The sequence below is a fragment of the Panicum hallii genome, chromosome 3 (genome assembly GCF_002211085.1).
Source record: "Panicum hallii strain FIL2 chromosome 3, PHallii_v3.1, whole genome shotgun sequence".
In the NCBI taxonomy this organism is placed as follows: Eukaryota; Viridiplantae; Streptophyta; class Magnoliopsida; order Poales; family Poaceae; genus Panicum; species Panicum hallii.
Genome location: NC_038044.1, coordinates 15993371 through 16129420, shown reverse-complemented (window position 1 = coordinate 16129420; position 136050 = coordinate 15993371). Strand labels below are relative to the sequence as shown.

At 46.8% G+C, this 136050-nt stretch overlaps 16 protein-coding genes across 29 annotated transcripts; 4 read left to right on the top strand and 12 right to left on the bottom strand.

The window, feature by feature from the left end:
- Positions 1–1948: 1948 nt before the first annotated feature.
- LOC112887088 (probable membrane-associated kinase regulator 4) lies at positions 1949–3580 on the bottom strand. Its single transcript, XM_025953172.1, has one exon. The coding sequence runs from the start codon at positions 3449–3451 to the stop codon at positions 2315–2317; it is 1137 nt and encodes a 378-aa protein (XP_025808957.1). The 5' UTR covers positions 3452–3580; the 3' UTR covers positions 1949–2314.
- A 4292-nt stretch (positions 3581–7872) lies between these two features.
- Positions 7873–14868, bottom strand: LOC112884414 (phosphatidate phosphatase PAH1). 5 transcript variants are annotated; one of them, XM_025949792.1, is made up of 12 exons: positions 14697–14868; positions 14003–14145; positions 11503–13524; positions 10839–11422; positions 10689–10762; positions 9985–10069; positions 9784–9870; positions 9526–9598; positions 9274–9317; positions 8998–9126; positions 8820–8918; positions 7873–8344 (listed from the first exon to the last, which is right to left on the bottom strand). In XM_025949792.1, exons 3-12 carry the CDS (start codon positions 13433–13435, stop codon positions 8288–8290), a joined length of 3165 nt encoding a protein of 1054 aa, XP_025805577.1. In that variant the 5' UTR covers positions 13436–13524; positions 14003–14145; positions 14697–14868; the 3' UTR covers positions 7873–8287. The 5 variants fall into 5 exon arrangements, with proteins under 5 accessions (XP_025805577.1, XP_025805579.1, XP_025805576.1 ...); XM_025949794.1 differs by having other exon boundaries at positions 14056–14145; XM_025949791.1 differs by having other exon boundaries at positions 14003–14111.
- A 3331-nt stretch (positions 14869–18199) lies between these two features.
- LOC112888159 (protein GPR107-like) lies at positions 18200–19932 on the top strand. Its single transcript, XM_025954520.1, has one exon. The coding sequence runs from the start codon at positions 18286–18288 to the stop codon at positions 19663–19665; it is 1380 nt and encodes a 459-aa protein (XP_025810305.1). The 5' UTR covers positions 18200–18285; the 3' UTR covers positions 19666–19932.
- A 2771-nt stretch (positions 19933–22703) lies between these two features.
- LOC112884198 (SAC3 family protein A) lies at positions 22704–32491 on the bottom strand. Of its 4 annotated transcripts, none has more exons than XM_025949560.1 (13): positions 31773–32491; positions 30390–31217; positions 28366–28815; positions 28045–28143; positions 27048–27151; positions 26042–26210; positions 25379–25843; positions 25116–25256; positions 24799–24858; positions 24112–24242; positions 23897–24030; positions 23579–23808; positions 22704–23309 (listed from the first exon to the last, which is right to left on the bottom strand). In XM_025949560.1, exons 1-13 carry the CDS (start codon positions 31824–31826, stop codon positions 23211–23213), a joined length of 2964 nt encoding a protein of 987 aa, XP_025805345.1. In that variant the 5' UTR covers positions 31827–32491; the 3' UTR covers positions 22704–23210. The 4 variants fall into 4 exon arrangements, with proteins under 4 accessions (XP_025805345.1, XP_025805348.1, XP_025805346.1 ...); XM_025949563.1 differs by lacking the exon at positions 31773–32491 and having other exon boundaries at positions 30390–30755; positions 30848–31149; XM_025949561.1 differs by having other exon boundaries at positions 22722–23309; positions 26042–26207.
- Positions 32492–32641: 150 nt separating this feature from the next.
- LOC112884199 (protein BUD31 homolog 2) lies at positions 32642–36272 on the bottom strand. Its single transcript, XM_025949564.1, has 4 exons — positions 36113–36272; positions 34134–34236; positions 33865–34052; positions 32642–33146 (listed from the first exon to the last, which is right to left on the bottom strand). The coding sequence occupies exons 2-4, from the start codon at positions 34225–34227 to the stop codon at positions 32991–32993; spliced, it is 438 nt and encodes a 145-aa protein (XP_025805349.1). The 5' UTR covers positions 34228–34236; positions 36113–36272; the 3' UTR covers positions 32642–32990.
- Positions 36273–38064: 1792 nt separating this feature from the next.
- On the bottom strand, positions 38065–40650 carry LOC112886479 (probable serine/threonine-protein kinase PBL25). Of its 2 annotated transcripts, none has more exons than XM_025952386.1 (5): positions 39979–40650; positions 39698–39873; positions 39390–39579; positions 38887–39281; positions 38065–38615 (listed from the first exon to the last, which is right to left on the bottom strand). In XM_025952386.1, exons 1-5 carry the CDS (start codon positions 40157–40159, stop codon positions 38277–38279), a joined length of 1281 nt encoding a protein of 426 aa, XP_025808171.1. In that variant the 5' UTR covers positions 40160–40650; the 3' UTR covers positions 38065–38276. The 2 variants fall into 2 exon arrangements, with proteins under 2 accessions (XP_025808171.1, XP_025808172.1); XM_025952387.1 differs by having other exon boundaries at positions 38887–39278.
- A 2565-nt stretch (positions 40651–43215) lies between these two features.
- On the bottom strand, positions 43216–45940 carry LOC112885284 (protein IQ-DOMAIN 1-like). The gene is made up of 6 exons (XM_025950938.1): positions 45402–45940; positions 44965–45334; positions 44677–44889; positions 44454–44576; positions 43808–44350; positions 43216–43717 (listed from the first exon to the last, which is right to left on the bottom strand). Exons 1-6 carry the CDS (start codon positions 45518–45520, stop codon positions 43256–43258), a joined length of 1830 nt encoding a protein of 609 aa, XP_025806723.1. The 5' UTR covers positions 45521–45940; the 3' UTR covers positions 43216–43255.
- Positions 45941–56102: 10162 nt separating this feature from the next.
- Positions 56103–58276, top strand: LOC112884855. Of its 2 annotated transcripts, none has more exons than XM_025950462.1 (3): positions 56103–56208; positions 56368–56917; positions 57037–58276. In XM_025950462.1, exons 2-3 carry the CDS (start codon positions 56809–56811, stop codon positions 57873–57875), a joined length of 948 nt encoding a protein of 315 aa, XP_025806247.1. In that variant the 5' UTR covers positions 56103–56208; positions 56368–56808; the 3' UTR covers positions 57876–58276. The 2 variants fall into 2 exon arrangements, with proteins under 2 accessions (XP_025806247.1, XP_025806248.1); XM_025950463.1 differs by having other exon boundaries at positions 56115–56203.
- A 1673-nt stretch (positions 58277–59949) lies between these two features.
- On the top strand, positions 59950–65207 carry LOC112884854. Of its 2 annotated transcripts, none has more exons than XM_025950461.1 (5): positions 59950–60143; positions 60260–60716; positions 60823–62982; positions 63089–64705; positions 64967–65207. In XM_025950461.1, the coding sequence occupies exons 2-5, from the start codon at positions 60299–60301 to the stop codon at positions 64990–64992; spliced, it is 4221 nt and encodes a 1406-aa protein (XP_025806246.1). In that variant the 5' UTR covers positions 59950–60143; positions 60260–60298; the 3' UTR covers positions 64993–65207. The 2 variants fall into 2 exon arrangements, 1 of the variants encoding a protein (XP_025806246.1); XR_003227191.1 differs by having other exon boundaries at positions 59951–60143; positions 63089–64844.
- A 458-nt stretch (positions 65208–65665) lies between these two features.
- Positions 65666–69093, bottom strand: LOC112884856 (nuclear transcription factor Y subunit B). Of its 2 annotated transcripts, none has more exons than XM_025950464.1 (8): positions 68898–69093; positions 68522–68818; positions 68254–68383; positions 67507–67512; positions 66701–66793; positions 66575–66625; positions 66102–66170; positions 65666–66010 (listed from the first exon to the last, which is right to left on the bottom strand). In XM_025950464.1, exons 2-7 carry the CDS (start codon positions 68755–68757, stop codon positions 66144–66146), a joined length of 543 nt encoding a protein of 180 aa, XP_025806249.1. In that variant the 5' UTR covers positions 68758–68818; positions 68898–69093; the 3' UTR covers positions 65666–66010; positions 66102–66143. The 2 variants fall into 2 exon arrangements, with proteins under 2 accessions (XP_025806249.1, XP_025806250.1); XM_025950465.1 differs by having other exon boundaries at positions 68522–68771.
- A 2256-nt stretch (positions 69094–71349) lies between these two features.
- LOC112884783 (E3 ubiquitin-protein ligase UPL4) lies at positions 71350–80223 on the bottom strand. Its single transcript, XM_025950341.1, has 17 exons — positions 79420–80223; positions 79226–79336; positions 79030–79146; positions 78786–78944; positions 78551–78709; positions 77199–77354; positions 76997–77118; positions 75766–76861; positions 75211–75277; positions 73928–75123; positions 73611–73841; positions 73431–73535; positions 72626–72706; positions 72476–72544; positions 72259–72387; positions 72091–72174; positions 71350–71815 (listed from the first exon to the last, which is right to left on the bottom strand). Exons 1-17 carry the CDS (start codon positions 80074–80076, stop codon positions 71750–71752), a joined length of 4605 nt encoding a protein of 1534 aa, XP_025806126.1. The 5' UTR covers positions 80077–80223; the 3' UTR covers positions 71350–71749.
- Positions 80224–83435: 3212 nt separating this feature from the next.
- Positions 83436–92646, top strand: LOC112886459 (probable DNA helicase MCM8). Of its 2 annotated transcripts, none has more exons than XM_025952361.1 (18): positions 83436–83753; positions 85950–86087; positions 86184–86277; positions 86370–86592; positions 86672–86835; positions 87919–88077; positions 88467–88562; positions 88650–88802; positions 88987–89057; positions 89163–89281; positions 89874–90003; positions 90174–90225; positions 90316–90469; positions 90565–90739; positions 91195–91365; positions 91570–91680; positions 91968–92014; positions 92189–92646. In XM_025952361.1, coding segments are annotated over exons 1-18 (2256 nt in total). In that variant the 5' UTR covers positions 83436–83555; the 3' UTR covers positions 92190–92646. The 2 variants fall into 2 exon arrangements, with proteins under 2 accessions (XP_025808146.1, XP_025808145.1); XM_025952360.1 differs by having other exon boundaries at positions 87832–88077.
- A 1239-nt stretch (positions 92647–93885) lies between these two features.
- LOC112886195 (40S ribosomal protein S23) lies at positions 93886–95573 on the bottom strand. The gene is made up of 4 exons (XM_025952008.1): positions 95446–95573; positions 94546–94701; positions 94334–94460; positions 93886–94234 (listed from the first exon to the last, which is right to left on the bottom strand). The coding sequence occupies exons 1-4, from the start codon at positions 95448–95450 to the stop codon at positions 94094–94096; spliced, it is 429 nt and encodes a 142-aa protein (XP_025807793.1). The 5' UTR covers positions 95451–95573; the 3' UTR covers positions 93886–94093.
- Positions 95574–96334: 761 nt separating this feature from the next.
- LOC112885923 (probable apyrase 7) lies at positions 96335–100734 on the bottom strand. Of its 2 annotated transcripts, XM_025951628.1 has the most exons (4): positions 100430–100734; positions 99734–99849; positions 97786–99651; positions 96335–97169 (listed from the first exon to the last, which is right to left on the bottom strand). In XM_025951628.1, the coding sequence occupies exons 3-4, from the start codon at positions 99611–99613 to the stop codon at positions 96883–96885; spliced, it is 2115 nt and encodes a 704-aa protein (XP_025807413.1). In that variant the 5' UTR covers positions 99614–99651; positions 99734–99849; positions 100430–100734; the 3' UTR covers positions 96335–96882. The 2 variants fall into 2 exon arrangements, with proteins under 2 accessions (XP_025807413.1, XP_025807412.1); XM_025951627.1 differs by having other exon boundaries at positions 97786–99849.
- A 2179-nt stretch (positions 100735–102913) lies between these two features.
- On the bottom strand, positions 102914–103763 carry LOC112886802. Its single transcript, XM_025952798.1, has one exon. It carries the CDS (start codon positions 103691–103693, stop codon positions 103445–103447), a length of 249 nt encoding a protein of 82 aa, XP_025808583.1. The 5' UTR covers positions 103694–103763; the 3' UTR covers positions 102914–103444.
- A 20322-nt stretch (positions 103764–124085) lies between these two features.
- Positions 124086–132965, bottom strand: LOC112886102 (TBC1 domain family member 10B-like). Its single transcript, XM_025951880.1, has 18 exons — positions 132718–132965; positions 132015–132084; positions 131470–131934; positions 131230–131379; positions 131017–131130; positions 130671–130729; positions 130521–130587; positions 130374–130425; positions 130171–130263; positions 129528–129611; positions 128999–129417; positions 128779–128840; positions 128196–128265; positions 127535–127615; positions 127358–127459; positions 125711–125844; positions 125210–125327; positions 124086–124769 (listed from the first exon to the last, which is right to left on the bottom strand). Exons 1-18 carry the CDS (start codon positions 132759–132761, stop codon positions 124506–124508), a joined length of 2448 nt encoding a protein of 815 aa, XP_025807665.1. The 5' UTR covers positions 132762–132965; the 3' UTR covers positions 124086–124505.
- Between the last annotated feature and the right edge of the window lie 3085 nt (positions 132966–136050).

Below are 136050 nucleotides of genomic sequence, written 5' to 3'. Positions count from 1 at the left end.
CCGGAGATGCCGGGGCGGCACAAAAGATACCCCCGCTCCACCAATTCGATGGCTAAACCCGCCTGCCTTTGCTTTAATCTCGCTCCACGTCTGATCGGCAATGGCGCGCGCGCGCGTGCCCGCCCTCCGGCTCGAAAGGTTACTCGCCGTCGCAATTTCTTTACGAGATTTCAGCGCGAAAGCGGCGGGGCGGAACGCTTATTTTTCGCTCGAGTGGGATCCTTCCGATCCGATTCGGGACAGGGTTGGACGCTGACAGGCAGTGTTGTTTATGAGCAAACCATGGGCCTGATGTGCGGATGGTTTCTTTATTTATATATATATATATATATATATATATATCTATCTATCTATCTATCTATCTTGGTGCAGTCTCAGCGTCATTTGATGCTTAAGTGAGATGGGAGGGGAAACTGGGTGCAGTCTTGCAGACTTGGTTTCGTTGTCAGGCAATTGTGAGTTTTTCCTTTCAAAAAAAAAAGGGCAATTGTGAGTTTGTGATGCTGGATGGGCTGATCTTGTCTGCTGGCTGTTGCATTGCAGCTTTCATGGACGCCAAATTGGAGTAGAATAAGGAATCTGCTCCTTGTTTTCAGCTTTGGACTTTGTGCCCTTAAACTAGCAGTAGAAGTACTAGATTTCTTTCTTTTATCCCAGATCCACCCGTCACTCAGTTAGGTACACCTGAATTGCCAATTCTGCTACTGAACCATATGACTAGGGGTCAGTATAAGTTGTCTAGTTGACCCGTTCAGCTTCCGTAAATTTCATTCATAAATATCATCCATATTTTTCCCACTGTTTTTTATGGCACGTTTGCCTTTTGTGTTGAGCAATCGTTTTCTGTGCTCATTTATTTTTAAGTTGCGCGTGATCAGATTCACCCCCAGTTATCTCAAGAAAAGGAGGAAAAGAAATATAAAAAAATGAAGAATGAAATAAAAGTTACCCTCTCAAATCTTCAAAAGGAAAAAAATAAAAAAGGTGGACAATGAAATGCAAGTGACACCCTCAAATCTACTGCTGCATGTAAAGAGGTGCTCATCTAATTTGTGGAGCCATATCAGCCGGATATTCAGATATGCTAGTTTATGCGTCATGTTGCCATGTGGCTGCCGATGCGTACCAGGGGATCCATGGTGACCTAGACAGCCATTGATGGGAGCAAAAAGTTGCTGCCTCCATTGTTTCCCCCACATTGCCTTGTTTCACTCTTTCTAACTTTTTGTTTGGAAAAAGAAAATCCCTCAACAGAACCAATTCTTGCTTGCTTTCAGATCATCCGTAGCTTGAAAGGTAGACACTGTGCTGGTAGTGTGAAGCAATGCATACCAATGTGTGGTATATTGGAAATTGAACCCTTTTTAGCTTGCAAGTTTTGGGTGTCGGCCACTGAAACTCGATGTTCCTAAAACCAAAAAGAAAGAGAGGGTCCCAGTTCTCGGTGTATTTTAGTTTGCTATGATACACATGGTAGTATAAGAAACATAAGATTGTAGATTGGATGAAGATCAGATCAGCATGCACATCCAAACAAATGTTAGAAAACAGATTATCTACAAGTCAAGTTGTGGTGATTCAGTTTATCAGCCTATGCAGTAATGCAGGGCACTCTGAAAATGTGAGATGCCTTATTTCTTTGAAAGACAGATGTGGGATGATATCATACAGTTTTGTAAAGCTGCTAGATGTTTATCTTCATGTCTTGTCAAACAGCTTTGGTTGTCTTGCTTTAGTTCATCTTCTTGCTCTCGCCGGTTGGCGTTACTTTGAGTTCCTAGAGTTCAGAAGCAAGCAAAGCAAGCTGACCGGACTGAATAGCGTCATTTCCACATCTGTGCTCTGCCTGAGTGCCTTCTCAGTTAAGAAGAATATGCCAACAAGCAGATTTGCTCCCTTCACCAAATCATGACTCTTGACTTCATGTAGGTTTTATTCTCTCATTTTATACTCTGCATCCAATAGCACTTTTCTTTTTCGAGAATACTGGTCTATCAGTACTTATCAGAGACAATTCTTCAGTGATGTAATCGAAGTAACTAGGACTCTGCTATTGACTTTTACTAGAAATATGCCGAAAAGTATACGGCTCTTCGGTAATGAACTGTATACGCAATTAAAGAAATTACTATACCTACGGACATGGTTAAGACAATGATAATGTACTGAAAACAGCCAATGCTCAAAGTTCAGATGTCATTCATTTGAACAATATCATCATGACACGGTGGTCAACAACAGCAGAAGTTTCAGTTTTCACAAAATTTTCAGGACGCGTTGCATCATTGTACAATCATCAGGATTCATGGCGCTATCATCCTCTGCAAATCTCGACCAGCTCGTCGAGGCCGTCGGACTCTGCGGCGATCTTGGACGCCGCCGACGAGAGGAACCGGAACCCGGCGTCGCTGGCGCTCTTCCTGACCGAGGCCAGCTGCTGGGACTTCTTGCAGTAGGCGATGAGCCCCTGGATCGGGTTCTCCACCTCCGAGCTCGCGCTGCTGCTCCTCCTCAGCGCCGGTCCCGCGCCGTCGTCGGACTCGCTGGAGGTCCGGACCGACGAGGAGGCCGACGAGCTCGACGACGATGAGCAGGATGACGAAGACGACGACGGCAGCGCGGGGGCGGGGGCGGGGGACATCTTGTTCGACGACGAGTACCGGACGATGACGCTGGAGAAGGACCTCCTGTGGCCGTGCTCGCGTTCCTTGTGCCGCTCTGCCGTGGGTGTAGCACGGCCGCTGCCACCGCCAGCGCCGGCGACGGCGCTGTGCAAGGCGATGCACCTGTTGCTCCTGACCTGGCCGAACGGGTTCTTCCTCCACGGCCTGAGGTGGCCATGGCCGTGGACGAGCTCCTGGACTCCCCTTGCCGCTCCAGGAACGTTCTTGTCATCCTGGTTCCCCGGCTTGGCTGCGAATATCGTCTTCAGGTAGGCCTTGGACGCCTTGAGCTTGAGGCCGAGGTTGAGCTGCCGCATGAACTTGAGCTTCCTGGACCACGGCTTCCTCTCCCCGGCCGCCGCCGCGGCGTCCGCCAGGCCGGCCGCGTACTCCTGGAAGTACTCCTCGACGTTGAGCTCCCCGCTGACGTAGCACGAGTTTGCCGGCGACGCGTTGCATGACTCGTACGGCGTCGCGGGTGCGGTGCTGAATCCGCCGAGGACCTCCCTGCCGCCCCTGAAGCGGCCACCGTCGCGGCCGTCTAGGAGCTCCTCCACCATCTGCAAGCGCGGCGGGAGGTGCAGCGGCAGCAGCTTCCCCTTGTAGAAGAGCTCGTCCGCCGGCGACGCCAGCGGCTCCCCCCACCGGTCCAGCGGCGCCGACATGAACTCGAACTCCCGCGCCGCGGGCGCCCCCGCGGCCGAGCTCAGGTCCATGTCGATGTAATCCTCCTCCCCTTCCTCCTCTCGCAGCGCCTCCCCGTCCCCCTCCTCTCGCCTCCCCGCCATCGCTCGTGTTTCTTGGCTTGCCACCGGAACCGGGAGCCTGTGCGATGATTCTTGAGAGCCAAAATGGCTGACGAATCGATGGAGGGGGGTTTATAAACCGGGCTCGCTACGCCGGCTCGTGCTTTCCAGGGGCCCGCCCTACCATCTCCCGCATGATCTGCTTCTTGTTCGCGTCCCGGCCACCTCCCACTTACTGCACGTAGCCACCGCGCGGCAGCCACTGTGCCCCCCGGCCGTCGCTGTCCCTCCATATCATTGCTCCATCCCTGGCTTTGGCGCCTTCTTTTCTGAAGGAAACCCGGCTTTGGTGCCCGGCTGCCCTGCGCGGCTACTGATTGGGGTGGTGCCCTTTTGCTTTTTTGAACGGCCTTCCCCCCCTCTCGTTCTCTGACGAAGTGCAGGGTGTGCATGCGTCTCGTCTTTCCATGGCTGCCTCGCTCGTGCCACTTCCTATCGGACAGGCGCCACCATGCGCTGCTGGTGCTGGGTAGAAAAATGTCACAATTGGATCACTCGGGGTACTGTGCAATCTTTGGCAATGATCGCTCGGAGTCCCGGCCCAGAGAGTGGCCGAGTTACGAGCAGGTACGGACGATACGCAGGATCTGTACTGGGATCCCCTTCCCTTGGGGTTGCTGGACATGCATGTTCTCGACTAAAATGTAAAATGTTTTCTTTGAACAAAAGCTCTCGGTTAAAATGTGCCCAAATCTTTGGATGCTACGCTAAACTGCTGATGTTACGGCCAGTTTTTTTCGAATTCGAAATGTGCAGCGGCTCCGTTGATCCGCTCGTGGCCCGAAACGAGACGAGGGCAGAGCACGGAGCGAGCGAGGGGCAGACGACGAGCAGTGGCGCGCTACAGTCTACAGGGACCTCGTAGGCGTGCGCGTTTGCCACTGTCGTGTCTGTGCGGCGTCAGTCCATCGAAGTGTGTGAGGGCGCCATCACTCGCTCATCAATGAGCAGTGCAGCGCGGCCGCTCAGGATTCACTATTCAGGCCGGCCTCTGCTTGTAGGAGTAGTAGGGTTCAGTGTTGGAATTTTTGGTGGTCAAAACGGCTGAAAAATAAGAGGATAAAAAATAGAAAAAAATAGATAAGCTCGTACTGCATTTTGATCGGAGGTGCAACCAGCTGATGGCTCCGGATCGTTCAGCGCCATAATCATAATAAATAGTGTGATACGGTACTTTTGAACTCTAATCTAACTTAGCCAAATCCTGCCACACTACCATAGCGTCCAATCCCTGACGGTGCTGGAGCGATCTGAAGGCTCTCGATTGCCCTCCGCCGCCGTCCTTTATAGTGCTGGTGGAGATCCGAAGAACAACGGTACCCGCTGTGACCTTCCTCAACTACGCCGAGAATAACTACGGGAACAACTACGAAAATATTGTCATCGTTCCCAGCACCAGCCATAGCCGGATCTGCATCAATGGTCACACCCGGTGTAGATCTAAACTCTACTTGTGTTCTTTATGCTGAGCTCATATTCTTTAGGTGCTAAATGTTGAATAAGCTAAGTTCTAAGTCATGTTTTATTCCAAAATTCAGATTTCTCAGGTCAGCAGTATTGCGATCAGAGGCTGGCAGCACGGATTAAGAAATCCAACTCCAAGGGATAAATGAATGCCCATGTGACTGACCTTCGGATCAAAACCGAGCACCGATGCCATGCCTGGGAGTCCGGACTGATCCCGGAAGAACTTGAAGCGTGTCAGGGTGACATTGCTGCAGCTACTTCTCTCTTGTCTCTTCAGCTTCGTTAGGCATGTGTCACGTTGGATAGGATCAGCAAATCGACGGGACATGAATTTCTGCAGACAACGTACAGTCCCAATCCTAGCGGCTAGCAACCTCTAATCCTACTTGGTGCTCCTGCATGTCAATTGTCAACCTACGACGTATAGATGCATTTAAAACACCTCTCGAGTTGTCATTTCGACACAGGCTGCATCTGCAAACTACAAGGCCCTTGACTTTGCGCAGCTGCTCCATCGGAGAGCCGCAAACTACAAGGCCCTTGACTTTCCAGTCGCAATCAGGCCGTCGTGCCGCTGATCCATGGGATTATTCTTCTGCCGAGGCTGTCTGATTGCTGCTGAGTCGGAGGCTCAGAGCAGTTGAAAAACTTGGGAGGTGCAGGGTTAGGTCGAGGTCAGCTCTGCCCCCAGCTCCGGATTTGCGGTGGATTGCAGGGCGGAATGGCGTGCCCACTTGCGAAGCGCCGCAGAGCGCGGTCGGCGGTGGGTGGGACGTGGAAGATTCTTGCTGCAGCAGCGCAAATATATTAGTGGTATATAGAAGCCAGAAGGTTATGGTGGTTAAGCAAAGGATCTTGTGGGCAAAGCGAGCGAGCTACTTAGCTAGGAGTGAGTGTGTTGGTAGCTCCTACGAGAGCACGTTTAGGCTCGCTCTTGTATGCTTGCTGCGTGTAATCTTTTTGTTTGTTTTTTGGATTTCAGATAAAGAGAGAGGGACGCGAGGGTAAAGGTAACGCGGAAAGAACGGTACGCCCCTGTTGTGAAATCCAAGACATGACTCTGTGCTAGAGGGAGTGGAGGAGAAGGCGCTGTAGACGTTTCGCTACCATCTTTATTACGTTGATTGTTGCATATCGAAAAAGAAATTGTGCTACTTCCTTTCCACAAACTACACATAATTCGAGAATATGCTGCAGGGATTACTGGCGACGCGCACCAAAAACGCCAGCGGAAAGTCAAATGATTACAGATCCCACTAAACCAAGACTCTAAAACACTGGAGTGCTACTAAAGGTCTCTTTGATTTGCACTTACTTATATTTAGAAATTTAAGCTTAGTTCCAATAAATTCTTAAAGTACCAAATATAATGACTTATTAGAATTAAAGGGTCATAAGTCCATAAGTTCCAAAATTATATCTTATGGAAGGCTTTTACATTCTCGCACGCAACACGCTAGAGAACCCTTATCCGGAAAAAAAAAAGCATGAGAACAAGGAGAGCCGACAGCGTACGTCTGAATCGGTCGGTGTCTCAGGCAATCCTCAGCCTGAGCTAGAGCTACCCAGAAACGAGCAACCTCCGGAACAGAGCAGCCAGCGTGCGTCGTGATGCCGGGGTACCTGCCTGCCTTCGTCAGGTCCGACGGCTGGTTGTTGCCTCCTAGGCGCACCGCAAGGCGCTGCGACGTGCGAACTAACGACGGGTGGCGTGGCGGCGGGTTGTGTGGCGCTGCGCGGCTGCCGGTGCAACGTGCACGGCCGCAAGCCCGCGAGCAGCCAAGGGGTCTCGTCCATGCGCCCTGGCTCGGCAGACAGCCGGGCGTCTCCTTTGGGCGCGCACAGAGCGCCGGCTCCCAAAAGGAGTACAAGGGGCGGGCGGTCTCAGCGCTCGAGGCTGTTGCTTTGCCTCCTCTGCTCCGCGCGCGGGTGGAAGCGGGCAGAAGGCCGCAGGGGTCTCCGTCTCCCCAACGCAAGTCCCGAGCACGAGCAGCCCTGCGGCTGGGGTCCTTGCCATGCCGGTGCCACCACGGACGCCGAATGGGCAGGAAAGTTTCGCGTGGATCGCTGCGGCGTCCGACTGGACTGATCGTTCAGCCGTTCGGTCACGATTGCTCTGTTTTTTAACTACTATACTGCCGGTGCTTTTGTTGCTGATGGTCGTGGCCGGTGAAATTAAGCAACGTGATTAGCATGCGCTGGTGTTTGTTTTCCCTTTCGTTCAGAAGAAGTCAAGAAGGGCGTGTTCTCTCGCTTATCAGGAGAGGGGACACGAGTACGGTCGTGAAAAGGGTTGGGATGGTCCCATGCCATCGCTCCAAGGTGTTCCATGCATGGTTAACGACGCACGTAACAAAATGGAAAACAGACGATTCACAAGTGGCTTTTCATGTTGCTTATAATTTGAGTAAAAATTTAAATCGCATAGAAAAAACGCATCACTATTTTCTTCTCCCCTATCAGGCTCCTGTGTTTTATTTGTGGCTTCTTCAGAAGCCTTGATGATGATAAAGTTATTCACCAGAGCTCCATCTCGTGTGTGTTTTTACACGTGCTGCTTGTGCCGACGATATTTTTTTAAAGAAAGCTTAATCCAGCCAGCACTAGTTTGATAGATAGATATAGATAAAACAGCCCTTTTCAGTGCCTTGAGAGTTGAAATAATGCAGTGTGCCCTCTCCCCTTCGACTACCATTACCGCCTCAGACCACCCAACTTACCTCTATCTGGGGGCCTGTAAGAGCTGCAATGTCAAAATTTCTTCACCATTTCAGCATTTGGCAAACAGCCACTGTGTCAACTCAGCGCGAGATTGAACCATGTCATCTTACAATCTGAAACGACATGACCCATTTACATCAGTACCTCCACAGCTCCACTCCCCCCAGGCAGGCAGAAGTCCTCAGCAAATGCAACTTCTACAGCACCAGAAAAGGTTGAAGATGAAGCAGAAAATGCAATGTCGATTATTTTCCATGCACTGATGTACAATATACAGCGAGTTTTGGCATCCAAGGATTTCCAGCTATCAGAACAAAATAGCTCGGAGAACTGACCAGCTCTGGGAGTTCTCTAATGAATTAGGAGGCCAGGACCCAAACCTATGAGCACAACAAGTTCGACGAAGACAATCAGATCACTACCTAAAAGATGTATGATCGTGGAAAAGCTCCGTCGAAAGAAAGTGGCAACATCTGCATTGGCTATCAAAACCGCACATCTGGGGCTCTTGAGATGCTTTACAGATTGGATCTAACTGGTCGTGGTGACTGAGAATTAGTGTACACAAAGCTCAGCTACTATGCTTTGGAGGATCTACTGGTATCTACGCCTGTATCTGTCGAAACTACACTACAAGTCAACATCTGGCAGCGGCACCTTCCAGTAATTCCAGTTATTGTAGTCTTCCTGCATAACATGATCGCCAATAATCAGCACAAGAAAATTATATGAACATGCATTTGTCACATGAATCTTTTGAGTAATCTACATAGATATGCCACAAGGATTGATGGGCATATATTTCTAAGTGTCCATTTATCTATGTGTAGAAATGTAATTGTTTAAATTTGTGTCCTTTAGTAAGTGAAACAGAATGCAGCGTTCATGTACATGGAATCAACTATTATCTAATGTACAGCAAAAAAAACTTCGGTAAAAGTATTCTGGGCACCAAGTTCAAATATGTAGCTAGTGAACTTTTCAACTTTTCATGTTGCATTTGGATGAGAAAAAAATGTACTAAATGTACTCTTCTAGACCCAATCTATGTGATTTTTTTATTAGGTGTTAAAATGTTTAGATATGTCCTAAGTAGAACATAATTCCAGTCCATGCCTGGGGTGAAAGTAAAATACCACTAGCAGCTATGAAGACAACTGACCTGTTCAACCAGAGTTGTTGGTGGAAACATGTCATTGACAAGGGTGTGTAAGGAGGTATAAGACTTCACATCAACAGAACTGTTGACAGCCACTTCTCCCTGCAAGCCCATGGATATGGCTCAGAGGCAATTATGCAAACATAGTATGAATGATTATGGTGTTGTGTTATAAAGATACCTTCGGATTGATGATAAAAATCTTGCCTTTAGGTATTCCCATCTTCTTGTAACTGAGCTCGTCGGTGTCTCTGTTGCCAAACCCAGCATAAAATGGATTGTAATCGGAAGGAAAAAGAGCCTTAATGTCCTGCCAAAGAACAAAAAATCCATGAAAAAAAGCATCGGTCATAATACTGTTGCAGAGTTTTAGATCTTAGAACCCGAGGGAAAAAACTTGCATGAAATCTGGCAAGAGCATCAAACTAAAAATTGGAATTGCCTAAAAGAAATATACCTCCAGACATGCAATCTTGAATTCATGTGGGGCTCTCCGTATAACTGAGAAAAGCAAAGGCATATTAGAATCATGCTAAAAACAATAACATTAGCATTAGACATGTCGCTATTGACCGCCTATTTTCTATGGAGACAGAGGCCGCATTACTGACCATGCTAGGATAAGTCCTGTCAATCGATATGGAAAATCAATTGGCCTAAATCATAGTAAGCAAATTATGTCACGATCCAACTGTTAACAAACTGTTACCTTCTCGGTACAGTGAAGGAAACAAACCATCAGGTGAAATTACAACAGGCCCATTGGGCAGCGCTTTCCCATCCTGCAAAATTGGAAATAATTGTCACTTATCCACCGGAAATAACTGCAGACATATGTACAGTACTAAACAGAAATAAAGTAAGCAAGATCCTTGTATTCGTACCACGTATATGCCTAGATCAGTCAAAGTTAGAAAACCATGTACTAGAAACAACACCAAAAGACAAATAACAATTGCCATCATACCTGTTTCAGATTGAAGAGGAAGTTCTTCGTGAGATATGCCTGAACAATTGCTCTGGCACTAAGGAATAGCAGTTGATAACCATTTTCCTGGTTGAGACATAAAAGGTTCTCTTAGACACCAGCACAAAACTAGGTATAATCCCACCTAGGGCAATGAAAACTAATAGAAAAATAAAAATATATTTTAAGAAAGCATCATACCTTTATTGCAGAAAAAAGTCGCGCGACACCGGAGTGACTCCAATCTCTTCCAACCAAAGGCATGACCTGACCCAACACATCAGACCTGAAAAATGTAAAATTAAGTACCTCCAATGATTTTGGCCATTTACAGCAAAAAAACATGTGCATCGACAACCCACTGCAAAGGAAAATGACATGCAAAACACAAATTTTCTACAACACGATGTTGGATTCAGTCAGTTGAGCTTTAGTCCCAAGGCAACCTTGATTTGCTTGGTGACAGTTTCAGATATAAAGTGATTGTTGGAAATTCATCAACCAATAACTCACAGGCCATAGGACAGTCCAGCTTAATGAGAGAATAAATAGACTAAATCGCTAGTAATTGAACAGGGCATGGAACCCTACATTACATCCACCAAATGAAGGTAAATTTAACCATTGGGCATGGTGACTAAAAACAGAAACAGCATGATATTGTCACTCAAAACATCAAAGTGAAGCAATCTGCATTTATTTGGGAAGCCAGCTATAGGCCCACCAGCCAGCGCCAGGTTTGGATATGCAAGTTTCGTGCTGTCCATGACCCTCCCCGGCAAGTCAATAATCTTTTTCCTCTTAAAGTGAGGAAGAAGTGTCAAGGTCATTATGACTTATGTCTGTAAGCAACTAAAGCAAAATGTTGAGGGGAGCATGCAGGAGTGGAAAAACTATGAAAATACCTTGTTATGGTGCCATCCACATCAGATATCACAATTTTAGCATTCCATTTCCACAAGTAAATATGTGCATCGACCTAGTAAAAAATCCAAATTTATTATACAATCCTAAAATAAAAGTATAAGGTAGTTAAGAAATAGAGGCACAAAAACCTGCTGTTTCCCAAGAACTCTGGTGCAGAAGCTAAAGGTCACCAAGTTTTGGCCCTCCTTCAGATTTAAAGATGCTACCTGTTCACTAGTGGGAATCAGTGTCCGGACAAATTGCTTTCTTGGTGACTGGCTTTTGTTATTCTCCAGAGCTTGTTCATCCATTGGACTCAAAACAGTCTCTGAGTCAAGGAAAATGTCCTCAGAAGAATCACTGTTACTACGCTGAAGGGACCTTGTTATCCGAAAGGGATTGAGCCAAAGCCTCCATCTACGGCTTGAGGGAGACATTCTAAGAGAGTCTTCTCTTGAATTGGGTGTTTCCTGACGTTCAACCCAAATTGCATCACTAGGTTCTATGGTGAAGTTTGAACCAAATACAGCCTTCCCAAGAATGACATGAGAAACTTTACTCCATGGGAAGTACTTATTGTCAACTTTGACGACAAGGTTTGCATTTTTTATAATTGTTGATCCAGATGACTTGAAATCCTCCTCGCGGACAAGATGCTGTTGAAAGACTTCCTCAGCAGATTCTCGACCCATTCCTGGTCGTAACATGTTCCCACAAAGAGAAATCTCAACCCCTGCAAGTGCACATCAAAACAGAACAATGACACATTATCTTTAGGAAATAAGAACAATATGCAACCTGACATGTGCTTACCCAAGCCCTTTTGTGATTGAGAATGTTCTTCTTTACTCTGTTCCTCCTCTTCTGAGTGCTCTGGAATGCTCCCCAGTTTGTCTTTATCACTGGTAGCCATGGATAATTGTAAACCATCGGATCCAGCAGCCTCAGTTTCAGAGGCAAGTTCCTTATCATGAGAACCTCCTTCAGAGGACAAGTCAGATCCCTTGCCATAATGAGAAGAGCTCCTTTTGTTTCGAGTCCTATCAACTCCTAAGGTAAATATTGAAACATTCACTCCCTCCTGTAATCGACCATCTTGATCAGAGTAAGCAGTTTTAGTTTCACCTTCCTCTAGATCTGTCTCAGCAACAGAACAATTACCCAAACTAAGCTCAGAGTCCCTCTGATAATCAGATCCAGGAGAAAATAATTCGTTTCCTGAATCCCCATCATCTACTTGTGATGTTAGATCCAAGCAGCTCTGAAAAGTGTCATTTTTAGCAAAATTAGCACCAGTATCCTCCAAATCAGTGTCTTCGTTGTTGAGGTCACAAACTTCATCCTTGTTAGCTGGGGGATCCTTGGCTCTTTCAAGCACTGGGGCATCACTAGATTCATCTTCATTGGTCAAGGGTTGATGATCCTCATCATTGTTCTCTGGTGTATCATGAGCTTTATGTGCATTGGTCGAGGGTTGATAACCCAAATCATTGTCCCCTGAGACAGCAGGAGACTCATCTTCACTGGTCAAGGGTTGATAACCCACATTAATGTCCCCTGAAACACCACAAGACTCACCTTCACTGGTTACGGGTTGATAAACCTCATCATTGTTCCCTGACCTTGACACATCCTGAACCTCATCTTCGTTTGACACATCATTGTCCCCGGAGACACCAGGAGACTCGTCTTCACTGGTCAAGAGTTGATAGCCCGCATTAATGTCCCCTGAAACACCACAAGACTCACCTTCACAGGTTACAGGTTGATAAACCTCACCATTGTTCCCTGACCTTGACACATCCTGAACCTCATCTTTGTTTGTAGACACAACTTGAGATTCACCTTCATGTCTAGACACAGCATGAACTTCATATTCACTAACTGACACATTGAGCACTTCATCTTCATTGACAGACACATGGAGCTTTTCATCTTCATCAACTGAGATGTGATGTGACTCATCCTTCTCAATTGGTACCTCTCCATTCTCGGTTAAAACCTTTGACTGATGTTCAGAATCAAATTTTACCTTTTCCTGTGATATGTATAAATCATCTAAAATGCCAGCATCCCACACCTCACCACTGCGGCTAAAGTCTCCACTAGAGCTCTGCCCAGGTCCCAAATGGAACTGTGGATCACTTAACTGCACATCCTCCATACCCTCATCTGTTGAAGAAATAGGCGCCGTGAGCACATGTCCATCCACACTAACCAGAACCACCTCTGAATTTTCCCCATCAGCTTGGTTTGGTAAATCTTCTGCTTCCTCCAACCTGTCATAACCATCAAATGACTCAAACTCATCCCTGGTTTGCTTCTCTTGATGCTCCACATTCAACTCTTGGCTACCAAGCCTGTCACTAGGACCAATGTAAAGGTCCCCATCACTCTTACTACGCGCTGGAGGTTCGGGCTCATTGCTAGCTTCTTCTTCTGAACCTGTACCAGAGTCTTCGCTGCCAGGCACAAGCTCACGCATGAAATAGGCTTGGCCGGAGTTGTCAAGATGCATGTGAAAGCTGGCTTCAACGCCATTGACAGTGATGGTAACGACCTTCTCAGCACCCTTGAGCACCCCCTGGAACTTCCCAAAACGGACATACCATGGTGTGCTGCGGTATGAACCATCAGGCTGCTCAACTGCAATGATGTCAACTGCGCCACCAAATGGGTGGAAGGGCGTCGCAACGGAGTACACTCCCTGCGAGATCACAGATCCAACCCTTCCCACCACGTTCATATCCGCAGGAGCTCTCCTCGGTCACCAAGCATCAAACACTCAACAATCCAGACCGTGGTTGCTTGATTCGTCCAATTTCTTCATCAATTCTGCAATATATGATGCGGACGAAGATTTCTCAGTGAAATTTTCAGAAGCTCTACAGACAGAAGGGTTTTTTAAACCCTAGTTGCTCGATGCGTGAAATTGTCTTATCCAAGACTAGGGACAAAAACAAAGTGTAAAAGGTTCCTCACATCAACAAATACCAAAAGACAAATTCATAAGCGATACAATGTTTGAACTCCAAATTTACTAGATAAAAGCAAGTCAAATATGAAATTTTGGTTGGCATGGACCAAACACTATCAAAATAAACTCCCTTAAGGCATCAACCGTAATGTTTGGATGCATTTCCACAATTGGTTTCCAAAGACCAGAGCTAGCAGTACTAAGTACTAAGAAGTTGATTTGAGACCGAGCTATTTATCACAACAACTTAAATATCATTTGTAATCCTTTTATATATATATGTACAATTCCCTTCACGAGATCAGCATGCTAGCTGCAAGTGAATTTATAAATTACCTAGCTCAGTTGCTTGCTTCGCAGAAAAATGAGAGGAGATGGGAGGCGCTGACCGTGTAAGGTGCCCGGAGGATTCACTCGGGCAGGGGTGCGGCCGTTGGATAAGGTTCTGCAATGTTGTTACTGTTGAGATGATATTTGAACTGCAGGTTTAATAGTGTGATAAAATAGTTCAACTTTCAATCCAAATATACAATTGAATAGAAAGTTGAAAGGGTGGGAAATTTGGGAGAAGAGGAAGTCCAAAAAATTTTGGAGAAGGGGAGAGGGAGCTGCGGGCTGTGCCAGGGCGCTTGCGTGGTTGCGCAGTTGCTCTGGCGCGCCGGCGCTGCCCGCGGACACGTCCCCGCAACGCAGAGAGGGGGCGAGCTGCCGAGGGCGAGGACGAGACAAGCTGCCGAGAGCAGTGAGGAGCCGAGCCCCCGAGCTGTCGAGCGCCGAGGGACAACTGGACGAGGGCTCCGGCCGGCGGGCGGGCGGGCGGGCGGGCGGGGAGGCAGCCGGCAGATGCAGCGCGCCGGCGCGGCGGTTCGCTCCCGGGGCGTGGCGGCGGCGGGGGCGGGATTGGAGGAGCAAAGCAGCGCGGCAGCGGGAGATGGAGCACTGGAGCGGTCGCCGGCGCCGGCGTGGAAATGGGGATCGGTACCAAAAATCGAATCGGATCGGATCCTATCGGAGAGGGAAGGGCGCGCACCTCGAAGCGTGGCGATTCGACTCAGCTTGCTTAGGCCCCTCCCCGCTTCTCTCCTTCGGCGAGGCCGTTCGAGAAGCTTCTGGAACCTTCAAGGCGCCGCCCCCGCCGCGACGCCGGCTCCGTCGATGGCGAGGTCGGAATTGGATTTTTGGGGGACAAGGCCGGCCGTTGCGGTGGGGGTGACGGCATTTATAGGCGAGCCCTTCCATTCGCACGCGCAGGCGAGACTTGGCGAGCAGCGGCGCACACTCCACCCCGCGCCTCGCGAACCGCCTGGACGGATGGCACGCTTACATGTGGGGCGCACTGAGTCCCGGGCCCACGTGCCATCGACCAGTTTCAATGCGGGTTGTTGAGGAACCCGGGGTGGGGGCGAGAGAAATAAAATGCCGCTACGTGCCGCTGCGCGTCGTGGGTTTTCTTTTTCGCGGGGGGAAATCAAAAGCAGCGCTGAAAAGACCTGGAAATTCCGATCGCCTGACGCTGCCGCGGTGGGCCGGGCCGGGGCTTCCTGCGACGTGGAGCCCACGCGTCGCGGACTCATTAACGATGGTAGTTTTAAGGGGCATGCTTAATTATGGCTAGTGAAGCCTGCGTGCCCGCTGTCTTTGTCGCTGTCGGGCCGCATCTACTCACTCGAATTCATTTCACGGCCGAAATGACAGTTTCGCCCTTCGCCGCTAGCATCTTTGAACTACTGGAGTACTGGCCGGGGAGCTTTCAGTCTTCATACTCGTTCAGAGGACAAACCAAGATTCTCCAATTGTTCATGCCTTTTCACCTCGTCTGCTTAGTGTTGGGTGGCTTCCGCACCAAATGAAGTAATCCTACGTTGCTTTGCCGGAGTGCTCATCTAAAAGCATATTGGTCTAGGCTAGTTTAAAAGGAGGTTTCATAAAGAGTTTTATGTATTAAATTCTATATCACATTATCAATTTTACTAATATGGCGAGAATAGAGAATAAAGTTTTCTCAGATATGAGAAGAGTTTTATCCCCTAACACTCAGCATGCACAGTTATCTAATTTTCAGTCTTAGTAATAGTGAAGCTGTGCACTAAGACTGGCCTTAGAATCAATCCGTATGAGTTAGTAAAAGTTTCGTTCCAGGTTCCAACAATGCAGCTAAGCCTTGCTGAGCATTTTTAAGAGAATTTTTATATCTTTTCTAGTTTACAAGAATAGAAATTTAGGTAAAAAATACCCTCCAACGTTCTCTTCAATTGAATATTTAAATACAAACATCCTTTATTTTAGATTTCTCGGCAAAGATGGAGAGTGAGAATGACTCTCTGTACTACGTGTAAGATGTAGAAAAACTGTTAGAAAATAAAAAAATAAAAAATAAATTTTACTTAAATAACTCTCTAAAATTCTAGAAAAGCTGTTGGAGATTGTCCATACGCGCACACGCAGTCAAACACTGGAAATCCGAAACGCGGGGGCAGTCTCGGTACCTAGCCGTGCGAACGCGCTGGTCGTCTGGTCCCCAACGCCAAGTGCTGGTCCAGGTCGTCTCGCTCCGTGCGTGCGGCACGTGCGGTGACGAGGACGAGGCTGATCTCCGAGATGGCGTGCAGATCTCGCCCGCATGCACGGCTCAGCTCACCCATTCTGTCAAAAAAAAAAATAAAGCGCATGTCCGGTATAGCCCGTGCGAATATGCCCGACCTCACCTCTCCATCCGGAAAACCAACGGTTTGCTTTCCGGCTCGGAACTCCTCCGTACGCGCAGTCGCGCACCCGTCATCTCCCTCCCGTTCCCGGCGTGGAACCGTACGCCCCCTCGAGCGAGGTTGCTTCGCGCCGTTCGACGAAACGGAACCGCGGGTGGTGTCGTGCGCTCACGCGACCTGGTAGCTGGCTAGCGGTGTGTTTCCAGAAGCAATCGGGCGGGCCCGGTGGTGGTCGTCGCCGCCGCACCGTGTGGCCAGGGATGCCGCGGCTGCCTGCCTAGCCGGCAGCTAGCCACCGGTCCTTTTGGGTCTGGGAGGGTTGCGTCGTGGAGCACGCGAGCGGGGCGGCGGAAACCAGCGAGGAGAGCCGGAACGATCGGGACGGTCGGTAGCGGGGCAGGATAGATCTCGATGATGGGGACCGGACTGGTCGTGAGCTCGAGATGCGACGCGCGCGGCCGCCCGAGGGCGCGAGACCGACGGCGAGCGCAGCTACATAGATGGCGCGGCGCGACACGGCGCGCATGCGAGTGGATGCGGCTCCGCTCGGCTCGGCAGAGTGCAGCTAGGCTGCAGACATTGCAGCACCCTGTGTGGAAGATTTTTTTTTAAAGAATAAGGATACGCAAAGCTACGGGAGAACATTGGGCGGTACCAGTCAGAAGAGGGTACCTGACTATACGGAGTGCCTCAAGTCAAATACCTACACTGAACAAAAGCAAAGGCCACGACTTGGCCACAACCCTCGCGCACCCTAGATCATCAAAACTCCTGCCCAACTTTCAGAAATGTAAACGATCTGGATTTCTAGTAGAAAGTTTAGCAGATGCCCCTGGCAATCCGAGAAAGGGGACAAGAGAGTCCATACTATGAACATCTATACTCGCGTCGTGTTGGTTGGCTGGTACTATTTTTTCTTCCCTAACTCGGTCCCATAGACAGACAGCCAGAATCAACAACTCGTCACCAGCCCGGTGCAGCAAACAGCAAAAGTTAACAGATGCACTCGTCCAAGCTGAGAGCGTCACCGGAAGCTCTCGATCACGATTCGGCACCCGTCTTCGGAGTCATGGCACAGTAGCACGCTGCTCATACGGTTGAAACAAACCAGAGCAAGAAAGGGGGCGACCCTTCTTCGAATCAGGAGCACAAGGACCGTGAACGAGTGGTCGGTCAGCGGCAGGGAGCGACCGTTCGACAGCGGCGATCGGCGGCGGCCGTTCGCCTGAGCGATGAGCGCACTCCTACAGAGAATGGGCCGTCTAGGCGGTGGTTCGCTGTTATCTGGGCCTACGGCAGCAGCCCATGAATAACACAGCCCATCCCAGCAGCTCTCTGGGCCTGTGAGTCTCATTTCTCATTCCTCAAGCCAGACACATTGTGCACGCGCGCGCACCAAAAAACAAGCAAGAAGCAACAGCGCAGCTACTCAGTTAGGTCCCTGCCAACCAAGTTCCGCACATTTCTAGTTTTGGACAAGATTTCTTTTCCAACCGTCCCGCTCTACGACCAGAAAACGTGCGAATTATTTTAGCTCCTTACTGAAGTAAAATCTGGGTTTTTTTTTCACAGGGGATAGGACTGAACGAGAAGAACCTGTAGGGTTTTAACTGTAATTTTTATTTTTCAGATTTATTCATTCCAAAACGGAAAAAAAACGCTAAACAAAGTCCGTCTCTGTCCCCAGACCCAGCTAGACGAGCTCAGCTCAGCTCAGCTCACCTGCTCAAGGCTGAAGTCAAACGCCCACCAGACGCTCACCGATCTCAAAGCGCATCCGACCCCTCCGCCTACTTCGCTACTAAAAGAGGGCCCGTCCGACGCTTCACCCGTCACCGACACACTCCCACTCGTTTCGCCCCCATCCTCCGCCGCCGTCCCCCCACAGATCTCGCCGCGGCCGCCGCTCCCGCCATGGCCGCGCGCCGCCTACTCCTCCTCCTCCTCGCCGCCGCGGGAGCCCTCGCGTTCCCCGCGGCGGCCGAGATCAAGACGGAGTCCTTCCGGGAGGACCCGCGCGCCTCCATCATGTTCGAGAAATTCGGCTTCTCCAAGTCGGGCGCCGTCCGGATCATCGTCACGGGCGCCGCCGTCTCCTCCCCCGTCGCGCGGGCGGACCCCAAGCAGCTGGGGTTCTTCCTCCTCTCCGACGAGTCCCTCCTCCACGCCATCGACGAGGCGCAGGAGGGGCCCTCGCGGGAGAAGCGCGCCGCGGCGACCAGCGGCGGCGGCGAGGACCCCGACGGCGGCTCCGCCGGCGCCGGCGCCGGGTGCGTGCTCTCCAGCCCCTACGTCAAGAAGCTCTTCACCTTCCACGACATGAAGGGCGGCCACTACAACAAGTCATTCCCGGTCACCCGCCCCGACGAGTACACCCTCTTCTTCGCCAACTGCGCGCCGGAGGCGCTCGTCTCCATGCGCGTCCGCACCGAGATGTACAACGTCAACGCCGACGGCTCCAAGGATTACCTCCCCGTCGGCCAGGCGCCCGTGCCGGCCATCTACGGCTTCTTCGCCTTCTGCTACGCCGCGTTCCTCGCCGCCTGGGGGTACCTCACCCTCTCCCGCGACCGCGTCAACGCGCACCAGATCCACCACCTCATGTCCGGCCTCCTCGTCGCGCGCCTGCTCTACTGCCTCTCCGCAGCCGAGGACCAGCACTACATCCGCGTCACCGGGACGCCGCACGGCTGGGACGTCGCCTTCTACCTCTTCCAGCTCGTGAAGGGTGTCGTCCTGTTCGCGGTGATCGCGCTGGTCGGCACCGGCTGGTCCTTCTTGAAGCCCGTCCTGCAGGACCGGGAGAAGAAGGTGCTCATGGCCGTGATCCCGCTCCAGGTCACCGCCAATATCGCCGCAGCTGTGATTGGGGAGACCGGGCCCTTCATGCAGGGCTGGGTGACATGGAACCAGATCTTGCTGTTCGTTGACGTCGCCTGCTGCTGCGCGGTGCTCTTCCCGGTCGTGTGGTCGATCCGGTCGCTCAGGGAGACATCCAAGACCGACGGCAAGGCGGCGCGAAACCTCTCCAAGCTCACTCTCTTCCGGCAGTTCTACGTCGTGGTGATTGGGTACCTTTACTTCACAAGGATCGTCGTGTATGCGCTCAAGACCGTTGCCAGCTACAAGTACCGGTGGGTGAGCATCTTGGCAGAGGAGGTGGCCACCCTGGCGTTCTACCTGTTCATGTTCTACACATTCAGGCCGGCCGAGAAGAGCCACTACTTCTCTGTCGACGACGATGAAGAGGAGGCCGCAGAGATGGTGCTCCGGGAAGAGGAATTCGAGCTATGAAGAGATGCATCGGTTCACAAGAATGGGTTGAACTCAGCCGCGGGAGCGGGATCCGTCGCGGCGCCACGTTCGTTTGATCTTCTCTCCCTGTCATCTTGATCATACTTCACAAATGCCAGGACATAGCTCATAGTGGTGTATGTATTTGCGGGGATGTGAGATTATTTTGTTCCTCTTGTAGATTTCAGGTTTTAGTACTTTACTGATGAAACGCAGATTACTTAACTTATACCATGTTCAATGAGTTCTTCTTGCTTGCACTGCAAATCTGCAAATCAACGCGCTACAAGTACTACTGTTTCGGCGTAGTTTGAAATCTGCTACATGTTTGTGGCAAGCCGTCTTCGTCATTACGGCACATTTGACCTCTGCTGCTTCTGGTTTACTACTAGAAACCGATGGGATGTTCTAGTCAGATGTTTTCCAGTAATCCCATGTGTAAGCATCATTCCTTTTCCTGCCTACCGTCCTACATCTTCCGAACATCTGCTACGCTTTGCTGCATCCCTTCCTTGTCTGTAGTTTGCGAGTTTTGGTCAAATACTAGCAACCATCGCCTACGGGAGTATGGTCACACACACGTCAACGTAGTGGCATGATGTAGGCTGGGAAACTAAATTAGACAGATCATCGCTTGTTTCCAGTTGAGCTTGACACCTTGCTTTTGCTAATTTGCTTGGTGGTGCGTCACTGTCCAGTGCCCATCCTTTTTCCCGGCCCTCTGGCATGGCTGGTTGCGGATTGACAACAAATTTTTGGGGTCATTCAGTCCCAAGCTCGTAACTACTACAGGAAACATCCAGAAAGCTCTCGAAAAACGAAGCGTAAAATCAAGGCAGGATATGATCTTGGCGGTGAGCTGGCCTGATAATCGAGCAGTACAGTCCTAATCAAGAGTAACAATGTAAAGGACTGAGGCCTGACTGCTGAGGCACATCACATTCCCCATGTTCAAATTGCTAAGATAATCGTATATTACATAAATAAAGCCTTAGCCTAATAGGTAGGCAGATTGTACGACTAAACTTTATGTTCAGGTGCGCTACCACAGTGCACCCACCCACACCTATCCTGGGAACACAAATTGTGGCTGCCATCGCTGGCTAATTAAGGTTGTAAGAACGTGCATTACTGCCAGTACTGAATGAATTGTATTTTGGGACAGAGAGAATATAGCTGGCTAATGTTCCCACACACACGTAGAACCGGAGACTTAGCGGCCAAAGAGTCCGGGTGCATCATCTGGCGGCTGGTGACATCAGAGGAGTGGGGAAACAGAGATTGGTTCTCGCGCTTTATGAAGTGGTGAATCCGATCGCGTCGCGCTACCTGCTTTTCACGAGGTAATTTGCCGGCGACTAGATGGAGACTGAGAGCTAGCTAGAGTTGAGCTAGTTACGTAGGTTTGGTGCTGGCCGTTTTAGGCGAGTGGTTACCGACACCCAAGGCTGGAGCCGCTCGATTTCGTCGGCGGTAGCCGGCTAGCATAATTGTCGAGAGCTGCGCCTTTGATCCACCAGCTGACACCTCACCTGATTATTCCATGTCTAGTGTTCCGGTACCGTGTTGCCGGCTGGTTGCTGATCCCACCAAGGCCTAGCTAGGCACCACGCTACAGGAAGGAGTAGCACAGCACACCGTGTTGGTTGAAGCTTGCGGAGCACTCAACTCTGTGACGACGACGGTGGCGCCAGCCCACGAGCACCTGGCCCCTGACGTTGGTTCACGCGTGCCTGGCGCGCTGGCTGCTGTATCATCTAGTGCCGGAGAAAAGCTTCCGTCCTTTACTCTTGCAAAGGGAAATACTACGTAACAAACCTGGCGGGCTCGGCGCCCGCGCAGCATGGACGCGTCACCTGCATAACTATCGCTCGTTCGATCCTCATCGGCTGTGTCATGGCGCCTGCTGGACCGAGCGGGTGCCTCGCTGTTGCTGCGCCTGCCTTTCGTCGTACGCGTGCGCGCCTCCTCGTCATGACGCGTGTGCCTTTTCACTGCTGCGGTGCCATTACGGCACGGTGTGGGCAGCGAACGATGCGGGATAAATCTCAGCTATTTGCGCTTTACTGCTTCTCTTTGGCCGTTTCTTTCCTTCCGGGGCAAGTTTTTGCTGCCTCCGCTTGCTCCGCCTCCTCTTTGTTCGCGGCTCGTGTTCCAGGTTGAATTCCTTCTTTCTTTCCGAGATTTCTTGGTTGTTGCCCATGCTCCGGTTTCGATTGCTTGCTCCTCCATGAGATTCCGCTGATTTCTTGGTTTTTCCGGAGGTCCCTGAGAGATTTGGTCTTCTTCGTGCTTGTTTTTGTCCAACCGACTTCACTTCTAGCTTCGCTTCCCCTCTTCAAAGCCCGGCTTGTTATGAGCCTCCTCGTGGATGAAAAAGTCTATAGTACCTGTTTGTAGTTTCCTGCTTCCGTCGGTCATTCCCTTCCTTTTAGTTGTCATATGGCTTTGCTCCTTTACTATTTCTGCGGCCAATGTTTCTGTTGCTACATTCCTTTTTGTCGAGCGTTTTTTAACGCGGCACATGCGCTACATTCCTTCCTGTCGAGCGTTTTTTAACCCAGCACATGCGCTTTCATCTTGTAGCATATGCAAACGAAACACGGTTTAGTTGATCTAACCAAATCCGCAGTTGTAATATACTTACCACTGTTTCTCCGCTTCCACTTTCGTTAAATTCACCATCCAAACTTTGTGCTTGGCCGCGCGCATGGGCGCGCAAAACACTAGTTAAAAAAAGAAGGGGAGCAGAAATAGAACGCAGGCACCACCGCGCTAAAGAAGTCTCCGGCTCAGGCCTCGCCGCACCAAGGCGACCTGCTTGCCACCTCTGAACCCTGAACTGAAGTCCACCCAGCCGTCATCATGCCATCTTTTATATGCTACACTCCTCCCGGTCGGCTGGCGCCCTCCCAACCAGCCGCTAGGACGGCTAGCATTGGCCATGTTTCCTCATTCGGCAGGCAGCCAGCAGAATTTATCATATATCATCTCATTTCAGGCGATATCAATATAGATAAGGTGCAGTGAATGAAATATTTAGTATCAGTACTCGGTTGGCTCGAATGATGTAAGATATATTTCTATAGGAAAACAACGTTATGTGCAAGAAAAAATAGTTTTAAATGGGGGCAGCCACAGCCAGAAAAAGGTGCCCCCACCCCAAAAAAACACGCATGTATTCTGTATATGCTTGGTCATGTTTCTCTGAAGGCCTTCTAATTGGTATTTGTAAACTTGTGATACGCCACACCCGCGCATAAACTTGCAGCGCCATGCTGGTGGCTCGTGTTCGTGTCGAGTAACCCTGCTTCAGAGTTCAGGGTTTGCCCATGGACTCTGGATGGATGAAGGACCGATTATAACAAGTGCCGAAAGCCCAGAACCAGATGAGCACATCCTTGCTCAGACTCTTGACCTCTGTAAGCATGCTTGAGCTGCTCCATTTGATGCTCCCGTTGCATATTTTTCTACGGAAGAAGTGCAGTACCTTCGCAGCTCAGCACCAATAAGTACCCACTGTCAATCTGTCGCTACTACACCTTTTACGATGTCCGTGCCAAAAAGTCATCAACGGCAAGTGATGCATCACCATGTGCAACAGCATTCTCTGGCTCTGGCATGTAAAGTGTGGCAGAAGAAGCCTGTGCAGAAACACACACAAAAACATGTTAGACAGAGAAGATGACTAGAGTCAATGGCTGAGGACAGGTTATAGCATATTTTCAACAAAACGCTTGACTACTACTGTTAGATAATTCTTGTGCACTGACAGAGATTCTTCACAAAACCGTCCAGTTGGGGTTTCAGCTTCACCCTCCCACAGTCCCATCGTCTTTAAGACAGTTCGATGGATGGGATTTAGCTATACTTAATTAGCACAAAAAACTCATTACAGAGAGAGGAATAATACCTTCATATCTATCTGCAATTCTCCACCGTTATCTCCTGAAAGAACCGTTCCATGTGCTTTCAACCATTTCTCGCATTCTTCTATGCCATCATCCCCATCAGCCGTACAACCTTCACTATCTGTTCTCAAGAATCCCAAAATTTGCGCAACATATCCCACAGGTACAGTTGGGCGATATGATCTAGACATGCATTTCATGGCTTCAAAGCGCATCCGTTCCACATGCAGATCTGTTAAAAAGAATGTTACCACATCAGCAACCTCTTCCAAGAATAACAGTACATTTTAAGTGACACAAAAGATATAGATGCACTTTACCCATGAGGCACGAGTTCAAATTGGGTGCCTTCTTGTATAGCTTAAAAAATAGGACATAATTGCCAGATAAAACGGCAGCGTGAACTGCAAGGGCATGCTTAACAGCTGCATCTTGTTTGGCTTCTTTTGATAAGCTGAAACAATGAAAATATCAATTATGACCCATTTTAGAATTAACATTGGGATTCGATATGCTAGTATTTACAACATAATACCTCGCCATTGATGACAGCAAGTCTCGTTTATTATTAGAGTGCAGCATGACACAGAGCAAATTGTAAGCAGAAAATTCAAAATAGCAACCCTTGATTCCTTCTGCGTATAACCTCTTCAGTTGCGACTGGCACTGCAAGAGTTGATGCAGAAATAGTTAGAACTACGGAAGTCATGAAGCACTAGTGTCGATTTCTGGGTTGTATTTTGCATTACGATTTACGATTGCAGATATAAATTTTGTAAGCAACAAGTTTTAAGGCAAGTCAGCTTTCCTGAATCTACAAGTGCCAGTGAAAGTAATCTGCCTGACAAAGGTCAGAGACAAACCAGTGACAAAGCCTTGGGATTGCTAATAAGTGAATCTACCAACGGAAAAGCAAAACCCAACCTGTGTAAAATCTATTCTAAACCTAACGATGAAGTGGGTAACCCAATGGGTAGTTGGGTCACCATTCTAGTTAATTTTCCCTCCATATCCATGAGAAAAATTAATAGCAATTGGGAGGATGTTCATTTTTAGTTCAGTTGCGTGGGTTTTGCGTTGACCAAGAATAGGAAACCTGCATTCCTATATATACATCTTTAAGAGACCATATAAAGTTACAGATTACTAGCAAAATGAACATACATAAAATCATCTGATAATTGATATTAAAGGAGTGGATCAAGTAGAAAAACAGGCATACCTGGTTATATTCGGGTAAATCGCCAGCTTGCATTGCTAAACGTGCATGAGTTTCGTAAACCTGAAATAAGTAATATGAATGTAATAAAATCATTGCTCATTGCTGAACTGATGCCCCAGCGCACAAGATTAACGAGTATTTCTTATGGTCAGCTATATTGTTGGTATAAACAATACGAAGAAGTCACTAACAGTAGTACGTAAAATAGACAATGTTCATTTGATCATTTCTCTACTTAATAATAACCTAGTAGGCACAGAAGGACTGAAGGATGCTATGTAGAGTTGCAAACTATGCTATGTAGAGTTGCAAACTACCTTTACGGTTAGTTCATTCTGGATTCTCTGAACTGTAAGATCTTGGCGAATAGATTTTAATTGATCACACTTGTAAAAATAATTCTTTTGAGATGTTTCAACCATTGCAAGGGCCTTCTCCAGGACTTCTTCTGGCCTTACCTGAAAAGAACGTTCAGAGCAGTAAGGCAAAGAGTAGAAAAGATCAAGCAGCAGCAATGAAATTAAAGGGTCACCATCAGTGACACTTCTCAATCAGGAAGACAATTGGTGAGTGTTATTACTATGGATGGATCAGGTGCCGATGTAAGCCGTAGATATTTTTTCTCAATTTCCTGACATGTTCCCTTGATTGTCAGAGCATCCCAATCCATATCTTCCACAGCCCTAGTGCCTTCTTCATAAGTTCTACCAAGATGAGAAGAAACAGCCCTTCTTCTATGCATATTAGCAATTGCATCTTTATTTGCAGAAGAGTTTCTTGATTTTAATGACGAATCCTGACTGCTTTCAAAACGCTTAGATCTATGCTCCCTACGTTTCTTTTCCTCGGGTGAATTTGCTAGTGCAGTTGCACTGGCATAATATTTGGTTAGATCCTGCTCCTTATCACTGTCACTTGAAGCATTTCCATTCTGTACTTGACTTGGATTACTAGTGAATTTTTGCTTCTTGGCAGGCCTCTGATTGACTTTGTTTAAAGGTGCTTGGTGAGACTGGAGAAACTTCCCGTGATCCCAACTGCTACCCTGATACAACAACAACAAAGCCTTTTAGTCCCAAGCAAGCCAGGGCAGGCCTAGAGTTCAAACCCAAGATGAGCCACCAACAAAAAGGGAAAAGAAAGTGAAAAACAAAAATATTAAGAGATATCAGAAATAACGATTCCGTCTGTTCATTAGCAGTTTAAAGATAAAATTTTACAAGAACAACAGATTAATGCTTACCGTTCTATTTTTAGGTTCGAAGGAATTGTGTATATTACTGTTGACCAATCCTTTTGCTATTTGTTCCACCTTATTGGTAACTTTTTCGTCCACAGCAGGCTCCCACCTACTTTTCACACGTTTCCTTGGGGTAGGTGTTGATGAGAAGAGACTTGAATGGTTTGCACTGCTGCAAAGAAACAAAATGAGAACTTTTGAGGAAAAACTATCCAGTTCTGTACAGCACAGAAAATATAGGGAACAACATGAATCTGGGGCAATTAACAGATGTAAAATGGGAGGCAGTTTAGATGATTAACCACAGAACCAAAATTATGGATCCAAATTCTTAAGTACACAAGCAGAACTTTCAGCGGTTAAGGAACTGATGTGCCTCTAACCCCACCAGAACATGTAACAGTCTTTTTAGTGTCTCTTTTATTCCATCAGATTTACTCTACTGAATTACGCTTAGTAATAAAAAACGGGTTAAACACAGCAGCAGCAACACCAACAAGAACAAGAAAGCCTTTTATTTAGTTCCAAGCAAGTTGGGTAGGCTAGAGATGGAACACAGCAAGCTAGAGCCTCAGGAAAAAAGAGGTGATTACAATAGTATAAATCATGACAATTAATTGAATAGCTCAGATAAAATTATGACAATATAACTAAATCATGTTCATTTTACAGTTATCAGGGCTAGAATTCCTAAGTGCAGAAGTGCATAATTCATATACAGGTCATCTGATGACTGACAGTTATATTAAGAAAAAATACATATTATTCAATTTTCTTAGGTTAATATTTTTTTTAAGGTGTCAGCACCAGATAATAAAATTAATCGAAATGCAATACAGTTGAGAGTGTGATCCGAAAAATCATTTTGGCTGTGCCACAGTAGTAAAGTTCCAAACCAACTTTCAATAAAATTGCATTAACCAATACATTTAAGGTTTCAAGCACCAAATTGCCAGTCCAGAAACTTTATTTGATTTCAAGAAAGGGCATTGATAAGAAGCATGCACACCTTGCCTCAGTTGTGCCCGCAACACTTTCTGGCAAAGGGAGTAGTGGTTCAGTATCCCAATTCTTAGTAAGAAGGGTTCCATCAGCGATAGCTTTTCTTGTGATCTGGAATTAAAGAAAAGGAACAAAAACAACTTAGATTACAGTCAATTTATCAAAACCAAATTGATGTAGCAGAGAAAACTTTAACAAATGAAAAAAATGGAGCTCAAGCATATTGGTGGGCCAAAAACTGAAGAGCACCTGAGTAGAAGTTGGAAATCAGTCATTCACTTCAGAATGGCAGCATCCATAGTCATGGATGTTGGAAACTAAACTTAATTAGTTGGTTTGAGTTTGTACACACAAGTATTATGCACGCAGCTTATGATTAGCTAGCTGTCTAGTTGCCTTCATTCATGTGTGGAGGTTTGGATCATGAGGATGCATGCAGTAGTGGCTAGTTGGCTAGACAACTAGAGCTTGTGGATATGGAGAAAGTGATGGATCATGAATGTGGTGCTAGTGTTAGTTAGGATCATGTTGTGATATGATAGATGCATGAGTTTGCATGTGTAGTGGTCTTTCAGTGGTAAGACATGGTCATGTATGGCACATGCATGACAGGAGACAGCAGGTCATTAGATGCATATAAGCGTATTCAAGTTAACAGTGGTGAGAAATACGCAATAGGATGCAAGCATTCTTGGTGGTGTTGCCAGACTACTTTTGTTTCTTCCTTAGAGCCTTTTTGTAGTCCCACCTCACGAGAGTATGTGCAAGTGCTATCCGAGAGGGGTGTGTGGGAGAAAGCAATGTTGAGTGATTTGACTCTTACAAGGGAAACAGCCCTGTTTCGCTAACCAAATTTTACCAAAAGATAATGGAGAGGACTTCGACTATCATGACCTTATAGGCCACGGCCATCCATATGACTGAAAGCAAGGCGTGTCCTTTTTGGCATGAAAACCCTAGCAACTATTGAAGGCAAGAAAAATAGAACAAAAAATAAGACTTACCTCTTCCATTATACTTCGGCAGGCTGCCCTTTGGGCATCATCTTTGCAACGATTGAGGTTCCTTATAGTATAATTACGGAGTGAAAACGGCATAGATCTCTAAACAAGAGAAAATGAAAATGCACGGTTAATATGTCAGTACTAAAACATCCTATTTACTTTGATATCCGACTTAATAGACATACACCCAGCTGTTGCAGAATTAAGTGATTACTCTCACAAACACTATAAAGTTATCATATCCATAGGAATTTAGTCAATTATTAAGCAATTTCAGATTTTTTTTCCATTTCCTATGCGAAGAAGAGAACAGAACATTACAGCATCAGGACCAACTTGAGTTGCTTTAGCATCGTTTGTTGGCATGGAGACGCTAACATAGGCAGGCTTCTTGGATAAATCAGGTCCTAAATTTTTCTTCTCACTCTTCGGTATCACCATGGAGAAACCAGGAGCAATTCGAGGATTGGTTGGAATCTGTATTTTGCTTTCACTGGAAGTATTTGTTGTCATGGAACCCTGCAAGTTTGGTTGAAAATTTTCAGAAACATGGTTCGACAAAGTATTCGAGCTTCGACCTATAGGGTCTACAGTCCTCTGCGGATCTTCAGGGTTGATTAGCGGTGCATGATTCGAATTCATAGTCTTCTGAGGGTATGCCTGTGCCTGGTAGGCATAATGGTTTTGAGACCATGGAACACCTGGCGCCTGGTTGGCATGATCTTGTGCCTGGTTAGCGTATTGATTTTGAGGTCCTGAAACACCTGGAGCCTGGAGCATGATGAAATGTAGATGATGAGAGCTCTTCACACAATTAGAAGCAAATAAAATGCTACTGACGACATAAGAAATTGTTACATGCTACTGACGACATAAGAAATTGTTACAAACAAGCATAAAGAATGAAAGGGCATTGTAAAGGTTCAATAGAACAGCTCAAGTGTCTTCATATTTCCAAATTAAATATTATCAAGCCATGCTCCAGCAAAAGCAAGCTGCTAACATACAAGAGGATAGAAAGATAGCAGCCTTGGTATCCAGGCCATTGATTAGAGAACAATAGGTTCATGTAACTAAAGAGTCAAAAGAATAGGCCATGGTAAGCTTCTTGGAGGCCAAGCTAAGGATTTTTCTAACAATTAACATAACAAAATATTAGTTTGTCCACTCAGGCACAAACAAAAATCTAATTATGTATGTTTTATCTTAATTTGGCCTTCTCAATGACTTTATTCGAGCCCCGCCGCTGGAGTGGTATGTTGTATGTCTGGGAAGGAACCATCTTAGTTCTTAGGCCAGCTTGACAATGAGCCTTAAGAGACTCAAAACGGGACAACCCATTTCTTATTTATGTCTGAAAAATCCTTCCACTTCAATAAGAATGTTCATCTTTATGCATATGCTATGTAGATAAATTTTTTAAGTATGTTTCGTCATGCAATTCAAGTACTAAAAGCATTCCAATCCAACACAATACAATGATCGGTGCTAGTGCCACGAAACATCCATGCATAACTCATAAAAGCAATCACTACAGATTGTAATATGCAATATTATGATGGGCATGTGTTAGTTTATGAAGCTATATCTCAATTAGAGCAGCTGCACTGAAATGGATGGAAAGAATTACTAAGTTGAACATGTGGTGTGCTAATTAGATAAAATATACATGCAAATAATGCAATGAAATAACAAGCTGTTATATGTCTAAATTGAAATAGCAAGTTTCAGATTCCTCTTCGGGATAAATTTAACCCCTAAGTCTGCTTTCTGCCATACATTTTTATCAACTTTTGTTTTTTTGCCACTCATTTCTCAAAGGCGGTTTTGTTTTTTCCACCTTTTGCCATTGGCTGCATAATGCAGTCAGTCAAAGGTGTTTTCAACACACTCTGATCCATTTCCCGATCCGCAAAATCCGATAAAAGTCACAGAATTCCAGCCAAATGGTGTGTACCGAAATGATATATACTTAGGATGAACCACTTGTCACTTGTGGATAATTTACCACTGTAGTAGTCACTCATCAATATTTAATAATATGCTTTTATTGAGTCAAGCATGATAAAACAGAAGGCAATGGCAAATATAAGCCAGCACCTAATAGAAGGGTAGCAAAACTGGAAGGTGATAAAAATGGACAGCAGAAACGGATTTAGGGGTCAACTTGATGGCAAAAATAAAATAAACCACTTCTAAGATGTGTTGTTCTACTATGCATTATTGAAAAAGAATAAAATTAACAGAGCCAGACAGCATATACTTCTGAAAAATCACTTTTCAGAACACCATGAAGAAAACTATGTACATCAAGTAAGAATTTGTAGTGAAAGAAGGTAAAATACCTGCATAGGAGGTGCAACAGAAGCAACTGAATTAATTTTCCATGATGTCGTGCCTGGCGGAGGTGGCTGGCTAGAAGGATAGGAATAACCAGCGGGGGTGTTAACTGCTACATTATCTGTAGTACTCTTTCCAGTAACTGGATTGCTAGAAGCACTTGGCACAGATTGATTGTAATAGTACGGCCACTGGTTATACTGCTGCTGATATGGTACGGAATTGGCAGGCATTGAAGTGGAACTCTGGAGTGCATTTGTATCAGACGATGAGTAGTTTTGGTACGATTGAGCATAATTATTCCCTGAGCTTCCAGAATCCCATGTGTTGTTCTGATAATAGTAGCTGCCGCTTCCATATCCTGGCACAGTCTGATGACCCCCAGCATTGTAATATGTGTTACTTGTAGGATCAATGTAAGACCCTGAATTTTGAAATGAAGTAAGAGGCTGATAAGCTGCACCTGGATGTTGGTTTGCTCCTTGCTGGACAGAAGAATCATTTGCAGCTTGTGGGTAGCTATAATAATAGTTGGCATATTCTACAGGATTGTAGCTATGTTGAACTGAACTGGAGTAAGGCACATGAGAATGAGATGCATCTGTCATCCCCATACTCGACTGGGCAGCATGAGGCGCACTGCTACCTACATTTTGATTCCCTCCTGCAACTGATACATCCCTTTGTGGATCATAGTAAACTGTATCCTGGCTAGCTTTATCCACTTGGTTATTCCATGAAACCGTTACTGACCCACTGGCCGAGGACCATGGTTGATGACTGGAAGATAGAGGTGGACAAGGAGATGGATTTATCTGTCCCATACTGACAACCTGCCATCACCAAATAAAGTGGTCATTCCTATCGTGCGTGTACTCTCTAAATCTAAATAGAGATTCTAGAGGGGTCAAAGTAGTCGAATTCAGACCCATGAAAAATCACCAGCAGAACAATGGTTTGAGTAGACTTCTATTAGATTCCACTCTAGATATTTTTTTCTAACAAGTAACTGTAGCAAAGCAAGGCGCTCGTGTCTTTTAAATATAACAGAATAACACATCAGAGCAGTAAAAATGGTGCAAATACAACTCTCATAGAAATTAACCTACATCAATTTAATAGCAGTAGAACATCATTGTGTCTACGTTACATTGCCCACCCAGCCACCCCCCACCCCAATCCATGGCACAATAAATTGCATAACCAATCACTCAAATGAAATTCTCTATGACTGAAAAACTAGCACATATCAGATATCACACGCTCCTCAACTCCTGACAACCAATGTCCACGACAAAAGCCAGCTACATCATAATCTTGGAGATTAGCTGGAATAAAAGCAGAATTTAAATTTACGATAACAAACATGACTTGAGTCACATCCGTACCTCAGCGTGCGGGGCGTCGGATCCAGCCGCCGCCCCGGCGACGTGGCTCGCCATCCTCCCGGAGCTCCAACCCTAGCAACCAGTCAACCACCACAGCCGCCGCCACACGCCCACGCGACTTCGATCCGCGGCGAGGAGGCGGACGAGGAGCGGATCAGACGCGGGGAACGAACCAGAAGCAAGAGGGAATTCGTGACTGGACGACGAATTGAAATCGCGTGTATAAGGCCGTGCGGTGAAATTGTTTTCCCTCTGTTTTTGGAACCGAGAAAAGGTTTTTCCTCCCGCGGAAAGCGAGGAAGATGACGCAGGAAACGGAAAAGGGAGCTCCTGCCCTTTTCGGGCGTCTCGGGCTGGGTTGGGTTCGGGTGTCAACGCCCCGCCTCGCGGCGCCCGCGTCGGAGGGTCGCCGCTGCGGGGGAAGAGAGACGGGAGGGAGTCGAAGAGCGGAAGTGGCCTCGGGATGTGTTGGAGCGGTCTGCGGAGGCGGTGGCTTTTCGGAGAAGGGAGCGTTGAGAGCGGCGAGGCCGACGACGATGGCGGCGGCGGGCCTGGGGGGCGTCGTGGAAAACGGGTAGAGGAAGAGGCGAGGGCTGAGATGGGCGGAGGTAGCCGGCGAATCGGGTGACGACGGTGGTCAATAGCGAGATTGGAGAGGACGTCGCCGGCTGTGCGTGGGGCTAGCGGGAGGGACAGAGAGAGAACCTTGTGGGGGGAATCGGGTAAGTACCGTGACGGTCGAAGAATGGCGGTGTCGTGCTGGCGGAAAACAATCCCATGGAATTTTTCAAAAGAAAAATCCCGTGGCATCATTTGTCATTGTAGTCGCAAATAATGGCCGTACAGCAGATGAAGTGGCGAAAACTTTGTCGCTACAGTCACAAATATTTGTAAACGATCCATGAAAGTAGTCGCTTGCTTTTTTACAATACATTGCACAAGTTGAAATCAACAGCTTATACAGTGCTTCTCCTCAACGGGGATCAAATACAACCAGACATCTAGAGTGATTTCCGTTTTGACATCATTTTCAACGAGATGAGGAAAGCAGTCCTTCGCCGCTGGCAGTGGCACATCTCCACACCCGTACCATTGCACAAGTTGTAACCGCCTGGTCATATGCCGTGTTTGTTTTCAACTTTCCATAGGAGCTCAAGTATAAGGAGACATCTAGAGCGATTAGTTTTGAGATTATTTTCCAACCACGAGACCGAGGCTTTAGTCGCCGCTGGCACACCCCCTGCATCCGCAGTGGACGCATTCTATCACTTTCTCCTCCCTGAGATGCTTGGGGACCCTGCAGACGCAGGTGGTTGCAAAGTTGTGGTCTCGTGTTTGTATGCAGCGGAGGCAGCAGAGGCGCTCATAACCTGGCTGCAAAATGACTCATGAGGAAAATTGTTAGTAGTGATCCAGAGAATCGAGTAGAGAATACAAACAGTCACAATTCAACAGCTTGTAATAGAATCCAAGCGTAGATTCATAGTAGATCTATGGTAGCTGTACAAAGATAGTGCAGTTCAGGGTATGGGGTAATAAAAGGATAGTGACTAGTGAGAGAAGGAAATGTATCCGAGCATGGCCCTAATGAGTGAATCGCTGAAGATTGTGCCTTTCAGAAATTCCACACAACAAACGATGCCCACAAAGTACACCTATAATTGCATGGGTTAAGCCACAAAGAACCTTTCAAGCAATTTCTACAGTTGAATTTGACACACAGGACACTGTTCCTCAAAGTACACCCACTCACCCAGTTAACAACAGGGGCTATATTCTTCCCTCATGAAGTGACAGTACATGCAAAAACTTGAAAATGTATGGAGCAAGCATTGAATTGTGTTCCACATGGCTCTTATTTAGGTACGTACAGATAGTCAGCGAGAAAAGGGTGATCCAGAAAAGCATTCTACTTGCCAACGTTTTACTTGCTCACCTTATGAGGTGGCCTAGACAAGTTCTAAGAAAACTACAGATGGTTACGCAATTGAAGTTTAAAGGCTTAAGGTGAATAGTATCATTCTAGCCACAGTTTCATAAAACCATCGAAACAAAGAGCGAGTACTAGAGACTAGAGAGTATGCTCACCAACCTTTTTCCACTTCGCAATCAGATTGCGATCTGCATAGCCTTGGTCCAAGCAAAACTCATATAGCTCTTTTGATATTTCCTTCCTTCGATAGTAAAGATCATATATGTAGCGACTCTTCTGATGAGAAATACGGAAGATGGGCCATAGAGCTTCACACTTCCTCTTCCCATCATGTGGATCATTTTCAGCTGCAAGAGAAAATCACATTACTATCCTATCAGAGAAAAAATGGGCACTAAAAGATCCACTATAATATACTAAGTTCACACCTTCCCTCATTTTGGCCTCCAAATCACGAAGTGTTGGCTCAATAAGCTCCCATCCTTCAGGATATTTCACACGGCTTGTCTTTATCTTAGGCATGTCTCAAATCTGTGAGATAAGACATAAAAATTGGTTAGAGACATACAGAAGATGGATTCATAATACTTATTGCATATATATCAGGATGTTATATGCATATACAGAAGCACATCCAAAGCAGCATATCGTAAGGAATTGCAAAAACTGATAATATGTTTCTGAATATTCACACTGCATGGATTCTACTACGAGTATGTCACAAGATGGTATTCTAGCATATGTATAGGAACGAAGCCTAGTTGGTGGGAGGTGTGGGTGTACAATCCCACCATCCAGGTTCGACTCCTCTTCGACTCAAATTTAGGTCCTACTCTTCTTATTCACAATGCCACGTGGTTCCTAGAGCTCTTTTTTTAGCATATGCATGACATTATGACATGTCATTGCACCCAACTCGATCTGGACGTGGACCACTTGGGTGTTTGAAAACATAGGTAGAATAAAACAGAAACATTTCCAAACATCGTAACCACAACTGTCTGTCTGGACTACATTTGTATATACTCAGATGTGGATGATACCAGTAGATGCTAATTAGTAGACAAAATTAAACCTGATAAAAAGTGCCCAATCAAGGATGCCCGAAAATGATCTGTGCCTGGCCCAGGCTATAGCGGCCCTGGACAGAAACATATCGACATTAAGCAAAGTGCATCTGGCCCAAAATTTCGTTTCAGTTACTTTTCAACGTTGAAATCCTCCACTGTTCCAGCCCTGATAGCTTGTGGAGCACCTTTCGGCCCAAAAGAAACTGAACTTTTCCCAGGCTGGGCTGGGAAACACTCACCGCTCATGAGCAACAGTGCAAGCAAAACACAAAATTCCATGAAGAAGCCATGTAAGTTGGATTTGTAAATATCTTTTATTTTCCTCCCTCTCTCCAAGAACTTCTTGACGCGTAAATCCAAAGTTCCAGCGACAAACAGCTTACTTGAGCTTCTTCTACCAGTCTTTGCATAATTGATCCTCTACCTGCAAACTCACAGGTCTTATCCCTCATTCATCCCCTGATTATGTGATTCTTTGGCAAAAGACAAATACTAGCCTCTTGCTTTTTCAAATTCCAGGGTTATCTTGGTTTGGCCACTGACCCTGCTCTCCTATACTTGTATGCAGGAAGCAACTGCAATTAAGAACATTTTTGCCCTGACTAACTAGGTTTACAGTCACTCATGACTCTATCGAAACTGCTATTGTTGTTGTTCATCTGGACAAGGTTCTTACTTGGTAGCTAGACAACTGGTGCAGTACATGCATGCATCAGAGATCAGACATTATGTATATATGTGCCTTGTTTTCATGCAGTTAATACAACTAGATAGTATTGTGGTATGCCACTGTCCGTTAGAAACTCCATACATCTGTACCCAAGGCTCAAAGCAGCATGGCTAGCACATTAAATCAGGTCCAAGGCAACCAGAAGCATCAAAAACAAACTAAAATTTCAGCTGAGAATGTATGCAACAACATATACAAGTATTGAGGAGTGTTTTTTTACAATACTGCAAGTAAATTAATACACATAAACGCCTCATGTTCACTGACAAAAAGAATGATTCGGGGAATCGAAGCTCAACTACTCATGCTGAGAACAAACTTGTAACAAAATCCAGTTACCACCGCTGGTTTGACAATTAACAAAATTCAATGTTTCATCTTTCTTTAGGCAGTGCCAGTGACGGTGAAACTTTATAAAGGGGGACCTCGCGTATCATCGCGAGCAGGGGCGGACCTAGATGTACACCCGATAATTTTGGCAAACAAAATCGAAGTTAGTAGGTAATATATTGTAACTGGGTCATTCAGATCCGAATACAAATAGCTCTGTTAGGGTTTGGGATGCTCCGTTTCGCACAGCATAAAGGAAGAGAAGGGGCGGGCATACCTGATGGATGCTCGTCGCCAGCAAAGGGCCGATCGAAGACGTGGCGAATGGGCTCGCCCAGTCGTCGCCGCCAGGAACGGTCGAACGGAAGACCAAGGGAGCAGAGAGACGGAGAGAAGGGAAAGGGGGAAGAAACAGAGATGAGCCTCTGGGGTGGGTGGGTGGGTGTGGGGGGGGGGGGGGAGGGGGGGTTGAACCGTGAGGAGCCGTATCCTCTAAAACATTAACCTACTGTGCTAGTGACAAACTGATAGTACTATCTCAAAAAATAAAAAGTCATGACATGTTCTCATTTTTTTTATCTTTCCCAAAACAGAGATGGCTCAAGTGTTCAAGCTAAAGCTAAAGAAAAGTAAAATGGTATAGAACTAATAACTTATGGACTAAAGCAAACTATATTATTTTGTAGATAAATTTCATTATATCCTTATGGAGCAGTAGGTGCATTTTATTTAAATTCAATACTCAGAAGTTCTACGCTTCACTAAATTGTGATTTTTTTTTGGGGGGGGGGGGGGGGACAGGAACAAGGCATGAGGAGAAATCAAACACAACAGAGGTTTTTTTTCATCAGCTTAGTTCTTCTTGGCTTCGTGCAATAGAAAATAAGCATCCCTCGTAAGAAGGGACATGAAGAAAATTGAAATAGGAACGGATCTAAATGTGCTAAGTGGAATGACAATAGCATTTTGTTAGCTGCAAAAGAAAAACTAGATACGCAATGCAAGTGATATCACCGGTCTATATGTGAATTTGAAAACTGTTGTTGTTATTTGAATATTAATTGCAGCATGACTCAAGGAAATATGCACTATCAATAATTGAAATGTTGAAACGATTGCCATTTCAGTAATTGAATGGTTCGCACCACAATAAACATCGAAAATAAATGACTATAAATCACTGCAGGTATAGCTCACCAACATATCCAAATGCATGTAAAAGGCAAAGGTAAGGACCACAACCATCATCGTATGCTTCATGCTACAAGGTGTTGCCAATGCCGAGACGCAAATCATATCTCATACCTGTGGAGGAGGATACGGTATCAGTGATGGATGGATACAGGCACAAGCAACGTTGCCGTAAACAACCGTATAGTCCGTGTACACGCTACTCGACAAGCTAACGTGCAGTTTAGAGCTTAAATGGGGATTATACACGATCCAACCGTTTACACGATAAAAAACAGGGCTACACCACCTACACGGCGTAAAAAAAAAAGGCAACTACACGGTTTTGCACGACGAGTAGACCGTTTAAAATAACATTTAGACTATGCCTTATTTTTTAAATGGTATGATATTTGTTATTTGTAAATTGTGATTTATCACGTAAAATAAGAATGATCAATTGATAAGAGCATATGATTACATATTTGGTCTATTTAACAGTTAAGCTTGGTAATCTGTAATGTTTGGTTGATAAAATATTAGATTTTCTAAATTTCATTTGCATAAATATATGAATGTTATTTTTATCGTACAAACCATGTAGCCTATGTACATACTGTTTACATGACGTGTATATGGCCTGCTCGCTACTTGAGGGGTGACCGGATGACTACCGTTTAGCGTTTAGTGAACACTGGGCACGAGGCATCAGGTTCCGTGGCGAGATGGCCAGAACAGGCTAGAGGGCGAAGCGAGCAAACAGCAGGTTTGAGAGGATTTCTGAGGGTTCAAGTGAATGATGAAATGATCCGTATCTGACGAGCTCCATGGCTTAACGGGAGCGCTGAGAATGCACCGGCTCCAAAATGGAGAGATATGAAATGCCGTGTCTCTTCTATTATTATTGATATACATGGTGGCATGTGTACAACCATAGTATCATGCCTTCTAGCTCGTTGGACTTTTTGGATAGTCATATGCTGATCATTGGTTTTGCATGTGGCGAGGAGACAATAAGCGAAACAGATAAAACTGCAAAATGTGTAGCCATTCATCAGCATGTATGATTCGTAAGCTTCACATTAGAAGTCTCATTCACAACAAAAACATTACTCACTTATGAACACCCCCACAATTTACACTGCCACGACCTCTCGGTAGCCCTCGAGATCAGTCCACGCACTGAGCTCCTTTACACGTTAAAGCGCATCAAAGCCACTCCATCTTTCGTGGCCATCCACATCGAAGCCTTCGAACAAACCTGCCCTTTATTATTGCTCCTCGGCCTCCTCCTCCTCGTCCTCCTCCTCCTCGTCGCCTTCATCGTCCGAAGATTCCGACGACGAGTCGGAATGATCCAATCCTTTCTCTTTCTTCGGCTCGGCGGCGGCAGGTGGAGCAGCAGGGGCCGGTGGGTCTGGCGGCATAGACGTGAGGAAGCCCAGCGTCATGACGACGTCGGCCATCAGTGGTCGCACGGAGTCCTCTTCCTGCAAGCACATCGCCGCCATGGCGACCACCTGGTTCAAAGCTTTGGCTGGGTACTCTGTTTTGATGAGTGGATCAACCAGCTCGTGATATCTCTTCTGATCTTTGAACATCGGCATGGCCTGAAAATGCGTCATGCAGATGGCAGTATAGCTTAGCAAAGCAATGATTAAGGTTATCTGAATGCCATCAAACTAAGTTCAGAAGTCAATGTTAACTCTATGTAAAAAAACATTAGGTGAGTACAATCATACAAAAGAAGGTTGGAAAATATCAGCAAAGGTTGGAAAATATCAGCAAACTGAAAATCAGAGTCTCAGAGTTCCAGTAAACGCTACCGCATCATAGAGAATCTATATCATGCCAACAGATCGAAGCGCGTAGCTCACTTACCCAAGTGACCACGTTCTGCTCGGCCACGGGCTTGCTGGTGTCGACGGCCCTCCTCCCGGAGATGAGCTGCACGAGCACCACCCCGAAGCTGTACACGTCGGACTTCATGGTGGCCTGCCCGCTCCGGTCGTACTCCGGCGCGCAGCAGCCGAAGGAGCCCATCATGGGCGAGGCCACCGGCATGTTGCCGCCCGCCTGGCCGAGCTGCGCGAGCCCGAAGTCTGAGAGCTTGGGCGTGAGGTTCTCGTCGAGGAGGATGTGGGAGGCCTTGAACTCCCCGTACACCACCGGAGGGCTCGCCTTGTCGTGCAGGTACTCCAGGCCCTGCGCCGCGCCGTGCGCCACCTTCATCCTCGTGCACCAGTCCATGGGCTTCTTGCCGTCCGACAAATCTGCTGGCGCGCGCAGCAGCGACGAGCAAGCAGAACAATCTCAGCACCGTGCAGGCGGGTTCGCCGGAGATAGCGATCAACAAGCAGACAAGCAGTCAGTGAGGCGCGTACCGAACAGGTGGTTTTCCAAGGTGCCGGCGGGCACGGACTCGTACACCAGCAGCCGCTGGTCCCCGTCGGCGCAGTAGCCGACGATGTCGACGAGGTTCTCGTGGTGGAGCTGGCTGAGCATGGCGACCCCGGTCAGGAACGCCTTGTTGTCCTGGAAGCCGTGCTTGTCCAGCTGCTTGATGGCCACGGTCTGGTGCGAGGCAGAGGGGGGGGGGGGGGGGGAGCCATGCTTGATCCGTTCAGACAGAGGCCAAACATATTCGAGCAGAGCAGGGTCAGAAAGGCTCGCGCGAGACGCGTTCACGTACCTGCTCGCTCTTCTCTAGCTTGCCCTTGTAGACCCGGAAGAAACCGCCTTCTCCGACGAGGTTGTACGGCGTGAAGTGGTCGGTGGCCGCGGCGAGCTCGCGGAACGCGAACGCCTGCGCCGTGATGGCTTGCCGCAGCGACGCTTCGTCGGCGGAAGACTGGTCCGCGTTGTTCGCTGCGTGGCGAGAAATCAGATGGGTCCGGCGTTAGAGTTGCGACATCTGGGACGGGAGCGAAATCGATGGGAAAAAAAATCGATGCTGCGGGCTCTCTCGCTCACCGCCACCGGGCTTGGGCGACGCCGCGGCTGCTAGAGCGGCCGCGGGCGCCGCGGAGTACGCGTCGGGCGCTTGCACCGCCGGGGGCGGCGTCATGTTGGACGGCGGGGCCGCCGCCTCCGTGGTCTCGGCCTCGCCATCCTCCTTGCCCTTTCCGCCGCCGAAGCACGGAAAGCAGCTCATCTTGCCCTTCCCTCGGCGCCTCCCCGTGGCTGCGACGTCGTGGGCGCCGGTCGGGCGGGCGGGCGGGCGACGACGCGATCAGGCCAGGAACGCAGGGCGCGCACGCGCGCACGCACCGAGCCGCCGGCCGCCGTCACCGCGCGCCGAGCATGCCCCGGCCTCTCAGCAACGGCGCGGCGTCCTCAATTCGTGGAAGGCCATGCCCCGGCCTTCTCCGCGCGCCAAAATGATCGACCGGACCGGCCGGCGCGGAGCGGGAGGGGCTGGAGGCGTGGCAGCGGTAGCGGCTTTGCTCGATCAGGCGGCCGGAGAGCGGGACGAGATCACCAGGTACGTTTAGACGGTCGGTGGCGGTGGCGGTGGCAATGGCAATGGAGGAAGGAAGGCCTTGGAGATCGAGGGATCCAAGGGCCTTCCCAGAGAGAAGGGGGATCGGGGGAGGAGGCCACCGATGGAGGGGAAGCGGGGGGAGGAGGCAGGCTAAGTTTGGCGGGTGGAGTGGACCGAGCAGAAACGAGGGGTCGGGAGCGTGCAGGCCGCGCGCGTATTTGAAGCGGCGCCGGGAGCGGAGGCACGACAGCGCGTCGCTACTGCCGCTTTGCCGTTGCATGCTTGTTTTGGCCATGTCTGGCTCAGGGCCTGTTTAGTTCCACCAAAACGCAAAAACGCAAAATGCAAAAATTTTACTGTAGCAAAGGAATCTTGCTAATTTGAAGTACTAAATGAAGTCTATTTGCAAAACTTTTTGCATGGATGGGTTGTAAATCACGAGACGAATCTAATGATGCTAATTAATCCATAATTAAGCAATAATTAGCGGATGGTTACTGTAGCATCACTGTTGCAAAACATGGATTAAGTAGGCTCATTAGATTCGTCTCGCGATTTACAACCCATCCATGCAAAAAGTTTTGCAAATAGACTTCATTTAGTACTTCAAATTAGCAAGATTCCTTTGCTACAGTAAAATTTTGCATTTTGCGTTTTTACGTTTTGGTGGAACTAAACAGGCCCTCAACAACAATTCGCAGGCCTCGGAACGTGAGTAGATGAGTGCATCGCTGTGCTGTGTTGGATTTCGTCCTAGCATGTTAGCTAAACCTCCTGCACGATGAGCAGAGTTATTGTCACCATAGCAATAGCACCGTGTGTTCTACCGGGCGAAAGTGCCAGAGTTCCTTATCACGTTCAATGGCTGTTGGTCACCCCCTCTGACAGTTTAGACGTTCGTGGTGAGCATTTCTTCTCGTCATACTATGATACAGCTTTTTTTTGGGCAGCTAATCCATCGGGAATCAGAAAAAAAATAGAGAAGAAATTAATCAGAACAAATTATTGTTTATCCATTGAATCATTTGGTTCAGTTTATATCGTAGAAAAAAAATCATTTGTTGAGAGTTCCCCAAACAAGTCATGTTAGTGGTGCAGCATAGCACAGCCACGTCGCTCTTCTTTATTCGCACAGATCACACGGCTCTTCCAGGTCGTCTGCACGATCTATGGCACCATCTGTTCACTGCTACTCGAACCAAACCAAACCACCATAACCTTAAACATTCACTAACTGTCCACGCCGATATGAGTCCGCAGCGGCCGTGCTCGCCACTTTTCAGAGCTAGCACAGAGCAGAGAAGCAGCTCGCCACCAGTGCAACGGGACGCGCACGGGGGCGCACGGGCAATGTCCATCGACGCGATGTGCGAAACGGGAGAAAAAAAGAACTTCAGATCTACTGGGAAACCACCGGCAGGTTGCTCGGTGCAAATCTGTGTGCGCCGCAGGGGAGCGGATCCCGGCGCCGATGGCGCGGCGGCCGGGACCGTAAGTGCCACCCGCGGCGCGAGGTTCGTTCTGCGCCCCCAGAACAAGGCCGCCAAGAGTGGAGTGTTTCTCTTGAAGCCGAAAGAAGAGGCGAGGAAAGGAACAAAAACAAGAAAGAACAATCGAGACTGAAGAATTTCCACATATGCAGCGACAAAAAGAAGTTTCTGACGAAAACAGAGATGAACAGCAGATATATTTTCAAATTATAAAACGAGTTCAGCAGCTGCAGCGCAACGGTGGTCTGAGGAGGGAGGAGACGGAGGTCGACGAAGCATTCATGACGGCGGCGGCGGCGGCGGAGCGATGTAGGGGTTCCGGAGGGAGGCGTCCCGAGTTTATAAAAGCGGAGCCGGGCGGTTGCTTCTAGAAGCCCTAATCTCATGGACCGGCCCAGGTCGCTTATTCTGGGCCTGATTGTTCTTCGACGGGGACCTAATATCTGGTCATCAAATTTATGGTTTGAAGGAGTCTCTACTCTCTATTGAGAGAAGCTTCTCGTCTAATTTACCAGAGACCTTTCGGTCCCCGTTTATTTTCCCAACTAAAATTTAATTCTATCACATTGAATGTTTAATACCAATTAGCATATATTCTTATTTTATTAGCATAGATTTACTATAGCACAATATTATCAAATTATAGATTAATTAGACTTAATAGTTTCATCTCGTAAATTAGTCTTCATTTGTGCAATTAGTTTTATAGTTAGTTCATTTTAATTCTCTAATTGGTATCAAACATCTATACGATCCGAACTAAAGTTTAATCAATGATCCAGATACCCCGTTATTGTTATGGTTGGCGACACTTTTCATAGGCTTGTACCGGCGCATGGCTCAGAAAGGAAACGTTGCGGAGCTCCCAACACTACAGTCCTGTTTGAATCAGCAGGCACGTTGCACCATGGATGGTCTGGGATTCCAATAGTCACTGATCCTCACTACCCTGTAGATCCATGTCAAGCACATAACCAGTCGGTGGTTATAATCTCAAACTGAAAACACTAGGGATTTGCAAAACAGATAACTGTCAAGTGGCAAAAAAGAATCAGTACAATGTACAAGGCCATCAACACTCTCATGGCTCGCGCGGCTGTCCTCACCATCAACCACTAAGGCTACAGTTTCCAAACGCAAAAAAATCGACACAACTTGCCTTGCTGATTCGAAATTAGACGCAAACACACGAAAACAAAACACTCTGGATATGTAACCACCTACAACTACAAGACACACACACCTGGTCTGGTTTGTTCCACCCGTCTCTCCTCTACTACATCGCTTCAGGAAGCGACGACATCCTGGGGCTCGGAGGCTGCGATTGCCGTCTCATCATCCTCTCCGCGCCCACCTTGCTCGGCGACGAGGCGCTCGGCTTGTCCGCGAACTCCAGGGACAGGCGCTTCCTCGCTGAAGACGGCGACGGCATCCGCAGAGGCGCTGGCCCGCTGCCCGGGGCGTCGTCGAACACGTCCGCCGCGGCCGACGACGCCGACGGGCTCGCGCACCGGGCTTTGGCCTTCACGGACTTGGTCTGCTGCATGTAGCTGGGGGTCACCGGGGTCCCCGCGTCGTCTCCGGCGGGCGAGGCGGCGGTGCCGGTGCCGGTGGCGCTTCCCAGGCTCAGCCTTCTCGGGAGCTCCGCCCGCAGGCTCGTCGTGCGCCGCAGCGGGGTGACCTTGGCGCCCGGGCGCGGGCTGATCACCCCGGGCTCCTGGCTGCTCCGCGGGCGGCGCTGGGGCTGCGTGCCGCTGGAACCGTGGAGCGGGCTGCCGCTTCCGCAGCTCCTCGGGCTCGCCGGCACGGCGCGGCGCGGGCTGCTCACCGAGAGCTCCTGGCTGCTCCGCGGCCGGCGCTGGGGCTGCATGCCGCTGGAACCGTGGAGCGGGCTGCCGCTTCCGCCGCCCCTCGGGCTCGACGGCGCGGCGCGGCGCGGGCTGCTCACCGAGAGCTCCTGGCTGCTCCGCGGCCGGCCATCCGGCTGCATGCTCTTGGTGCGCTGCAGGCCGCTGGAAGCGTGGAGCGTGCTGCTCCTGGGGCTCGACGGCACTGCCGTCCTCCCCGGGAGCGACGGCGACCGCGGCGGGGGCGTCGACGGGGACGGGAGCGACGGCCAGTTCGGTGGGCGGAAGGACCTGCTCCCTGGCGTCGTTGTCGTGGGTATCTGAATCGAGACGGCCACTCGAGGCATTCGGCTGGCGCTTTTCGCCGCGGCGCGGCCATCGGCCGGCGCCGCGGTCTGGTTCTCCCACGGCCTCGCAGCCGCCATCCAGCGCTCCGTCCAGCTCCAGCCCCAGTTCGGGTTGCCCGGGTCCATGAACATCGGAGCAGGCGCAGCTCGCGCGGAAGATGGTTTCCTGTTCCTCCACTGCGCGAGGATCAAAGCATAGACAGACAGAGTTCATACTTCAGAGAAAGAATCGGAAACGCAGATGGCGATATGGCTACCGTAATCATTGATCGCCAACTACCTGATAAGAAAATGCATACGACAACGCCCGCTGTCGCCTTGAAGCGGCTTCTTGCTTCATCATCAGCACGGCTTCCATCTGCTCCTTGGACTGAAGGCTATGGTCCCAGCCGTCACCAATCTTCTGTCGACAAATTCAGATTCAAAGAGCAGAAGATTACCAGAAGTATGGTGCGTCCCAAAGTAAGATGGCTCTTTGAGCTTACTGAATGAATTCACTGCACCTTTATTATGTCCAGGCTCTGCTTAACCTTGACCTGGCTCTTGAGGGCCTTCTTGTCCTCCTCCGTCTTGAGCCTCCTCGAGTAAATCTGGGTCTGAATCCTCGTCATCGTTTGCATGCAGTACAATGCTTCCTCGGTTTGGCGCTTGATGGTGAACCCCTCGACCAGCGACATCAACCGAGCCATCCCTCTCTCCTGGTGCGCTCTCCTTGCCTGGATGCAAAATTAAACTCCTCTTGATCCCTGAGCTAATGGTATCTGATCAATGGAAGGCGACGATGCGTTTACCATATAGCCCCTGCAAGCCGCCTGGATCCTGGTGGCGGCGATGTCCTCCTCCGAACGCGCAGCCCACGCCCTCGGCGTGGTGACCGTGGGGCGGGCGACCGCTGCGGCGTCGGCGGCGTCGTCGCCAGCCTTTGAAGCCCCATCCGCCGGACGCACGCCGCCGTCGTCGCACCTTGTCTCCGCGCGCTGCGCCTCTGCGGTGGTCTCCTCGGCCTGTTGCTGACCGGGCCGCGGCGACGGTGCCGGTTGAGGCTGATGGGCCGCCGGATCCGGCGCCGGCGCGGCGGACGCGGAAGCACCTGACGGGTGCGATTTGCCGAACTGCCATATCTTCTTGAAGCTCGGCTTGTCTTTCAGCTTCGCCGCCTTCTACGTATCGATTTTGAGACGGTCGTGTAAGTAACATGAAATCAATATTTTTCTCGTAGGAATTGAGCGAACGATGATTTCTTTCGGGCTGTTGCAATGTTACCTTAGCATCCGCCTCCACGGGATCTGGTTCAGAAGTGCTCAGGATCCTCTGCACGGCGTCAAACCACTTCCCTTTCTTCCCCATTCCTCGTGCTCTTCACACCGCCGCTTCGGCGACGACCGGTTACGGATGATCTGCTTCAAAAGCTGGACCAAAACGGGCGAAAAAGGAGGCCAAAAATTCACCAAGAATAGGGATGGAATGGAAATCCATTGCACTTCTTTTTGCGAAGGTGAACTTTCAAAGATGCAATAACAAACACCATGGCGTCGGCACGACATGGATTTAGCCAAAAATGCACCCCGGAAGCTCTTGCGCCTCAACGAACAGTAGAACAGAGATTCAGAGGCCTCGTCGTCTCTTTTTCTTTTTTCCTTTGAGACACTTTATGTGCTCACCTCCGTACGCCGTCGTGCTGCCGGAACCGCCACGCCGCTGCTCTCGACGACGGCCACTTCCCGCCTGTCTGGGACGTCGCTTCCAACTACCTGATTGGCGCTTGCTGCGGTCCCTACGTTTGCCCCACCACGCCTCGTAACTCGGGCGCGGTTTCTTCAGGCGAGGTTCTGAAACGTACGGTTCCCGCGGTAGTTTCGGAATATTATTTTAGGCCGGCCCGTTTATTATTTTACTGTTATACATGGTGCCACCTAAATAGAAGAGAAAAGAGAATAAGTGCATACATGCAGAAGTAGATAAAAGTGATTAAGTCATCCAAATACATATAAATCCAAAACTAAAAAAAAGCTATAACTATTAAACCTAGCATCTAGGTTAAATTTGGATTGCACCATTATTTTTTTTATAACAAGATCTTCGAAATAAGATCACACTTGCCTATGTTAGCACGATATTTTTTAAAAATATTCTTTTAATACTAAACATTTGTTTTGGCTACCGGAAATAAATATTTTAACAACACCAATAAATAATTATTTTTATGAACAATAAATTAAACATAACAAATAAATAATAATGTACAACCAATAAAAAGTTAAACATAATGAACAAATAATAATACAATGAATAAAACATTAAACATCGTGAATATTTGATTGTATAGACTAAATAATAAAATATAAATATCGCGAGCAAATGAGTCAACATGGTCGAATAATTTAATCTACAAAATGAATAAATAAATTATACACCTGAAATAATTATATTATAAACATAGAACAAAATATTACTATCTATAAAAAATAATGGATATATTGAACAACAAGGAGTAACAGAAGAATATAAAATTATAAAAAAAGATTGATACATAAAGAATAGGAAAAAAGAGTGGAATAAGATATTAAAAAATAAAAGAAAAATATTAGATAAGACATAAGGGGAAACTCAATAAGTACGAATTATTCTTAATTGCGAATAAATAGTTCACATGGAAAAAATACAAATGATACAAACTATAAAAAAGAAACGAAGCTAGTTAAAAAGGGAAAAGGAAAAAGGAAAAATGAAGATAAGAATACAAAAGGAAAATAAGAAGGGAGAAGGGAATTTTTTGAATATGCAGGCTTATGAATAGAAAAATAAAAAATGAATGAAGGGAACAAAAAGAATAAAGAAAAGAAAAGAGAAGAGAAGAAAAGAACTACCGTCAAGTCCCCACTAAGTTGCATGGTACATGCGTGTATGCATCAACTAAGGAATCAATACGTCTACATGGCTTGCTTGCATTGAGGACGCCAGAACTTAGAACAAACCACTACAAATGTGAATTAAAATTTAATTCAAGTCTTCAATGTGAATATATCAGTATACACAAGACGTGAAGCATTCCTCGCTATGACCAAATAGTTCCACATAGTGAATAGTCTATCAAGAATATATTTATTAAGATCTAACTGTAGAGATCTAAAATGAGTGATACAAATTATGAAAAGAAGAGTAGAAACTAGCTAAAGAAAGGAAAAAAAGGTTTTATTGAAGAAATGAATATAAAAGGAAAATAAGTAAAAGGAGATAAAAATAAAAAACTGATGTACATACCGGATTGGGAGAAAAATAAAGAAATGGAAAAGGAAAAAAAAGTTGAAGGAAAATTGTCGGTACATACAGACAGGGATACCTTCTGCTAGGGTGTCCAGACCCTTAGCGCGTCACTGCCGCCTCACAGGTAAGGCGCGATGGTGTCCGGCTCTGGCGTGTGCGCCAAGCGCATCGTGGTGGACGCGCGCCACCACATGCTCGGCCGCCTATCCTCCATCATCGCCAAGGAACTGCTCAACGACCAGAAGGTTGTGGTGGCCCACAGCGAGGAGATTTGCCTCTCCACGGGCCCCGTCTATCAATAAGTCGTCTGACAGGGTCTCCAACCAGATGGGCGCAAGGTTATCTGTGACCTCGCCCTGGTCCTATGGGTGACGGGGCGTACGGCCCGGGCCTGACAGTTGGGATCATGGTCTCCGGACCTCCCCCCGTGCTCATATAGGTCCAGCGCCTTCATGTGCCCACGAGGACAGCATGCTTGGGAATGGCCTCAACAGGCCTGGACCCCAGACCCCTCTGAGTCTGTCTATCCGGACTGGCCTCGGGGGCCCTGACCTCCCTTCCCCCCCGGAAGGGGTCCGGTATCGCCACGTGCCATCCAGGTGGTGACCGCAGGGCCGGCTGTGCCACGTGCCCGTGGCAGAAGGCCCTCCGCGAGATGCTAGCCCAACTACCGCATTAAATACGGGTAGGTGGGCTGCGCGCGCCCAAGCCAGGGCATAGCCTGCCCACTGACACACTGGGCAGGTATGCTGACACCACGGTAAGCCCGCCTGTTTTCAAGGCGGCGCGCCGCATCACTGTGCACTATGCACGGGCAGGAGGCGTGCAGTCAACTCACAGCGCCGCGCGCGTGAGCAAGGGGTGATGATGGTCTGCTGCAGGAGAGCCGAGGCGTGCGCTGCCACAGTGTGCGCGGAGGCGATGGAGCGGCGGGTCAGCGCAACCCCTTCACCTGTCAGAGGGTACTAGTCCAACAGTGACAGCACGTCTTCCACTGTGCGTAGCACTGACAGCTGGTACTATGTTGGTAAGGCGGCAGATGACCATATCCTGACTGTAGATACGCACATCAACTTCTCGATCGAGAGGACTACAGGAAGAAGCTAGAGAAGAAGATCACATATCTCTCATATTGCAGACTCCAGTCACCGGCCCCACCTGTCGGGGTCCCGCTCAGTGTATGCACCTCCCTTAGTCTATAAAAGGGAGGGTGCACTCGTTAGAGTACAAGCTCTCTCATGCTCTTTCCAAGCCCAACAATCTTTCAAGCAATACAACACTCAAGTGGACGTAGGGTATTACGCTCCGGCGGCCCGAACCACCATAAATCTTTGCGTCTTTTCCATGCTCGTCCATCCATTGATCAAGCGTTCCTAGGTCTCCCCCAAACTCTTCCTAAACTAGGATTAGGCGGGTGCATCTTGCCATCCGGCTGGAGATTTTCTCCGACAAAAATGAATAAAAATTAAAGAACAAGAAAAGAGAGAAAAAAGTAAAAACTTACCAACCTTAGCACAAATGCACAAGCAATATAGGTTGGATGCTGCTATCCACACATGCACAAGCAATGTGGGGACTGCGGTAGAAGCAAAATATACCCAGCATATGGAAGTGGAAGAATTTTGGATCAAAATTATTTACTGGGCGAATTAAAACCAACTATTCTCTACAGGTGATGGATCTGGAATTTGTAGCGTAGGTGACGGGTCTAGGGACCTGGGGTCCCAGCGGACCTACCTCTCATTGACCAGTCCAAAGATGCGTTTGGAATAAGCATCCGTATAAGGCAACAACTTTATATAGGCCATCTCAGTCCATAACCCCCATTGACGACTCAGTTAGGATGATTAAGAACCATATCCTCGACTGTGGGAGCGGTCGGAGGCTGGATCCGTACCAAGGCACCGACGGGGTTGCGACTGGGCTCCGCCTTACACGTGCCCGCCTCCCCGACCGGTAGGCTAGTCGGGAGGCCAGGCCTGACTTACCAGCGGGCCCTGGGAGTAGGTATAAAGGATAAGGATAAACCTCAGGGTCAACTTGTCGTACACGGCCGACCACTCCTTCCACGGTGGATACAGTCCCCTCTGCTATGGTAGCAGAATGCCACTATTCTGCCTGCCTGAAGCGTCCCCTCATCAGAGGTGACTAAATGTGATACAAATATCAGTCCCAGAAGGCTGATAACACATTTATTACATCGGATGGTTCATTACCGTACAAACCGTCGAGGTAGCGGGCACTGAAGTGTCACTATCACGAGGGACAACATAAGGACTAAAAGCCAAACTAAAGTGCCAACAACATCTAAGATAACATCAGAGTCTTGTGCCATGGTAAGCTTCATGTGGAGATCCTGAACCACATGCAAGGTTGGGTGCAGGACGGCGACCTACTCGACGTCTTTAGGAACGAAGTTCGGATCCTCCTCTGTAAAAACTAAGCAAGAGTGAGTACATTCGTACTCAACAAGTCCGACCACACCCACGGAGGGGAATAATAAAGGTCATGCACAGGATATATCAAGAATAAGGCTATGGTTTATTTGCGATAAAGTAAGATTTTACACATGCAAGGGTTCATTTGATAAAAAAGTTTTCTCAAAATATTTATGTAGTAATTGAATAATAAGTGGGGTTGATCCTACACAAAGGATCCAAATTTTAATGCTACCGGACTCCACATCCACAGTAGCTCACGGCACAACTGTCAGACACCTTCAAAACAACTCACACCACAAAACCAACCATCCCAAAATGTTTATTGAAGTGACCATGCCGTAACTCGTTCAATACCGTGGACACGGCTATTCGAATAGATTTTACACTCTGTAGAGGTTGTACACTTTACCCACAAGTAGGGTACCGCACTACGAAAACCTTAGTGTCGCTGCGGATCCTAACAAAGCCATTACCCACCTTAGCTGAATCTAACTAGCTAACACGGAAGCAACCATGGAGGTTAATGACCTATCAACAAAGTCATAACTGGGACATAACTCACACAGATCGTATTCCCTCTCCATGATCTCCCGTTGCGCACCAGCTCTCCTTTTGGCTAGCAGAACAACTAGTGGGGTTTAAGCTAAGCCATTGCCCACACAACGGTTGAGTGGTTGTACGATAAGTGGGTTAGGCAAGATAACACCTCAGTTCATCCTTACATTGATAAGACGGACATCTCCCAACCATGTTTAACCATAAAGGTACAAGCTCACCAGTGGTATTTCACACAGGAAACACCATCCATCTCATCAGGTTATATCTTTCTTTTATTTTCCCGGAATCCCATTTTATCTTTTAAAACACTCACACCTTTATTTCCGATAAAGCACGTTGTGTTCATGATTAAAATATAATAAAAGGAATAAAAGGTCCTAAGCATCTCTAGCAGTAGTTAACGTCCAACAGAGCAAATCCTATATAGACATTAACTTAGGTCATCAAGAAATAATCATAGCAATCAAGGGGTGGCTATCCAACCATGTCTTGCAATAAAACAATGCATTTTACAAAACAGGCCAATAGGTTATATTTATAAAACTGGGATAAATATGCATCAAAAGATGGGATTGGACTTGTCGTCCTCAAAGCCTTCCGGAAACTCCTCCTCGAGGTACGGGTCTTCGGGCTCCGGCTCGCGGTACTGCTCCTCCTCGGTCACACCGTCGGCTACGATATACAAACAGTCACACAATAAAAACAAAGTTCGCCGACGAGCTTAAAAAAAAGTGGGAAATAGAGTGTTTCGATTAAAAAAATAGAGAAGATTATTATATTGGTTGGATGTGGATCCTGAGACTTGGAGAAAATATTTGGAGATGATGCATGGTGGAGTTTGGAGTCGATTCGGAACAAAATGTCGCATGAACTGATGAGTTAAAGCTCATTTAGGGAGTAGTTTAAAAGGACGAGGATCTATTTGTAATGAAATAAAGAGATAGAAGGAGCTCTGATTAAATATTTAAGAGAGGGAGGTGGAGGGCTGCGGACTGCATAAGAAGGAAAAGTGGAGGGGGTTATGCACAAGTCTGTCCTTTCTTCTTTCTCGAGACTAAATAGGAGAGGGGGGAGGGGAACGGTAGGATGGGTGGGGGAGCGGCCAGGCCATGGGCGCCGGCCCCCTGGTGCATGGCGACGCCTGGGGAGGAAGGGAAAACGGAGAGGAGGCCGAGGGGGTCTGATTCCGGCCCTCACCTCGTGAGGGGACGGTCTACGAAGGGCTGTCCATAGAGATGGGTGGTGGCCGGCAGTGGTGAGTGGCGGCGGTGAGCTGCAGCGCGAGGTAGAGGAGCGGGGTGCTGGGGCGGCGTGGGCGGAGTGAGGGGCGGCTCGGGGGCTGATTTATAGGCCGAGAGGGAGAGGGGAGATGGCTGGCATGGGAGGGTCACGGGCAGTACAGGAACCTCACTATTAATGGCGGCTGGGATGCTCGGGGACAACGCGCAAGCTGCGAGGGCGAGGGGACGGGACGGAGACGGACCAGCGCAGCAGCGGGTCGCACGCCGGCTTGGCGTGCACGGGCAGCAAACACACAGTGGCACAGCGAGCAGCAGCGGCCGTGGCGTGACGCGAGCGGCGCCATGCGAGCGCGCGTGCACAGCCAGCAACGGGGGCAGCGGTGAGTCGTGCGCTGGCGCTGTAGGATCGAGATGGCGGACTAGAGGGGGGGTGAATAGTCCTTTCTAAAACTAATTGCGCCGGCTAACCGAAACTTATGCGGAATTGAAACTATTCGTTCAGTCAAGATTTCACCCCTCTAACTATGACTCTAAGGCACTTCCAAAAAGATCCTACACAAAACAAATGGAGTGCCAAGCTAGTAAGAGCTCTCCCAACAATTCTAATGCCAAGCCACACAAGTCTAAGCACTAGTACTTCACAAACAAGGGGAGCTCCTACACAATTCTAATGGGCAATAGCACAAATCCAAACCTAAGCTCACTAGATGCTCAAGGACAAGGATACACAATACAAACTCAAGAGCTCAACTTGCTTAGCTACACAATCTAAGCAAGAGCAACTAATTAAACTACACAAGCTAACTAGTTACACTATGATCACTACTTCTAGCTACACAAGCAAGAAAATAATTAGCAAGCTACACAAACTAACTAAACACTAGAGAGCAACTACACAAGCACAAGATATATATGAATATAAAAACAAGGCTTGTGATTTGGAGAATGCAAACCACCGAGAAGAGTAGACAAGATTGACACGGTGATTTTTATCCCGAGGTTCACTTGGTTGCCACCAAGCTAATCCCCGTTAAGACAAGCTCTAAGGTTGCCGCCGATCCTCTTGCTAGTGGTGACTCTCAAGTCACACTCTCCCACATGGAGTGCTCACACCGAGCTCTAGCACATGATCCGGACGAAGCACTTGTTGCTCTTCACGTCTCGCTCAACTAGAGTTTCTCTTCGCGGCTCCCGCGGGGTGAGCACAATACCCCTCACAATCTCTTCTCCGGAGCACCACACAATCTTCTTGCGGGCTTCAACGGAGTCTCTTCCCACCAAGCCGTCTAGGAGGTGGCAACCTCCAAGAGTAACAAGCACACCGGCTTGCAACACGATCACCTAGTGCCACTCGATGCAATCTCTCAAAGCAATCGCACTAGAATCGCTCTCTCACTCAATCGGATGATCACTATCAAGTTAGAGTGAGTAGAGGGCTCTTAAGCACTCTCACACATGGACACCAAGTCCCCAAGGTGCTCAGCACCCTCAAATGGCCGGCCACACCCTCTATTTATAGAGGGAGGCCCCAAACTAGCCGTTACACTCAAATCCCGTGAAAACAGAGATTATGCGGACTGTCCGCCTTACAGAAACCGGACCGTCCGCCATTCAAAACCAACGGCTAGAACTGCAATTATTATGTGTCAGAGTCGATCGTTAGAGCCCCGGGCGGACTGTCCGCGCCCCTGGGGCGGACTGTCCGCGGTTCAAAACTTCGAACCAACCAATTTGCAAACGTCTCTGACTAAATCTGGAAGTGACCGGCGGACTGTCCGCTCCCCATGGGTGGACTGTCCGCAGTTCAAAAAGTGAGCACACATAAAAATCGTAGTGTTTCTGTCGCAGAATTTTCAGTAGGAGGTGGACCGTCCGCCCCAAAGGACCGGACGGTCCGCAATTCATTTTGGACACCCAAGATAGAACTATCAAGATTCTGCGCCCGTTTCAGCTTTTAAGGGCGGACCGTCCGCCCCCATGGACCGGACGGTCCGCAGTTCATTTTGGACCACCAATAGAGCCAAAAACGGCTCTGTTAGAGCTCATCCAGAATAACGGCGGACCGTCCGCCCCCCATGGGCGGACCGTCCACAGGTCTATTTCCAGCAGAAATGTACCTCGGTAAAACAGCCATAACACTTAGCTCCGATGTCCAAATTAGGTGATCTTGGACTCTATGGAAAGCTAATTCAGAGGGCTACACAACCCAACTGAATACTTGGTCCAAAACACAATGGATCAAAGCAGTATTCCACTCCAAGAGACAACCTAATTTCCGGAGAAAACCGAAAAACTTTTCTTGCTTCCCAAAGTTGATCAACATCAACTCCAACTCTTTCTTCTTTGCAAATGTGCCAACACCACCACGTGAACAACACCATGTGCATGTGTGTTAGCATTTCACAATCATTTTCAAAGGATTTTCACTTGATCTCACCACGCCACTCGATCCTAGCAACATCGCAATGTTAGATCGCTCAAGTGGCACTAGATGACCGATATGCAAACAAGTTTGCCCCCTCTTGATAGTACGGCCATCTATCCTAAATCCGGTCATGCACTTCTCTACATAACCTTTGACCGGTGAAATGAAATGCCCTACAAGTCATACCTTTGCCTTGCGCATTTCATTTTATTTTCCCAAATATTGATGCCACACAAGCACCAGATTCCATCAAGCCTTTTGATCATCTTCATGAGTCAACACTTGGCTTGATCTTCCTTGAATGATATGATCCACTCCATATCATCACATGACCTCTTTGGTCCATCGATCTTGACCTTGCTCGCTTTTCACCGTTGCCTCGGTCCATCGGCGCCAAATCTTGCCCAAGCTTCACCGCCTCGCGGTCCCTCGCTTCAAAGCCTTGACTTGCCCTTCTCCATTGCAACCGGTTCATCAAGCCAAGCCTTGTCTTGATCTTCTCCATTTTGGTCACATAACTCCATGTTATGTCTCATATGCAATGAGCTCCTCGATCACACTATATGAGCATAGCATCAACCCTTAGCCATTTCTTCTCCATGGCACATGTTGCTCATACTAGTGTCTTTGTGTGGACTAATCTCCTGTGTATCTCAACATAAACACTTATTAGTCCACCTAAGTTGTCACTCAATTACCAAAACCAAACAAGGGCCTTTCAGGCGCGCGCGTGCGCGCAAGGAGCGGGCTACCGCTCGAGCAGGCCGCACGCATGTGCTCATTTAAATAATAATAAAAAATTATTTTTTTATTTTTTTATTTTAAATTTTCACTCAGTAGCTCAACAATTTAAATAAGTAAAGATATGAAATTTAAATTGTTGCGTTACTCAACAATTTAAATAAGCAAGCGGGAGAATTAGAAGAGAGAAATAAAATGGATTTGAATACAATATGAGAAAAGAAAAGAGGGGACACGCGCGCGGCATCGACGATCGCGGCCAGGCAGGCGCACGCGGCCGACCGCGACACGATGGTGATGCGAGGGGACGGCGGGGCCGGTGGAAAAGGAAAAGGGACGAGCGGCTCCGCGGAAAAAGAGGAAGAGACTGCACGATATCGGGACGGCGGAAAATCGGAAGGTGGGCTTCGGGAGCGGCGGAAAAGGTTTAAAAGATTTTTAAGCGAGTGATTGGTAATGCAATTTAAATAAGATAAAAATGCGGGCGTTACACTGCCCGTCCTCGCGAAAGGACGGAGTGAAACATCATCATGATACGGCCGGTACGCCCTCCGTCACGATGGAGTGGCTGGGGAACGTCCCAAGAATGGGGCGTGATAACCGTACCGTACCTATCAACGCACATACGACCGCTGATCGATGGAGCATGACGTGCAAGGACAAATAAGATCCTTGCCCCACCTTGTAGGATTTGAATGGTGGTCGTCGGAAGACTCCGACCGATAGGATGGAAAGATCCGATTGACAAATCTAACAACCCCGACCGGCGGGGTTCAGGAGTCTCTTTTTTCTATCCTCATAATCTCGTGTAATGGAGCCTTCTTGGACTTTTAAAGGAAGGGTATTTCAAGAAAAAGAGAGAGAACTCATATTATTTCTTTTACTTGAAAATTTGTAACTCCTCGAACTCTTCCGAGCACTTAGGTTCAAGCATTACAATCGACTGACCTCGACTAGACGTACAATATTTTATCTGAACCAGTATAAATTTTAAATTATTATATACTAAATTATATCCGATCATAACCTGCGATACAGGCTTAGACTAGGTTTAGGCACCGTCCATCTCCGGCGCGATGTACAGCCGCCCCGTCGTAATCCGCCGTGATAACCGCGCACAATTCAGGGCCTAACAAGGCCGAAAACGGTGGGCCGATCCCTTCACACCATTCCATGTGGACCAAGCCCAAGATATCCCCTGGGCCAGCCAACCCGTCCTGGCCTCTCTCTCCTTTTCCCGGACTAGCATAGGTGCGCACCACCAGTCACCACCTGCCCGCCCGCGTGCGCAGGCGCCGGGCACCAAATCACCAAACCCTAGGCATCCTTCGTCTCCGCCGCTCCGCCCGTCGCGCGGCAGGTGAGGTAACGCTCTTTCTCCCTTTGCCCCCCCTCTCCGCTCCGCCGTACGAATTCTGGCTTCCTCCCCCAAGCGCCGCACAAGCCTGATGCAGAATTGCTGAGGGAGCAAGCAAGGATTTTTTCGGTGTGTTCCTTTAACATTTTACCTCCCGAATTTCGCAGCTTCCTAGCCGGGGGCTCACCAGGGAGGCGGGCGCTTGGTAGCCAGCTGCGATGCTCACGCGTTCTCCGTACAAAGCTGCGATGAGCTCAGACCCGGGAGGCGGCGGCGGCGGAACGAAGCTGGAGGGGCAGGCTGCACGGACGGGCGGGGCTGCGAAGGCAGACGCGACGGAGAAGTTGACGGGGAATTCCGACCCGAAGGTTGATGCTGATGCGGTGACGGTGGAAGCCGCGGAGGAGGTGACCGGGGTGAAGGTGGAGGGGATGATCGTTGTGGCGGAGGATGCGGTAGGATGCTGGTACCGATGGAGATGGAGGTCTTGCGATGGTGAGTGGTTTTCTGTACAAGATAGAAGCGGCGGGTATGGTTGACGCAGAAATAGATGGAGCTGGCTATGGTGAGAACGTGCAAGTCCCGGGCTCCCGGCTAGTGGAGGTGGGATGGAGGGGAAGTTGGGAGTGGAATCTGGTGGCCTGCAGAGTGAGGAGGGAGCCGCTGCTAAGATTGTGGAACGGTCTGCTTACCATACATCTCAGCATGCTGAAGCTGGTAAGTGCATTGTCCAAGCTCTCGGGTTGATTTGATATATCATATTCTGTGTTTCTACTAGCTTTTATTTTTCCAACTAACATGGTGCTATTGAATAAAATTTACTTGTAATGTTTCAGAACTCAACAAAAGTGATCAGTCTGCCAGATACTGCCTCCCTCATCTTGATAGTGGTGATATTCGAGTTTCTGATCTTGTCCGGGGCAAATTAGAAGGTTATAATTGGTGGCCCGGTCAAATTTTTGATCCTTCTGATGCATCTGAGCTGGCATTGAAGCATCAAATAAGTGGAAACCACTTGGTAGTGTTTTTTGGTGATGACACATTTGCATGGTGTGATGAATCCCAGTTGATGCCTTTCATGACCAACTATGCACAGATGGAAAAACAAAGCAATTCTGATATGTTTGTTAATGCGGTTAACCATGCACTTGAAGAACTCGCGAGGCAGATATTATTAGGGATGAGTTGTCTGAGTTCACCCGAAGAGCTTTCTGTTTCTGAAAGTGGAATGTCTTATTTGGTTGAGAATCATGGACTTAGGGATGGAGTTACTAGCTCAACAACTAATCGGGCTGAGGTCTTGAAACATTTCTGTCCAAAAAATCTTGTTCAGTATGTTAAGTTGTTAGCTTTGTGTCCTGGTCAAGGGGGTGATTTGCTGGAATTAGTGATAGCTTGCTCTCAGCTTACCTCTTTCTATCGGTCTAAGGGCTTCCCTGAACTTGCCACATTTCAAACCACCAGTGGAAGGGCTGAAAATGCCATGGACGCTCTTTCCGCCAAGAATGTAGAGGAAGATGTCAGCAGTATAGTGGATTCTAATTATGATAAGTCCAGAGAAGGCATCAGGAGCCCTCGTAAACAGAAGCCTGAGGATGGTATTGAGTCAATGGAGAAAAATATGACATCCTATCTGTTCAACTCTTGCAGTTATGATTATCCAGGGGAAAGATAAATGACTGGCTCTGCTGATTAACTTAAGCCAAAGAGGGGTCAAAATAGGATAGATGTGCATTCCCCTGTGGTAGAAATGACTGATCACACGCTTGATTCTTGCTGGTCTGAATTGAGTCTGCACAATGACCCAATCTACAGCCTCAAAAGAGCAAATACCAGGACGAAGCACACGCATAAGCGGAGATCATCACCGGAAAGATCCGTGCCTTCATCACAACAAGTTCAGCCTGCAACATTGGCTCCGAAGAAGATACAAGTGATGGAAAGACCAATCATCCATGTCAATGCCAAAATGGCCCATGAGGTGAAGCCCACTGCACTTGTTTTGAGGTTTGGCAGGTCAGCTGCTCTTCCTTTAGAAATGGATCTCATCAAGATGTTCAGGGGCTATGGGCCACTAAAACAAACAGAGACTGAAGTGCACAAGGACACAAACACTGTTATGGTTGTCTCCAAGAAACGTGTCGATGCCGAAAGGGCTTTCAGTGTTGCTGGCAACTATTGCACTTTTGGACCTTGGCTTCAAAGCTACTGTCTTGTGAATATGCCGTTTTCTCTAGGCCCTCTAGAAGCAAGTAATCCTGTGACGTACCTTGAAGCAAATTGACTCAAGTGACTAGCACCGTTAATGTTACGTAACAAGAACATTGACTTTTATCGCCTTTATCTTGTAAAAAACTTCATCTGGATCTGTTTGTCCAGAATGCACAATATCAGTCTATTACCAACTACTATCTTAGGGCAGGACCAGCCACTGTAGTAAGATATCAGAATCACTTAGCTGGAGCAGGTTCTTTCCTGCATTTTAGGGTCAGGTCTGTCACTTTGGTGCAAGAATTTGCATTTAAAGATTCTTCTGTTAATTTTCATTGGTGATCCAACTATTCCTAAGTAGATTCCTGTTTTCCTTTATGTGAGTTAGATTTTGTGTAGAAATTCTGCCTGCAGATTTATAGTGGCTCAGGAAGGATTGAAATGCTTTTGCTTTTCACTTTGTTCCTTTGTCCACCTCCTGGATTCTGTGGGTCTACTGATTTGCATGTGAGATACTGGCATGTTATTCAGTTCATTGCTAGATCTAGTACTTTCAATGGGTATAGATGGTGGATCAGAACTCAGAAGCCCCTCTTTTCTTTTTCCTCACTGTTTCCCCCCATGATTATCAGTTTTTGCTATGAATGATGCGAAGAAGTTGTTATGTAGTATAATATCATCACATGGACGATCTTAAAACGAAAGTTGAAAGTTAAGGGACTATATTGGTCATTTGAAAGTTGAGGGATGGACTTGACCCTTAGAATAAAGTTGAGGAAAAAAATGGCTATTTTACCATTTTTTTTTCATTTTGCGCTAAGGGAAATATTCCATTTTAGTTCACTTGTGTTTCCTAGGGTTATCTGTCACCTTTGTGCTTACATGGTAGGCAATGGGACAATTTCTCTCCACGGGAAGTAGCAAATTTCTAGGAAATGATATGTTTTCCTATGGTCATTAGGAAATAGCCAGTCCAAATTTTACACGTTTTGACTCTGTAATGCGCATCACAAGTGCTTAGAAAGGCATTAGCATCATGGAATTATGTTGTTACAATGCACTTTTTTTAACCATAGATATATTTCTATTTAGGTCCGTTCTACGTCAAACTCTTTTTAAAATTTGACTATTACCGACCAAAGTTTAATATAGATTAATAGCTCAAAATTTGTGTATTATGAAAGTATTTTCCAAAATCAATACGGTAATGTTGATCTTATGTTGCTGGTTTATATAAAATTTTTGATATTGATTGGTATTCAAATTGGTAAAGTTTATCGTACGACAAATATAAAAGAACCTGTATTTAAGGTTGCTGAAAGTATTAATTGTGATTTGGCACGACAAAAAAACAGAAAACATTACGAAAAACCGTTGGTCACGAGGACCTACCCCTCTCGTTCTCCCCCTCGTGCAGAGGGGAGAGGAAAAAGAAAAAAAAAACATCGAACTGGAACGCCGTTTCAGATCAGATCAGATCCTTCAGCGCCCAAACACGTACGCTTTCCGAGCTCGGAGCGGCCGATACACCAGTACACGACACGGAAGCCGAGCACGGGCACACTCCCCCTCCTGACCTCCTCCCAGCTCGCCCCCCGCATCTATCCCTCCCTCCCTCTCTCGCCCTGCCATCTCCGGAGCTGCTCTTACCTCACCTCACCTCACCACGAGCGCGCCCTCGCCCTCGCCCCCGTCCCCATCCCCGTCCCCTGCTCGCCCGGCGCTCGCGCAGGTAAATTCCGTGCTCCCTCGCTCTGATCCGCGCCTAGGGTTTCGGCGCCCCGCCGGATCGAGGGGAATTCCGAGCTCCCGACCTCGCTGACTTCCTCCCCCCGCTGTCCCGTCCAGATTCCGCCGTCCGGGGAGCGGCGTTGAGGCCTTGCTCAGATGAGCTCGGGGGCCGTGGCGGCCTCGGATCCGGGGGGTGGCGAGCCGAAGCTGGTGCCGGGCGCTGACGTGGCGATGACCGAAGCAGATGGCGTGGTGGCTGCTCCCGCCGCCGAGGTGAAGGGGGAGGGGAAGGCTGCGGTGGCGGCGGATGTTGGCCGGGAAGGGGGAGATGCGGAGGCTGCCGCGTTGAGCGACCCGCTTTATGCGACGGAGTCGGCTGGTATGGTTGGTGTAGAAGGGCCTGGAGGCGAGCCAGTGGAGGAGGGGGTGAATGGTGGCGAGGATGGGAGGCTGGAAGCTGGAAGTCTGCAGAATGAGACGGAGGGGAAGCCGGTTCTGGTCGGAGATGTAGCTGCTGATGCTGGTCAAGAGGTGGAAGCAGCTAGTTCTGCTGCTTCCAAACATGAGGAAGCCGGTAAGGGGACTGCTCAGAGCAGTGTGCTCTCTGATCTGATGTCTATTGATGGCACCGTTTTCAACTCGCTTAGCATCTTGAATAATATTCACTGATTCCATTTCAGAATCCAATGAACTTGAAGAAAATCATATAAATGCCGAGCGTGGGACAGAGAATAATGAAATTGATTACGGTGTAGCACATTCTGGTAAGGAAATACAGAACAACAGGCCTGGTGAGGTCGAGGGAAGCTCCAAGATCCATGAAGATGATGGAGCACCTGCAGCTGACCAACCGGATGATGGATCTGTAATGCTGCTGCAAACAGAGGAGCAGTTTCCTGCCAGCGGAAATGGTCCGAGTAGTAACGAAGAGGCTTCTAGTTTAGGAAATGTTATTCAGGGTGCTAGATACAGTCTGCCTCCTCTTGATAAAGGCAGTTTTCAAGTTGCCGATCTCGTCTGGGGTAAAGTAAAAAGTCATCCTTGGTGGCCTGGTGAAATTTTTGATCCATCAGATGCATCTGAATTGGCGCTGAAGCACCAGAAAAAGGGGAGCCGCTTGGTAGCTTATTTTGGTGACAATACTTTTGCATGGTGCGATGAATCCCAGTTGAAGCCTTTCGTATCAAATTATTCACACATGGAGAAACAGAGCAGTTCAGATGCCTTTGTCGGGTCGGTTAATAATGCCCTCGAAGAACTTTCAAGGCGGATACTGTCAGGTATGAGCTGCTCTTGTTTGCCGGAAGAGCTTGCTGATAATGGCATGTCCTACACGGTTGATAATGCTGGCCTCAAGGAAGGAGTTACTTGCTCTGCAGTTAATCGGCCTGAGATCATAAAGGGTTTTAGTCCAGAAAACCTTCTGCATTACATTAAGGAGTTAGCTCTATTTCCTGGCCAAGGAGGTGATCTGTTGGAGTTAGTGATAGCATGTTCTCAACTTACTTCGTTCTATCGATCAAAGGGATGTCCTGAACTTGCATCATTTCAAACTGGTGATGCTTGGGTTGAGGATGGGCTAGGGCTGGATGGCACGGACACTTCAGCCACCCAGAATGTAATGGTCGAGGAAGTTGTGGTTAATGAAGTGCATCCTACTCAAGATAAGCCAAAAAGAGGGAGGGGGAGACCTCGGAAACAAAAACCTGTGGATGACCAGGTGGTCACGGAGAAAAAGAACATGTCTAATCGGGCCAATGATACTAGCTATGATGAGAAACAAATGCTTACGGACTTTGATGATTTTGACAACTTCCAAAACAAGAAGAAAAGAAACTTCGAATCATTTGAAGATTCAGAGAAAGCATCAGCTCCAACTGGTGGTAGTTCTTTCAAGATTGGCGAGTGCATTCGGCGAGCTGCAAGCCAGCTGACAGGATCATCCATTGTGAAGGCTCAGAATGAATCAACAGGCTATAAGAATGCTGCTGAAACAGAGAATGGAGAATTTGATATCTCTAGTGATGACGCAGTTGATGAACTTACTGTGGAGAAGCGAGCAAAAAGGAGACGCTTGCACAGGAACCACACTGCAGACCCCAAGGAATTACTATCACAGCTATGCTTGGTTGCAACAGAGCCAATGAGTGGGTATAGTTTCTCGGCAATGATAATCAGTTACTTCAATGATTACCGAAACTATATTGTTTCTACTACTACTGAAGCAAACATTGTTGAAAAAGGTACATCAAGGAGGGGGAGAAAGAGAAAAGAGGTTTTACCTTCTCCTGAAGTAGAGACAACAGATCATATGCAAGACTCCTATTGGTCTGGATTGAGCTTGCATAATCACCCAATTCATGACCTCAGAAAAGAAGGTCCTTCTACAAGGCCAAGACGTAGGCGGAGATCCTCAAGACATACATATGTACCTTTGTCGGAACTTGGAGATTCAGTTCCTAAAAAACAGATACAAGTGATGGAAAGGTCAATCATCCATGTTGATGAGAAGATGGTTGACGAGTTGAAGCCCACTGCACTTGTTTTGAGCTTTGGCAGGTCAGCTTCTATTCCTTCAGAATTGGATCTAATTAAGATGTTCAGTCGCTATGGGCCTCTGAAAGAAGCGGAGACAGAAGTAGACAAGGACACAAATACTGTTAAAGTTGTCTTTAAGAAACGTGCAGATGCTGAAAGGGCTTTTAGAGTTGCTGGCAAGTATGGCACTTTTGGACCTTCGCTTCGAAGCTACCGTCTTGTGAATATGCCGTTCTCTCTAAAGACATTATCAACAAATAATCCTGTGAAACACCCTGAAGATCATGGCACAGAGATTCCTGGTAAATATTCTTTCCATTTGCACATCTATTTATAGTATTTAATAAAGTTACTCTGCAGCTTCCACAAAATTAAATTATCTGCCTTGTGATCATGCCTTTTCTATAGGTTCAAGTAAGTCTGAAGCTCCTAAGGATGACATGGAAGTTGACCAGGTGCACAAAGCAGAGGAAGCAGAAGTTGCAGGAGAACTTTCCGTTGAACAAGTGGAGAACGTGAAGCAAACATCTCTAGTGGAATCTGCAGATGCTACATTCACCAATCAAGTTGTGGATGAGAAAACTGGAAAGATGGATACTGAGCTAATTAGCCATGTTAATCAAATTGGAACAGCGGCACATGCTGCATCTGTACCTGAAGGTTCATCTGAGCAAGTTGGCAATGCTGAGCAAGCTTACACTCAGAAGGAAGCCTTGACCAGTGGTCTACCTGAGATTCCTCAGTCTGGAGCTGTGACTGGTGCATCAATTGGAGGCGCGGTTGATGAAATACAGCTGAGTGATGCTCCAAATCAAGTATCGACTGGTGATACAACAAATACATTCCAAGTGGAAGCTGCTTCAGAGGCACAAATTTTACATTTTGATGCTACAATAAAAGAGTCAGCTCAAGATGTTTCAGAAGATATGCAAATGGATGTTGTAGCTGAAGCCCCCAAACAGGATCACATTTCTGGAGATAATAGTGTATTTGAAGCAGTCACTGAAGCACCAGGTGCTGCACAAGTTCGTACTGCCAATGAAGTTCCAGAAGAGCGCGTGGTACCTCCTGTATTACAGAGTCAAACCTCCTGTGAAGAACTGGTGGAACAAGATGCAACTGAGCAAAAAGTGGGATCTGAAGGTCCAAAGTTGGAAGCTGAAACATTTGCTGCAGAACCTTTTGGACCAGGTGCAGTCGAGCAAGAAGTTGAGGTGGAATCTGAAACTACCGTTGAAGTATCTGGCGAACAAGTCTACAGTATTGAGCAAACTGTTCAAGTGGAAGCTGTGACTGAAGCATCAGCTGGACAACTTGAGGTGGGAAGACAAACTCCAGAAGATGAATCTATGGCTGATGCAACCACTGAGCACTCTACGATCATGGTTGAGGAAATTGTGGAGGCAAAAGGAGTAGCAGTCGAGGAGAATATAGAAAGTAATAATGTTGCTGCCATAGGTGTAGCTGAGGAGACTGCTGAGGGTGAAGTTAAGGAGGAAGCACCAGTGGCGAAGGGGGAAATAGAAAATAACGCTGCTGCTGACACACTAGCTGGGGAGACCAGAGAAGGTGAAATTACAGTTGAGGCACCAGATGGGAAAGCAGAAAATGAAGCTATTGCTGAAACAATAACTGGGGAGACAGCTGAAGGTCAAACTGCAGCTGAAGTACCACTTGGAGAAGCTAGAACAGCTGAGGAAATGATAGAGGATGTTAAGGAGCTGGATGACAAAGGTACATCAGCTGAGAAACCTGTAGAGGATGCCACGGTTGTAACACCAGATGAGAGGACTACAGTCGGTAAGACACTTGAGGATGCCCAGGTTGAGCAACCAAATGAGAAAACTACTACAGCTGAGACAACTGTGCAGGATGCCATGGTTGAGCCACCAGGTACAAAGGCCTCAGAGGCTGAAAAAACTGCGGAGGGTGCCACGCTTAAAGCACCAGATGAGAAAGGTACAGCAGCAGAGAAGACCATAGAAGATACCACGGTTGAGGCACAAGATGTACAAGCAGGTGCAAGTGAGTAAGCCAGCTAGCATATGTTGCATCCCTGTCAGCTTCTGTTGATATCGACGTAGACTGCTCAACTTATTCTCAGCTAGACGATGTGGTCTGTATAGAAAAAAGAGAACCCGTTTTAGCATCAAAATGCTATTAGGTATTAGTGACTGGGGCATCTACATCTTTGCCCCTTTTCGTATGAACTTCTTCTAGTTGTATTGGACGACGCGAATGTGTCAGTTTGTCATAAACAGAGTTTCTTCCTGTTTGTTTGTTCAGCGCTCGGGCGATCAGCAACTGAGTGAAGACAATCAGATCGGAGAAGCCATGTTCATTCCTACGTTTCACGGTCAGGCTTGGGAGTCTTTGGGCATTCTACTGGAATCCGATGATTCTTGTACCATTTGTCATTTGTAACCTAACTGTGTTCTGGAACCCTTTATCTTACCCGTAGAATCTTTTAGACGAATTCTGTCTGCTCATTGATTGATCATCGATTTCAGTAACCTTTTTTGTGGTATTTCGGGGGGTCTCCATTTGTCTTACCACTTTCCAACAAGGTGCTGACAGACAGACACAGATGCTACTGCACATTTTGTTGCCACAGAACATTCAGCAGTCAGGTTCGTCGGCAGCTGCATGTCTGACAATATAATGAGCCTGTAATTGGTAATGGTCAATGAACAACCCAATCTGTAATAAACTGTAGAATGATTCAGAATTTATCTCACGCGACCAGCCTTGGGCCGAGATCAAGATGGCTCGAGAGGTACGTTTTTTTTTTCATGGGCATGCTAAGCACTTGGGCCCCTCCACGGCCATGGCTGTGGAAAAATGATATAGGACGCAGAAATACGGGCCTCTAAACGAATAGCAAACCCAAAGAGATGATGACTGCATGGCAGGTACAGTCAGTGAGTGAGTGACGCACGAATGAAAAGATTCTTGGCAACTGAAATATTCGTGGCCTACGATAGATTTGGTGTCCACGCCACAATTTCTCCTTTTGCCTAATACAGGATATCCAAAGATGGTTACAGCTAAAGCAGCTCTTCTGATAGTTCAATACACTAGTGAACACATTGCACAATATTTATGCCTCCCAATACAAATACATGTAACGAAATGACAGCCCAAAGACCAATCATTAAATTATTCTTAATATACATACAACGACGGCGCTAGCCCACAAACCGAAACTATTCCCAGGGAAGCGATTTACACCTAGCAAGCTGCCTCATCAGTTCTGCCTGATAAAAACGGACCTGTTGGGGTGGCTGGTTACTACTCTAACTGCTCACCGCAGGGTGTCTTAGTAAATAACTGCAATGAAAACCCCACCTGTGTTAGAAATGTAGCAATACCGAAATCGAAGTAACATATAGCGCAATTGAATGAAAGCACAAGCTTGTACCTCGGGTAAGAGCAGCTGTTGCAGAAAAGGTCCATATCTTCATTAGTTTGAGATGTCTCCGTTATGGTACTGGGCAAGGGAAAGAGCGGCTATCAGCAAACATATGGACGCCAAGCCCAATGTGATTAAAGACCACTGTTTGGTGAACAAAAACTTAATACTGAAAAATTGTCGTGGTGGATGGTCATTACAGATAGGCAGATAGAACACATGAACTAGCAGGTTCATGATAATGTTCCAACTGAGTGAACCTGTGTCATGCATTCTCGACAATCAAACCTATTGCAGAAGTATTTATGGTCAACTCAACAAAAATTTAAGGGGCTAATCTGCCAGCTCAGTAGGGTCCAACATGTTCAAGTATTCAACCCGGTAAATATGCAACTATTGCAGGAATCCAAGCTATATATTGTGCTTATAGAAACAAGTATGCAACAAACTAGCATTTGTCAAGAAAATTTAAGGTTAATCACCTGAGGTTGCATATAACCCATTGCTTGGTTGTACACTCCTTGTTGGCCCATCTAAAAAGAACAAAAATAGTTAGCTTTGCAACATGATCATAAGGACAACAATGAAACAGGTGAAAGAAAACTAACCCCTTGTGTGGCTGAGCTACTTGCTCCCCCATGGCCAAGGGCATCCTTTTTAATAGAGCCATCGCCAGCTTTTGCAGTTAACTTGCTATCACCCTGTTTGGTACCAAGAAAAAAGATCAGAGATCCTTCATCACATCTCAGATTCTATAAGCTTGCTAGTTTAATCATGGATCGTAACAAAAAATACTCCTATACACTAGAATGAATAATCAGCTTCGTGTAACAAGAACTGTAGAGGAGTCCAGTGGCTTGCAAAGCAGTCAATTAAGCCAAGTACTTTTATCAAAATCAGGCAGAGGGGCAATCCTACTTGAAGCAGACATAAAGCAGCTTGTATGGTGTAGAGCTGGAATTTTGATCACATATTTACCCTATTGGTTCTCTAAGAAAAGGAAACATGCATGTCACTGTCACTGTTCCATTAAAATTTTCATGCCCTGCCAGTAAGGAATCAATATAGGGAACCAGATGAACTAGATAAGTTTACAAAAGGTTCAATTCATTAAAACCTCCTTCCTAACCCGTCCCCTCCCTCTCAAAAGATACATCATTTCTTCACAATATTAAGACAATGGTTATGCCCTCCAGATGTGAACAAAACCAATTCGATTCATTTCAAGTCAAGGTGAATATAGGATCAACTAGCTCAAATCACCATTTCCCAAGTTAATTCTAAAACCTATCAAAACACATTTCCAACCATTAAAACCCAATATCTAGAAACATGAAAAGAGATCTAGGTGCAATTCACCATCAGGCAAAAGTTATCTAATGAAAGATAATGAAAAGATTCCAATACCACATACCTCCATCTGCAATCAGCACAGGAATCCACCAGACAGAAGACAAAAAAACAAAGAAACTACGTCAGATACATGATTCAACTGATAAACTAAGATACACAACAATGCAACTATCCATAAAGTCTAAGCAAGATTTTTTATGGCCTACAAATGTAAAGTTACAGTGTCACACAGGTCCTATTGTGTAAAGGTAGAGTTTATCAAGTAATTTACACAACCATATTCTATTTACAAGAGCTTTGCTGCTCTATGAATTCCATTAACATTTACATCTAAACCTCAACTCATAACCACAGCTGCATAGCGTTCTGAGCAGATAAATATCTTCCCCAATATGAGTGCTATTATAGGTTTCCATTACTATTCGATCAACTACTTCCGAAATTTCACACCTTGGAATCGTAAAACGAAACAACTGTGTGTGTGTGTGCGTTTTTTTTTTTTGGGGGGGGGGGGGATCTCTCTGAAAACATATTTAGCAGCAGTATTTACCACAGGAACAGGGAGGCTTCTTTATATCCTCAACTAAAGCCATAAATGGGTACCAGAGGCATCAGGAGACAAAAGGGAAGTGGGTCACTCACTGTCACTTATCAGTGCCCATGCCCAACAAGATTATTTAAGTTCAATCAGATCCAAAAGGTGATAAATTGGTGATTGCACAACCTGACCCGCAAAGTATCAATCATCCTCAATTATCCCAACACGAATCCAAAACCGATTAACCCGAACGCTTTCATCAGTACGCACCTCTCTGTACTTCTGCAGGTACACCTTGAGGGGTTCGATGTAGTCCTCGAACCCCAGCGTGGCCATGGCCCACAGTAGGTCGTCCCCGTTGATGGTCTTCCTCTTCTCCCTCTGGCACTTGTCACTCGCCCTGCAAAGAGCAGCCCAAAAAAACAGACAAGTCAACACAAAACCCCCCACCTCAGCTAAAGCCCGAAATGCCACTCCGAATTCCCAACCGGGACCAAATTCCCAAGCGAGGCAAGCAAACAGAGCCGCTAGCACTCACTCGCTGGTGATGAAGGAGATGAACTCGGAGACACACTCCTGCACGGTCTCCTTGGCGTCCTTGGCGATCTTCCCGTTGGCAGGGATGGCCTTCTTCATGATGCGGCTGATGTTGGCGATGGGCAGGAACCTGTCCTGCTCCCTGACGCCGCCGCCTCCACCCCCGCCGCCGCCCCTGGGGCTCCCGCTCTCGTGGCTCCCGCCGCCGCCCCCGGGGCTCGCTGGCGCGTCCGCCATGCGCTCCTCCTGCACTGCAGCAGGACCACAGCCGCCGCGCGCGGGCCACCCAACAGAAACCCTAGATCCATCAGCTCAATCCAGCGAATCCTATACCCCCCGCGGATGCGGGGTTCGGGGAGGGGAGGAGGAGGGCGTACCTTATATAAGCGCGGGCGCGCGCGACGTGGAGGGAGGGGAGGGCGAGGTGGCGGGCGCGCGCGCGGGGAAGGCGGAGGTGCGGAAGCGACCGAGCGGAGAGAGCTGCGGTGAGGGCGGCGAGTGGGAGATCGGACGCTGGAGAAGAGAAGGCGGCCCGGGCGGGTGCGATGCGGGGGGTGGAGGTATCCGGGCCGTTCGTGGGGGTTTATATAGCCCGCCGGGGGCGCCGCCGCGTGGGGGCTGCGGGTGGGAGAGCCCGGCGCACCGTGGACCCGGCGCAGGGTGGTTGGTGACCTGGTGTTCACTGTTCATCAGTATGGGGAGTCGGGAGGCCTCCCTCTTTCCCCACCTTTTATTTTGCCTTTCTGGCATGTGTTTGAGGTGGTTTGTCCTACTGAGGATTTCGCAATTATTTTTCATTGCTCTCCAGCTGCCGCCGATGCGCTTGTAGGCTACCAGACAACACAAAAGAAAAAAAATATTTCTGGCATGTATGATCGTGCCAAAATATATTCGGATTTTCAAGAAGATGAGTCATTTGTCCTCAATCAGAATAGGTGAAATTGAGGGGCAGATAAGAAAAAAATCCCATGTATGCATTTAAAACATAAAGTAAACTTGAAGCAAACATGTACACAGATGCAAGCAACGTGCATCTACAAGTAGCGTACTATGTTTTGTTTGTTGTTGTACTTGAAAACAAGCATCTGGCAATCGATGCATAGCAACACCGCCACTTGGCCATGTCTATATGCACGGCAAATTATTTGTTGTCACGCTAGAGAACAGAGATCTATCAATCCATATATAGCAACACTGACACTTGACTATGATTCATGAACAAACTGGACACCGAGCTATTCGCTCACTCTTTAGAACAACCATCTGTCAATTGTCACACTGGAGAACAGACGTATGACAATCCATTAGCAAACCCAACACTTGGCTGTAGCGCATGAATAAATTGGACATCAAGCTAATCATCATCACACTAGAGAACAAACATCTGTAAATTGTCATGCTAGAGAACAGACATATATCAATCCATACGTAGCAACGCGGATATTTGGTTATGGTTCATGAATAAATTGGACACCGAGTTGTTCGTTGTCGCACAAGAGAATAAACATCTGTTAACCATAAATTTAGCACACTAGAGAACGGACATGAGTCAATCAATACATTTAGCAACACTATCACTTGACTTATGTCCCATAAACGAATTGAACAGCCGGATTATTGGGTAATCGTACTAGTGCATAATTCCTTTTCACGGTGGATGTAATCACCATCACGTGTGATGCTTCCGCACAATGTGGCTCCTAAATTTTTTAAAATTTTCTTTTATAGTGATTTGAATGAGAAGAAAGTAGTCACATAGCACGAGATGGTATTGTCGTATTGCATTACCTTCATCACAACCAGGTTTACATTTACTATGTCTAAACCCATCGTATGGTTTGAATGTCTGATAAAGTTACCATTCACGATCCATATTTTGCACATGTAAGTTAACATCAAACAGAAATCATACAAACGATGTTCAGATGTTCACTTCTCCTAATTACTATTAAGAGACCGTTTGGAACATCAAGCAAAAATCACACAAACGATGTAGAGATGTTTACTTTTCCTAATTGCTATTAAGAGACTGTTTCATAGAGCTTCACTCAAAATAACTTCACTAGTGAAGAAAAAACCTGACTTCACTTGACTACTAATTTATTTTGACTTGAGCTTACAAAATAGCTTTACACTATAATATCTCGATTTGCAAAAACTAGATGAAGCTAAAACTGGAATAAGCACTCCAACAGAACATAACTCATCGCTACTCACAAGCACTTTGGGTAATAAGAAATCAGACGGTACGACGACTACACCCTATGAACGTCAGAGCTGCTGTGGTCACAACCAGCAGAGCCATTTATTTGGAAGCAAAGGCTTCCTTTTGTTGCTAAGGTCATCAGAGTCTGCATACTTAACTCCCTAAAGTGTCGTTGTGGTCACTACCTCCAGGGCCATTTATTTGCAAGCAAAGGCTTCTGGGCAAAGCAACAGGGTGTATTAAACCATATCATCTTCAGGGGGTACACTCGACCAGCATATATTCGACAGAACAGTATGATTGGCCTCGCCTACAGTACCGGCACGGATGCAAGGACTTGGCTGCATCTGGAAGCGACCCGACTCACCCCGTTGTCTGGTGACTTCGGGTGCCACCTCTCGCATCCACGAGAAACTTTTGAGAACAAAAAGATAGCAACTCATCAGACCAGGATCGCAAACACGGCAGGAACAGAGCCAAGGAATAGATGTCGTATATGATCGATAAGGGACAGGCCACTACAAGGAAATGGACCAAAAAGTTGGATCCTGTTCAGAAAGGCATAGATCCCTTACGCTTGGATCAGATTGTTCATATGAAAACCACAAATATTCACATATGCATTGCATAAAGTCACGCAACGATGCTTTAGAAGCCGCAATGAGACTTCACAAGGCGAACGCCAATGAACAATGGTGTTTCAATACATAGATGGCATTAGCACTTTGTAACATGCACACATATGCACACCACGGGAACATTGGGGTAGCGAACTAAGCTGATGGTCGCCATGTGCGACACACTGCGCGCGCGCGCGCACACACACACACACTACTTGTCTGCTTATCACACCTAGAACCTAGTATGTACAGAGAAGGGTAAGGTTTTTTTTCCTCCTAAAATATGCTCCACCAGATCGTGCTGCCAGCTAAAACAGCAGTGAACCACCCAGATTTACACCGTGCTTTCCTTTCCTACGAGACACTTGCAAAGCGCAAACTCCTAGTGCGTATGGCTGTCCGTTTAAGATAGGTGGAAGGACCCCTGGCCTTCTGTGATCGCATAGATCAGTTTCTCCCTCATCTTTTCCTGCAGGAAAGTGTAAGAAGGTTGGTGTCAAAGATTAAAACAAGAAACTTCCATGTTTCGGAAAAGTAAACATAGGAAAAACCAAATGTTGGAAGTTATGTTGGGTGTTTCTAGTTTATGTTGACTGGGGACCTCAGAACATGGATAACTTCAATTTATTGACTTGCTCTGTTATACTTTAGTTCAATATCCTATTCCATAAATGTCAAATGATAAAGGATATCGAAAATAATTTAGTAAGCTGCATTAAATTAAGCTAAGCAGAAAGTTCAAACCTTAGAAGAGTATGGAGGTAACTTAAGATAGTTGGCACAAGTCATCACACTCGGCAGGTCACTGTCAGCATCATTGCTGTTATGCTGTTTATCAATACATCACAAACTGTTAGCAAAAGATGGGTGAAATGAAGCAATCCAGAAAGAGCTTTATAATGCAATACAGACCTTTCGGACAACTGTGAACTTTGGATTTAGTGCGGCCAAGCCACCTGGCGGGAGCCGAGGTGAACCCGTTATAAATTGCAAGAAAGCTCTGCGTTGATGGGATCCAAACTCTTGTATGATTTCCAACAGCTGCAGTGCATTTTGGATTAAAAAACCCTTCACAATGGTTCACAACATATGTTGCACATTCAAAATATCTTAGCTAGAGAAACCTTACATTAATAACAGGAGGGCTGCTGGAAGTGTAACCATGATCAAATTTGATGTGATCCACAAGTTTCCCAAACTATTCAAAACCAAGACATCAGCAACAGGAATATAATAATAACAGAATATGAACAAATTCCAACAGAAGAGAGATGCATACATCCCAAGTATCTTGTTCACCACAGAGTAATCGATCTAGCTCGTCCTCTGAGAAAACCTGGAGTTTGTTTAGTGGAAATACCTGCAGTAGCCAGTGTCACCATGTCAGACAAAATGAATTTACCCAACACATGAATGGCGAAAAAACAACATAGTAGGAGATACAAATATTTTAATTTAAAAAAGGACCACGGTGTCATGTAGCTCCATGTAAGGTTTCCTAATTACAACCGGAAGCACATGGAACAATGCTAACCCTCAAAGAAACCTGAACCCAGCAAACAAGAATTAAGATCAACGCAGCACTGTTAATCATTTTGGATGCAAATTATTGTATTATCTAGTCTAGTCTAACTAACAGTACATTATACATGTGTTGACAAGCTTGTATGAAGTAAAAAGGTGGGAGGGTGAGTGAAATGACAAAGTATAAAATCGGTACAAGAAATGATTGAAGTTCACTCATGCTAGGTTGATATATATTTTGCTTATGAAACACACAGGGTAATATGGTTGGTAACAAAACGCTATTTTTAAATTATATGGTTTACAGCCTTGCTTTCCAGTAATATCCAAACTTCATCTGTGGTAGTAACAACATAGTAGTATCCAGAAATCCCAAACTAAAGTGTAATCCTAGTAATATCTGAGTTTCCAAAGTTTAAGTGTGTGATATACGGAATTTCCTATGCACACTCTAAAACTAGAACATTTCCAGAAATAGTGTCAAACTGGACACTCAATAGAGTAAGTGAAAAACACTAGCGCAAGCATCAATAGAGAGCCCAGAATTATAGAGCATATACCTCATTAAATCCTGACTTAAAAGCCTCCATCTGTCTTGCAATGCCACTTTTAACTGTTGCCTCGACAACATGATGAACATATTCTTCCAAATTCTCAACATTCAACTGAAAATAACATTATGGGGGATTTAGTCTGTTCAGAAGCAGGCAGAAGAAAGAACATAGTAGTACACAACTTACACTGCCAGAGCTACTTCCGGAGGAGAGCATATAGTCTGGATACCCAGGGAGGGCAAAATCAATAGCAAGATCCTCTATTCTACAACCTCGATAAGTCAGATCAGATATTATCTGGCAGTCCCTCATCAAATTTGACTCTGCATATTTTCTCCGACAAGCAATGGCTTGAAACTCCATAAGGGATATTGCCAGCTCAGAATCAAATGACTGGATGTCATATATATTAAGCTCCTAAGAAAGGAAGAGATTATTTTTTGATAGACACACAGAAAGAATAACAAATGTATACATATTGAAGGATGCAGACTCAACGATACCTGTCCAAGGATAAGCTTGTAGAATGCTTTAGAAAATGGAATGTCGAGAATCCTGCCATCTTTAATTGCTTTTGCAACAACCTGACCAAGTAGGTGAAATTGTTTGCTCACTTCTTGAAAGGAAGCACAGTCTGCTGAAGCAGACCAAGGTCTAGGGAACAGTCCTTTAGGGGCAACCACAAATCTAGAAACATGAGCATCATTAGTAACAGCTTCACAAGGAAGCTCCCCTCTCCACATGCCCAGACCAGACTTCTGAAATTCATGACTAATCAATGTATAGAATTCCATTGTAGGACCTAAACCAGTACCCACTTCCTCTTTATATTCTACTTCAAGTAGCGCATTGCTCTTAGCATATGACTTCATCATTTCAGCAGCTGAAACCAGTATATCATCACGATCAACTTTGAACTTTTTCCGTGAGTGGGGAGACCCCCTTTCTGTCACACTATTAACAATTGCATCCATAATATGCCCATAATGGTTTTTCAAAGAGCCAAATGCTGCCAGTTGGAAATACTTCCATCTCGCCTCAAACGAAAACAAGAAAGGGCATGCAGACATCAATTCGGTGCACCATAAAGGCAGGCAGCAAGACCTTGAAACCAAAGGATCGTGCATTTGTTGCTCCAGTTTATCTGTCAATTTGGCACTAACAAATTCCTGCTGAGGAATCGAGAAAACTACAGCCTTCAGATCATCAAGGTTAGTTATTGTTCCTTGGGCAAAAGAATGGTTTCTCTCATCAGAAGCAAGGTGAAAGGAATACCGGTTTAAACCCTCTAAAATGTGTAACATAAACAATATGTCATACAATGGACACGATCTGTCAAGTTTGCAAGGAAGTTTACCAAGCAACATACTAGAAAAGAACGGGAGCATCTGCCATTTAAACCCAGTTGTACTGTCATTTTTTGATGACATTGCAGTTGAGGAATCTTTAGGAGAATCTGCCTCTGGATTAAGAGCTGTTCTATCAGTTTCTGGGTTAGCAGCTGTTCTGAAAGTTATGTCATGTACACTGCGCCAGAACTGCATGTCCAGAATTATGTCAGATCCTGCATTGATCTGATCCTGCAGGATTGATTGATACAGAGTAACAGATCGGTCAAGCTCTTTCCCTTTTAAGCTAAATACCAATTTCGGTTGTAAGGCGTTATCGCTGACGCTAATTGTGTTTCTTCCTGCTTGACCTGCAGTTGCACATACATTAGAGTTTTCAGGTTTGCCAGAAGAAAAGATGGTCCACAAACCAGACACTTTAAGCTACACATGCTCACCAGAAGATGAAGTTCCTTGCTTTGGGCATGGTTCTACAGCTGGATTTTGATTTTCGCAAATCAGTCCCTGAAAAAAGAGTCAGTTTAGCCTTAAAGACAACAAGGATGGCTATAAAAATATTTCCAAGGACATGCTTTGTCAGAAATATAGCATTGTGAACACTTCTTTTGATATGCATTTCTAAGTATTTAAGTTCCCAATTAGCTGTGAACTCATTCCACAGAACTATCAAAGTAACACAAAACCATTTCCAGCACAAATAACCTTCTATTCTCTTTGTCTAATTTCAAAACTAAACTTATAGAAGAAGAGCTGACTCCAGAGAACTTATCCATTCTATGGAATTACCAGCATACAAAACCATTCTGTTTAATTTAGAACTTATAGAAAAGCAGGTAAATGCGCAGTGGAGTTTAAGAATACATAGCATCCCTTAAGATTGGACTAGAAACCTAAGAAAGCATGTTGAATTCATGAAAACAGCCCTATCATATTCACTAAGAAATACTAATTAGTCACACTTCCTAAAGTATTAACAATGGGCAGAATAACACCTCTGATGGAGGAGATGATTGCGGTGTGGAATCTCGTTCCAGAGAACCATCGTTAACATAGCTTTCCAAAGCAGGGCCACTAGGCGGTGATTCAGCCTTCTGACTGTTCATATCTGTACTAACTTTGGGCCATAAAAATTCTTCAATAGTATGCAAGGAAGATGATATTTCCAAATTCACAACGCTATCATAGCTTGACAAGTTAGTTTCATCTTCGTCTTTCTTGAATCGTACTCGGATACATGGAATAATTGTTGAGTGCCTCGTAGGGATATCAGAAATATTGCTCCTTGGCTTGAAATTGTGGCTCATTATCACTGGAAAGTTGTCAAGAGAAGTAAGAGCATTCTGCAGCTTCCTTACTAACAGTGTCAAGAGCATATCACTCCAACTTTGGCCCATTCTTGAGAATGACATCCGAGCGAAAGACTGAAATCTTTTCACCACAGCCAAAAAATGGTCAGAGCTGCAATTCATATTTTCCACTGCCTGGAAGTACTTGCCATTTGAGAGGTAATTTGATAAAGATTTGACCAATCCACTCTCAAGGAATTCAAAGGTTGTCATTGTTTCTCCCCCATGAAGCTCCATCATCACCTCACTTAAAATGGTAGATAAGTATTCTTCATTTTGAAGATTTTCTCGTTCTGATGACTTGTCTGTGGTCTCATTCAAAACTGCGCAGCAAGTTTTGAGTTTCTGCACAATCTCAGTTAACCCCTTCTCAGAACTCACTACTTCCTTAGTAAAGTAGGTTGTCTTCACATGCCTTGCAAAAGTATAAAGACTCCCGTTTCCAATCATACAAGTCCTTGTTTCAGCGGCTTCATATCTGTGGGCATCAAATGCATAACAGAAACATGTAGATTTATTTCTTATGAAAGGTTGAGGCTCTGATTGTTGTATGTCATCAAGCAAATGAGTGGATCTTGAGGAATCCTCTTGTGTAAGAAGAGCCTCAACTGCATAGACTACACCTTCCTTGATAAAGAATCCCAGGTAAGCATCAGGAAGCTTTTGCATGAGAATCTCAATTATCTTTAGTGATGAGGTCAACACATGATGATCCTTTCTAGACAATAAACCAGCCAAGAAGCTGCCACAGAGAACACAAACAAAAGCATCCATTCAAAATCAGAACTTCAGTTATAATTTAAGCGCAAGATTTGTCTTGCCCATGACTGCATTCAAGAAATGTGATATTGCAATCCTTTCACATGCTATTTCGTACCTTGCTATGTTCGTTTCTTTCAGCAAGTCTTGAAGCATTTCTGGTTTACTGAAGTAACAAATGTTGTTAACTATTGAAGCACAGCCATAGCAAATGTACGAATTAGCACCAGAGTTCACCGCCTGCACAAATGTACTAGCTCACTTCCATATTTCATAAGAAAACATTGTTACGAGCTGTTAGTTTGTTACTATGAAGATACCTTTATCAAGACAGGAAGAATATCCCTAGAGAACTGACACAGAAACCTTGGTTCATCCGTAATTATCTTTTCTTTCGCGAGTATGATCTGGGTGTCTTCAACGTCTCTTGCTGCAGAAGGAATCAACTGGTTTGCTAGTTTCAGAGCTTCATTGACCTGATATAATCATCATTAAATTATCAAATCATGGCATAATGCATCAGAGTCCATGCTTTAAGAATGTTTATCACACAGAAAGGATAATCCAAAGATGCAATAGTAGAGAAAAAACAGTAAACCTGTAGTTACCTATTTACAATGGCATGGTGCCATAAGGTTCTATTCCCTAGTTAGGAAGGGGAAGGCAGAGTTTCAGGGCCAAAATTGCCAGCATTGATGTTCAAAGAAAATAGCAGGTTTCTAGGATCTCTATATTGGCTTTGCTTCTTCTATTTTGTTTTGTTTTGTTTGGAATGTATGATTATGGAAACACTGATGCTGTGCAATTGAATCGATCTTGCATAACTGCGATGTAACTACTGAAAAGAGGAAAACCAGAATACCAAACATCAACATTTACTTTAGAAGACACAATGTTTGAGAAAAAACGTTATAAGACACAAGAGGCTAGAAATTGTGATTTAGTTAATAGTCTGTATATGATTTTTTTCTCAAGGTTCTGATATGTCTCTCCTAGTCATCTGTAAATAAATTAGCTAGGCTAGAAGAATATAGTAACACAAATTGTTAAGGTTCCAAGGTTTTTTTTTTGGGGGGGGGGGATGTACTGATGTAAATGATCTTGGTGCATCCGTGCATGCATGATCTGTACAAGCAATTTGCAGATGCCAAAGGCAATATATATAGGCTGCAATTATAGATAAGTCAATGTGAAATGAAAACAGATGAAAGTTGCAGGTGTGAGATTGTAACAAAATGATTTGCAGGTGGGTAAATTATCTGATTACATATAAGTTATCCTTTTTTCTTCAAATAAATTGTTAAAAGCCTCATCAGAAAAAATAACAGAAGTAAACTTTTAAGGAATTTTACATGTCATTAGCACTATAAGAAAAATGGCATGCCAAATGCACTGTATTGGCACCCACTCTGGCATAGGTACTAGGGTCAATTTCTCACACTTTCTTCATTTCACGGAACTCCAACAGTTCATGTAAGCATACTAATAATCAATGCCACATGCAAAACTATTGAATGCACACATGAGTTGATTCAGAGAAGAGCACGTAATCTTTTCAAGAAACATCATGATATCTATAAAAAATTCATTGTTAGCAGCAAGCAACTAAAAAGATCTGCTACGCACATCAGTACTGCTTGGCTGGAAGTAAAAAAGATGTGAAACAGCCAACCTGATTGTTCTGTTTTTCCAAAGGCAAGTATGGCATGCCATGGGACAGGTCTGAGGCGACCAAAATCCCCTTTATTGTGCTACCAACATTCAGCTCAAAGAGAGACTTTACTGCCACAAGTGACGAACAGGCTAGCTTAGCAAGAAGCCCAATCAGGTTCTGCAATCACAAGACACAACATTCAGCTCCCTCAACACATAATCGGGCATATGCAAAAGTTGTAGAGCAAACTTACGCTGCAAGTCGATGGACTAAGGGCTGTGAGTCCCCCAGTGTGGATCAAAGGCAGGACCTTCTCTATGATGCCCTGGTGGCAGAGCTGGTCGAGAAGATCAACCGAACTGCTAAAAGAGTCTACGATGCTTATCAAGCAAGCTGCAACCTTCTCCACAACCTGGAAATTGGATGACTTAGAAACTAAAACAGAGCACTGTGCACGTACCAAAAACAAGGTCCGTTAGATGGGGGAACAGAAGTACCATCTTGTCCTCAGATTGCAGAAGATTACACAGCGTTGGGACCGAATCCACAACAAAATGGGAGCAATCTGCAGGGACCTTTTTGCAGGCATTTGCGACAGCTGACACTGCAACCCTCTGAACCATGGAAGCAGGCATCAAATTAGCAAATGTACAAAATTCTCACCAGCAAAGAAGCCTTCTTTAATGCTCTAACCTGAATACTTGCAGTGAAGAAGTCAATGTATGCCAGCACAGCGGTGATCATGCCTGCCTGCAAGCACTGAGCCGGTTGCCTCCGTGATATCTTCTCAAATGCTTGCAAGCACTGCACACGCAACTGAACGATCAGATAAAGCGCCTCGGTCAAATGTGATCGCCTGATCAGGTCGCAAGAGCTTTCGGGGTTACCTGCTCAGCGACATCGAGGTACTCGATGGAGAGGAGCCGGGAGCAGAGCACGGGAAGGAGGCCGTGGCGGACGACGGCGTCGGCGGCCCGCGGCATGGCGTCGCAGAGGTACGTGATGGCGCGCACAGAGAGCAGAATCACGTCGGGGGTGGCCCCCGCGCCGTCGCCGCCGCCGGCCCGCCGCACGAGCGCCCGCGCGGCCGCCTCCGTGGGGAAGTACCCCCCCGCGTCCTCGGCGCAGAACGAGAGCGCCTCGCAGAGCTCCGTCAGCGCCGCCACGAGCGCGTCCTGCCCCGCGCCCTCCGCCGCCACCGCCTCCACCATCTGATGGAACTTCAAGGCCCGGGCGCCGCGCGGCCTCGGGCTCCCGTCCCCATCCGACTCGCACGACGACCCGCCGTCCCCGTCCCCATCGCCGTCCCCATCCCCGTCATCCGCTTCGCCATCAGCGTCGCCGGCGTGGCCGGACGACGAGGTGTCCATATCCGAGCCGCCGTGCTCCGCGGGGCGCGCCCCGGCCGGCGGAGGAGGAGCCCCCGCGGCGGCCGCGGCCGCGGAGGTCGAGGGTTCCGCCGTGCACGGGCGCTTATCGGCGGGGGGCTCGGGCTCCCCGGGGCCCTCGGGGTCGGAGTCGTCCCGCTTCCGGCAGCGATCCATCGGCGCTGCGCTCCCGCTCGCCGCCGCGGCCCCGGAGCCCTCGCCGAGGACGGACGCCAGCGCGCTCGCTCGCTCGCTCTCGCCTGACCGCTTTTTGGCACGGCACGGGGCACGATCGACCGGTCGATCAGGGGGGCTGGGCGAATTGGGGCCGCCGCGTGGATATATACGGGAGGCGTGCGGGGGTGGGTTTAGTGTTAGTCCTGGGTTTGTTTTGGTTTTCCCCGCGATCGGGGCGAAATCGCGAGATTTTCATGCGATTGGGCCGGTTTCGGTGGGTTTCAAGGGGTTCCTTGTTCGGGATTCTGGGCGCTCGGCTCCACCGCCATACTGTGTGCGCGAGACTGCGAGGGGTGGATGGAGGCGTGGACTCTCGGAGATGGAGCCGCGGCAGGAGTTCTACCGCTTCTCCCGGACCCGGAGGGGGCTTGGGTTGTTTCGGCTTTTTGGGGCGTGCACCGTGCACGCGGGCACGGGGCGAAATCGTGTTCCTCGTGCAGCGCTGCACTGCTGCTGCCTGGTTCAGAGGTCGTCCCGGGTCTGGATCGCGCGGCTGGCTGCTTGTACCGGATGGGGTACTTCAGAAGGTGATTGGTCTGAATCGTGCTGTTTCCATAGGTTAACTGAGGGTGTGTTTGGTTGGGCGTCGGAGCGCTGCGTTGGCGGTGAAAACGCAGAAGCCCAACCAAAGGGCTCCGCGCGCCGGCCTGCTTCTCCCAACGCAGCAGCGTTCGCGCTGTGTAAAATTGAACGCAGGCCCGAGCTGCTTTTCCAGCGTTGGAGGCGAAGGGAAACACCCGAAAATTACCCACTTGCCATCGGTAAGTGGATACCGCTTCGCAACTTCTTTTCTCCCGTCGCCCTTCTCCCAACCCGACCCCGCTCGCCCCCGACTCTCCTTCCTCCGACTCCGCTCGCCCCTGGCTCGACCTGCCTCGCCGCGGCCTTCGACCCTCGTCACCGGTGGCCGACGGCCTTCCCGCACCAGCCGCCGTGACCCAGTGGCTATGCAGCCCGCGCCGGCCAGAAGGAAGAACGACGACGGCGGCTCCCCACCTCAGATCTCGGGCCGGCTAGGGGTTGCGTCGGAGGCGGCTCCCCACCAGACACACCGGCGGCTCTCCCTCCCTTGGACCTCCCACGCCGGTGGATTTCGCCCCCACGCCGGCCGCCAGGACGCTCCACGCTGCTCCCTCCCCTTCTCCTTGGCCTGCCTGAGACCTCGCCGGCGCTGCTCCCTTCCGATCGCCGTGGCCTGCTCCCTTCCCCTCACCGGAGGTGGCAAGACTGCGCCCAAATCTTCCGTTGAACCAAGCTCGGTGGCGTTGAGCCGTTGAAGGCAGAGTGCTTGTTCGTCGCTAAGAAGAAAGATAGTAGGAGATAAATATATTTTTAGAAGAAAGCTAGTTTGACATGTATAATACAAAAGAAACGAGTCTCTTTCCTCACGTATGTTGAACCATTTATTTATTTCTTGGAAAACATGGCAGTCAATATTTTGTGAGATGTTAACCGCAAAAAAGACATTTTATCGACTTTCAGCCATTTCACAGCAGTTTGAACCAAACGGCGTTCAACTTTTTCACAGCTGCCAGTTCACCGTAGCTTTTTCACAGTAGTTTTTCCACGGCAGCTTTTTCACAGCTCACAGCTGAACCAAACGCACCCTGAAACTCTATGCTTGGGACCAAGATAAGAATTAGCAGATGATGGGTAAACAATCAAATTATTTGGTTGTGAGATGTTGTAGCAGAATTTGATTAAATGATATCATGTAGCAGCATTTATGGATAGGCATAGTTAGTTTTATATGGAATGTCTTTACTTAATTTGCAAGTCATGGGAGACTCTTCTTTGCTAAAGAAGAGTGGAAGTTTATTGTGTCATATTTTTTGTCAACTTAATTTTGTGGTGTAACCTAATACGTAATGGAAAAATAATGTTGACAAATGGAGTCATAAACCTAATATACATTTATAGGCTATGAGGTGTATCATAAAAATCTCAATTTTTTATTATTCTTTTTTTACGAGGCGTACATAATAGTTGTTGATTATATTAAAGAGAAAAAGAATTCCAGACTGGGCACAACAACAAACAAACATGTGGCGGTTGAATTGGGGCATCAATGTGTGCCATAGAACTTTAATGCAGCGATATTAAACATTGACTGGTCGGATTAGAACATCAACACGCGCTGCATAACGCTTAATTTTTAAACGTATAGCTATATAGTTAATGTAAGTATCAATTTATTGGAAAATCACAAGGGATTTCTCCATTATATCCTTCTCATGCGTGCATGGTTCATATTATATGTCTACAAATATTCACAAACCAGGTATTAGTACTCTATGCTTAAGATGGTTTGATAGAACTCCATGAACAATATATTACGGGTTTTCTTAAAAAACCTGTGCCAAAATATCATGATACATGCTTGATATTTAACTTTCTTCATAAACTTAATATTTTATTAATATTTGTCTAAAGTAGAAAGAGGAAAAAAAGATCAAACTCAAGAAAAGTGGATTACCTATATACATTAATGTCTCTCATATTATTTATGATAAAAATTACAATATTTAGGGGTGGATCATTGTGAACATTTTAAATCAATTGAAGATGGTGGTAGATCGAAACGGGGCCTATTGATATGCGGCCTCTCTCCAGGACACGCTGATAATATTGATCAAATGTATACAACTGATATCACTTAACATATAACGCACACGAGATATTGCACAAATCTTTCAAGGCCGTAAGCTATGAGCTTGGAAATTCAATTTCCTTCATGACAAAGGTCAAAAACTTGCTGTCCGAATAGCTATTGGCTCTCCTTCACCTCCAAAAAAGGGGCATGTAGCAGCTCTAGAAATTGTAGCTACTGGGCATTCAAACAAAGCATGCCACCATGAGTTCTCTTCTGCCCTGCATATTGAGCATCTTCTTGTTGTTACCATATTTTTCTCCGCAAAAGCACATCACGTTCAGTGACTTGCTGACTTCTTTTTTAAGAGTGACTGAATGACTTCTGCCATACTCCTAAGCGCCACGCAGAAACACTTATCTTTGGATGGCACCTACCTTGACCTTTTCCACTGAGGGAAAGAACACGGAAGAATTTTGGTACCGGGCTACCTTCAGCAAACGTGGGCCAAACGAGTTGCTACCGGGCTTCTAAATTGCGCGGAGCCATGCGGCCCATGTAGGGTTTCGCGCTGTCGTGAGCTTAGCCGCTAGCCGGATTCAGGCTTGGGCCCATCTGTCTGTCAGAGACATCGAGGCGCCCCGGCAGAAAAGTAGAAAACCCCTTCTCCGTCTGTCTCCGGCGTTCTTCTACCACGGCCACCGCGCAAAACCCCGCCAAATTTTTTTTTGCTCGGGGGCTCAGCCTCGGCCGGCGGCCCGCCCCTCAAGTCTCGCCTCGCCGCCGCGACGACTTGCGGGGGACGCGAGGCTCTGAAGCCTCCGGCGACATGTACGGCGACAATATGAAGGGCCACCAACCCAAAGGGTCCGCTATTGACGCCACCACCGTCGACGGGCTCGCGGCTGTCTGGCGGACGTACTTCCCCGAGGAGGCCGGGTTCTCGGTGTCCGACCGCAAGGTTCGAATCGCCGCCGCCCTGGTTGCATCCTCCTTCTCCACGGTGGTGAAGAAACTTCAGTCACGGGTAAGTACGCGCGGGCGATCTCATGTTCAGTTAGCGCTCCATCTCCTGTTTCGCGTGTGATGCTGGCTGGTGGCAATCTGGCCAGGAATTTTAGAATTTAGGTTCATGTGGACGGTAGTATTTGTTGTGGTATGCGTACTGGCGAAATGCCGAGGATTTGGCGGATTGGGGGTTCTCTCACTGGCGGAAATCTTATCAAAGTGGCAACTACATTCACTTGTTTGTTCAGAGGATTGCAGGATAAATGCTTAGTTTCTGTTAATTTAACTTTTCAGTGACTTAAACAAGGGGGAATAAACAAAAAGGGAGCAGTAGTTATCTGAAGTTCACTCTGTTTCCTTAAGTCTTGTTTTGTTAATACCATAGTCATATGCAATCTCTAATGCCAATGCCCAAGGCATAATTTCCTTTTAAGAACAATGCACAAGGCATAATACAGTATGTATGCATTGGATTGAAATCTATGACTGTGTAGCTGGACTGTAGAAAAAAATGATTTGTAACACTGTAAAAATATACTGGTCATTATTTTTAGATCTAGACCATTTCTGGCCCAGCTTTATAGAAAGCTTAAAGGCACAACGATTCACTGGTTTGCCAGTTTACAGTTAACGAGCTCAGAGAACCAAAACAGAAACGATTACATCAACACCAGAACTAAGCATATCCAAAAGAAAACTAGCTCCATCTTGATCTCCCCTAAGCCCCAACTCTTCTCACTGATTACTCCAACCACACCCAGATTTTTGGCAGCCTGAGCCACCTTATATAGCTAGTTATTATATTACTAATCGAGGACAACAGAAACCACCCCAAAAACTACTGTAGAAAATGTAAGATTTGCTTGAGCCCCTCAGCAATCATCCTGATAACCTCCTCCGCATTTTTGGTCTTTTTCTCCTGCAGCCTCACCTTCCAATGTTTGATTTGGACACCATCTTGTAAATTACGGCCACTGGATGCTTCACCAACTTGTTGTTGGAAGCCATGACATTCCATATCTTCCACAGTGCCAGCCAGCGCGCAAAAATTCTCTGCACAACAAAAGTACAAAACATGACCAGTTTCCTTGAGTTTTCACTTAGAAATCATCACATCCTACTAGATCCTAGATACATAAAAAATATCCGTTGAGGAAACCCAGAAAAAAATAGCTAAGGGGCAAAGAAAACGAATAATATCAGGTGTTCCCCCTCCTTAATTGTACTGCCAGCTGAACGCTGTCGTCGAAGGCCATCTGAAGGAATATCTTCACCTTGAGTGGGATCTTGCTCTTCCAGATATTACCATTTTCTGGTCAAATTACTCTTCAAAGCATCAAAGCTCTATAAAGATCTTGTAGTATATTTCCCCAATTTCTCTAAAAACAGGCCACCTCACTCTTCTGATACGAAAAACTTTCAAGCTTCATGAGTAGCCCCTCCCATTACCTAAATTCCCCAGGTCCAAACGATTGTCTAAAAGTGCGGATTTAAACCTTCATCATCATAAACATATGCTGCCACAGTTATCAGGATGAGAGCAAATTGCATGGATTATGTGAAGGTACATTGTCCTAACCGTAGCAAGCGAGAACGCGGAACAATGCCACATTCCTAGTCCGGGAATGTTGATCCAGGAACAATTATATTCCTCGTCCCTGGAAGAATTACGTTCCTGCAGTGTAAAACCCTTCCATAAGCATTGTGCCACATTCCTCGTGCCCGTCGATCTGGGAACTGGATAACCAAGGTCCTAACCATTTTTCTCCCCAGTACTTAGGCTGACATCGCCCCATCACCTTCACTACTGTACGAGCCAAATACTTCTACACCCCTCCAAATCCTCCCGCTCTCATTCCTCACCTTCTCCATATAAGTAGCACCCTGTTTACCACTCTCTTGCATTACCTCCTGAAAATTTGGCCCTAGATCACTTCTCCTCGCACTCCATAGCATATCAACAGTTTCCTGACTCACACTCAACTTATCACCAGGCATTTAATGTTCTCCATCACTAAATTCCATACACTCCAAATCCTGCAATCCCCCAGCTGCCTGTTACGGGCCAGATTTGTTCTGGTGACTGCCAGATTTTTTGCCCTCGGACTGATCAATCCATCCACATATAGTTTCTTGGATGGTCGTAGTGAAAATATGCAAACTGTAATGCAGGAATTTACCCACTTGGTTCACCTGGTTACTTTTATGCGCACAGGTTGAAGATGATGGCAGAGACATCTTATCACTTCCAATTGATTTCCAGCAGCTTCAGGAGTCATGCGAGTTTATTAAATATGAACTCGAGGAATCTCCAAAACATGTCTTGCTTTGCATGGGAGCTGCAGCTCATCTGGTTGATGTCTATTCATGTTAAAATTTGTTAATATGGTGGACCGGCGGGCCATATGACTCTTTTGTTCAGTTTGTGATTATTCTTGATATTTTGTAGGCTGTGTGCTCAGGAAAGATCAACAAGGTCAATATCAGGCTTTACAACATGGGGGCGACTATTGCTTTAAAGAAACTAAAAGCAGCCTTTATTAGTAAATTTCTTCCTGTCTTTATCCTTGTGTTTCATATGTTAGTGTGCATATAATTGAAGTACTGATTTGCAGATTTTTTTTTCCATTGGTAGAGAAACTTGTCACAGTGCGTGGCACTGTTTTAAAAGTCAGCACTGTGAAACCTCTTGTCCTGGAGCTGGAATTCCGATGCATGAAGTGTGGTAAAAAAATCCCCCGAGCGATCTCTGATGGGAAGTTTTCACCTCCAATGTCCTGTACTATTCAGGGATGCAAGAGCAGAACCTTCACCCCAGATAGAACTAGTGCAAAGTTGATGGATTTCCAGAAAATAAGGCAGGTGATGAGTAAACTCATTTACACTATCCTCTACTTATAGTGCTAAAAGCTTTGCTTTCCTTATTTTCCTATCCAGGATACAGGAGCTTGCTAGTGCTGACGACCATGAAGAAGGCCGAGTGCCGCGAACAATAGAGTGTGAGCTTACAGAAGACCTCGTCGATTGTTGCATCCCTGGGGAGATCATAACGGTAACTGGAATCGTCAAAGTCCTGAACAACTATATGGATGTTGGAGGAGGTACACTCAAAGTGGCTACAACAGTGCTCTTTTATTAATTTTAATTGATGTGCTATTCCATTTGCTGCAAACATCAGTCTATTTGTCAAAAATTGTTTAGCTATTTGGATTATCTATGCCACATGTAGAATATGTTGTGGACCTTTTGTTTTCTTTCCCTATTGATTAATTTGGATTGAATATCTAGCTCTTGTGCGTTATGGACTGTGGGGCGTAAGTTATTCATTAGAAGTATCAACGTGATGAATATTACTCTTAGGGCCTCTTAATGAAAAACGTGCTAAGGCACGGCCACAAAAAAAAACTCTTAGGGAAAACCTGTCTCTTGCTATATTTACCAACATAAGGCACCTCTCTTTCTTTTTTGAGGGAAGTACAGTACGGGGAACACCTACTATTTTAGTTATATCGATATAGATACAAATAGACAGTACAGGGTGAGCTATATACAGGAAATTCTCAGATGAGAGTCAAGGCAGAGACTCTAGCCAAAACATAGCTATCGCTCTATCATTTATTTTTACTCCATATGGTTGCAAAGTGACGTCATTAATGAAGTTTCTTTCCCATTCGTCAAAGCTTGGCCTCTGATTCTGAAAGATTAGTCCATTTCTCTGCTTCCAAATGTGCCATACTGTGATGATGAAGATCTCCATGAAAAAACCTTGAAGAAGTTTCTTCTCGCTGCATCCATCATCTGTTCTTATCAGTGTAATATCTGATGTGTGGGCCATGTGGCAGGACATCTCTATTTTATATATTGCTAAAACATTTTCTTCTTGGGATCCATGCTTTCTGTAAGTTTCTTGAATTTAAGACTGAAGAATTATTGGTAGTATTATGTGTAGTTTGGGTTTCCTTATATTATGCAATCTTGCATGATCCTTCGTTCATACGCTACTAAAGGACTATTGAAACTTGTTTGGTCTAAACAAATTGTTGAAACGTTCCCTTTTGTTGTTAATATTTTATGAATCTGTAAATTAATGTCTTCAGGGAAGTCCAGAAGCAAGAACCAGGGTCTATACTACCTGTACCTGGAAGCTGTTTCAGTGAGAAACCTGAAGTCCTGTGCTGTTTCAGGGGAAGAAATTCGGGCTAGTGGAATTTGTGATCTTCGGACTTGTACTGAAAGGGATTGTGATTTCGCTGTCAGTTATAAAAAAGAACATGGTGCTGATGTATTTCGCCAAATACTTCAATCCTTTTGTCCCTCCATCTATGGGCATGAACTTGTAAAAGGTATTTTGTACCCTATTATCCTGTATTTCATCCTTATACTGTGTTATATCTATTTAATGTTGTTACAGATCTATTTAATTTGCTTTGTTGTCCTAAAATACGAAAGATGTGGTTTTGTGAAATCTCTTGTTCCCTTAAATTTCTGTCTATAAGACAACTAGTTTTCAACTATTTTTCCCAATTTGTTCTGGACCAGTACATTATTTCTGGATGACAAAGCCATTACCAGCTACATTTGCTTTTAGATGTCTTTGGATGATGTTCAAAGGCTCAAAGCACTCCTTTTAGTATATTGATTTTCTCCCAAATGGCAGACCTGCTGATTTCATTTCTATCTTATTTGCGTATGATTACTCGACATAATTAAATGGATGTACCCTGATTTTCAGCTGGTATCACACTTGCTCTTTTTGGCGGTGTGCAGAAGAACTCAATGGATCAAAACAAGGTCCCTGTTAGAGGAGACATTCATGTGGTTGTAGTTGGTAAGTTCTTATTGTTTACCATAAATATCATCAGATTTCCTTAGTGTTGCTCATGATTTGATAATACTTTTGCTTAATGAATTACAGGTGATCCAGGCCTAGGCAAGAGCCAACTCCTCCAAGCTGCAGCAGCTGTTTCCCCGCGAGGAATATATGTATGTGGGAATACAACAACAAAGGCTGGCCTAACTGTTGCTGTGGTTAAAGATTCTATGACAAACGATTATGCATTTGAGGCTGGTAATAATTAAACATTTATTCCTTCATGACAATTTTTAAAGATTCATGTCCAAAATAGTGCCATTTTATGTTTTCTTTGTCATATCAATTGCTGTTCTAAGTGCTCTTTGTTCTGGTGTGCCTTTTCTTTGTGGTGTTAGAACTTGTGATGAGATCAAAATAAAGTTGAGTCCTTGACTTACAGGTGCCATGGTCCTTGCTGATCGTGGAATATGCTGTATTGATGAGTTTGATAAAATGTCAGCAGAACATCAGGTAGTTATGTTATTTTTCGGTTTATGAGCCTTTTCCATGAAGTTCATCAATGAGGAAGCTCCCAAGCCTATATAATCATGTTTCTAATTTTATTTGAGTTCTCAGGCTTTACTTGAAGCCATGGAGCAGCAATGTGTTTCTGTTGCGAAGGCTGGCCTTGTAGCAAGTTTATCAGCTCGTACCTCTGTTTTGGCAGCTGCAAATCCTGTTGGTGGTCATTATGAGTGCGTTAATATTTTTCATCCTACTTACTGAAAAACTTGTTATTCCTGATCAGTCGTCTCCATTCATCGTTCTTGATAAGTCATCCCCATCCATCCAGTTTTTAGCAAAAAAAATGATAGCATCTAGAGTTAAGGCTGAGAATGACAATTATTCTTGACCACTCATCTCAATTCACCTCTTTTTTTTTATAAAAAAAACAGAATACTGATAGCATCTACTGTTAAAGATGGAGCCATGTGGAGTTATTGTAGTAGTTTAGGTGGTCTAGAGTGGTATGCGGTGATGATTTTATTGAACGAAATGTTACTTGATTGAACTTTTAATTTTGGTCCTATGGTGCAAGGCTGCAACTGAAGAAGACTGAACCGGAAGTAACACCATTCATCTGTAGATATTTTCTGGTGTAGTTTGTCCCGTTTCATTTCACTCTGGTTGGTGATAGTTTATGTGTATTTTGATGGAAATGGTAATAGTTTATGTGACTGACATTTATGTCCAGTTCTGTTTTGTTTTTGTTTGCTGAGGATTTAAGCCTAATATCCATGGCTATTGTATGTCATTTTTTCCATCTAAGTATACTGTTTGCTGCAGCCGAGCAAAAACAGTGAACGAGAATCTAAAGATGAGTGCTGCCCTCCTGTCTCGGTTTGACTTGGTTTTTATTCTACTCGACAAGCCAGATGAGTTACTAGATAAAAGAGTGTCAGATCATATAATAGCTGTAAGTGGCTGTCAGACATGTTTTCTCCTTCACGTCTCACAAGTATACTGTATGGATAACTGACATGTTCATGTGTAATGCAATGAATTTCTAGTTTGTAAGAACGATTTTGTCTTACTGGACATACTTCTGATCGAATTACTAAGATGACTGAAATTTCCTGCAAGCAGCTCCATACCAACGAAGGTGATGACTTCAAATCCAACAAGAGGATCAGAACAGGTTATTATTTAAATACTGTTTTGTGCTTCTTCCTCTTTGGTTGTATGAGTGAAGTTTAAGCGATCGTTCATGTTTTGCAACTTTGCTTAGTGTCACAAAATGGTGATCCGGGGTTTGGAGTTGGTGGAAATTCAGTAGCTTCAAGACTGAGACTACACCCAGAGAAAGACAAGAATTTCGCTCCATTAGCTGGGGAATTTCTTCGCAAGTACATATCTTATTCAAGAGAACATGTTTTCCCTAGGTATCTTGTACTATTTGACTTTTAGTCAAGTGCGCTTCAAAGAGTAGTCCATTTTTTGATACCTTACCCGCTCACTTTTCTCCCCTCTTCTTAAGAATGTCAAAGGCAGCAGCTGCAATTTTGAAAGAGTTTTATTTGGGATTGAGAAACCGCAGCACATGTGCTGACGGTACACCCATCACAGCCAGACAGTTGGAAAGCCTAGTCAGATTAGCTGAAGCTCGTGCTCGTGTGGATCTAAGAGAAGAAGTGACGGCAGAAGATGCTCAGGTAAAATAAGTGGATCATTCGAGTTCAGCAGAGACTGTTTAGATCCATAATTACGAAGCAATCCTCATTTTTTCCACTGCTGTTTTTTTATCTACCCTTCTTGCGGTATCAGAATGTAACTTAAAAGAGAAAATCTCATGGAGTGCATGGTTTATGGTCATAATTGTAGAGAATTTATATGTTTCTCATGTAGTTGCAACGGCCTAAGGTCTCAGGGTCATAAGATTTCACAAAACTCTAGGCCCTTTGATCCATTCGGCTCATGGAACTGCTTTGTCTATTACACTGAAACTCGGTTGTGCTCCACTAGCTAAGAGATATGGGGTTTTATGATTCCTGATGCCTATGCCTGAAGTGTAGCTCATTTCCAGCCAAATGCACGTCTGGCAACAAAACACAATTATATGCACCATCACGAAGCATATTATTTTAATGTTCAATTTGTCATGTGGCAGGATGTTGTGGATATCATGAAAGAATCTCTCTATGACAAATATGTTGATGAACATGGTTTTGTTGATTTTGCTCGGAGCGGTGGGATGAGCCAACAAAAGGAGGCAAGGAGATTTCTGAGCACATTAAACAAGGAATCTGAGTTGCGGCAAAAAGATTGCTTTTCAAGAACAGTAAGTGATGTGGCAATCAAGCCACTTAGTTCTCCTCGTAGGTTTAATAACTGTTCAAAATCTGTTCTGTTTGGAAGAAAAATCATCTTCACTGCATTTTGAGCATTTTTAGTCTGCGCAGGAAATAGGACAGTAGTCTTTTTCAGACTAAATGCACAAAAACTTCTGATTCCTGAGGCTGCTCTCATGTTCTATCATTTCCAGGAGATTTACAACTTAGCTGACAAGATCAGCTTGCGAGTTCCAGACTTAGATGGTCTTGTGGATAATTTGAACAGCGCCGGTTACCTTCTGCTAAAAGGGGGAATGTATCAGGTAGAGTCTAATCAGACTGGCTAAGACCAAGAAGTCCTAATGTTGCTCTTGGTATCTGAACTACTCCCTATGTTCCAAATGTAGGTCGTTTTGACTTTTTTAGATTCATATTGTTTGCTATGCACAACGTATATCTAGGTGCATAGTAAAAATTATGAATCTAGAAAAGTCTAAACGACCTACATTTTGGAACGGAGGGAGCACATGCTAAATTATGACTTATTACTAACAGCTTCATGATAATCCTTCGTCACTGAAATTCTGACATAGCTTCTTTTTGTCAACAGCTGGTGACTGCGTCATATTCACAGTGCCAGCTAACAAGGTCAAGATGGTGAGTTTCTTGAATGAAAGTTGGAATTGTACTAGCTTTGTTTGTAGTTACTATCCAATCTCAGGCATGCCCGCGCTAACTTTAGAATAGTTCCAGTCACTCTGGAATGCCTTATCATTACAACAGGACTGGCAAGCACCTTTCGGTTCAACTTTTTGTTTCCTCCCTTGACAGATCTTTGGCAATGCCATGGAGGCTGTGTGTATCCTCATGGTTGTGCTGCTTGCGTGCTATGATGTACAGGTGACTAAAGTGGACGAGTAGCAGGATGACCGCTAACTTTGATAGGTTGATGTATGCCACGGTTACGCTACAATGTTTATCCTAGAGCAGTAGCTGCTATGGTCTTAGAGTTGTGCATAGAATCTTTTTAGTTTGCTAATTTAACATCCAGAGCTCCAGATGCTATATTTTGCCCGCTTTACACTATCAGATTATCTAGTGATCCAGCATGCAGTAAAATTGCCTCTTGTAACATCGTCATTGTTGCTGATTTCGTGCTCGAGTGGCTACTTTGGGTAGTTCCGGAACAATTCGTGTCGTTGTCACAAGATGAATATGGTTTTGTAAGCTGACTTTTCACATTGGATGAATTATTTCGCCACATCTATCGACGATACAGTCGTGTATAAGTCGATTTCGCACGTCTTGCCCATTGTACTACAAATACTCCAGATTGCACCAGGGTCAAGAATCTTAGTAGCTCTAAGCAAACATTTGATGAAATTCTTGGCCCCCGTGCAGCCATAACACCAGGGCTGATTTTTTTTTTGAGCTTTTAGCTGCCATCATGCTAGCTCATAGTCATGCATTTCGGGTAACCAACTGCTCATGCTGAGAAGATAGTCAGCAGTAAATCTACCCGCTGACGGTAGGGAACCCCTTCAGAATAGGCCCCGTTTGGCACCGCTGGAGCTTGTTGCTCCAGCGGCTTCTCACCAGCTGCCCAGAGCAGCGGCTTTCCAGAGGCGCTGCAGAGAAGCGGGGTGTTTGGCAGGGGGCTCACGCGTCGGCGTCTGGGCTCGGGGCTGTAGGCGCGAGCTCGGGTCAGGGACGGCGGGGACTCGTGAGCTCGGGTCAGAGACGGTGGCCGGCGGTGGCGGGCGCGAGCACAGGTCGGGGACTCGCGAGCTTGGGTCGGGGACGGCGGCCGGCGCAAGCTTGGGTCGGGGACGGCGGCCGGCGCAAGCTTGGGTCGGGGATGGCAGGGACTCTCGAGCTTGGGTCCGAGGACGGCGGCCGGCGGCGGCGGGCGCAAGCTCAGGTCGGGGACGGTGAGGAATCGCGAGCTTGGGTCCGGGATGGCGGCCGGTGGCGGCGGGCGCGAGCTCGGGTCGGGGAAGGCGGGGACTCGCGAGCTCGGGTCGGGGCACCGTGAGCTCCGGGAGCTCTTCCCTTCGCGGAGCCGTCGGGTGGCGGAGCACGGGGGCCGGAGCTTGGGGCGCCGGATCTCGGGGACGGCGGCCGCAGGGGCGACGGGAAGGGGCGGAGAGGACGAGGAGACCGGAGAGCACGAGGCGGAGACGGGAGAAGCGGTGAAAAGCGGGGGTCGGGCCGCTTTTCGCTCCTTCTGTTTTTTACGAAGAAAGCGAGACGCGCTTTCTCAGGCCGCGCGGGAGAAGCGACGCGTTTGGTGCAGAAGCGCTTTCTCGGGCCGCAGAAGCTGTTGATAAGCGGCCCCCAAACAGGGCCTATGTCAAACATTTGGGCGTTTGATCTCGATCACAAACGGTCTAGCTAGCGCTAAGGTGTGTCCAGTCTCTAAAGTCAACAGCGTCAAATTATGAACAGGGCACTACGAATTAATAAAAAAGCAGTACCTGAACTATGAAAAAACAAGGGACTTCTGAATGGCAAACCACGGGGCAATGTGCAACACCAAGAGATGCAGCTCGGATAGACAGAGACTTTGGGAGCACAGGCGATGCAATATTAATATCTTCAAAACGGAAACAAAACTCCCGATTGTAATGCTAACAAAAGATAAAGCCCCGAATGAACAGCTCTATTGCTAGCACAACTTAAGTTTAAAAAACAGAGCCTCGACAGTCTACTCCATTCTTGCCTATAAAAAGCAATCTAAGACCTTGGCTTCTCCTTCTTCTCCTTGAAGAGCGCAAGCAGCGACACACCAGACACCTTCACAACCTTGAACCTGACACCAGGAATATCTCCCACGGCATGACCCTTACGACCGAATCCAGCAATCAGCACCTCGTCCTACAGCAAAAGAGTAGATGGTTAGCTTCATTACACACAGTCGACAATTGTCACAAGGAACATTGGTATCAAAAGGAGCACTGGCTGAGGAACCCATACATTCTCCTCGATGTAGTTCAGGCAACCATCATTCGGCACAAAGGCAGCAATCTTCTTGCCGTTCTTCACCAGCTGAACACGAGCACACTTACGGATGGCAGAGTTCGGCTGCTTGGCCTCAATACCACTACGCAATGGAAGTATCAGACCTTAGCTCAAGCAACACAAAGTAGAGATAAGAAAGGCACACATGATTCTACTATCAAACATACATCTTCTCCAGAACAATGCCCTTGGCATGAGATGATCCGGCGAAGGGTTTCTTCCATTCATTACCCAAATGGCTCTTCTTGTATGCCTTGTCAGCCCACCTCTGGTTCCTGCGGTGGGTCTTGAGCTTACGCCCAGCTCCCATACCACGTGTCTTCCTGTGATGTGAATTCATAATTGTTACAACAAATTTAATATAAATCACAAGTTTTGCAACTCAAAGAACACAATTGTCCATTGGATAAGCATATGTGAACCATCATGGAGCAAATGCATGAAAGACAACAGCATATACACAGCCAAACATCATGCAGTACAAAGAGGAATTGTATTGGTTTGATCGTACAATTGTACACAGATGCTATACGAAGATATTTGTGGCACGACCTATAACAAGTATATACATCCATCTAACAAAAATTGAAATATGGACCTCACTAAGAACATCTAAATAACCAACCATATAGACATGCACCAAAAAAATAACCAAACAGAATAAACCAGCTGAGGTCTGAAAACAGAGCAATATGAGGGGAACATACTTTGTATGCCACCACACATAACCTCCCGGGTCAAAGCATTTGAATCCAGGAGCACATGGTTACACGGCGGCAACGGATTTTTATCGCTTATGAATATGTTTAGCACTGACGGTGTATAATCTGATCAGCACTGGACCGTCAATAAGCTCAGTTTTCTGCTTCCAAACGCTAACGCGATTTCATTCTCTAATCTAAAACAAAGCAGCAGCCTAAATTACATGCGCGAAACAAAATCCACGCGTCAAACAGAGGGCTTCCTGCGGGCTGAGGCAAAGGAACGCCTCCAGGAACGAACCACCCGGCGCAACACGAACACGGGTGCAGGACAGGACGTAGGGGAAGGAGAGACATCGAACGTACCCCATAGTGGCGGAGGTAGGAGACCGGCGGCGAGGGTCGGCGACGCGGCGGGGATGAGGCGCAGGCGACGGGCTTCGAGTTCGAGGGCGGCGGCGGCTGCGGGAGTGAGGGGAGGGCAGGAAGGCTTATATAGTAGGGGTGGCCATTAGGGTTTGCGGGATCTACGTCGTGATTCGTGTTGCGGGTGCATCAGTCGTATCGTACGGTCGACGTGTGACGTCGGGCGCGACTGGTTTGGCAGCTTCGCTTCTTACACTGACCGATGAGCCCACATGTCAGAGACGTTGCTTGATTAAAATTCGGATGTTAACCTTCTGGCTGAAGTACTTTTCTTAAATTTTTCAAAAAAGAGAAGTACTTTTCTTAAAAAAAGGATAGAGACCTTTCTATTATGTCGATGAACAATACTAGCGGTGCATACTACAGTAAGTTTCTTAAACGCAGGAGTGCGTTCTCAATCTCCACCAAATTTAGAAATAAACTGAATATCATCCATGAGACTTGATCCCGAAAGTTTGCAGCCTATAGAAAACCATATAGCTCCAAGAAAAAAAATCATATAGCATGCTGCATGCCTCCCATCTATGCAGCCTGGAACCGGGGAGAGCACTCATCTCCTTATACAAGCTCTACCTTTCAGCGCTGACAATTCACATACAAGGAAAAACATGATCTGTGGAAAAGATCAACGTTCTATTTTCTGTACAAGGAATTGATGTATAATTGCTGAAATACAAGCCACAAGCAATGTGTCAAGCCACAGAGAGACCACAGAAATTTCATGGCCATCAAGATAAAACTATGTGAACAAAAACCTCAATATGGTAGACACAACACAAGGTTTACAAATGAATATGTGCCGGCACTGAAGGCACCGAAAACAATCAGGTAGGACTGAAGTTACTGATTCATGATTTCAAATTTTTGTTTTGATATCACAAGGTAGCACACCAAATGGTGTTCCAAGAGATAAGAGAAGGCTCACAAGTCACAACAAGACTACAAATAGGGTACAACAACAATACATGCGGCTACATGCATCTTTATTATGTTTCAGATAAGAAAAACATTTGAAGAAGTATTGTCAGGCCTGATTGCAGAAGAATTGATCTACATACTTGCAGGTTCCAGCTCATGGCCAACCAGTCCTGTGAACGGCATAAATATATCTTCTGGTACAATACTAAAACTTCACCTTTATGGTATGTTCTCTAGCACATACAATGGGATGAATGGATGTATCATGTCCAGGATAGGCACCAAGTCATAAGTTTAACATTTATATGAATCCTAAACCTCACTTAAGTGTCAGTGTACCGACAAAATTGACTTCTGATTAGAGAAGAAATCAAGCAGTCTGAACTCTGGAGCTATTATTTACAGTTTGTTATGGCATATAGGATCTCATTCTAGTCATGTCATTCTGTGATGCAAATGCTACACCTTTGGAACATGAATATCAGCTAATGTGGAACTGAGATCTTCTCTTGATTGTGACCGTCGGCTTTGAAGTGTAGTCTGACCTCGGCTAGGGTTCCTCACTCCACTGGAAAACTGCATCTGACCCAAGCTTCCAACAGAATAGCTGTGATAGACACCCAAGGATTGTCTAGAGGACTCCATAAGCTGAACGCTACTGCCTCCTAATCCATGGCTCATACTGAACGGATGGGGATCTGACCCAGCTACAGTAGGGCTCAGGGGTGTCTTTGTTCTTCCATCGCCTGCGTAGTGTCAGACAAAGTCGAACAAATTTAAAAGTTTGATCATCTAAGCTAGTCCACCTTAAAGAAGAGTAAGATTCAAACAAAACTTGAAACATGCTCTTGGATTACAAGATTAAGGATTTAATGTGATCTAAATTATGCATGAGGTAACATTACAAAGTTCTGTATGGATGCCATTTTATAACAAGTAAATTGAAGTAAAAACATGTCACTTGCATCATGCAAGAGTTCTATGCAATGCTACTTATAGAAGATTAACATACTGAAATAAAACTAACGTGATAGCAACTAGAGGCAGAGCTTCATTGTTGCCAACAGTTTATTACAAAAGTTTGTTGATTAAGCTTCAAACAGCGCACCTCTACCTTGCTTACTTCACATAGGGTTCGGAGTTGGCCCCGTCTAATATTGGGTCCAAGCTCCACCGGTATCGCAAAACTGTTGGTTTCTCTTTCTAACTATACAGGTAGACACCATTTGTCTTGAAAAAAATAAAAGGTATACTGCAGCCAACAGAACTACACTATTGTGGTCCTTAAATGGCAGGGTAGCTTTTTACAGAGTGGGAAACTGTGATGGCATGTAAGTAAAGAAAACACACTTGCAAATATACCTGAATTGATAGGACTCCATAACTGAAATCTGAAAGGCGACCCCATACCAAGAACAGAACTTCCTGCAGAATTCTGCCTATAAACTGGCAGATAAGACTTGCGGAATGATCTTGGGATTGAATTGCTGACACATAATATGGCACATATGACCAACACAATCGAAATCAGAAACAACACTATGAGAAAATTTGGGTTTATCTCCCGGTGCAGTATTCTGTATCCTTGAATATCGATTCGTGTAGACAATGCCTGACCAGCCTCCAACAAAGCAACCCCAAGAGTCCAAGTAATACTGCCAGAGCCAATTATCACCTGATTATCTTTGATCTGCAATCCCTCTCTCAGAAGTGATGCAATATAAGGAGCCCTGAAGCAGTACTGGTCTATAAACGGCTGTGGAGGAACACTACTCTTTGCAATCTTCCATGGTTTTTCACAAAATTCCTGACCTCTTTTTAGAACATCAACCAGAGTGGCATCAGCAGTCAAATTAAAAAATTTAAAAACCACAAAGAAGCCAGACATAGCAAAAAACTTCCCATGTGGTTGGGGAAAGTTAGAAGCAAGAGCACAAGGATGAAGGTTACAATCAAGTCCTGGACTTGCACTGGACCACTCTGAAAGATTAACTGTTACTTTTGCAAGAGCACTGCATTCATTCCACTGAGGTGCTCCAACCAGTTCAACAGCTACTCCCTGCTTCTCTTTGCCAATTGTCTTCTCACCAACACTGGGACTTCCATCTTGTTTTAGAGGGTGGCAGTAAGAACAAACATAATCTTCTTTGTATCCAGTCTGTAGACAAGGGTGTTTGACTTGAACTTTGCCATTATTAGCTACTCCTCCCAACTTTTTCACTAGATGTGCTACGGATTTGTCAAATGCATCATTTAATCCATAACCAGTAAGAGAATAAGCACTAAGATGATGATCGACAGAACCAATCCTCAGACTAATGCTTGTCTCATCCTGTACTGTTTTATCAGTCTCAAATGTAACCTGTAATGATGATCCACCTAAATCAAGTGAACCATATGTCATTTTAGATGATGAGGTGCCAAGCATGTTCATGTGATGATTAAGAGCTATCCATCCATAATAAGCTTCGTCCATGCCAGTGATGATCTTAACCCTGTCTCTACTACATAAAAATGACGAATTCTTCAGAACATCCCAGGCCTTATCCAGGAGCCACTCTGAGTCTGCACTAGGTAGCTTGCGAACGCCAGCTGTAGCATATAGAAAAAGTGGAGTGTGTTTGTGTGCTCGTCTGGGGATCTGCTTCTCAGCCATTTGAAGGAGGGGCTCTAGTGCCTTCTTCAATCCAGCTTCATTGTGAACAAGTTTGCTCAATCCAGGTTCAGTCTCCCTTCGCTGGTACAGTCGAGTTAATTTACCAGATTTCTTCTTAGGAGCATTCCCTAAAGGTTTCAAAACAATAGGAAATCCATTTGCATCATTATGATTGATGTGCCATTCATAGACATACACTCTTGTACCTGTGCTGCCACAATCAAGAACCACATAGTATTCAGAGTTCCCTTCAGAGAGGAATACATGGAAATATCTCCAAGAAGCATATGCGAAGAACGCCAACAAGATCAGCGCAATAGCGTAACCGGCTGCTCTCATGCATTTCTTTCGATTTGTCGGCGAAGAGGGGGGTGTTCTTTCTTTTGAAAAGCTTGCCACGGGACCATCTCTTTGAAGCGTGCGTACAGGCTTTGCACGCCATGAGCTCAGATCACTGCCAATGCTAGAGCCCCTTTCTAAAGCATCAATTCTAGTGAAGGTCGGCAGATCTTGAAGAGAAGATGAAAGACGCATAGTTTCTAATTTTGCAGTCAGGGGAACAGGTATTACAGGCCTACCCCAACTTGCTTGGGACAAAAGGCTAAGTTGTTGTTGTTGTTGTTGTTGTAGTTGTTGTTGGAACAGGTATTACAGAATCTCACCGACCAGGGGCAAGATGCAGATAGAATCTCAGGAAACTGAAGTCATAAGTAGATTGCATAGCCAGCCACACAGTAAGCAATATACCGGCGCCTCTATACGGCCTCTGCCTGAGGAAAATTTCAAACATTAGCATGCAAACTAACATTGCAACATCAAATCAGTAAATAGAAAAGGCTGAAATGCACTGCCATGCTGGGAATCAGGGCAACTCTCAGTTTGAGAAAAGAACACAAAAATAAGTTTCCAGCCACTCAGCTACGAATACCATACCCTAAAAGATGACGATATCCTCTAGACTAACCTTGGAGCATCACTACCAATCCGTGGACAGCACAAACATCCCCAAAACAACACGCAAGACAAGGAGCCCTAAATCCCAATCCTACCTTTCTACCATTCATGCAACCCACACTGCATCAAATCACAACGGACGAACTGGCAGTTACATCTCCAAGACCCTACCAACGCGGCAAAGCAGCCACCTTTCCCTCGGCAACGGCACCCCGGTATCGCAACCCACCGAACCGCCGATCCCAACCACTGATCCAAGCGAGCCGCAACCACCGCCCCCCAGCAGTAAGATCTAGCCGCGCGCCCCCAGCCCGGGATCGGTACCGGCAGCCACCCGCGGGCAGGATCGGATCTGGCGATGCCCCGAGTGATTCAGAGAAGAGTTACGTGACTCACCGGTCGTGGCGGCCGGCCGCGATCGCCGGCGGCGGAGGAGGAGGAGGGGGGAGGGGGCAGGCAGATGGGCAGGGGCGCAGGGCCTGGCAGGCGGGCGGCAGGGAGGGTAGGTGGGAGAGACCCGCGGCGCGGAGGCCGCGGCGGCGGCGGCGAGTGGTGTGGTGGAGGGGAGGGGACGCAAAGGCGAGGCCAGGACCGGGAGGGCGAGCGCGAGCGGCCTGCGCCTGCGTGGCTGCGGGCGCAACGGCGCTGCGTCGGAATGAGGAGGTGGGCGTGACGAGTGACTTGGGGCGGACTTGTCGTAGCAGCGCAGCGCAGCGCAAGCGCAACGACGGGACGGCACAAGCACAGCAGCTCGGCTCGCGGGGGTCTGTCTCCTCTCCTCCTTCGGGCAGCGCGGCGACGAGCCGACGACCCGACCCACACGCGAAGAACTCGACGGGTGCGAATGGTAACAGCCCACCACTGTCGGCCCAGGCTCGAATCAAAATCAAACGATAGCCGTCTCCCCCAGGCCCAAACCATTATAAACGGCCCATGTTAGTACCAGCAACTTCGCCCGGATGTTACGTCCGATGCTGATCATCCATGTTCTCGCTTGATCATCTGCTGGTTTCAAGGATGCGTGTTTCCTTCCATTTTGAGCTTTAAAAAGTAAGGATGGAAATATGAATACGGATATTTGAAATATCCGATATCCGTATACGCTTAAACATCAATATGGATATCCGTATCCACATTCGAATTTAATATGATAGTAAAGTGGATACATCCGAATCCGATTTTTATTATTTTTCTCTATCCAATTCCACATTCGTATTCAACAATATCCGACACTATCCGTATCCCTTTTTAATAAAACTATTTAAAAAATTATATTTATTTTCTATAACCAATGTTATAATTTTTATAATAAAGATATAAGAAGATTAAGTTACTTGTAAATATTCTTGTTTTATTTATTTATGGATGAAATTATTTTTATATTTTTTATTATATATTAATAAAACTTGTTTATATATTTATTGAAAATATATTTTTATTTCTAGTTTTATTTTTTATGTATTTATTTATTAAAATATCTATTGATAAATACACTATTTTTAACTAGCTATCTTTGTTATATTGTCATACTTTAGTTTGTACATGTATAGCGATCTTATATTCTAAAACTACCAATAAAGAAAATAGCTAAATGTTATCCTATATATCGAGTAAATAGCCGAATTCGAATCCGAATCCGAGGTATCCGTTTTGTATTTGTATTCGAGAATATTCGAATCTGTATCCGTATTCGAGTTAAAATGTAGTAGGATTTCATACTTCTGATCCACTTCCATCCTATTTTAAAAAAGGGCCGTGTTTTCCATTGCTACTGCAAAGCTGTCTTTTTTTATGCATCCGCTAATTTCTGGGGCTCTTCGCTGAAGATCCCATCCAATTTGCCAAAGCCATTGATGTGCCGCGCGCAAGTAGGACCTGTGCCGCCGCCCCGGGAGGAACAGGCGATTTGGTGGACTTTCGTGGCACTCTGCTTGCATGTTGACGACCCGGGCACATTTTGAAGTGGGGGAAGAAAACTTGTTGAAATCATGCGTCCAATTTGGACAACGTTGGACTGGCTCCGTGCGATGGATTGGCGGTGTCGTTCGTTTCCGCCTCCCCTGGCAGCAGGGGACCAATGCGCCGTCGGACCACGCCGGGCACGGAAGCGCGTGGCGACCCGGCAACTCGAGGTCTCGAGCCGCATCTTGCTGCCTTGCTGGAGCTGGAATAGAACCGGGGGGGGGGGGGGGGGGGGGGGGCGGGCACGTACAGAGGCGATGCCAGTGGCGTGCGATTCCGACACAGTGAAGCGTCCCGTTGCCTGCACCTGCACTGCATCCATTTGGGCCACGCTAGTACGCTACGCGGCCTTGATCGCCAAGCAGCTACTACCTTTTCCCGGTTTCCGGCGGTGCAAGCTGTAAACTGTGGGCGGAGACAGACCGGGTAGCAGGTCAACGGGAGATGCTGAGCCCCACCCCCCAGGGGCCAGGGCAACGCTTCCCTTCGGAACCGGGCGGCTGGCGTTGAACGCGGAGTGTTCAACGGCGCTGGCTGGGGGCGACCGGCCGGGCAAGGGAAACGACGGCGCGGAGGAGCTGGATCACGGATCACCGGTACCGTGCCGACGCGGCGCGTGAATTAAAGAAGGGCGGCCTGAGCAGAGCAGGGGCTCGGGGCAGAGTCTCGTCATGCGTCAAGCCATTCGGTTAGGTGACAAGCTGACCATCGTTCCATTCGCCTGAAACTGAAGTAACCTGCACAATGAGCAAGAAACTCGAAATCGCAGACGCCAGACAGTACCTTTTTTATTTTGAGCAATCAGACAGTACTTGTTTCACACAAGGAGCTCAGTTTTTTTTTAACATGGAAGCGGTAAACAAGGAGCCAAGGAGGACGGATCAAACCATATACTTGCTTATAATAAATCCGACAGTATTTCACACAAGAAGCTCTATTTATTCGACAAGATAGTAAGCAAAGTTACACCACGCAGGGGTTGGTAATAGTGACACAGAAAAGGAAGGACCAGACCTAATAGTCGCTGATCCCTCCTACACCTTATACAACCAAACACCAGCAAACAGAACAAACTTGCTAAAGACTGAACAGCAGCAGCCGCAGGAGGTTCTTTCTTAAAAAACTCAGTAACCTCCTGAAAGCAGCAGCTGAAACCCAAAACAAAAACCATGGGCAGGACAAGAACCACAGACCAGCTAAACCAGACCACGGATGACGGATGGATCAGCGCGAGCTCTAATACGGCAACCGATCCATCCGTGATCGACAGGAACAAGTGCAGAAACGAGAAATCACGAGAGCTTCGTAGTAATTTTTGGCCCCCCGGGTCCTCTGCTGCGCGCACTAAAACGAGCGCATGATAGCAGCAGAGGGAGCGGCGTCGGAGTCGGACTGACGGAAGAGAGAACACGCAAGCGGGTCCTTCTTCAGCTTCTAGGATCGGCTGTTTCACTTCTCGCCGGTTTCTTCGGAGGCGGGGAGGCCTCCGGCACCGGCGCCGGCGCGGGCGTTCTTGACGAGGCCCGCGGCCATGGCGGTGACCGCGGCCACGACGTCCTTGAGGATCCGCCCCTTGATCTGGCCCCTCCGCGGCGGCGGCAGGCCCGCCCTGCCGTTCCCGCCGGCACCGCCTGCGGCGGCCCGCCCCGGCACGGCCGGCATGGCCGGAGCCGGAGCCTGGATGGTCTCAGTGGCCATCAGCGAGGCGACTCCAGCGGCGCGCACTGGTTGGCTTGGCGGGGCGAGAGGAAAGGGCGAGACGGGGGGGTGCTTGGGATCCGTTTGCTCGTCGAGGCGCAGTCCAGTGTATAAATAGGCCGCAGGCGGCCCACGCGAGCAGAGGCAGAGCTCGGCTCAGCTGGGCGCCTTCGCGAGCAGGAACAGCAGCAAGAAGCATAGCAAAGGAAAAAAAGTGCAGAGGTGGACCACTCGGAAAAGGGCCCAAAGTGCGCGTTAGACGGGCCCACCACCTGGGACCGGGAGGAAGGACCCCACACACGGGCGGTTGCGGTTCCTTGGAGCGAAACACGTGTGTATGGCAAGTAGGGACACACAACACCTCTGGGCCACGGTGGCCCAGCAGCGTACCCCGATTGTCAACGTGGTCGGTCCGTGGGCCCGCGTGGTACTTTCGACGTGGTCCAGGTGAGTGATCTGCTTGCTACTAGTGGATCCCTGCCAGCTCGGCGCTGACCGCTTGCCTTGGATAGCAAGCCAGTGCTAGCTAGTGGGCGCAGAGCAGCGTAGAGATGGGACGACGATGATGCCGCTACCGATCAGGTTTCCAGGGTCTCGAATTCTCGATCGTACTATCGAGTTGGGGATAAGCATGAGCCGGTTCCGCGCTACGGTCGCTGTCACGGTCGCCGTGCCGGCAGCTCGAGAACGGGGTGGTGGCGTACGCACGCACCGTGCCTCGCTCGCATTCCTTCCTGGTTAAGGACTATCATCGCTGATTCGCTGGGTGCGAAAGAGACTCGGATACGTGCACGTCGCGTCGGTTGGGAGCTAGGATGGCTCCGGGAAGCGGTCGGGAGCCTGGAACCATCTCTGGGTCTCGAGCACCGGGCGCACCGCCAGAGCACGGTGCGTGCGTCGCTGCGCGTGACCTCACAAGGGTGACGTACGCGCGTACGTCGCCAGCCGAGCCGCTGCCGGACGCCATCGCCAAGTGGCACGCGCGCGGGTGGGCAAGCAAGCGAGCGCGGCACACGGCAGCCTGGCGGCTTGGCCGGCCTACCCCTCGCTGAGTCCGCGGTGCGGCCACCCCCGCCGAGCGCCGGAGAGTGGCCTGGCTTGCCTCGCGGTTGTTGTCAGCCCCGTCCGTGCGTGCGGCCGACGAGTCCGATGATCCGCGCCGCCGTGCGACCGCACGTGCTGCTCCCCGCGCCGCGATCCGCCGCGGGCCTGCGCTCCCCTGGCGCGGTCGGGGAGGGCTCGGCAGCCAGCCGATGGAGTCGAGCGGAGGATGCCGGCACTGGGCACGGGAACGGGTTTAGGACCATGCGTAGCGTAGGGGAAACTAACCAAGGGCACGCCGGCGTGTCGCGGCCGCCATTCCGGGATGAACGGAATGCGAACTCCTCCGGCGCGTAGCGTGTCTGCGGTTTTGTGGCTTTGCTATGCGCGATGTACAGTTCAAGTCCGGCCATGGTAAAAAAGAAAAAAAAATGAATTGATTGCTCTCTGTTTGATGGGTGCAGACTGCAGAGTAGTGCACACACTAGAGCAAGTATGTACAGCGTAGTTACTGTGACAGACAGCTTGACAAAAGCAGTATATACATGCTTAATTTGCATTAACACTGCACTAGTCCATGGTACATGCATGCGTGAGGACAAAAGGTAGGCAGCGGCAAACTTTTAACGGACCAATAACAAAGTTGCGAGAACATGTTATCTATAGGAGATATATGTAGATTCGTATCGCTGGAAGAAAGGGAGAGCATCTAGCGCTCGGCGTTTCCTCGCTTGCCGCGTGGCTTCCGTGCTGTGCTGGTGGCCAATGGTGGCCGATCGCGCCGGTGCGCCCTGTCCCTCTAGCGCTGCTGGCCGCATGTGCAATTGCGTGCGTTTGACGCGGGAGGCTTGACACTGTGGGAAAAGAGGATCGGCCTTACGTGCAGAACAAAATCGGATGATGCTCAATCGCCGCCGCTTCGCACGGCATGCGCCAGCAGATCGTCGTTCATCGACGTCCCTCGCATCGGCCTGCTAAACAAGACTGAACCCGCTCCTTATCCACCCTACCCCAAAGATCTAATGGCAATCCATCCTAACTCAAAAGCTCAACTAAATAACCCATCCCATTCCGTCCCATTTGATGCTTAAATCTATAGGTATCACTCTTAACGCAGGGCCCATGCGTTTGGTCTAGCCACACTATTGTAGTTGCCAGTCATACTAAGTCATCTCCAACAAATTTCAGTCAATTTAAAAAAATTATATTATGAATGCGAGATTTTATTTCCAAGGTTCAGCTTTTGACGTGGGGTCCACGTATAGTTCTAGCCACACTGCTTTGCAGAGAGTAGCTATCAGTCATACTAAGTCATCTCCAACAAATTTCAATCAATTTCGATAAAATTTTATAATGTAAACGTGAGATTTTATTTTCAGGGTCCGGCTCTTGACATGGGGCTCACGTGTAGGTCTAGCCACACTGCTTTGTACAGAGTAGTTGCCGGTCATACTGAGTCATCTCCAACAAATTTAAGTCAATTTCAATAAAATTTTATGGTTTGAACACATGGTTTTTAATTTCAGAGTCCGGCTCTTAACGCGAGACTCACATTTATATATAGTCATACTATTCTGCACAAAGTATCCATTTCAACCCACCCCAACCCGTTCCGACCCGCATTTACATAGAACCCGCTCCGTCCCGCCCCATTACCTGCTATGATACAACACAGTTTGATCCATTTAAACACACTCCACATCAAAATCCATCCAATAAAACCTATTTCAACCCACCCCACTAGCAGGTTTACCCTCGCAGAGTTGCAGCTGCGGCCACCGCAGCTGCAAGTTAAACCCACGGCCATCCTACTCCGATCTCGACCTATAACCTCATTCCTCCATTTTTTTTCCAATCTTTGCCTTCTTCGCTTCTTAATGCAGTCACGCGCTATTGCTAGAATTCTGCAATCCACACAACTGGCAGCATCCTACAAAGATGGTGGAGCGGCGGTGACATCATTGCCGGCATCATCGGTCCTCCGCTCCTCCCCTTCCTCTTTCTGCACCCACTTGATCGACTGATGGATCCAGGCGCCGATGCGCTATAACTTTGTTGTTAGCTAGCTCGAACTGCCATTGTTGCTGCTGGTGACATCTAGATTTTTCTCTAAAAATATAGATGCCAAGCATGGAATGATCTTAACATTGCCTTTTGTCCTCCGCTTTTTTATAGAGGTGTGCTCTCAACTTAAAGCAGCAGGAATTTCATCGTGCATGCATTTTATTCATGTGAACCTTGGTTATAATGTCAACACTACTATCTAACCTCCGTTTCTTATAGTTTTTTTGTTGAAGCGGCATCGATTCGTAGTGGGAGGGGCACCAAACCGACTTTCATGGATGATGAGCCTTCCTATTTGTATGTGTCCAGTGTGTGATTGTGGCTCTTTGCTTATTTGACAGATTATATCTTTCTACAGACCTTGATGTTCGTATCCTCTAATTTATTTTTTATGTTCAGTAGGTGAATCCATGAGAAAGTGTTTCGTTCGCTAGCTATAAATTATGTGCATGCCACGAATGTGCTTACATCATTCGTCCTTTTTCCTTCTCTCCTTTGCCCTCTCACACGCACGCATACACCCATTGGATAATAGAGACTAAAAATGAGATTTGCATATTTATTTGTGTTATTTTGCTATGCGGGCCGTGCAGAAACTTGCCAGAAAAGAAGAATTTTCCCTTTTCTTAGCATTCAACTCAGCTTTTTTTCTTAACTGGGATGCTTGCATATTTATCCCTTGCCCTTTAATTTGCCGATTTAGCTCCCTCGGATCATTATTTCCTTCAACAGAATCACATTAAGTTGATGATACAAGGTATATTCACGGCAGAAGAAGAAAAATACAATGCTTATTACCATTCCGTGGATCGGACTCATCACATCTTGCTCGTTTATTATGACTTTTGTATGTATTCGTGATATCTTCAAGTGGGGAATCACATCTTGCTCGTTTCCTCCAGCGAGCTGTTGAATTCAATTCAACCCTAATAATTAAATTAATTATTAATTCACACAAACTGATGATATTTCACATTGCATCAAATTACGTACCTCAGCGTGCTGTGACGGAGAGACAGACGGCGGCCGGCATTCAGAACTTCCATGACACAGAACTTTCACGTTCGGTCGGCCGGCAGCTAACATAACAACGCTGGACCTACGTAGCAAACAAGCAGTGCAACGACTACCATTTCATGTATATACGAAGGAATTGGCATGCCGACCGTCATCCAGTGCCTCACGAGACTGATCGGCCGACGGCTACTTACCTCAATGTAGCGCAATGTTGCGTGTGTGGCATGGCGGCCGTCCGGCTAATCAAGAGGCCAATCTGCTGTCCGGCGCAGTGGACGTCGGGAGCTGGTTGTCGTTGGGAGCGGTGGCCGTAGGAACGGTGGACGTCCAGGGCCAGTCCCGAGAATTTGGGGACTTGGGGTGAAACTGAAAACAGAGTAGAATGATCTAAAAACTTTAAAAAACTTAGCTAAAAGCTAGTGCTAATCTACAAAGGCACATGATGAACTTGGTGAAATCTACACGTAAAACTTGTAGACCTAATATTATCTAGCTCTAGCTAATCAATATCCAATCGATCAATTATCCATGACCTCGACAATGAACATGCAAAATATTGATCATCATTTATAAAACCAACATCGATTCATGGTGAGCCGCGCCGCACGGCAAAATATAATTCCTCCTACAGAATTAGGCTATATCTGATTGCTGCTAGCTCCGATGATGCTTCCGTGCCTCGCGGGTCCTCCTCGTGGTCTCGTCAGCTTGCTAGGCCGCAGGGGCCGCAGCCCGCAGGGGCAGTGCAGACTGCGGCACTCTCCTGGGCAGGGTGGCTGCTGGCTCGGTGCTGGACTCCGGCGACGCATTGGAGGATTGACGTGGTCGTGCCTTGCAAGAGGCGGCGCCGCCGCGAAATCTTCTAGTCTTTGCCTATCTATCAGAATAACGGACTCTGATCTTCCTCGTTCCTGCATCTGCCGGTGTCGCGCTAGGCCGTATAGGATGGCGTGAGATCAATTTCCACCGAGAAAAAAAAAGGAAGGAGACGTAGAGAGTGCAATGTCAGGACGTCTAATGGCAAAAAAGAATGTGCAACCATTTTTTGGTAGCCATCAGACAAGAATACCACGCCGGAGAAATCAACCAAAAAATGGAACGTGCCAGCACGCCGGAAATCAATCAGCCATTTTATGAAAATTTGTGCGTCTCATGCATGGAAGGAGAAGGATATGGAAGAACAATTGTCGGCGTTTTGAAAGGAAACAAACCGGCGTGCTGAGATTAGGAGCGGAAAGTAATCTGTGGGTACGTGAGGTGGGTATGGAAAATTGCTTGGTGTAAAAAGTATTAGGATTTTGGTAGAAATATTTTAGAAATATTAAAACCGTGGGTCTCCACAGCTCCAGTCAAATCTCCCGCGTCAGCAAGTGAGGCCTCCGTGAGGAGTACAGTAGATCTTATCTTGGTGAAAAATAGTTTCAATTAATTTAACTTTCATAGTATATAGATAGAGTATGGCACATGATCTGGGATCACTATTCTTCATAAAGCTATTGGCAGTCGTTCCAGCAATCTTGCGCCCCTTTAACTACCGTGCATGATCGACGGACGACGCCTGCTAAACACGAGGACGATCGACCCGACAAGCTCGGCGACCGCGGCGGCGGCGTCCCTAGCGATCTTCTCCATGACCCTGCCCCTCCTTGGCGGCGGCAGGGTCCGCGCCAGCAGCATCTTCATGCCGGCGGCGGTCATGGCCACCGGAGCGTTATTACGAGCCTGGCGGGGCGCGGTGGTCATCGGCGAGAGGTGAGGTGATGAGAGGTAGATGCGTGGGATTCCATTGCTCGGCGAGGGCCGGACGGTGCGTGCGTATAAATAGGCGAGGCCTTGAGTTGCTCATCGTCAGATCAGGGGAAAAAAAGGAGAGGGGTACATACAGATACAGAGCAAGCTAGGCGCTGGCACGATCGTTCTGTGTTGCTTAATTTCCACACGTTAGCATCAGTACCAGTCACTGTCTGTCTACACCTTCGGTTCAAACCGGTGCCAGTGAAGCATGCACAGAGCAGCCATGCATTCTAGAACAACACTCCCTGGTCAATGGTAGAATAGAGCAAGCGACGCCGCGATAGCTTAACAACAACAAGAACCGGAGGACGGTTGTGCAGTGCATGCGGATAGGCAAATCGTACGTTGAAAGTTGATTATCTGTGACACGCGTTTCAGAAGCTAATCGTGCGTGTCTACACTCTGGGTAGGGTGATCCTGTGATGATCTTGCTTCTTCGTGCCGGCTCCTTAACAGAATGGCCGGAGGGAATAGGCGGCCCAGCGGGCTCCTTAACAGAAGCTTACAGATACGTACGCACTGACGTATTGCAGTCTGTGTTTCTTAGTGGTTAAGAACGTAACACGCCGAGAGATACGCGCATGCCCATCTATGCTTTCGAGTCATTTCTAGAGAATCTTTGCTGGAGGATCCGATCTCAGGTCGAGATCGATCATCGCCGGGCGCAGCGTGCGTGCGTTGGCTTGCGCGAGATACGATCGCCGCGCCAACTGCGAAGGAAGGCACCGTGTCGGAAGACGACGCTCCAAGTGGCGCACGCCCTGCAAACGGGCACGGGCACGGGCACGCGACCGCTGCTTTCGTCGTGCAAAGTCTAGCTGCTGCCGCTCTGCGCTCGCGCGTCCCGCTCCCACCGGGCGAATTTTCGTGGGGGCAGCCACAGCTGTTCCTGTACGTACTGATGCGCGATATTTTGGTAATTAGGAGCTAGGCACGCCGCTAATTGCAAGAATATCGTTTAATTGATTTATCCATACCTGTCACATGCGTCAGCACAGACGATGTAGTAAGTTGTAAACAATACTAGTACCTAGTAACAACAAGAGTAATTAAAGCTTTCTTGTTGCTCCAAAACTAATAACAGAACCAGGCACAACATAATACGTACTAGTATACATGTATAAACAACCGGATGATGCACAGTCGCATACTACGGGTCAAAGTCGCGTTTGGCATGCACACCTCCATTTCGACAACACCTGAGCACGCACACAGCCGGCCACATCATACAGAAGCTCACTTGTACACTGAACACCGTACACGCCATTCCATACAATGCAATGCCGCAATAGTTATAGATGAGGATTCGTAAGCCCACCATGCCAGAGCTAGGCTCCACCGCGGCCACGGTCGATCCAACAGAAGCTCGCGACCGCGGCGACGATGTCCATGACGATCTTCCTCTTGACCTGGCCCCTCCGAGGCGGCTGCAGGCTTCCCGTCGGCACCTTGCCGTAGTCGGAGAAACCGTCGGCACCTCCGGCGGCGGCAGCAGGCCCAGTCCCGGCGGTGCGCAAAACCGGAGCCGCCTGAGCCTGACAGATCATGGTGGGTGAGACCGTGAGGGAGTCGGAGAGGAGAGTAGGATCGACCGGGTGCGTGCGGCTCGATTGTTAGCTCGGTGGGCGAGGCGCCGGTCGCGTCGCGGGCATAAATAGGCTGATGACTTGCCGGCGGAGCAGCGCACGCAGAGAGGCCGCCGACCGCCGGGGTTGGTGGGTCCGTACGTTGCCGTCCAGTCTGCCCTTCACTTCCACGTAGAAGTGCCAATGGCTCGGCGCCAGCTACAGGGCGCTGACCGTTGACTTGGGTCGCAAGCTTGCCGATCAATCAGGCCATCTAGAACAACATCACGAAAGCTGGGCCGAGCATGCATCATCATCGGTGTCAGCCTCGAATAGCAATGCCCTGTTGGTATCCTTTTCCAAACATCTATCAAAGTTGAAGTCATCTATCAAACGGCAAAGAAAAAAAAATGCATAGGGTTCCGCATCGATTCTTTTTGAAAAACTATCTGCGTCTGCATCGGTTCTCTACGTCCATACACCAACCAAAGCTCGATCCAACAGGCGGGCATCCCGTACTCACAGCCATGCTACTACATCTTGACTGAAAGTTCAGAGTCCCTGCACACACAGTCACAAAAGTTCCCGGATCAAGCGATAATATGGTACGTTGTTTAAAAGTGATTTTAACACTATTAAATGTACTCGCGTTTCCGGTACGGAGAACGTGGCACCGTGCCACGTTCCCAGTAACTATGCCTGCATGGCTGCACCTCATAAAAATAGTAAAATAAAGATTACAAGATGGTCAAAACACAATAAACTAAGGACACTTTGCTAGTGGTCAAAAACTCGAGAGAGAGATTTAAAAAAGGGGCAGACACAACACGCACCTTTTTCCAGTCATGCACGCTTACATCTTCAGTATTGTGATCGCGGTAGTCATGTAGCTCTGCTAATGGGTGTAACCTGCACCGTACCCTACCCCCTCCAAAACTAATATAGTTATATACCCAACCCCACCCCACCCTAATAATTAATTTCTCAACTATAACCAACCCGCCCACTCAAGTGGGTAGCCCATAGAAAATCCATGGATACTACTAAATTTCAGAACTGTACACTATACATTCTGTGATCATGTCACTTCGCCAGCACATAACATTGCCACTTTTCACAACTTTTAGAACCGCCTCAAGATTTTGCACGAGTCCGTGCCGTCCAGTGTCCCCTGAACCCCTAGCTAGAGCTAGCAAGCTCAAAGGAAGACAAAAAATCGCCACGCACGCAGCTTCTTTCTCACTGTTGTTCGTCGCATCAGGGAAAGCACGCACTAGTAGTTGTTCCATTCATACCGTGGGCTGCGGCCTTGCTGCTTCTCGAAATGTCAACATCGCTGCCATGGTGCTACGATATCATTATTTGTGGTCACGAGTCGCGTGCTCACTTGCTGCTGTAACTCCCTCGCTGTCGAACGTCTCTGCCTTTGCAATGCTAAACGGATATGCATTGCCGGCTGCACAAAGCTGTGCGTTTTCTCCTCACCTGAAAGATGCATTTGCAGAGCACGAGGCCAGGTTCCTTGAATTTTCAATGGCCGGAGATGCCCATGGAAGGCTCTTTCTTCTTCCTTGAGGATGGTCGATCTCTGCTTGATTGCTTGAATGCTACTAGAAGTGCTCCCGAGAGGGCAACACAAAGGTACAATAGAGTTTCTATCGCTTCCAATAGAGGAACGCAAAGAGAACTATATTGAAAGCAGAGTTGATTCAACACATGAAACAGACAGGGTTAAAAAGAAGAAGAAGAAATACTATACATGCTGCGCGTCGTTCATGTTATTGTAACCTTGTTGGCATAGAAACTTGTTTTCCAAACACATGGAACTTATCTTGCTATTTCCTAGCTAAAACCTCACAGAGAAAAGTAGTTCAGATATCTTTTCAAAAAAAAAAGGAAAGTAGCTCAGATACAAGAGGCGACACGCCGTATGCCCATATGCATATGTACATCTACAGACACGTACGGTACGGCCGTCTTCAGTTGTAGCTTCGTTCCCTTCTGAAGCTGCTGCGATCCTGCTTGGGGTCGCCACCGCTGCCCGGCGCCACGAGGTTGCTGAGGGTCCTGACGATCTGCATCTTGACGTGGCCCCTCTTCGGCGGCGGCCTCTTCTCCTTGGCCAAGTTGCTGCTGCTGCTGCTGACGCTGCTGTACTGGTAGCAGTACTCCATTACTACTAGCTTGACTCCTAGGTAGCCTGATTGCCCTCTAGTCTTTCGTGTGTGTACTATTTGTGGTTGTGTTGAGAGGCCAACTGCTCTTGCCGAAGGGATGAGGAGGCACAGGGAGCATATTTATAGGCGAAGCCCTTCGGTATTTGCGAATGCTGAAAAGCCCTTCGGTATTTTCCCTTCGGATATACGCGATCGAGGGACCAAGTAATCAGGGAATCAATGCCCAAAGCACACGCGCGCATCGGCCTACAGTGAGCCGAGCACCTCGAGTTGGAAGCATCCATGGACCAGCGACCCGTCAGACGAGCACGAATGGAAGCTCGGGCATGGTGGTCGCAACTTGCAAGCCACGAGGAGCTCCTGCAGCTGATTCGTTTCTGGAGTGATCCAATGCCACGTACGCCTGGCTCTGCCGCCATTTTGTTTCCAATTATTGTTGCTGAAGCCTTTACATGTACACTGTATATCCGGGTAGTGCGTGGAGCGGGGAGCTGCATAGGTTGCATCGACCGCTGCGATATTTGCAGGATTGCAGATGCCAAAGCGGCGAAAGATTCAGATACCCGCTCCTTTTGCTTTTCTATCCGACAGGTAGGATTCGATCGATGTTATCCACTCCAGGAAAGGAGACGTTGAGCTCTGGTCGAGCATCGAAGACACTATGGACACAACATCGATCGTAGCAAAGGCGATATTTCGCAGGGAATTCGATCATTTCTAACATATGCATGTTCACACTCTGAGAGGTGAGGAAGCCAGGAAGATCCGATAGAATTTCAGCAAAAGGTAGAGATAAGAACACAAATAATTCGAACTTTTGAGCCATACCAGTTGCTGTTTATGCGCGTAGCTGAGCACACGTACGTGATCTGGTTAGGCATCTGGCTGCTGCTTGATTGCTCTCTAAAATTTTATGGATGTTTGATCGAGCGATGGTCACACATGCCATATCATTTTCTTCTTATTTTTCCCGTTGAGTTTCAAGAAGTTTTAGTGCCATATACACATATATATTTCCTCATATTTTTCTTAGAGATTTTGGAGGAATTAATCGTTTCATTGATCTCAAAATTTTGGACGAATTAATCTCAAATGCGGATTCGATCAAAGTGTGTTACAAATAAAAAGGTGGATGGCCACATCCATGGTGGTCAAAAGAGAAGGGGCGGGATTTTTCCCACCCGTACACACGCATGACCAGGGCAGGACCGCGTTCACACCCACGACCGTGAGTTTCTCATGGCCGTGCGTCGTGGACGACGACACGCATGACGCCTGCGTCCCCGGCTAATCTGCTCCTCTTTTCCCATAAATATGTATTGAGATTATCAATAAATAATTGCTCAATTCACTTTTTCTATATCTGTTCGACTGTGTTCATTTATATTACACATTCAGCTGCAACACTCCCCGTCCCCAGACGCCAGGTCCGGGTTGCCCTCCCATCTCCTCTCAACTCGTTCTATCCGAGACCTTACCCTCTTGTCCCGTGCGCGTCGCGTGCGCGCCGCCGCCACAAGTCGCAGCCGCGCACATGCCGCTCCACGCCCTCCCTCCCTGAGCAGCTCTAGCTTCTCCAGTGGCCTTCCCTCCACGCACATGTGCCAAGCTGGGTGAGGGGTCACGCAGGCTGCCGGCGCATGAGATCTTGCGGTTGATAGCTGGTGATGGAAGCCGGCGTGCAGATCGACCCTGACTGAGTGGAAGCCGTGGCGCTGCAGTTTTCGACGGTGATGTCAGTAGGTGATGCACTGACGTTCCTCCAACTCCAAGCGGCTTTATCTGTTCTTGGGAAAGGTTGATTTGCTCCAAATGGATTGAGTTTCGATCGATCTGTTCTTGCTTCTGTGATGTGTCTGTACTATTCTTGGGAAAGATTGCACTTTAAATTGATTTGATCAGGTTCTATCTCTCTTTCAGTACTCAATCAAGCTCTCTCTCTTGGCGAAAGACTGAACTTTCATGATTCGTTTGATGTGTATCACAAAATATTTTTGTTCAGCTTATTTCTCTCGCGAGCTACTGAGCCGAGCCGAGCCATAATTTTTGCTCGTTTTGTTAACGAGACGAGCCGGCTTCGATATCCACCCCTACTTGTGAGGCAGCAACGTCTGGGACTCTGGATAGAGGAGAATCCGCGCAGCATGACCCAGCTCGCGTGTGGCAGCTTGAGGTTACAAAAGACGCCGGTGATCCAGACGCCATTTTCTTTTGGTGGTCCCGCGTGCCAGACTGAAGAACTTGTGTGGCTGAAAGCAATGGCGTTACCGTTACGTGCGTAGAGGTTACAACGGGCCCGGATGACCAAATTGGACGAGCGGGCCAGCTCGTTGTGGCCTAAATCCGCAGTCGCGTGAACTTTCTGGCCCAACAGAATGTGGCTGGGTTCCTCCTGGGCCCGCCCTTGCCCTTGCCAACTCGTCGCGTTGGCGTTGCACGGCTGCGCGGCTGCGTTGCTCGGCAAGCAAGCGCGGTGCGCAACGCCACACTACGCCGCTGCCTACCATAGCTCCAGCCGTGGCGCGGCGGAGGCGGAGTGGAGGTTCGGGATGCTCTCGATCCGCTGCCAGCCGGCCGGCGGCCACACGACTCGATCGGCTCGCCGGCGCAAGCGGGCATGGAAGCCATGGCCTCGGAGGCCCGTGTCAGCTGCTGGAGATGTAACGGATTCTGGACGCGGAGATCATATACACCAATCGACATCCAAATGATCGTATAGAAACCTTTCTGTCGGAGCGATGTATTTCACGTGAAGCTAGCTGAACACACGAAGAAGGAAAAAGAAACAAACAAAAAAAAGATCCAAATCTAGTACTACGTGGCTATGTACATGTTGTCCACAGCGCACTCGTCCAAGCAGCACGAATTGCGGCGGCGAGGCTCAGCTGCCGCTGGATGGTCCTCTCATGAACTTGCGGCCCACCGCTTGATTGCTCGCACGGCCACCGTCGCCGGCGCCGCTCGGCGCCACGAGCTTGCTGATGGTCCTGACGATCTGCCGCTTGAGCTGGCCCCTCTTCAGCGGCGGCCTCTTCTCCTTGGCGCTGTAGCCGCCGCCGCTGACGTACTGGTAGTAGAACTCCATGCGCCTCTCCCTCTCTTCTTGCTTTATGCTTCTTTTCGCTTCCTTGCTCTCTGAAGTCTCTGTCGCGTGCGTTTTGGAGCCGGGTGCTCGCTTGTCACCTGTGGATGCGAATGCGATGCCGGGAGGAGCTTTGGTAGGACAGAATTTATAGGCACAGCAGCCACTTTGGTAGCTGCACTAGTCGTCTAGTCCCATGCATGCATCTGTCCACATTGCCATCAGCTCAGCTGGCGTGCGTTTTTAACTACTTTTTTTTCATCAATTCGCGCGAATAAGTTTACTACTTTTAGCTGCAGCCGAGACCGGGTCTCACGAGGCTCATGTGAATCTGATCAGTTATCCAACTGCTACTTGAGTAGTCAAGCAAGTAGTCAGGGAATTTATGCGCTCAACTCAATAATAAACCACACGGTGCCCCTGGATTTGCAGTTAACCTGCAGGTGGCAAATTAGACGTGCGGCCGGTTTTGGAACGGGAGCGTGTTTCTGAAGAAGCATCCACGCATGGACCAGTCAGGGATCAGCAGTCAGCACCATTTTCGTGCATGCTAGGGCAGGATAGGAGGCGTTTCTTCCTTGGAAAAGGCTCGAGATGCCGTGGTGTCCCGCAGGTGTCTCCCTTTCTTCAGACCAGTGCTGCTTTCTGACGGCAACTGGCCATATATATATATCTTATCAGTATGGAGTGGTGGTGCTGGCTCCATCAGCACGAGGCTAACAACAAAATGCAAAAGTTCAAACGTGCTGGGTCATACGGTCGTCAATGGACCAGAAGCTACTAGATCGAGATTTTTTCTTGCATCCTGATATGTCCCTCGTAATCACATTCCTAGTAACTCCAAAAAAAATAAGGAAAAAAAACGCATGGCTACAATGACCAACATGAGTCACATGGGAAAGATGGCCCGTCGATCAGTAGAATTGTCTTCGTGCCCTAAAAGATAAGACGAGGAGATAAGGTCACGGCCGGCTGGACGGCTGGTGGCTGTTCCGATCGACCATTTGCACGGGTCGAGGCGTGTCGCCCCATGAGCCGGCGCATGCTGCCGCAGCGGCAGCCGCGCTGACACCTCAAGCCCTGTGTGGCTGTGTGCAAACTGTGCCTGCCGGCCGCCGGAGAGGCACCGGATGCACCGAACCTCGGAAGGCGTTTCAGGTGACGCCGATCTCCGGCACAGACGGCACGAGCTGCTTGATCGTGCTTTCAGTTCCGTAGTCAACAGCGCCCTGCTGGGTCCTTTCGATCTCGTGACAGACAACGATGGTTGCCAGGCTTGGCTTGGTCTCCTGCTGCAGTACTCTGACGGTGAGTCCAGCTCTACAGAGGGCGTGAGTGCAAACTACCGGTTAACACTGAACACGAACCAACCGGTCGGCGTGACGCCCATGAGGCCGAATAGTATCTTTTTTTCTTTTACCATTGGGCATTTGGACATGATCTCGAATTCGTGCGGCCTGACATTTTTGAGTGATTGTTAGTCACAGTACAGACACAATATAAAAGTATTCACGCTCTTCAGCATAAATGCACACGCGTGTATTCTATCTCTGTGAGCATAGACCAGGGTATACGCCGCTAATCATAAAGAAAAAATAACCAGAAAATGAACATCTCTGCTAAGCTAGAGATTCAACGAGTACGCCACTAATCACGAAGAAAATTGAAGAGAAAATCAGAAAAAATAGTTAACTAGCTAGCAAATAAACATCTCTCTACTAAGAGTTTCGGACCGAGATAAATGTGGTTCATAAAAAAAACTAACCAACGAACTTCAGCTAGTTCGCTGTCTTGGATGCTTTCGAAGATGCATCGATCCGTGATCCACACGCGCCTCAACTCGCACTCTAGTTTACTGTTCCTGTCTCTTTCATTTCAGGGCCAGAATAGGTTCCCTGATTACTTGATTAGTGCGTTGATTACACTCTAGAATTAGGCACCGTGGCCCAGAAGCAGTCAATTTGTTCCTGCAACAACTGTAAAAAAACACACCAGATTATAGTGATACTCCTTTTTATTTCTAAAGGCCCAGATGACAGTGATACTCCACAACATGCGGCACGGCAACACATCGCACACCGGTATTATAGATGCGTCGCCTTTATAAATACTCGCCACCTGAGCCCATCCCCTGAACACACACAAAAACTTGAGCACAACTGAGAACCAGGCTTCAAGCTGCTGAAGTCTGAACACACAGAAAAACGCACAAGACAGAGAAGGCCGGCCGGGAAGCAAGGACAGATAGAGAGGAGGGAGCTAGCTCTGCAGCTGGCCATGGAGTACTACGCCTACCAGCACAGCAACAGCAGCGGCAACTTGAGCTCGAAAGAGAAGAGGCCGCCGCTGAAGCGAGGGCAGCTGAAGCGGCAGATCGTCAGGACCATCAGCAACCTCGTGGTGCCGAGGAGCCCTGGTGGTGCTGCTGCTGGCTTGAGGGACAAAGCCGGTCGCGGCGGCGGCTTCAGCAGAGAACCGAGCTACAACTAACTGAACCGCATGGGCGGCGGCGGCCGATTCACTACTACCACTTGATGCAAAGGCACAGCATAGTACTTCGATTGCGTGTACTTCTTAGAGCTTGTGTTCTTCTTAGCAGGGCTCGTCCCTGTTATGTTCTTGTACAAAACATGTAGGGTTTTTGCTGAAATTAAAGGCTGCTCGTTCGTGTTAAAGTTGTGAGAAAGAATAGATAGAGAGGCCATGTAAAAATTGCTTTTGTGACATCCTCCGATATGAAAGTTCGTCGCTTCAAGAGGACTGTATGCTTCTGAAAAACTTACAAAGATCTCGGCACAACTCAAGCGAAGAAGCTCTTTTGTCCGTTTATAATGAGGTTTATGTTCAGTGGTTTCAGGAAAGCACATTACCCCAACCTAACTTATAATAGCAGGAGGACTAGAGTGAAAGATTTTCGGATAGGGAACGAGAAAGGTTTCTGGAGCCCAAAAAAAATGAGTGCCATAACATATTTTAAAAAGAAACAAATCAATTTTTTCAGTAGAAAACAAACAAATCAATTTAACCTTTCTAAATCTAATATTTTAATACTATCCCCGTTCAATCATTTAGTTGTTTTCTAAAAAAGGAAATATTTCCAGCCTCTAGGACATCTAACCATTTAGTTGCACCCAAGGTTATATCGTGACGATAAAGAGGTTAGATGTTGTAAATTTATTTTGGTAAAGTTAATAGTAATAAAATAATTGAATTGAATAGGTTAGGTGTCGGGATATAGCTCGGCGAGGAGGAAAATAAGGAGGAGTATATGAGATAGAGGTGGTATCAGACGTTCGGATATCAATTTTTAAGAAGATGAGAAATGTGATGATTTAGTTCTGTGTAAAAATTTTGCAACAATGAAATAGGAGCAAAAGAAGGAAATTGAAACTTAGTCTTCTAGTTTTTTTTCTTTAATTTTGAGTTTTGATTCTTATATTTTGAATCCTCATTTGAGGTTTAGAGTTTAAAAACTCTTGTAACTCTTAGTTGTATATATCTATGATAGATATAGAGGCCTGTTTATCCTTTATATAAAATATCCGAGAAGGCAATGGCTACAAAGAAGGTAGTTTGTTAATTTGTTGCAGAGAGTTTTGGTGAAAAAAGAGGCAGCAAATGATGTCCCCTGTATATGATCATCTTCTGATTATCTGTGAGAAAGCTGCATCAACCGAATAATTTCTTCACTCAATCCCAAACACATGCATGCCCAAGAATGGGAAAGGGAGGTCTACTCAAGTTGCTTAACGACATCACAGCGCACTAGCCGCTGTAGAGCTAAAGCAGTAAAGCGTACATGCACCCATGACCCATGCAATGCACGCGACTCGATCATCAGTTGTTGCTCGGTTCTCTTCTGAACTTGCGGTCCGCCGCCGCTTGGTTCGCGCCGCCGCTCGGCACCACGAGCTTGCTGATGGTCCTGACGATCTGCCGCTTGAGCTGGCCCCTCTTCAGCGGCGGCCTCTTGTCCTTGGCGCTGTAGCCGCCGCCGCCTCTGAAGTACTGGTGGTAGAACTCCATGGCTCCTCTCACTCTTCGCCTTGCTTCCTTTCTTCGGTCTCTACTGGTTCTTTGCCCCTGTGTGTGATGCGTGTGGTTTGAAGTCGAGTGCTCACTTCACTAACTCAAGGATGGGATGCGATGCCGGAACCCGGAAGGTTTGGTTGGACGGGATTTATAGGTAGCGACAGCCATTTCGATAGCTAAACTAGCTCCATGAATGCTTATGCATCTATGCATACTGCCGTTAGATCGGCCGGTGTGGTCTTTGAATTTTCTTGGCAGGAATAAGTTGACCACTTTTAGGAGCAAGCCGAGACCGGGTACACGGCTCACTAGGCTTATTATGTGAATGGGATCAACACACACACTGGTGTCAAAGTAGTCAATCGGGGAACCTATGCACTTGAACCGCACGGCCGGGAGGCCCTGCATTTGTTTAACCGGGCGCCGAGTTAGACATGTGGGACGTGGGTTATGGAGGAGGGGTGTGTTTCTGAAGCATCCACGCATGGACCAATCAGCAGTCAGCAGTCACATTTTTTATTAGCTGATGGTGATTTGAGATGAGGTGTTTCTTCCTTGGAAAAGAGATGCTGTGGTGTCCCGGGTGTCTCCCTTTATAGGAACTAGCTCTGATTTTTGTTAGCTGCTGGCCATGCCTTTTCAGTTAACCTTAGTGTTGGGCTCCATCAGACTATCAGAGCACAACGCGAGGCAGAAAGAATCAGATAAATTTCAGATTAGCGAAAATGCAAAAGCCAGCCTGCTGAGTAATGTTACTGAAGATATTTCCCTTATAGCTTGAGATATACTGTACCTTGTATTATCACCCGTATATTTCTTTTACAAAAAAAAGGAAAGATAAATGGAAGTCTGAAACGCATGGCAACTGACGAAGATAACCAGCATGGATCACATGGCAAATATCCGACCGGGAGAGATGCATTCGCTTCCCGGTCGCTGTACGAGATAAGCTGATAAGGTCAAAGGTCACGGCCGGCTGCTGGCAGTTTGGATTGATGGGTCGAGGTGTCGCCCCGTGAGCCGGCGCATGCTGCGGCCACCAGGCCATGGCAGCCACGCTAGCTGACACCGCATGTCTGGGAACCCTGTCTGACACCACCGAGGTGCACCGAACCTTGCACTGGAAGACGCCACTGAACATGTCTCTCACAGGAATGGTCACGTCGTCTCTCTCTGGATAACGTCGATAGTCAGCACGTGCTGCTTAACAGTGTTTTCAGTTCCACAGTCCACGCTCAACCGCGCTTAGCTATCTCCAACCGCCGTTCTCTATATCCTTCTCTATATCCATCATTTACAGACTTCTCTACAAGATTCTCTCCTCTATATCCCATTTCTCTCCAACAACGTTCTCTAAATCTCGTTCTCTATACATTAAACTCTATATTAGAAACGTATTTTGTTCCAATTTTTTGTACGTACGTATTTATCATACCTCAAATTCTATGGATATATTTTATTTTTATTTAATCCAGTGTTTAAAACGTAAAGAAAAATAGAGAAGAGGAGAGAGAATCTCTATATATAGAGAAAACCTGTAGCGTTTTTTTATTTTAGAGGACCATTTAGAGAACGCTGCTGGAGCATATAGAGAACGGAATCTTCTCTATATATAGGGTAGAGAATGGTTTAGAGTCTCCCGTTGGAGACAGCCTTAGTGCGGCATCTTTTCTCGTGATAAACAATGGTTATGCCATGCCGGGCTTGGCTTCATCTCCTGGTGTAGTACTCTAATGACAGGTTCAGTCTAACAGAAGTTGACAGAGCAAACGTGACGGTGAAGGTGAACCAACCGTTCAACTATGCCCATGAGCCTGGATAATTTTTTTTCTACTTTCTACTGTTTGACATGAGCTCGAACTCGTGCTGGACTGACCGGACTGGCCGGTCAGTGGTCTTCGGATGCTTCTGATCAAAGATGCACCCCTGATCGACCCACGCCGCACCCAACTCGCCCTCTAGTTAACAGCTCCAGTCTCTTTCAGGGCCAGCATAAGTTCCCTGATCAGTGCGTCGATCACACGTTCACACAATTACAGTAGAGTTAGGCACCGTGGGCTAGAAGTAGTCAAGCTGTTCCTGCAAAGAATGGTAATAGAAAAGCACATCACATGATTTTTTTAGATGATAAACGAACTGAAAACACCAGGTGAAAGTATTACTCACTACTCAAAATACCTGTCACCTTCTGCCATCAGCTTGACAAGGGAGCACCTGGCTCAAGCGCTGAACGCTCACAAGAACAGGAACACAAGAAAGCAAGTGAGAAGAGAGGGAGGTCAGTCAGGCAGCCATGGAGTACTATTCCTACCAGCACGGCGGCGGCGGCAACTTCGGCTCGAAGGAGAAGAGGCCTCCACTGAAGAGGGGGCAGCTCAAGCGGCAGATCGCGAGGACCATCAGCAACCTCGTGGCGCCCAGGAACGCTGCGAGCGCTAGCGCAAGGGTGAAAGCTGGCCGCGGCAGCGGATTCAGCAGAGAGCCTAGCTGCAACTGAATCTCAACGGGGGCAGCAACAGGTTCACAGGGTGTTTGGTACTAGTTGATGCCATGGCAGGGCAAAGTCCACCTGTTCTTGCTGTTATAGTTTCTTTTCTGGACTTGTGTTCCACGTAGGGTATGTGTTCCAGTTCCGTTATGGTACAAAACATGCAGGGTTGTTTTCAAAGGCTGCTTGATAGTGTTTAGCTCGACCAACCAACCAGAGGGGCTACGTCAAGGCCGAGTTTTTCTGTTGCACCGTGACGAGCGCACGGCATATGTACCCACCGCCTCTCTTCTTGGCAGTATTATCCTAAACGTTAACCGCTAAACAGCTCTTTATTCAGGCTAAACGGCTATTTAAATGAGTTAACGGTCGTTAAACAGACATTGTTAGTCATCGTGTAGTGTGGCTAAACGGTGCTCGTTGGTCACATCTTCTACAAAGAAAACAGATCCGTTTAACTCGTGAGACGGTCTTTACCCTGTTTACATTGGCTTTGCGTTGGTCCGAGGAAACACACCGGCCATAGTCGTACCAGTCCAAGGAGGGCCGAAGTGAAGGTTTTTCAGAGACAGGCTCAAAAGGTTGACGTAGGGTGTGTTCGTTTTCGGGTAACTAAAGAGGGATCACATCAAAAAAAATCTTGTTATTTAGAAGTATTAAATAAAGTCTAATTACAAAACTAATTGCAGAACCCTAGTGCTAATTCGCGAGACGAATCTAATGAGGTATATTAGTCCATGATTAGCGAATAATTACTGTAGCATCACTGTGGCAAATTATGGATTAGTTAGGCTCATTAAATTTGTCTCGCGAATTAGCACACAGCTGTGCAAAAAATTTTATAAACAGATTTTATTTAATACTTCTAAATAGCAAGATTCTCTTTGATGTGATGGGTCTAAAGTTTGGAGGGTGAGAAACGAACAGACCCGTAGTAGAAGCGAGTACCCAAATTATGGCACATAGGAAAGACAAGTGCACCGGTCTGAGGAGAGCGCCAGCAAGAAGCACAACATGCCTCTTCAACTGAGCATTCAAAACTCTGTAGAGCACCGAAAGGCCACCACAGCATACCATACCAAGGCTCGAGGGCATGGTTAACGCCAACACAGTTCTCTTCTCTTGAAAGAGATAATAGCTTACATCGAGCACACCCTCTAAAAAATATGATAATTTACAAGAAGAAGCGTATCACAGTTACCCAGAATTCTCATCCATTTCATAAATTCTTCTGATGCATTTGCATCCGAAGGTGGCAACTGAACAACCATACAAACTGCTCCTTTTTCTCTTCTCAATCAAATGATAAAAAAAAAATGGAAAGAAACAACCTATAGACCTATAGACGTGGCACCTAAGAGAATTAAAGAAACCATAAAGGGCAGGGGGAGAGGGGGGAACCAAGAGTGGGCATGAACGAGTACAGCAATACATTATGAGGATTTCAAAATTTAAGCCACTCTCAGAGATACCTCAGCCGTCACCATGTTTATATGGTGTACCGGTATAACGTGGTGGCATAGATATTTCGGAAAGTGCAGCATTGTGCTTATCAATCCAATTTTATTTCTTGCATCTGTTCATGTTGCCCATTCAAATTGCTCGTGGCTATTTCGACCCCTGGCAGCTCATTGTCTTTCTCAGGCATCTCTGCTCTCAGCTTGCCATCTTCTGCGGTTGACTCTGTTGTCTGTTCAGAATCTAGCTCTAGTGTTTCTCTCTGCTTCTCATCATCTTTGTTGGAGAATTCTACTGTTTCATCATTATTGTTGCTAAACTTTGTGTTTGTGGAGTCATCAGCATTGTTCTGTTTTTCCTGTGAGGAATCCATGGGGAAAACAAGTTTAAAAGCTAGTAGACAGCACCAGCATACCTTTTGCCAAAGAAGGGCCAACGATACAGAATGACGTGTATGCTAAGAGAATTCAAATTCCACAACTATTACCAAAATGTACTGCATCAGAGGTGCAAAGGTATTTTTCGGTACTTGGTAGGAAACAGACCTTTACCATTGAGGTTAGGCCATGTGAACTACAAAGATAAAAATAAAGCTAATTTTTAACTCAAAAGGATGGGGAGTACCTCCACAAAATTTTCATTTGGAACATGAAATATGGCAAACTTGGCTACTTGCAGTGCAGAGTAAGATGTTTAAATTAATTTTCTATCTAAGCAATTTAAGTGGAAAAAACAACCATATCTAGTATGCCTCATGTCTCAGAATTGTTATATTTTGGTCAGAAGAAAAAAAAATACCTTGTTCTTATCACGCCAACTCAGTGAAAATGGACCGAGCAAGTTTTTCCTTCTTGGCTGGAACTCCTGTGATGAAGTCTGGCTTGCCTGACTAGGGGATGCATCTAACATTGATGTTCTAGAAGGGGAACAGGTCCAGGAAAGTTATCGACATTAGAACATTATGACAACAAATGACAGGAAGCTACGTAACTAAAAGTCATCATCATGGTATTAGTACACTCTGTTTTCAGTTAAAAAAACTATAAGAGGACAGATGCAGCATTAAGCACAAGTTCAATTGTCAACAGTGAAATGTTAAGATAATACCGCTTTTAAACATACAATGTTTAGGACAAGCTAATTAGTTCAAAAATGAACTAATTAGCTTGTCCTAAACATCATATATTTAACAGATGGAGTAGCAAAAGGTGATTGGTAAATTAGCACTGCCTTATTACTAGTTTTAAGGAGCTGTCCATCTCACTCAAAGAGTATTGAGAGAAGATAAGACTGAGATACCTTGGAGAAGGGCAAGGGGACAGTGCTTTCTGCTGGCTAGATTGGTACTGCAGTGTAGCCTCTAACATTGTTTCTGCCATTACTGCTCGGTTCTCCATTTGGGCAAGTGAAGCCATAGCTTCCTCGTACTTTTCCTGCACACAAACCATGATCCTTTAAGCGTAGAACAAGCTAAGGTGAAAGAAGATTAGAAAGAAAGCACATACTAATTTGCTAATTCTGACAAAAACAATTATAAGTAGTGACAACAAAATAATAGAAGCACCAGAACCCATCTCAGTAATAATACAAGCATTAGTAGCTTAAGTATACCTGTCACTGGGAGGGTGTGTGCCCAGCCATGCTTGTCCCACCCACAACCAGCTCTCATTTACCCACTGTGTACCCTCCCCATATTTGCCCACACCCAATTTTCCACTACTCATTGGTAGTTGGATAACTGATGGATAAGCTTTGAACTTTGATCTCTGATGGCTACTGTTGCTATACTACGCATCCCGATCACTGATGGCTGCTGTTACTTGGTCCATCCAGCAAATAGCTGAGCAACACTAGTAGCATGCATGATGACAGGCGGGTGGCCATGTGCTGCGGCACCGCTCATATTGGATCCATTGGATTGTGGCTTCAAAAGGTGCAGCATGGAGAATGGAGTGAACGGCAGCTCCAGGGACCTGGAGAGCTGTGACGAGCTTGTTAACCAGTAGAGGCCTTGAGGCTGGCAACATGGCAGCTGAGCAGGTTGATACCGAGACGGCAGACACCAATCACAGCAGCATATGAGCTGCCGGTGTTGTCGGGCTTGATGCAAGCGAGGACAGCCAGGCTGAAGGAAATGGAGGCCACGACCTCAGCGAACTGATACATGGACGCCAGTCAGGGAGGGGCCAAGATGTTCCTACTTGCCGCCACAGGTTCGCAGTTGGGGATGGATGCGAAGTCGGCAAATGGGGAATAAACCCTCCCCATGCCCTATTTCAATGGGAATTATCCATAACCAACCCTTTTTCACATGGGCACATGAATTCCTGTCCATATGCTACCCATTTGACGCGGGTATGGATTTGGGACTCAGCAATGAGATACTGAACAACAGGTATAGTTTGAACAATGGAAATGAAAAAAAAAACAAAGGAGGACGTTTTATAAATTAGAGACCTCTTTCTCAAAAGGATATCTTGAAACAAATAATGTGATGGTTGCAAATTGCAAGTAGGGTTCAGGACTGTTTACTGTGGAAGCCATCCATTTTTTCCTTTTTCACCATAAAGTTGAGTTTTTTAATGTCTAAGAAAGAAAAATACATATATAGTGGCAAAATGGGGATAAAACAGTACCATTAAACAGTCCTTTACAAAAAGAAAAGGAGCTGGACCAATTCAGCAGGTTTCCAACAAAACCCAGTTAATTTCTGAACAAGGCCAATTTTTCAATTTCAACCTTACCAAGAGAATTTTCCAAGTATTACATCTGCTGCTCTGAGAAGTCTATGTTTATATGTTAATAAACAAAACAAAGTTTTATCTTTTGCTACTCCGATAATAGATGATACACTAAACAAGACTGATTTCACCTAGTTCAACTGGAAATAGCTGATGCATGAAATGATAAAGCTGATGTTGGCAATAGATTAAGTCAATGATTAACCTGTAGAACATTAGCAGCGTATCTCTGAGCAGCAGCATCCTGCTCGGCCGAGATGCGAGCTTCCTCTGCAATTTTCAGTTCTTGTTCTACACGCATCAGGACCTTTAACAAGATTCCTGGTTAGTGGATACGCAGTAGTAGGAAAATGGATTTAGAAGAACGTGCAGACACCAGTACCTGAAACATTGCTTCCTCCTGTTCCTGCTTGTCTGACAGGGCCTGTCTTAGTTCAGATATTTCTTGTTCCAACTGCTCAACCTGAAAGACAAAAGTGAAAATATTTTCACAGTTCTTTTGCCCAAGAAAACAAGAAGTCTTTAGATCATAAAATAAATTATGATGAATTTGTTGAATGATTCCTTAAAAAATCAAATAGTAATTTGTACTTCACAATTATAGAATGATACTTATATATTCATACTTTAGGAAGCTAAACAAAGTTAGAAGTGATTTATGTGGAATTGGCAACAATGAGCCCAACGGTACTCCCTATATGACCTTTTACTCAGGAGTTTTGAGTTTCACAAATAAATGTTTACAAACGAAAGCAAGAGTATAGTTATAGCAACATCTCCACCCTCTACCACTAATTTAATTTGTGAAGGAGGTTTAGTGACCGTAGCATGCAATTTAATAGGGGCATGTCAGCATGTGTGAGTGTGTGACATTCTCATTTACTGTTCTTTACACTTATTGCTTGGTCTGGGCGCGTGACTGTTGTGGGCCTATATTGTGAAATACTGAAATGGAGGTAGCACGTAGTACCATACAATCTAGATTCTGGATATTTCCGTTGCTGAATATCTTCTTTGTAAACAACAGTATAGTATTCTATTACCTTTGCACTTAATTGGCGCCTATTGTCTTGCTTAACCATTTCCATCAGCGCTGTTTCTAGTTCATCAGCTCTGCAAGGCAGAAAGAATAAAGCAAACACATAAATAAAACGAACATATCGACTAAAAAGAAAATATTCAGCTAAAAGGGCATGATTGTATTGTGTAAAGCGATCATGTGTTTAACAGTTTCACAACATAAGTACAGCAGCTAGAACTTGGCAAATAAACAGCAGTGAATAGTTTGCTTGTATTGCTGCCAGAAACAATTGATAAGGTTGTCATATTTCATGCAAGGTATGTGGTCAACCAGGTCAAGAATTATGAATTTGTTTTGCAATAATGTTAGATTTATGAGTTGGAAAAAAAACAGCAGCTTTAATTAATCTACTAGTTAAAACTGGTCCCCCCTGAAGCAGTTAAAAAGAAGGAAAGGGAGAACATTTACCATTGCCATCACACTAATTACTCTACAATTTAACTGCTAATTACATCTGGTGAGAAATTAAAAGTGATATCTCCTGTAATGGTTCCAGCAATTTATAAAAAAATAAGTAATGGAAACTTGGAGAGGAATTAACAGACCTGAGAACAGCTGATCTTCTCTCCTCTAGCAGTCGGCATAATTCCAACTTCAGCCAGGCAACCTGTGGTGCTAAAACTAAACATTACTACCATGGGGTGATGAACTACAACAATCTCTAGATTTGACCAAGGACAACGAAAATAATATGACAGTGCCACAGATTACAACCCTTTTTAAGTGTAGATAGCAGGATTTAGAGACTATGATCGAGAAGGTTACCTGGTCCTTTGGATCAGGCAAAGAATCAATCTCAGAATTGACTGTCACGCCACCATACATATCATCCATGTTTCCAGGATCACTTTCTTGATTGGCATCCCCATCTCCCACATCACTCAATTGGTCTGCTGAATCACTTAATGAGACCAATGGTTCAGGGTCACGTTTAAAGTTATACAGCTTTGATGCAAGACCATTGGTGTCCGTCCAAGCACCTAGACCTTTCGCTCTTTCTTCCATTGAAGATATAACAGATGGGCGGTGTTTATTACTTAGCTCTTGCAATATTGTTTCATTTACGGATTGGTATCCCATGCGAGCTGTCAAGACAAGCTGGCTGCTGTCGAAAGTGGAACCAGCTAAAGACTGCAAAAGGGTAACTGCATCACCGGCATCTTTTGTAGTTACAAGTGCAGGACCTACAATTGATGCGAGCATCAGTCAACAAAAATCGTTTGCTGTGTATCGGCTGACTACAAATACTATATTCTTATTGGAACTGAAACGAAGGAAATGTATGTTCTAGTACCATAGAACTCCAGTAGCGCAAGAGCTGTCCGGAACAGCATTACCCTGTTTCCATCGAACAAAAGCACATCCCAGACACGGAGAACTGAAATGTTTAATAATATTCAGAAGTGATGTAAAGTTTTTTCAAGTATATATGTATGGGATCACTACACCGAGCAGGTTCTATTGCTTATATAGAGGTAACTGGGGTCATAATAAGCAATCATAGTAGTGAGTTTTACATGGTGTTCCTGGCTTCCTGGGTATCCCATAACTAACACTAATATCTAAGGCAGGCCTAGTTATCTTTCAAACCGTATAGTGAGTGCTTACTTTACCCCTTCTCACTCGGTCTCTCCTTATAAAAATGACCTGGATCAAAATCATCTAGTCCCCTTCCTTGGATGAAAGTTTTGAATATTTCCTTTGCATGAGATCTTTTTCTTGAATACGCAGGAGAGCTGCATATCATTATATTAAGAAGGAATCCTTTACATGAGATCAAGATTGTTCATCCGTCTATTACAAGCAATGTGTAGTTCGGAATCATAGATGTTAATTGTTTTGTGCAGGTAACACCATTACATTAGCTAAGCTATACGTTTAGAGAATGTTCTTCTACAAGTACTCAGTGATGAAAATAATGTAAAATAAAGTCTAACCACTCTCCCAAGGAAGCACATTTGTGAAGATGGATAAGAACCACGGCCCAGTAACCCATGCAACTTGAAGTCCGAGGTAATCCAGGTGATTTGCTGCGTAAAAGAAGTATGTCAAACCGTAATGCTTGGATTTTGCTTTTCCATTAGGTCAGAAAGAGTTGTGTGCCACCAATATTATATTTTAATCATGATAGGTTGCTAACCTAGTTTAGGGAATTTCTCTCGGACCAACTCCTCTAAAACAAGCTGATCCACCTGAAATACAACCAAAATTCGGAGAATGGATTGAACTTGGGGCTTCAAGCACCACCAGTACGCAAAATAAACATTACTGGGCGAGTTCGCAGTACCTGTGACTCAATCATTTCTTCAGAAAAGTAACCATCAAAATAGTCATCGATAATTCCAACCAATGTCCTGTAACATATACCAGTGATGGATTTAACAGATTATTTGATCCAACAATAACATGAGATGCAATAAATTGTCTTGGGCCATACCAAAATGCATTCTCCTCCGGCATCAATAGAAGCAAGAGACCAGCAAAAAAGTTCATCGCCTACAGTATTCAGAAGATGAATCTATGCTAAGAGAAATGTTGGATTTCTGATCTAAAACGTTGGTAAAACAATACAGTATGCCAGAATATTGATTAAGAAAGGTTGTAGTTATTTCATATTCATCAGAAGCATAGAAGACTAGGTTTTAAATTCACCTCTGTGGTGTGATGAGTACAAAAAAAGAAAAAAATTATATTGATTCGCCATTTCGGTTATCCAAAGAAGCAATCGAATTTTGGTAACATAAAAGACAATAATGAGGCTGACCATTTGTCGGAAAAATTACCTGGCAGTAACCAACTGATGGGTTGTGTTTAGCATAAGCTATAAGCATGCGTCTCAAAGCATTTCTTCCATCCTCATCTAAAGCAGGATGACCTGGAAAAGTTCTGGGCAAGTCCTATAAGGAGTCAAAGTGCAGATTGAACTGTCTTAGACTCTCCAGCAGTAAGTATCCAAAAAGAAATGATTCCACATGAAAATGTCCATAAACGGCTACCTTCTCTATTTGCCCTATCCACTTTTCATGGATAGCTTCTGAGGTTGAAGAATCTGAACATTTGTTACTTTCTGATTCACCTTCAGCTGCAAGACTATCATAATACCCTTCTACCCTACGAGCTCCAGTACCAACAAAAGCTTGCCATAGCTGTCAACAGAAATCCACAGAGCTGCTGAATGAGCTGAATAAATCAAAACTAAAAGAAAAAAATAAAAGGCTTCAGTGCTTAGACCGCACCTCTCCCCTCAAAGCCATTGGTAGTCCACCATGGACCAGACACTCCAACTCTTCCTTTGAAATGCAAGTTTCTTCATGACTCCTGCTTCCGACATCAGCATTCCCAGTATCCCCCGAATGCATTTCTTGGCTAGGATCAACCTTATCTACATCATAGAACTCGTCCTCTGAGTCCTCTGACAACTTGCCCTCTTCAACTTTCACGGGATGGGTTCCATCATTTGCTTGCTGCTTTCCAGCAGAATATTGCTTCTTCTCCACGCGCAGGCTCATCATCTGCTCGATGTTGCCAAGGGACTTCCTAATTGGCGTCCATATTTCGATCTTCCGTGGCCCTACTGATGTCTTCTCTGCCAGTGATTCAGAACCACCACTCTTAGCATTATCACCAGCGTCCTGTCCAGACGACTCAGGCTGCCTCTCCAGAAAATGCTTCCATCTATCAGATCTCTCCTCCTCTTCTTCCTGCAAGTACAGCACCCAGAAGGTGTGTGGCGTGTCAAGAGCATACAATGCAGATGAAAAATCAGGGGACTGTCTTCTACCTTGTAGATGCCTGCGTACTCCTTGTAACGCTGCAAGTGTTGGGGCCGCACAGCAAAGCCATATGCATCCCTGATTCAATCACACAGCATCAGAAAAGAGCGTAGACTGTTCCCAACTACAATGCAACTATCTACGCTTAAAACTTCGAGGAATCTATACTTGCGTCCCCTCCCAGATTCAAAGCAGGAAGAAATGTTTGCTATATCTAGTCATATCCATCACGAATTCGGTGAATACACGACGCAGTTCCAGAACAAGCAGTCCTGCCAAAACGAATCCGAAACTGTCCGCTTCTGCCACAGGAAACGGCCACACAGACCCCCAGATCTTTTCGAAAAAGATACACGCCAGTGCACCACAAAGCTCCCGATTCGGGCAATTCCGCCAACAATTTCACATGAAGCTAAACACCCACTCCCCGCGGATCCGTGGAGGGGGGCCAGATGCCCGCCGGCGCAAAAAAGCGCGCGGAATTTCCCGCCGCATTACCAAAAAGGAAAATCCAGCAAAACAAACCCCCGCGCCGCAACGGACCGAGATCCCCGGCCAGCGAAAGCAAGCACGTCCGAACCCGCCGAGCGGGAACCTCCTCCACAGCGGGACGGAGGGGCGGGACCCGAACTCGCCGGAAGCTATCGACGCGCGGCGGAGGATGCCGCCACGGCGCGGCGGGAGCGGGGGCGGGGGGACGAGGGAACGCACCGCTTGTGCTCGAAGGCGATGAACGGGAGGCTCTTGGGCTTCATCTCCCCTCCTCCTCGCGGACCCGGCGGGCGGCGTGGCTAGCTCGACCGCGGGGTGGCGGTGGGGTTTGATCTGGCCTCCGGCTGGACTGCGCGGGCGGGCGGAGTAGGAGAGTGTCCGTACTCCCGGGTGTGGGGACTGGGGAGAAATTGGGGTGACCCTGACGAGTGACCGCCCTCGTGGCTCGCGCGGCGCGGTCTTTTCTTGGCTGACACGGGGGGAGGGGACGGGGGTTGGTCGAGGAGGACTCGCCGCCCAGTCGCAGTGGTGGACGCAGTACGGGTTCCGTGACTCGTGTCCTCCGCGAGACCGAGATCCCGATCCTCCGTGCACGGGGAAACGGGGGGTCACCTCGTGTTGTCCCTCCCTCCCGGGGCCTCCCGGCGGTTGGGCTGTCTTCCTTGACGGAGCAGATCAGCAGCAGCGAGGGCCTCTTTGCCCGGGCTCCGCCGGCTCCGGCACCGGCATGTACTGCTACTGTAGCGCGGAGCCGGAGAAGCTGAAAATCTGACTCCGGCTGCTCCAGCTGTGTCATAGAGAGGAGGAGGAGAGAGGAAAATGGATTTAATGAAGAGAGTGCCTCTATAGTGATGTCTTGGAGGGAGCCGGAGCCGCCCGATGTCATACCAAACGGCCCCTAAAACTGAATGTTGGATTTAGTTTCCCTGTGAATCCCATCTCCGAAGCAGCTTGATTCTTGCAAGCAAAGTCCAGATGAGGAAGCTGTGGTATGTATGTTGAAGCTGATAATCAACAACTAATTACTTCGTAACAACTAAATATTTTTTTATGTTGCAAGCAAAGGCCAAACAAGTAAGGTGTGCTACATGAAGCAAGCTAGTATCAATAATGTTTCATTCTTAAGTTTTATGCTAAAGTTTGAACCAAATTTAATGAATGCTTCATGGTTTGGGGTAAGTTTGACATTCTAAGTTTTATTGATAGTTCTTGGCACTATGCATGTTTGGGTTTGTCTTTTGGTCACGTAAGGTAGAAGTACTTCCTAGTGTCTCTTTCTATTGTGTTTTTTGTGTCCTTGATGCAAGCATTGCATTAAGCTCAAGTTATTTGTAATATGTAGATTTGCCACATCAATAAATGAAGAGTTCAAGTCAGTTCCATGCCTACAACAGCTTTTTTTTTAAAAAAAAGATAAAGCAATTTTATGATTCAATTTTCTGAAGTCGGTAGAAAATGGAGAAAAATATTTTGTTTGTACGAGCCCAGGCATTAAGTGGGTTAAGATTTTTGAGCGTATTATAAATTTTAGTGGTTCGTGTCTAAACTCTCTGTCATTGTATTGAGGTAATAGAATAAATGGGGCTTTGCATTTAGGTGTGTGTAATAGGTTTCTTTTACTTTTGACACTAAACAAAGTTATTGTTCCATTCCAAAGTAGGATATCTTAGTCATGTCACGTAGAACTCCTACTAAAGCCTTTAGTAGGTGAGCAGAAAATTACTTCTATATTATTGAAGACAACCCATACCACATTATGGCAAATCAACGTACACACATACATATCTGATTCGAATTTGTCCACATACATCAGTACCTCTGGACTTTATTTGGTGCACCGCAAATAACGCAACTGAAGAAAAAAACCCGGGTTCGTACCACACCCACCGACAGCACTTGCCGCCCGCACCCGGTCGCAGAGATCGCGCCGCATAGGATCAACGCCTTACGCTGCGCGAGGAAATGAATGGACCGTGCTTCCAGCGACGCCGCAGCGGGATCCGTGGGGCCCCCGGGCCAGGCACAGCCGCACAGGCTCAGGGAGAGCGCCGACCGCCGAGACACCTGTGATCATCCTCCCTCCCTCGCCGCGGGGGGGACGAGGCGTAACATGCTCCGCTGCTTTTAATGCCGCGCTCGGCGTTCCGAACCAAGGCACAGGCATGTACCGCGCCAATCATCACTGCACTGCGCACGCCCCCTTGCTCCAGCTATCCGCGTGCAGGTACTCTGCAAAGTCTGCAGCGAGCTCTCATATTGTGCCGGTGGTAACATGCCTGCAGTGATGAATCGATCTTGTTCTTCCTTTTCCAGGTTCCAGCTCTCAATTGGTAGTCGTGAAGGAGGAGGAGGAGGCCATGTTGTTTGTCAGATACGATTGGTTTTAATTTTTAAAAAAAATCTAGACAGGAGCTCTGGCAGATACGGATCGGAGTTAACAGTTAAGGGAGAAGGATGCATCGTTAATTCGGAACCAGATCATGTGCAGTAAATGATTCTACCTCCTAGGAACGTCCGAGTCTGACTGCGCATCGCCGTTGCTTCCGCATCCATCGAAAAGGAAGCCAGCGCCCTCTCAGTCGTCGGCCCACAAACAACGATGCGGCCCATTCCGAACTCTGAAGAACACAGACCATGAAACCCCAAATCCCCCATGGCCGTCGGCCGACCCCCGCCACCCTCGGCTTCCAAAGCTCCTGGTCCAAGGCCACCGTCATCGAATCCGCAACGGCGCACAGCCTTGCTGATGATGGTAGCGGCGTCCTCGCCAAGCCCTGGAGGGCCACGGCACACGGCCTTATGCAGGAGGGGTCGCCAGCAGCTTGAGGAGATTATCTTCAAAAGGAGAAGCAGGCAACGTGGTGATAGATTGTTGAGTTAAAGACAAGAGTTGATGTGAGCTGAGATTGTGATTCAATATTGAGTGTCTTTGTCAATTTGAAACTCTGATTAATTTGTCAATTTGAGATGCAAGAGAGGTTCACAATACATCTGAGCAGAAATTTCCACCATCTGCTGTAGAAACACTCGCCACGAGTAAACTGTGAAATAACAATGAATTTTGCAAGGAAGCAAGATGAGAATACGGAGAAGGACTGCACGCGAGTCTGTAAAATTCAGAACATTCGGTAAAGCTCATTCAGATTCAGTCACCACCACGTTCATGACAGCTCTGCCAGTGACTCTCTTAGAGCGCCGCACGGCACCAACAGCACTGCCATGGCGACCTCCCTCGCTTTCAAGCTACGAAATCTTCATGGCCATGATCCCGCGCATCTTGCACGACCAGACTGTTCCCTCGACGCCGAATCTTGCTTCCGCGGCTACCCATACACGCGCGGCCGCGCCCCCCCGCCCTACCGGTGCTGAACAGGGCAGGACCTATTGTACTGAGGGCGAGAGCGCGCCAGTGTTCGCTAGGCTCGACGGGGCGGCCAAGACAGCACGGCGCTCGTCGTTCCCCTGCGGCAGCGCGGCGGTCTGCATGCTATGTAGAACGGCAAGGATCCGAGTTGAGGGATGGAAGCTTGGGCCGTTGGTGGGCTATGCAGA

What these genes read in the sequence shown, in the direction of transcription:
- LOC112887088 (XM_025953172.1), bottom strand. Translation starts at nt 3,451, where the DNA reads ATGGCGGGGAGGCGAGAGGAGGGGGACGGGGAGGCGCTGCGAGAGGAG.
- LOC112884414 (XM_025949792.1), bottom strand. Translation starts at nt 13,435, where the DNA reads ATGAACGTGGTGGGAAGGGTTGGATCTGTGATCTCGCAGGGAGTGTAC. An exon ending in GTGGATGGCACCATAACAAG is followed by an intron (nt 10,070 to 10,688) that starts GTATTTTCATAG and finishes TACATTTTTCAG; the next exon opens with GTCTGATGTGTTGGGTCAGG. An exon ending in GACTTTTTTCTGCAATAAAG is followed by an intron (nt 9,871 to 9,984) that starts GTATGATGCTTT and finishes TGTCTCAACCAG; the next exon opens with GAAAATGGTTATCAACTGCT.
- LOC112888159 (XM_025954520.1), top strand. Translation starts at nt 18,286, where the DNA reads ATGGCCGCGCGCCGCCTACTCCTCCTCCTCCTCGCCGCCGCGGGAGCC.
- LOC112884198 (XM_025949560.1), bottom strand. Translation starts at nt 31,826, where the DNA reads ATGGCGAGCCACGTCGCCGGGGCGGCGGCTGGATCCGACGCCCCGCAC. An exon ending in CCGACGCCCCGCACGCTGAG is followed by an intron (nt 31,218 to 31,772) that starts GTACGGATGTGA and finishes TGGTGATGGCAG; the next exon opens with GTTGTCAGTATGGGACAGAT. An exon ending in ATTTACCCGAATATAACCAG is followed by an intron (nt 24,243 to 24,798) that starts GTATGCCTGTTT and finishes CAACTCTTGCAG; the next exon opens with TGCCAGTCGCAACTGAAGAG.
- LOC112884199 (XM_025949564.1), bottom strand. Translation starts at nt 34,227, where the DNA reads ATGCCTAAGATAAAGACAAGCCGTGTGAAATATCCTGAAGGATGGGAG. An exon ending in GGAGGCCAAAATGAGGGAAG is followed by an intron (nt 34,053 to 34,133) that starts GTGTGAACTTAG and finishes TTTCTCTTGCAG; the next exon opens with CTGAAAATGATCCACATGAT. An exon ending in TGATTGCGAAGTGGAAAAAG is followed by an intron (nt 33,147 to 33,864) that starts GTTGGTGAGCAT and finishes GTCATTTTGCAG; the next exon opens with CCAGGTTATGAGCGCCTCTG.
- LOC112886479 (XM_025952386.1), bottom strand. Translation starts at nt 40,159, where the DNA reads ATGAGCTGCTTTCCGTGCTTCGGCGGCGGAAAGGGCAAGGAGGATGGC. An exon ending in AGCTAGAGAAGAGCGAGCAG is followed by an intron (nt 39,580 to 39,697) that starts GTACGTGAACGC and finishes GCCTCGCACCAG; the next exon opens with ACCGTGGCCATCAAGCAGCT. An exon ending in AGCAGAACGTGGTCACTTGG is followed by an intron (nt 38,616 to 38,886) that starts GTAAGTGAGCTA and finishes ACGCATTTTCAG; the next exon opens with GCCATGCCGATGTTCAAAGA.
- LOC112885284 (XM_025950938.1), bottom strand. Translation starts at nt 45,520, where the DNA reads ATGGGGAAGAAAGGGAAGTGGTTTGACGCCGTGCAGAGGATCCTGAGC. An exon ending in CCCGAAAGAAATCATCGTTC is followed by an intron (nt 45,335 to 45,401) that starts GCTCAATTCCTA and finishes AATCGATACGTA; the next exon opens with GAAGGCGGCGAAGCTGAAAG. An exon ending in GGAGCAGCCAGGAGCTCTCG is followed by an intron (nt 43,718 to 43,807) that starts GTGAGCAGCCCG and finishes ACGCAGCCCCAG; the next exon opens with CGCCGCCCGCGGAGCAGCCA.
- LOC112884855 (XM_025950462.1), top strand. Translation starts at nt 56,809, where the DNA reads ATGGAGGGGAAGTTGGGAGTGGAATCTGGTGGCCTGCAGAGTGAGGAG. An exon ending in ATCTCAGCATGCTGAAGCTG is followed by an intron (nt 56,918 to 57,036) that starts GTAAGTGCATTG and finishes GTAATGTTTCAG; the next exon opens with AACTCAACAAAAGTGATCAG.
- LOC112884854 (XM_025950461.1), top strand. Translation starts at nt 60,299, where the DNA reads ATGAGCTCGGGGGCCGTGGCGGCCTCGGATCCGGGGGGTGGCGAGCCG. An exon ending in TCATGGCACAGAGATTCCTG is followed by an intron (nt 62,983 to 63,088) that starts GTAAATATTCTT and finishes CCTTTTCTATAG; the next exon opens with GTTCAAGTAAGTCTGAAGCT. An exon ending in AGATGTACAAGCAGGTGCAA is followed by an intron (nt 64,706 to 64,966) that starts GTGAGTAAGCCA and finishes TTGTTTGTTCAG; the next exon opens with CGCTCGGGCGATCAGCAACT.
- LOC112884856 (XM_025950464.1), bottom strand. Translation starts at nt 68,757, where the DNA reads ATGGCGGACGCGCCAGCGAGCCCCGGGGGCGGCGGCGGGAGCCACGAG. An exon ending in ATCTCCTTCATCACCAGCGA is followed by an intron (nt 68,384 to 68,521) that starts GTGAGTGCTAGC and finishes TGCTCTTTGCAG; the next exon opens with GGCGAGTGACAAGTGCCAGA. An exon ending in TGGGTTATATGCAACCTCAG is followed by an intron (nt 66,171 to 66,574) that starts GTGATTAACCTT and finishes TCCCTTGCCCAG; the next exon opens with TACCATAACGGAGACATCTC.
- LOC112884783 (XM_025950341.1), bottom strand. Translation starts at nt 80,076, where the DNA reads ATGGATCGCTGCCGGAAGCGGGACGACTCCGACCCCGAGGGCCCCGGG. An exon ending in ACAAGCTTATCCTTGGACAG is followed by an intron (nt 73,842 to 73,927) that starts GTATCGTTGAGT and finishes TTCCTTTCTTAG; the next exon opens with GAGCTTAATATATATGACAT. An exon ending in GCAGCCCTCCTGTTATTAAT is followed by an intron (nt 72,388 to 72,475) that starts GTAAGGTTTCTC and finishes AATGCACTGCAG; the next exon opens with CTGTTGGAAATCATACAAGA.
- LOC112886459 (XM_025952360.1), top strand. Translation starts at nt 83,556, where the DNA reads ATGTACGGCGACAATATGAAGGGCCACCAACCCAAAGGGTCCGCTATT. An exon ending in CGATTATGCATTTGAGGCTG is followed by an intron (nt 88,803 to 88,986) that starts GTAATAATTAAA and finishes CTTGACTTACAG; the next exon opens with GTGCCATGGTCCTTGCTGAT. An exon ending in CAACAAGAGGATCAGAACAG is followed by an intron (nt 90,226 to 90,315) that starts GTTATTATTTAA and finishes AACTTTGCTTAG; the next exon opens with TGTCACAAAATGGTGATCCG.
- LOC112886195 (XM_025952008.1), bottom strand. An exon ending in GGCATTGTTCTGGAGAAGAT is followed by an intron (nt 94,461 to 94,545) that starts GTATGTTTGATA and finishes TCCATTGCGTAG; the next exon opens with TGGTATTGAGGCCAAGCAGC. An exon ending in TGAACTACATCGAGGAGAAT is followed by an intron (nt 94,235 to 94,333) that starts GTATGGGTTCCT and finishes CTTTTGCTGTAG; the next exon opens with GACGAGGTGCTGATTGCTGG.
- LOC112885923 (XM_025951627.1), bottom strand. Translation starts at nt 99,613, where the DNA reads ATGCGTCTTTCATCTTCTCTTCAAGATCTGCCGACCTTCACTAGAATT. An exon ending in ATGGAGTCCTATCAATTCAG is followed by an intron (nt 97,170 to 97,785) that starts GTATATTTGCAA and finishes GACACTACGCAG; the next exon opens with GCGATGGAAGAACAAAGACA.
- LOC112886802 (XM_025952798.1), bottom strand. Translation starts at nt 103,693, where the DNA reads ATGGCCACTGAGACCATCCAGGCTCCGGCTCCGGCCATGCCGGCCGTG.
- LOC112886102 (XM_025951880.1), bottom strand. Translation starts at nt 132,761, where the DNA reads ATGAAGCCCAAGAGCCTCCCGTTCATCGCCTTCGAGCACAAGCG. An exon ending in GGATAGGGCAAATAGAGAAG is followed by an intron (nt 131,131 to 131,229) that starts GTAGCCGTTTAT and finishes GACTCCTTATAG; the next exon opens with GACTTGCCCAGAACTTTTCC. An exon ending in CCGGAGGAGAATGCATTTTG is followed by an intron (nt 130,588 to 130,670) that starts GTATGGCCCAAG and finishes TATATGTTACAG; the next exon opens with GACATTGGTTGGAATTATCG.